The 144179-nt window shown below is 33.2% G+C and overlaps 2 protein-coding genes across 2 annotated transcripts; both read right to left on the minus strand.

Moving 5' to 3' along the window:
- Positions 1-17379: 17379 nt before the first annotated feature.
- LOC123702007 (neuropilin and tolloid-like protein 1) lies at positions 17380-69665 on the minus strand. Its single transcript, XM_045649643.1, has 14 exons — positions 69127-69665; positions 62459-62845; positions 39290-39375; positions 38785-38959; positions 38172-38317; positions 37694-37791; positions 36883-37061; positions 35480-35601; positions 34436-34573; positions 30438-30611; positions 29816-29930; positions 28484-28651; positions 20481-20627; positions 17380-18531 (listed from the first exon to the last, which is right to left on the minus strand). Exons 1-14 carry the CDS (start codon positions 69164-69166, stop codon positions 18443-18445), a joined length of 2064 nt encoding a protein of 687 aa, XP_045505599.1. The 5' UTR covers positions 69167-69665; the 3' UTR covers positions 17380-18442.
- Positions 69666-98734: 29069 nt separating this feature from the next.
- On the minus strand, positions 98735-99850 carry LOC123701992. The gene has a single exon (XM_045649624.1). The coding sequence runs from the start codon at positions 99848-99850 to the stop codon at positions 98735-98737; it is 1116 nt and encodes a 371-aa protein (XP_045505580.1).
- Between the last annotated feature and the right edge of the window lie 44329 nt (positions 99851-144179).

Raw genomic sequence — 144179 nt, forward strand, 5'->3', positions numbered from 1 at the left:
TATAACTCACTTATACATATTACTACTTTACCTGTGATAAAACTGAGAGCGGTTACGAAATTGTTGCACATTGCATATTTAAATTTTATATTTACAGTGTTCAATACACGAAATACACTCTTCAATACGAAATCTTATTACTGAACGCTTGTAAAAGTTTACGTAAATGATAAAAAATAAGTGCTAAGTATGTCTGTTTGTCACAAAACTCTATCACTGTAATAGTCATACATAGTAGTTCCGTATCTTTATCAAAGAATACATGATATGAACGTGAAACGTAGTCTCGAACAACGAGCTAAGTATATAAATAAAAAAAAACGACGAGTGGCACTCGGGGGCTGCCGCGGTAAAGCTATTGCATGCTATGCCTCCAAGCCACACCTCCGCCCGTCGGAGTGGGGAGCGTGAGGTTTTTCGTTACGCAATTTCTGGATTCGGTCCCCGCGCTCAAGGCCCGCGATAGAAGCTATGCAATAGCTTAAAACTGATTCTATTTTTTTAATACAGCTGTATATTTAAGTATCCTATTAGGAAAGTGTAAACTCCTATTTAACCCTTGGAGGAACTTTGCCACTGAAAAAAGAGAAAATATTTAGCGTGAACATTCAAATTTACAGTTTAAAACTTCACCCGCAAAATCTAAGATGAAATATAACGAAAATTTCATAAAACCGGGTCAAATTAATAAAACTTGAAACTTACAAAGTATACGCTGACGATCTGATTCTTTCACCAGCTAAGGAAAATACGGGGTATCAAAACTTGAATTCAATTTTAAACTATCCAACATTCGATTATACGCTCTCAGTCGATCACTTAAGGTGCATTTTCGTTTGATACGTAATCAGTAGTTATCCAAAATGACGTCATATATCGGGCTGAAAGATTCTAAAAGTTTTATCCGAAAATGAAACAGCCTAGCTAATATGGTATAGTGTTAGGGTTGGCACTCGGATGTTTATTTTACATCTTAGTACAGAGTTTTTCAATCTGTGCCTCACGATTATCATTTATTTTTATTTTTATAGGAATAGTTTTGTGTGTAACTGCTAAAGAGTTTTCTATGCTAAATACAACAATATTCTATTATATTATTATATCTATAATAACTAATCTATCGTGTGATATTCTATTAATTGTAATGAACAACAAAATTTAATGTTGAACTATTGCATTTTCATAGTTTTAAAAAAAAAAAAAAAACATTAAGTAACTATTATCTCTACTTTTTAATATATTATCCTAAACTTGTATATGATTAATTAAAACATATTATTACGTAGGTAGGTAATGGCCTAAAAATAAAACTCATCAAAGCAGCAAACTTTGTAAGGCATTTTCTTAATTAAGTAATACATCATCGGTACTCAGGACCTATTACTTTTTGCCGGGTTATACTAATATTCTTGCTAACCTAATTGCCAATGTTGGAAAGCGCTGCCTTAAACCATAGTATAAAGAGAAGAAGTAGGCCGGGCCGACTCCTCACTCCCGGCGTTTAGCAGCGCACGGTACCTAGGTGAAGGGTTGTCACTTGTCACGTTGATATTATATATTAAATAATTGTATAAGCAAACACCAACTGCTCACAGCAATGGCGCGGCCCTCACGAGAACGATCCATGAGAAGGAACCGAGCGGCGTTGTGTGCGTGCGTCAAGCTTGCGTACATACATGAACGGGGGGCGTGGCCAAATGCTCCACGTACAAACGGCGTGATGTACTTTTGTTCGAAGATAACTTACTTGTTATCTTTATACTATGCTTAAACTCTACGATGTTTATAGTTCGACCTAATTCAAAAGTTGTGGCGCACCTGTTGTACCTATAAACTTATATTAGTATGGGCACACTGCAACCTATTTTGTTGAATATACATTGTTGTGACACACTATTTAGATTAAATTGTTGTTAGATTTATAGTTTTCTATAAATACAACGTGTATCATTTATTTATAAGTGAAAATTAAACTTTTTGTCATGAATTTGTCCAAAAAGCGGTTATTGGACACATTAAAATATAGATATGAATAATTGAATAACTACTGAAAGAGTAGTTATACTTACTTGTACAATGTATATAATATAAACACATATGCTACTGAAATAGTGCGTATTATGTGATTCGTATACTTCAGTTCTAGTGAAAAAGAACTATTAAACAATAAAACCCTTTTTATGTCGCTTAGTGACCAAATTAAGAAAGATACATAATAATTATATGATATAAGTAATTTATTATTTATTCGTAATCCAAATACATAAGAATCGTATTTTATAATTTCCCTTTTAGTATTAACGAAGTTACACAGGAAATTGGTTTTAAATTGAAGGTACCACAGTAAATACGGAGCACCTCATAAAATCGAGTTATGAAATAAACTCGATGGAAAAAATGTATCGGGAAATAACTTGTTGGTGACCACTGTGTGTGTGAACTTTTTATTTTTATTAACATACTTAATTAATAAAAATTGTTGAGTGTAGGAAGTACATACATGTAGTTAAATGTTTAAGTGCTACGCTACACTTTTAATTATTATCAAATGCGACTTTTATACATTGTTGCATTGTAAAATTTCATTGGAGAGAAATATAAATGGAAATAAGTATGTAGATAGTTTTCGAATTTTAAAAAAGTACTTCGTTTGAGTCTTATAAGAGATGCTATTGAATTAAACAACATTTTTCATATTTTTACATATTTTGAAGCAGACTTTTAACAGGTAAAGTTGACACCTTTTTTTTTGCTCTACCAGGAATCGAACCCTCTCTTTATGCTTGCTATGTTTTTATGTAAATTATTGAATCGTTAATCAAATAATATCTAGTTAAAAAGGCAAAAAATTATAATAATGAAACACATTTTATATTATAAGTTTCTATGGCTTTTTATGAATTTCTTAAATGTCTGAAGTTCAAACTTTATGTAGTAAGTATTGGTTCGCGGTTTGCTTGTTACTCAGTTATTATAGAATAATTTTCCAATAGCTGATAAATTACGCTACTTAATAAAACATCGACGTAGCTTATTTAAGTTGACTTCTGTTTCTCTTTGATGCATTTCTTTATTTTTGATCGTATTTTTTAAGTCAGAACTCAGATGTTTATCTTTGTTATTCTTAAATATTAATTTTAAGCTACGAGAAATTGTACCTATGTAATACATAATACGATTTCCTAATATACCTATTTGTGGGCAATCGGAATAATTTATTTGCGTAAATGCGATTAAACTGTTATTAACAAATAACACATTAAAAGTTAGGTACACCTTAGAGTCATTTATTTTTGGTAGTATGTATTTACAAATATTCATAACTACTCTTTTATCAAAAACGAGTTTCACAATTAATCTAAAATAGCAATATTACAAGTTGAATATTCACAATATTGTACATAAGAAAAATATTTAAATCGTGCATAGTATTATTTATTCAGTATGTAAAATGTAGCGTAAGAATAAACTGACTTGTTTGCAACCGTCGGTTTATTCGTTTTATTACGAGCTCTTGTTTGAGTCATTGCAGTGTGAATAGTCAAATACTACTTCAATATATATGTAAACATAGCAAACACAGTGTTTGCTATGAAAATTCTGGTTATATTCAACTAATGTTAAGCTATATTGCGGCCCTTGAGCGCGGGGACCGAATCGAGAAATTGCGTAACGAAAAAACCTCACGCTCCCCACTCCGACGGGCGGAGGTGTGGCTTGAAGGCATAGTCATGCAATAGCTTTACCGCGGCAGTCCCCGAGTGTCACACGTCTTTTTTTATTAAAGTATAAGTTATCATTTGGAAATTTTCCCCTAAAACAATCCTTAAATTGTTTATTTCAGTTTTTTTAGATTATATTGAAGACTGAATACGATTAGAATGAAATGTGTGTGTGTGTGTATAAATTTTATACACACACACATTTCATACACACTATAACGAAATAAGTAAACACCAACAAATATAATTGTAAATCCAGTAAGCTTATGCAACTTGACTAACTAAAAAGACATAGTATCTCGTAGTACTTGCTAGTTACCTTTTTTCATCAAACAATTTTGATGAATTAACAGAAAAATTATATAGATACCTTATAAGAAATATTTTTTAATCCCACACAACAGCTAAATGCAAAAACATTAAGCACGCAGGGAAATCTGCGACAAAAAGCTTATAATTTTAAGTTATATAAATAAACTTCATATAAAATATACCTACATATTATCATCTACTTTCAATTGGTATTTTCCTTAACATCCCAAATTTAATCCGCATAGACTAATCAAAATTAAAAAGCTTATATGAGATTAAGAAAATTAATTATCTTTGGGTTCTCGAAAAGATAATGGATAATTAAAACATAATGAGGATTAGTGTCATGTTTAGTATGTATAGTAGATAGATATATGTATAGGTAGCATGATTGGTAGTATACATCTTACGGTGCATTTACATCAAACGATCGAATGCTCATTCTAACCCCACTGTGTCAAATTATTTTAGTGTAAACAGGCGTGGAGCATTCTTTCGTTGTTCTTAGCACGTTTGAAAAGATTCTATGCAATGTTCTGATACTGAAGAACACTGAATACGAGTTTTCGTTTACACTTACCTAAATATCACGAATTAATGCTCTTGCTATGTTCGTTTAATCTTAATGCAGCGTTTAGAATATCTGATTCTTTCTATAGATAACATACGTCAGAATCTATAATTATGTATCCACTATCTATATACCTATCTACAAGGAACAGATACCTCATCTGTAGGCTCATGGGTACCTGTAGATTGACGTTTATACAATACCTACAAATATCTATTGACATTATTTTAAGTGCTAACGAAATAATATCATGTTCCCAGGTCTGCTAAGCTGCTCTTCATTATTTACTTTTTCTTATAAAGAATCAAAACTTTAAATGGGTTTAAATCCAATTTCTATAAAGGATATGATGTCATCAAATCCAACAGCGCGTCCTATAAGATAGAAAAGTGCAGATAAAAAATACCTAAGAACCTAAAGACAAATCATGCTACAGTATTTTTTTAATACGATAAAAATAGGATTCATGACGGCATTGTATAACATTGATACAGGGATAAATGACCAGACTTAATACAGAAATATAATACGTGTGAAAATTCTAAAAAGACTATTTTTATAAACATGAGCTTTCGCTGCACTGTATGTTTACAAACATGCAATTTTTCTAAAACCTTAAATTCGAGTGTATTTTTAGAAACGAAGAAAGAATAATTAGCATTCAATGGTTGTATCTTTTCCAATATTAAAAGGAATCTAGATTGAATGAAATGTTTAATGTAGGAATTGTTACTGAAAAATAAACTTATTTAAGGAGATAAATAATATGTAAATATTATATTAGGTATGTTAAATCGCTCGAATCGTCTTGTGATTTTTATTATTATCTTATAAATTTATCCGATAAATCTACAATAATTATTCTTTACTAGCTGTGCCTCGCGGTTTCACCCGCATTGCTCCGCTCCTATTGGTCTTAGAGTGATGATAATATTATATAGCCTATAACCTTTCTCGATAAATGGGCTATCTAACACCGAAATAATTTTTCAAATCGGACCAGTAGTTCCTAAGATTAGTGCGTTCAAACAAACAAACAAACAAACTATTCATCTTTATAATACTAGTATAGATAGAGCAAATTACTCCTTTTTTAGTGCTGTTTGTGTTGTTGTTGTGTTAACAAGGGATTTAATTTTATAAAACTTTAACCATATTATTGTAATTATGTTCAGTTAATCAAAATATATTTTTCGTACGCTCTTCAACAGAAATACCACCGCTCGCGTATAATAAACATTTTAAATCAAGGAAAACAACAACATACAAATATAGAAAACGTATGCACACATTCAGATATTAAAAATCATTCTCATAAAATAATATCATAACATCGATAAATATTACGAGATATTACTGCAAGATCGCATGAATTTCAATATGAACGGTCTGATATTGCTAAGCTTAAAAATCAGCTACAGTTTGTAGACAGTGCTAGTAATGGATGTAGCTTTTAAGGCTGTGATACACTGGGCTTTTTTTTAATTGACTGAACAAAAGGAAGATAAATTTAATACACATTTTATCAAATGAAAGATAGAAAGATCAATAAGGTACATAACGCCAAAAACAAAGATAGAGTACATGAAATATTTTTTACTGTATCTGATAAGCTTTAAAAAAGTTCAATTATCCATTAAAACTAGCTAGTTGAATTAAATAGGTTGACTTAATAATATGAACTCCACTTCTCCGTGTGACTATAGCCAAGAAGACAGAATGGTAGTAGTTTTCATGCCTGGACACCCATCTACAAACTAACCGCTTCCAACGTTGCATCATCTACACATCTGTGTCTAGAAATCTCAATAAATTCATTTTTGCTTCTACTATAATTGACATTCTACATTAATTGTTATGTTTAAACTCAGTGTATCATAAACTTTAAAAACCAAACATAATTTCGTTCAAACTGAAAGCGATATTTTGTATCTGTAAATAACATCTTTAATCAGGTATTGCATCTCTCTCTTGCACCACACCAACGAGCGAGATAGAACACCCTATGGTAATGAGGAACATAACCGTTTAAATTTAAATACTGGTAATAAAAGCGTATGTCCAAAATATCCTTTTGTCTAACTCGAATGGGCTTTTCAAAATGGCCGCGTTATAATTTACAATACAACAATGCAGTATAAACAATACGCTTGTAGAGTCAACATCGATAGATAAAAAATCTTTCAATATTAAACTTATATGTTATTCAATATTAGGACTATTCAAATAAAAACTTCGGTGCATGTATTTTTTTCCGGTTCATTTATTGCCTAGTTTATTATACAATTCGTTTAAATCGATGCATATAAAATATGGTTATAGAAAGTTATATTTTTAAATGGACAACAATTCTGAACTTTTTGCAAAATTTATGTAAATGATATGATGATGATATTTTCTATTAAAACCTTCGTTAGTAATGCTATAATAAATTCCAAGTTCAAATAAACTAATACAATGAAATTATACTTTTAAACCTAGTAATTTAAACCAAATTATGATGATGTTGACCGTACCGACGCAGTGCTATGATTTAAGGCATATTGTTTTCTGAAAATATGCTCCTTTAACGTTAATATGATTTTCTATTGAGACTATTATAGTAAGGAGATATTGAGAAAATAAACGTTCAATATAAAAAAAAAATCTACTGTACATGTACAACCTTCATAAAGAGACATTGGTTCATTTTCTCGTATACATATCTCAAAATGGTTCTTTCAACGACATAAAAAAAATCTAGCTAATAGTGTAGCATCCTACAATATCTACTATAATAATTATATAGGTACTACTTAGTAGAAAATTAGTAATAACTAGTGACAGTTAGAAAATATATACTTATTTATTTTTATAGTTGGATGAGCTTTCAAAATATTTCATATACTTACAAAAAAGTTCAAGAAACAAGTCAACCAAAACATAGCTTAACATTTCACACATTGATTATTTTGTACCAATTGGATCACGTCAAGCGAATGTAACCACGTAACTACGTTAAAGTCGATTGGGTTCGATTCCCAGTGGAAAAGTGTCAGTCTGGTTGGGCTTAGTAATGTATAGGTACTCTTTTTTTTTGCTGTTGACTTACTGTTACTTAGATATACTCACAGATTATATCAATAATATCTGTGAGTAATGATGATGAATGATGCTCTAAGTAAATTTAAGTGGGGAAAAATAAACATCTTTATATTAATAATATCTAAATAATGGAGCCGGTCTTTTTTATTATATAAATTACTAATTTAATTTTTCTTATATGTATTGCAATACTATTATACTCTATACTATTGTTATACTATGATTATTTTTCTATGCTACATTTTATCCAGATCCGATTCGTTTTTTTGACTTCTCATAGCGATATTAAGTAGAATAAGATTTAAAAAGACTACTACTATGCTTAATGCCTAACTTAGTTTCTAAGACAGTAACTATGTAAGGTCTTTAAGCATACCTACGTTACTATTAAGACCGCCTCCTTGGTACAGTGGTTGACACGTGAGCGTAGCACCGAGGGGTCCTGGGTTCGATTCCCGGTGGAGACGAAGAAAAAAAAATGTCTCGGTCTGGTAGGACGCAGAAGGTTGATCACCTACTTGTCCCTAAAGAAAATCGATCAGTGAAACAGATGTATAATGCATCTGCCCAGGGGACATGGGACTTCACTTTTTCCTATTAATAAGAAAAGATGCACCTCTTAAATAGTTTATTATGGAAGTAAAATTAAGAAATATTATAAGACCATCATATCTTCTCATTAAGATCTCAGCACTTACAAATTAAGTAGCCGTGTTAACGAGTTGTTTTAACGAAGTAGAATGAGATTTTAATAACTTAATGATTGTAAAATACTGTTTTTCTTAGTTTACTATGGACAATTATACTAGGAATAATATAGATGTTCTAGGAAATGTAAGGTTATGATTAGAGCCTGTATGTATGAAGAATAGAAGGTATGCTTCTAAAGTACGTAGGTAATTGTCGTAAAAATGGTTTTACCGCAATCGTAATTCTTATTAATCCATCTACTCTTATTAAAATTAAATGTTCTTACCTGGTATTTTAAACCTTGATTCATTTATCTAGTTAAATTGGTAGTCATTGCATATTGTCAAAAATGAAGTACCTAAGTAGCACATATTACTTTTTATAGTTCATAGTTTATAAATTACGTACTACTTCTTATAAAATATGTTTTATGAGTCAACGATAAGGGGAAAAGTTTGAACTAAAGGGCTTTTTTCTCATCAATAAAATTGTTAGGTAGATACTTATTTATATTATATCAACTATTTGTAATGTGATTTAAAAAGCTATTGCACGTTATTTTACACATAGTAGGTTAAGGTGAAGCATCAGGCAATGAGAACATAATCACCTTACTCCTATGATAAAATGAAAAAAAAAACAAGGAATAACCTCAATAGAATTCTAAACACAACGGTATTAGTTAAACGCAGTTTAATTAAAACTAGACTATCGTTTACTTCGTTAGTGTAACGTTTGCACAGTGGGTATGAAATAATTAGCATTTGCTTAGAGCAGTGCGTTCATTTTGTTATTAAGCCAAGCTTGCAAGTTCAATTAAAACGCTCATATTTTTATTAGCGTTCTCTTTATTTGTATTTATTTAATGTGTGCTTAACACATTAAATAAATACAAATTTAAATATATCATGGAAGTTGGTAAGATGTTCTAATGTTACCGGTTGGCTCATAGTTGGCTTACTTAAGCATGTTTTGTTTGGATTTTTCTTTTGAAGCACTATTTCTTCTTCAGTCGGTATCTATAGTATAACGGTATTGGCTATATTAATACTTACTTGTTATCTTTTGCCTTTGCTAAGAAAATTTGTAGTACCTATCAAAATGTATATTTTCTAATGTTATACGACTACTTACGGTCGATTGAGGCGAAGACGACGTGAACATTGTTCTTAAATTTATTTCTCAAAAAAAAATAGTATTGCCGAGCTGATTTACAATACTTTATTTTTGGAAATTATATACCGTTTTATAAAAGGCACCGTACCGTTAAACCACCAAACCGTACCATACCGTTTTATATACATCATGAAAAAATAAATTACATCAAGACCAATTTTTCCAATTTAGAAAGAGTTTCTAATAAAATTGATCTTAGATTAAAATCTGAAGTAACAAATTCAAAGAAATATGCTAATTGAGATATTTAAATAGATTTATTCGTCGAACCTTTGAAGTTTGGAACTAACTACGCACCCTTTGAGACCCTTTGAGGAAATCTGGTTGTAATAAAGGTTATTAGGTACCTCAGCACCGTTGAGTGCAATTTTATAGCCCACTTCGTTATCAGGGAAGCGATATCTCGCCTTCTGTTTGGGAGGTTTTTGCAAGTAAAAAGGTTTCTTGCAGTGTTAGAATAGATCTCTAGTTTGTTATATTATTCATTTATGATGAAATCTAATAGATTTGACTTAATAGCAAGTTTTTATTTCTATAAGCGTAGATTTAGTATACTTATTAAAAATAAGTGGATTTGTGAAATATATGTAAGATTGTTTGTATAGAAAGTAAGTGATGTTAAATAAATTCATTAGGTACCTAAATAAATAACATATTCGTGAGTTAGAGCGTGTGTGCCAAGCACACGTGTCAGAAGTGAAACTTCTTTGGCAATATTAAAAGATACCAAAAAGCCTTAGGTACTCCATGAAGTTTCGGTATTGCTAAGGCGCAACCTTGAAATTTTACTCACGCGCCTAAAGAAGTTTCACTTCAAAACAATATGACTATTTTAATAATAATTAGTAATAGTTTCCTTAATAGAGAATGGTTCAGACACTCACATTATAACTTGAATAATATTAGGTACTATACTAACCCGCTTCCAATAATCTCTTATCCTTACTCCTATAGATGACAGCATCAGGAACCCTCCTTACGTATACCTACTTGAAGCATTTTTTGCATGTAAATTAAAGAAGAAGAGGTGCGTTGTCATTGATATGATATTATTATTATGTAAACAAGATTCTAATATTGTTACCATTCTTTTTAAGTTAAAAGTTGAGTCTATGGGTTCGATTCCTGTTTATTTAGTAACTTATTTAACATAATTAAATTTACAATTAAAAATATACTTTTATTGTTATATTTAACTAGCGGTCCGCCCCGGCTTCGCCCGTGGTACATGTTTACGTTTTCTCTACATAAGATCCATCCTCGTACTTCAAGGAATATAATAAAAAAATAATTATCGAAATCGGTTCAGCCGTTCTCGAGTTATGCGCTTACCAACACATTTTGCGATTCATTTTTATATATAAGACTAGCGGTCCGCCCCGGCTTCGCCCGTGGTACATGTTTACGTTTTCTCTACATAAGATCCATCCTCGTACTTCAAGAAATATAATAAAAAAAGAATTATCGAAATCAGTTCAGCTGTTCTCGAGTTATGCGCTTACCAACACATTTTGCGATTAATTTTTATATATAAGATTACTTAGAATCCCTAGTAAAAATTTAAATTTAAAATAAGAATTTTCAGAAAAGAGTCGCTGCCCGTGGCATTGTGTAGGTATATTATATGGGAGACGCTGATCACTTAGGTACATAATAATAAATGATACAATGATACCCATCAGTAGATTTCTTAACTTTAAAAATAATCTACATTGACAACATATTTTTAAAATCTTTATTCTTTTCCTTTTATAAGCATACTAGGTTTCCGCCCGCGGATTCGCCCGCGCAGTCAAAGAAAAACCCGCATAGATTTCCGGGATTACGTCATTTTCCCGGGATAAAAAGTAGCCTATTAGATAGTTTAGGCGTGATTGAGTAACAGACAGACAGACAGACTTACTTTCGCATTTATAATATTAGTATGGATTTTATGAATCAATTTCATAAGAATAAGAATCCATAATTTGAACTTAGATAGTTCCTAAAGGTTTATTTAAGGGCCAGTTAATTCATACTTACGCAACGATCGAGGTAAAAAATAAAAATGCAATTAAAAATTCATAGTTTTATTAAAACACAAAAGAAAACAAATCTATAGCTTCGTATAATTAATTAAAAATTTAAAAGCTTTCTACACTTAACAATAAATTTACCACGAGTTCAATATATTTTGACATTTCATGCTTTTACAATAATTAATATAAATACAATAATTTAATTATCTAACAGATTTTACAAATTTAATTACAAAAAACAATATAATAATAATAATAATAATAAAAAGATTTATTGCAACCAAACAGAACATACATAATAATACAAAATATAAAAAAAAGGAAAACAAACATAAAATAACACAAAATAATAAAGAATTTACAAATTAAAACACTAACAGTTATAAGTACACAAATGTATTAGGTATGTGTGTTGCGCACTGGCTGCAATTAGGCCCTGGCTCAGCATAATGTTGTGGGAGAAAGCTCCACAACGCTGATAATTCTGCCAGATACCCAGATGAATAGTTTGCGCCTCCAATCAAGTATGTATATATAGGTATAATAAAAATAGAATAATTAATTATGAATTAAACAAATAATAAATGTGTAATAATAATAATATTATATAAGCAGTAGAATAGATATATTTGTATAAATTTATATAGATATATTTGGTCAATTAAAATCAGTATTTATATGTAGGTATATATGTATAATGTGTTAATTTATAAATTTGGATACGTATAGTCAAAGGAAATAAAATTAAGATGCTTGTAAATTGAGCAGTAGTGATTTGTAAGTGCGACGAAAGTTGGATTTGCACTTGAGTTTTTTTATTGGAGGTGGTATGTTATTCCAACATTTCGTCGCATTATATTTAAATGACCCACGAAAGGCGGTAGTTTTATGTTGGGGAATGGATAACTCTTGTGTCCCACTTCTTATTTCACCCCTTTTAGTATCCTTACGCCACAATAGTTTTGTGTACAGATATTCAGGCTGCTTTGTATGGATCGTATCAAATAAAAGGCAAGCCAATAGTAAATCTTGCCGACCTTTCATTTTTAAAAACTTTATGCTATTAAGAAAAGGGGTGACATGAGACCTGGGTGGGATAGTCACGCAAAATCTGGCACAGGAGTTTTGGACTCTCTGAATAAGACGCTGTACTTTTGCCGTTAGACAAGGTCCATAAACAGGGAGAGCGTAATTTAATTTAGAAAGTACGATGCTTTCGCACAATCTTATTCGTAGATCGACACTCAGAAAAGGCCGAATATTGTAAAGAACTTTGAGTCTATAAAAGCAATTACTAACTAAATTAGTGACATAATCTTCGAACCTTAACTGGCCGTCGAAATCGATGCCCAGGTTACGAGCAATTGTAACCCTCTCTATAGGAATGGAGTTTACAAAAACAGTGGGATCTGCTTTAACCAAGTCAGAGACTTGCTTCTTAGAGCCAACAACAAGATATTTAGACTTGGATGGATTAAGAACCAATGAGTTTTTATGAGACCAGTCAGATATGCGTTCCAAATCCTCATTCATTTTCCCGGTGCATTCTTCTATTCGATCTCTATCAACAGGCATGTAAAGTTGCAAATCATCGGCATATAAATGATATTGGGAGTTATGTATACAAGAGGTGATATCTGCCGTGTATATTATAAATAGAAGAGGACCGAGAATGGAGCCCTGGGGAACTCCTCTGTTGACAGGCACAAGCGAAGAAAGGTCTCTGTTTCCGTCACCTTTAACCAGCATTACTCTTTGGTGACGTTGGCGAAGATAGCTATCAAACCAAGATGAAGAAATAGGATTGAAACCATAGAAATTAAGCTTTGAGAGAAGAAAAGAAATGTTTATACAGTCAAAGGCCCTAGAAAAATCAAGCAGAGTTAGAAGTGATGGCTGGCCATTGTCACGTGCAGAGAGCAAGTTATCCACAACATCAATCAAAGCAGTGCAGGTGCTACGAAGTTTTCTAAAACCTGACTGGTACTCCGGCAAGATATTATTTAATTCACAGTACTTAGTGACTTGGTTGTAGACAACTCGCTCTAAGATCTTGGAGAGGTAGGGGAGAATACTGATCGGCCTAAGGTCTTTGAGGGCAGTAGGATTGCTGTTTTTTGGTATGGGCCGCACCAGGGCTGTCTTCCACTGCGATGGGAAAAGTGAAGAAGAGAGAGATTTATTAATAATTGCAGTAAAAGCGTGAAGAGAATGTGGAAGTGTTAAAAGAAACATGTCCCTGGTGATTCCATCGACTCCTTCTGCATTGCTTTTGATGTCAAGAATAAGTTTTCCGACATAGCTTTCACTAACGGGCTCGAATGTAAAAGTACTGTCACAATAACGATTTTTGTCAAAATAGGCGAGGTCGACAGGGTCAGCAGTACTTTGACCGGGAACATCAAGGAAATGTTTATTAATTGCGTCGGCGTCACACAAATGTTGCGGGATCTCACCAGTGCGTTTAAAATCAGGGATAATATTTCTTTTCAAATTTTTCCACAGAAGTTTTGCGTTATTTTTATGTTGGTTTATGTTGTGATCAAAGAAGGCTTTCTTTTCATAGAACAAGCTAGTGTTCACTAAACTTTTCAAATGTTTATAGTCCTGAAGATGAGCGTCAAGGTTAGTTTTTCGAAATTGATAATGTTGCTCATCTCTCAGCTTCATCATGTACCTTACGTTACTGGTTATCCATGGATACGACACTTTCTTTATTAAAGACTTCTTAATAGGGGCAAATGAGTCAAATAAGTTTATAATCAAGTGATTGAATGCATCTACCATCTGATTCACATCGGAAAAACACGCAATTGTGTCCCAGGGTAGAACAGAAACAGCTTTATTCAATTTATTAAGATCTATGTCTTTTAATGGTCTAAATATTATGTGTTTGGGGGACAAGGTGTTTTTTCTTAATTTAAATTCTGTTGTGATAATTGCGTGAGCACCAAGGTCTGGGATATGTTCAACTTTTATTTTAGCTACAGGAGCATTCGTACAAATAACATCAATGAGTGACTGACTATGATCAGTAAAGTGTGTAGGCTCATTGACATGATTTACTAATTGCAGAGATTGTAAGAATGCATTCAAGCGGGCGGTATTTGGGTCTCGTTTGTTAATGAGATTTATATTAAAATCACCGGTGAGCACCAGATAGTCGTAGTCACTGAATGCAGAAATAGTGTCTGTTAAAGTGTCTAAAAAGACATCGACGTTAAGCCACGGCGGTCGGTATGCTGTGCCGACAAGGACGCGACGAGAGTTTATCTTCATCCTCAGCCACATCTGTTCGACAGATGCAGGAGAAGAAGAAATGGTACAGACTCGCGCTGTCATACCACGCCTTACGTAGAACCCCACACCTCCACCCCTACTGCGTACTTCGGGTGGGCGGGGTCGGTGACGGAAATTAAAGCCGGGCAATGAAGGGGCATGTGCTTCCTGCCCATCCCGAAGCCAGGTCTCATTGATCGCAAAGATGTCAGGTTGTGAGCGATCGAATGCAACACGGAACTCATCCTGTCGTGTACCCAGAGAACCCGCATTAAAAAATCCAATAATTAAACTAGTACGCTTGGCCATAATATTAAAAATAATAAATAGTAAATACTTAATGCAATAATTTTAAAATTATACGTATCCCGGGTGCGATTATTTAATTGATAAGAATAAATGTATGGTGCACTATAATAAAAATTTAGGCTAATAAATAATGTTTTATTAAAATACTTACTTCTAGATTCAACTGCAATAACAAAAATAATATTAAAGATAATGCCAGCATATATTATAATCTCATATGGTAGGTATGTTGTAATATATAAATAATAAAGTGATATTATATGATTGTGTAAGATATACAATATGGGATAAAATTTATTCAATAGCATGGCTATTCCCAAAATACTTAAAAGTTCATAATTTGATATGATTTTATATATTTTTATATGTTCATTGTCTAAAATGGTACCTGGAGAATTATCAGCTGTATTGTGGAGTAGGAAGTAAATTAACCGAATAATAGATTTAACATATATTGCCATAAATGACCATGATACTAAGCTTCGCACAACCACAACGCAATCACAGTTATCTACCTTTTGTTTAATTAAAATAATGACAAAAAGTAATATTAAATTAAGAATTAAAACTATTTTCACAATACTATAATATAAGTTCATAAAGTTTAAACGTAACACATTAGTTTGAAAAAAGTTGAGTACAAAGAAAGGGTTTGACCAAAATATAAAGTACAGAGTTTTTAGTATTGAAATTGAATTTATGATAAAAAATGAATAGTTCAATAACATAGTAATATAATATACAAATACACGGCGCAATCCACGACAAATACATACAAAATATACAAATATATAGAACTCAAGTTTATAAAATAATACAATATAATATCTAATTTTTGTTATCAACATTGTACGGCACATTTTTGTTTCTGAATACACGGGTAATGTCGTGTTCATTACGAAATAAACAAATTTTTGTGGTTTCACTTTGCCTTGCATATATACGTCCCTCCTTCGTCCAGGCAAATCTCCAATTTTGTGCCTTACACGTTTCACGTAGTTTACCGAAAAGTAGGCGATTAGATTTAGTTAATCTTTCATTAATATAAATTGATTTTTGATGGTGAGGTGGGAGTCCAAGATCAGCTGTTGTTAAGTTGCGTTTAATGCGAGCATGCTTTATAAAATCATTCTTTATTGATCGGCGCGTGAGTTTTACAGCGATAAGCCGGGGACGAGGGGAGCGGGAATCAGGGTGCAAGTCATTCGTAGAAATCGTTGAATCATTAGTACGATGTTTAGCCCCTATGCGATAAGCACATACGATGTCGCGTTCCTCGATTTCGATGCCGAGTTTTAGTGCAGTGGTGATAACAAGGTGCGTCAGGGACTCGTTGTTAGTTTCGGGAATGCCAGATATTTCTATATCATTGAGTAAATCAAGCTGATAACGTTCGTTTAACTCGGATTGTAATGCATTAACGGTATCACTAAGATTAGTTGTGTCACGGGAAGAAAGTTGATCGCGTATGGTGCTTAATTCGGCCCTCAGTGAAACGTTATCGTTTTCCAGTGCCAGGATTTTCTCCTTGTGAGTATGCAGCTCGTTTTGATAATCAGCCAGTTGATCACGCAAGACATTAATAGTGTTCGAGAATTCTTTTTTTATCTCAGTGAGGGCGGCACTTATATTACTTTCAAGTAGGGATTTCAACTGATCGTAGGTAACTGGAGAAGGTGGGATAATAGGGGAACTATTTGATGATGAGCTGGTTTCATGAGAAGTGTTATCAAATTGGGTTTTAGCGGGTGTTTCGTCACCTTTACGTCGAGATGTTACGTTCTTACAGAGAGGACAAAGCCACGATCGTTTTAATTCTTTAAGATTTTTCTTGAAGTATTCGACGGAAATATTGATACACTTGTAGTGATAAGACCCCGCACAGGTAGTACAGTCCAGTTTTTCATCATGCCGTAGGAGTTTCTTACACGCAGCGCAATTCATGGTAGAAAAATACGTAGATAGTAATGTTAAGAAACAATTTTTACTTGCAAACCTGCTTCACATAAATATGTCCCACTAAATTCACCAATTACACAGTGATATGTAACTTATATACTTTAAATACAATTAATTATTCACAGAACTTTTAAAAACAGCTGTTAACTTTCGAGGCGCAAACTACCCTCCTCTCAACATAATAACAATAATAAATATGAAAACATACATTTGAATTGTTACAATAATTGAAAATACAATTAATATCACAATGGTTTTGAACAATTCATTTTTAACAAATATTTTCAGAAGTGACAAAGAATACAATAATTAAAATCTTCTTAGCCCTTAATTACAAACTTTTTTAATAAATCTTACAAATTTTCTTAGATATTGACTTTAAAATGAAAGAGGCAGACGAATTTTAATTTATAATCTTCGTGAAATTATTTTAATAAGTTGGTATACTAAAATGTACATACAATGATAATCCTGAATAATTTTGATAACAGCAGTAAATTGCAAAGAATATATTAAAAATCACAAATAGAAAACACGACAAATTAAAGCCTCCTGACCACCTGACTATTGGATTATTTATCGATTATAAAATATCAATTCTAACAACATAAATAACAATAATTATAACATTGATATTAATAATACAATACAATATTTTTATTATATAAGTTAAAATATACGTCCAAAAAAGTCAACATAAATACATAAATAAGAACATTAATTTCTATAATATATTATATATATGTACATTCCATATAAGTAGAAACTGAGATAAAAGTTTAAACTTATACAATATTACAATATTTAACTTTTCTGTCCATTCAAAATAATTAGTAAATATGAAAATTATTACAATAAAAAAATTTGATTCATTAACAATTCAGTTAGGTATAAAAAAAAGTAAACAATAAATATTAAATCTTAAAAAATACGTATATAATCCGCAAAACAAACTCGTGGCAACCCTAAACCTATTGTTATCTATGCGGCTCGACGTCAGCCCTGACCACGAAAGTCTTTTTCCTAGGCGTATCATCAACACCATAGAAACACACACTCCTACTCCTCTTAAACTCTACGCTCGAATAATTACGCGGCAGTGTTTTCGATTTCTCACAGTCACTTTTGAGGCAATAGTCGTATATGACTTTTGGTTCGCGGAAGTATTGGCTGTAGTAGCCGTTGGAGGTATCGATGGGGGGGTCTAGGCAAGTATGGCCCTCGGGGCAGGTCCGGGGCTCTGGGGGCCATTGAGGCCATGGGGGCAAGGGGGACAAATGGGGGTAAGTCGGGGCCCCAGCGGGAGGCCCCGACGGTCATCCTCAGCGAAGCGGTTTGGACACTATGATAACGTCGGGCGCGGATCGTGTTGTCTCAGTACTCATGGGACGACGGTCCGGGATTTTCTTGGCTGTGTGGCAAAATTTTAATGTTAAATTACCAATAAAAATAGGTACAATATTAAGGGGCGATTTTTCAAAAATTTATTTATATCCAATAAAGTATTACTTACACAATAATATAAAAATGTAACATGTACAACTTCAATAGACGAGCAATAGAAGATTTTATAATATTATGTTATTTGACGAAAAGATTTTAACCAATGATTGAAAAATCGCCCCTTTATGTAGTACATAGTTACTGTTACATATAATATAAGTACACATATTTTGCAGTTGCAAAAAAAAAATATTGCATTGTTTTTCTAGCCAGCCCGCAGCTACGCTCGCGTAGCAGAGCAAAGTATGTTAATATCACATAATACATAATATATAGATGTTATTATAGACCATAATCTCAACGTAACGTTTTAAAATCCGTTCAGCTGTCAGCAGTGTTTGCGTTACAAAGATGCAAACAAAATCCTCCCATATAAGTTTTCAGAGATGAAAAAACACGAATAATATATAAATTAGTGCCGATTTTTCAATCTAGAACCATTAAAACGGTAATTAAAATGAATATTGTAGAAATAAATAGACAATAACTAAATTAAATTAAAGTTTTTGAAAAACTGGCACTATTAAAATTAAACTAACGTAGATATTTTTATTCCTGTAAAATTAGGTACACAAAATCTAAGATTACTTTTTTTAATAAATAACTATGAATGTGTAATCTGTGTGTTTATCATTCAAAAATATCGATTCCCAGCCCCTTACCAATTTCTAACAGTGAGATCTTTTACAAACTTTCGATATAGTCATCATTTTTATACAAAATGTTCTCACATGAAAGAAATCCATGTCGTTAAAAGCCTATACGATAACAGGGTTGCCAACTTTTTTGGGTGAATATTTTAATAATTTATAATTGTTCCGAATTACGTTTGAACGAAAATATAAGACTATAAATTTGTCTGTTTAAGAAGTTGAAATATTGCATCTATGATGATGATGTTTTGTTAAACATAAACTTAATATTTTTCAGTACTACCACAGAATACATAATAGTAGCTAAACGCTACAGAACGGACCCATTCCTCTTTTGTTTATAGAAACATTTTGTTTATAAGATCAATTATTTTTTTATATTTTAAATCAAAAGTAATTTTTAATTTGAAGAATAAGAAGTCAAATCTAAAAATGTATATAAGACAGCAATTATTATCTCACGACTGTCTCATGCCCAGCAATACCTACCGCAAAAAGTGATAAATATTCGGAATTTACTGAGTTTATTTCACAAAAAAAAAAATCACTTATTCGATTTTATTTCTATATGTCACTAAATCTAGCAAACTGTATCATTCAAATTTATATTATTTAGTATATTTTTTTGCACACAAATTTTACTCAATATAAATAAATAATCGTTGACAACCCTACCGTTCATGCAAGCTATTACGACCGGATTAAAACTATCTCAATAGGATTACGAGGTAATGGGCTTATGGAAGCGTTCAGAATGAATGGCGTATGCTTCGTTTCGGCTAATCTGATGAGATGTTAACTTATTCGCTTGCCACATTTTCTTATTTATTTCTTTTTAAGCTATTGTATAGCTTCTATCGCGGGCCTTGAGCGCGGGGAAAGAATCGAGAAATTCCGTAACGAAAAAACCTCACGCTTCCCCCTCCGACGGGCGGAGGTGTGGCTTGAAGGCATAGCATGCAATAGCTTTATTTATAGACTAACTGCGCTCCGCGGTTTCACCCGCGGGCTCTGCTTCTGTTGGTCGTAGCGTGATGATATATAGCCTTCCTCGATAAATGGGTTATCTAACACCGAAAGAATTTTTCAAATCGGAGCAGTAAGTAGTTCCTGAGATTAGCGCGTTCAAACAAACAAACTCTTCAGCTTTGTAATATTAGTATAGATATGTGTGTGTGTTTGTTGTGTATAAATCCATACTAACTTGGTTTCGTATCTTGCGGCGTTACTTGCCGAAGCAGTTCTATGGTTATTTGAGAGGTGCTAGTTGGAGCGGGGGGCGAAGGCCTAGCAATGGTAGCCCCGGAGTAGCCGAATGTAGAAAATCCTCTGCTGTTTGTTGTACCAGAGCCTGTAAGAAAATGTTCGATATTTTTAAAGGTAAAGTGAAAAGAAAATAGTTCAATTTTGTCGACGAGAATGCATTAAATATATATTTAATATATGTGTTAATCTTGAAATGCCTTTTAAAATATCTATTTTATTAGATTAATTCTAACTACGTTGTAATATGGTTTAAATGTGTGTAACATGTACTATCAATGAGTGTGTATCATGTGTTCGTTCATACACCTAAATCACTGAACCCAATTTTGATTTTAATTTAGAGCTGGCTGAGGCTTTACAGAAATAGGCATGAAATTTCTTACGTTGTTATACAGGGTGTCCCACTATTGGTATACTAAGCGCGAAGGGACTTGTTTTGCATTATAATCACGTAAAAAATACTTAAACAACAAAATTACGTCAACAATTTTTTGCTAAATTTCTCCTGAAAATCTATTTTTTCTTCTCTAGCTTCGCGCAGCCGGCATATACCGCTTCTCTAATGTGAGCATTTGGCTATGAAAACATAATCTTAAACGATAGCTCACGTGTTAGTGGCAAAGTTGGGCGGGTTGCTTGTTATGGGTGTACAACATATAGAGTTTTAAGAATTCATCTATTTGAAAAAAATGCGTCTGGAATTTTATAAGTACTTTTTACGTACTCAGCGTATGCAAAACTATAACCTCTTTTGAGCTTAGTATACCAAAAGTGGGACACCCTGTAAATAACTTCAAAAAAATAAGGGACGAATACGTTCTCCGCGAGCAAATCCGCGGTGGCAAGCTAGTACATCGTAAAATAAGAAAATTAACAAAATTTTCAGATCGTTTGTTCTTGTTTAATGAATTATGTAATTCGATTTGCACGACTTTGTAGAGTGTAATGGATTGGAATAATATTATTGATTCTCGTTATTTTACATAATTTGATCACGTGTTTCGATACTGTGAGATTTCTGGGAAAAAAAAGCTTTTGAGTATAATAATTATTGAAACAGTGTAAGGCGTTTTTTTACAGATAATTTTATTTAATTATTGATGAAATGTTTTTTGAGTATTAAATTATATTATGTGAAGTACCGTGTCCCTTAGTGGGGTAAGGGGCAGATGCATTATACATCTGTTTCACTGATCGATAATATAAAGATATCTTTATGGACAAGTAGGTGATCAGTCTTCTGTATTGTATCTTGCCAGACCGGTATAATTTTTTCTTAGTCACAACTGGGAATCAAACCCAGGACCCCTCGCCTTTACGCTCACGCGTCACTGTACCAAGGAGGCGTATAAATTATATGCACCGCTTTTTATTTTTTCGATGTTCCTGAGATAAGCGCATTCAACCAAACAAACAAACTCGTCTGCTTCATAATATTAATTAGGTATAGATGTTATAGGTATTTCGTAGCATTAGAAACTTAACTCCTATCTACACGACATATTGTTTTCGTATCAAAATGCAGATTTGTCGAATGTATTTTTCATCGCGACACGAGCAGTGGAACACAGGTGAGAGCCGTCAAAAATAGATCTCTAGCATTTCATCCATCGGTGATCGGATTTTCCTAAAACTAACATTCTTAGTAAATCACCATAAACCTAACATACGTATCAGTATATAATAAAAAAATATTAGGTATATTGAAACTATTTTGTAATCTAAGATTGAGACATTTTTTCAAATTTTCATTAGTTTTTCATGATAAATAGATGGTAACTAACAACGACGTCATAACGTAGCCAATTAATAGAATCCTAACTAATATTATAAATGCAAAAGTAGCTCTGTCTGTCTGTCGGTCCATTTTTCACGCTTCAACTATTGAACCGATTTTGACGCAATTTGGTACAAAGATAGTTTAAGACCGGAAAAGGGTGAAGCCGCGGGGGGAAAGCTAGTAGGTAACTCATAAATCGAACAAGTATCTTTCTAATATACCATTAAATTTCAAATAAAATAAATTATTAAACTATTCGGCACTGAAACAGCTGGGCTATGTTATTCTTAGGTGTCCTAATTCTATGTCTAAATCTAGGTAACTATGTCAGTGTCGTGATATTGTACTCATTAATGCAAGGGAACATTTGTGTGACCGTCCGTTTGTCTTTAGGTATATAATATATATGTAGAATTGGCTGATGCATTGAGATGTAAAAGGTTTAAATGTATAAACTTTTAAATTGGACATTTGGCATTAATCAATTAATAATTTATATATGAGTTAATGCATAAATTATGTAGGCAATTAATTTAAAATTTAAATGCGATATTTCGTTCAGAATAAAAATATGTATACCTATCTGAAATTCATGTAAGTATAGTGCACAGGAACGTAGATATAGACATCACTACATAGTATAAAACAAATTCACTTTCTCTGTCCCTATGTCCCTTTGTATTCTTAAATCTTTCAAACTACGCAACGGATTTTAATGCGGTTTTTTTAATAGATAGAGTGATTCAAGAGGAAGGTTTTAGTATATAATTTATTAGGTTTAAGTCAAAGCGGGCGAAGCCGCGGGCGGTAAGCTAGTTTATAATAAGAAGAAAATATTTATTTGAATTGTATTCACAAATCGAATTAAGACTTTTTCAATTAATAGGCGTACCTATTTACTTAAACATTACTTGATATTACTTGATTAAGTGTTTCAAGTAAATAAGCATTAAAAATATTTTCGAATTATTTGAACTTGCCAGAAAAATATAATTTTATTACATTTTCCATTGAAAAATAGCTCGAAGGAATTCTCCAGCCAACATATTATATAAAATAAAATACGTCCGATTTCATTTCTAATTTCTATCTATTCGACTGCGAATCCTGTTCTGCTAAAAGCATTTTAACGTGATTTTAAACCAGAGATCCGCGGTTCACCTATGATTACGTCACTCGCGATTTTAAACCAACATACCTAGTACATTGTTGCTTATGTTTGTAAAGTTGAGTGCGCACTTAACAAGCCTTTAATGTGGCGAGTAATGGATTTAAAACATGCACGGGTAGCAATGGAACGGTGTGTATTTCGAAATGTAGGGGATTTATTTTTGCCATTTGCTACGTTCTTGTTGCGAAATACTTGTACATTCTTGAAATGGAACATTTAACTATACTTATATATTATTCGTTAACTTGATAGCCTCGGCCAAAAGTACTAAGTAAGAATAGTGAACTTTGGAAGATTATTTTGCAAGGGAAAGAACTTATGTTGAAACTACTTTTCGAACCGGTGGTAAATTAATCTTCTGTGTCTATTTTGACGAATTTTGAAGTCTAGTTGAACATAAAATAAGAGTTCGAGTTTGTTTTGAGGATTCGTGATGAAGAGAGGATATTTAATTTTACAAATTTACTGTACACATTAGTTAACCGCATACGTATGTACGTATGCGGTTATTAAACGCATGTCGTTTCGACGTTATACTAAAATTTTTAAGAAAATTCAACATATTCTACAGACACCATAGACTAATTCAAAGCTCAAATACAGTCAAATTAATCAACGTCACAAATCCAAATCAAACCAAAAACCGAACCCATAGAAACCCAAAACCTCGACAACGTCATTCGAATCGTAAAACCGACAAGCTGCAACGTCATTTGAATCGTAAAACCGATATCATCTATTTGTTCCCAGCCAGTGAACCTACGATGTTATGAGAAACAATAAAAGAGGTTTATCTAGTATTATATTATCTGTGGCATTATCTTGCCGATTGCCCTGAGCCCTGAGGGCTGAGGGTTTGGCTTATCACTCTTTATGTTGTCATCGATGATACGTTTTGGAGAGGGACTGATAAATGTTTCTTGGCTTGGTTTGTTTTGAAAATATATGGAATGTTAGGAATTATAACGTTACAAACGGAAAATTATTTGTAATTAAACAATAAGATTATGATTTTGGACGCGATAATAATGACTAATTTAGGTCTAAAACATTACAAATGTAAAAACTGTATTATCCCATTATGGATGTAAAAACAATGATTATCATTATACTATATAACTAACTACCGATGTAGGTCGTACATTAGAAATGACGACCTACATCGGGACCTGAAAGTAGATCTCGTCACAGACATAATTAAAAAGAACGCTGAGGCTCACGAACGCAGACTTCATCACCATGTGAACGTCGAGGCTATCCAGCTCCTTGACAACACGGACATAGTGAGAAGACTGAAAAGGACAAAACCTTTTGAGTTAGTTTAGTGAAGTGTTAGTGTAATATAGTGAGTGCTATTCATAAAGAACACATGAACGAAGTGTCTTCGCCTTAATAGAGACATTAAGAAAAGTGTTAATGGACACGTTCTTAGACATACTTTACCTAGCAAATTAAGTTAGATTTATATTACTCATTAGCCTATAGTATAAGGCTAGATCGTAATTTTCAATAATGATACCCTAAGTAGTTAGGTTCATTATATTAGGTGAAAAAAAAAAAAAATATACTATAAAATAAAGGCTAAAAATGCAAACATTATAGTGAAAGAATGTTACATAAAAATATTATATAAAAACAGATAAAACAACAGTGAGAAAAATGAAAAATTGCACTCAATTCAAATAAAAGAAAAATAGGTGTTTATTTGACAAAGCTTCTCTTTCGAACTTTTATTATAGTAAACACTTTTACAAAGAATAATATTATCAGATCATAATGATATTGCTATTTTATCGCCCAATAGTGACTTCAACTGCAAAAATAGGAAAAACTTGCATCATCATCATCATCATCATCATCATCATCATCATCAACCCATATACGTTCCCACTGCTGGGAGACGGGCCTCCTATGAGGGTACAGGCCATAATCCACCACGCTGGCCAAGAATAAAACTTGCATAGTAAAACAAAATGTAGGTAAGTATTCATTACCAACAATGTACGTTCAAAGTTAGCAAAAGTTAATAACCCCTAACTCCTATAATATCGGGCTAACATAAAAAACTTTGTTTCCCCGAAGAAGGAATTTAAAAACACTTCAAACTTGGATATGATTTCAAAGTTTATCGGTTTTAGACAATTTATTCATGAAAAATGGAAGTATTATCAGGATTTTTCCTTTCAAAAAGCTAACAAATTATCATTCGTAATTTGTTGTTAAGTCGATTCGCAATTCTGATCTTTTAACTTTTAAAAATTGCTGTGATATTTTGACAGTCTTTACTTTTCTGTTTATTTTGTACCAGCTGTTCTCCGTTCCTATTTATTTTAGCGTGATGATATATAGCCAATAACCTTCCTCGATAAATGGGCTATCTAACACCGAAATAATTTTTCAAATCGGACCAGTAGTTCTGAGATTGTTTGTTGGTTTATAATATTAGTATAAATGGGTCTAAAGTTGATTTTTATTACACTATGGACAAAATATAATAGTAGACATAAAAACTAACACACTACTAATATAGCTCACTGACTTTTATTTGTATATACTGCGGAATGGACAATTAACATTTCTATAAAATAATAGAATGTGAACGATTAAAAACCAAAACTAATTTCAAATGTTTATCACAAAGGAGTTTACACGTCAAATCATACAGTAAAACAACCCTGGTCCCATTCTACGAACAAAAAGCAGAACGTTCAAACACTATCAAGAGCTCTCTATTCCACTGTCACAACTTGTGTGTGGCAAAAGTTTCATACTTCTGCAGTGGGCAACTAAATGAGCAGTTACGTGTTTATTTTCAAGTACGTTGGTTCTAGAAGTATTCGGAACTGGATAGAACTGGTTTGGGGCGGAATTTATCGAGTTTTATTTGGTTATCCAGTTTTTAGTAATCTTATTGAAAATAACGTTTCTGTAGACGCTAAAGTGGAAGAAAAACAGGTTCAAGATTCTTGCAATGCGTTATGCATCATGTAAGATAGACTAGCTGAGCCCGGCAGTTTTATCTGCATCCCCATTGATCCGTTGTTATGATAATATATAGCTTATAGCCTTTCTGGATAAATAGGCTTTCTAACAATGAAATAATTTTTCGAATCGACCCGTAGTTCCCGAGATTAGCGCGTTCAAACAAACAAATAAACTTTTCAGCTTATTATTTTTCATCTGAGTTTTTGTGAATTAGTAATAAATACTATAGTTTATTAAGATTGATTTTATTGTTAATTTTATTTTTTTTTTTTTATATTTTGCACATAGAATGATATTTTGATGAATTTTCAACTTTATATAAAGGAAATCTTCGAGAAGCAAATAGCTTTCGTCACGTAAACTTAACTTGAAGGGGGTTAAAAAGAAAACTTTCTCCATTCTCGTTCCCTTGAGGGTATTATTGTAATACGATTATGTGAACTACACGAGAGAAGCTGGCGGTAAACTATATTATTTCTTAATACTTTGAATGTTCTATACATTTGTATAGTTTTAAACACGCGCATACTAGTGCATGTATGTTTGTATGTAACAGACATAATATTAAGACTCGATTTTGACCCACTTTAAACGGACAGATTTTATATATTTTTTTTCTTTAATATCAAATTCAAGATGAACTTAAATATCAAATGGGGACGGATAATTAAACTTTTTACACCTATCAAGGATCTCTCTCTCTCTCTCTTCACAAATGGGGACAGATAACTAAACTTTTTACACCTATCAAGGATCTCTCTCTCTCTCTTCACAAATGGGGACAGATAACTAAACTTTTTACACCTATCAAGGATCTCTCTCTCTCTCTCTTCAGCCTTTTTCCATCCACTGTTGGACATAGGCCTCTCCTAAGGCACTCCACCTTGCTACAGGGCGCCCTACACTACATTTGTCGAGTATCGACAGGATCGATAATAATTTCATGAGTTTGTCTCCATTAAAGGGTGTTTTTTAAACATTTTTATGTATATTTGAAAATTTACTTATATTATATGAGTTATAAAATTACCATTAATGGTATTTAAGAATAACAGAATTAGCAATAGATTTAGAAGGAAGAAAGTTTTGTAGCCAATAAATCGGATTACTAATTCTCTAACTCCAAATTAAAACTTGGGCAATCGAATTAACTTTTCGATGACTACGTTTGAGCAAATAAATTTTCATTGGCTTGTATTTAGCGGTGCGCAATTTTTAGTTTAGACTAGCTTCCGCCCGTGACTCCGTCCGCGCGGATGTCGGTCTTCGCGTGGATGGTTTATTTCCCCATTTTAAGTAACTCTGACAATGACATCTTATAAAAAAAAAATTAATCATATAAGTATTTGGGTTTGGTATCGATCCCGCTCAAATAAAAAAAATATAGCGAATGAATAAAAATCACTAGATAGTATTGTAGAGGGGTTGTGAACTCAAAGACGATACTGATCGTAATAATTTTATTTTGCACACAATATCCGTATTTATACAAAAATCGACCAAAAACAAAACCAATCAGAATTCTAATGTTGAAATTGAAATTTAGAATGCGCTCTGATTATGAAAAAGAATGCGCCGGCCTGTACACAATATGATATATATAAACTCTATGCATGTCTCCCATAGTATAAAACAAAGTCTTCTTTCTCAGTCCCTGTATGCTTAAAAACTCCGCAACGGATTTTGATGCGATTTTTTTAATAGATAGAGTGATGATTGAAGAGAAAGCTTTATACGTATAATTTACTAGCTGTTCCGCGCGGTTTCACCCGCGTGCCTCCGCTACTGTTGGTCTTAGCGTGATGATATATAGCCTATAGAATCCTCGATAAATGTGCTATCTAACACTGAAAGAGTTTTTCAAATCGGACCAGTAGCTCCCGAGATTAGCGCGTTCAAACAAACAAACAAACTCATCAGCTTTATAATATTAGTAGAGATTAGATTTATTACACAGCGGGCGAAGCCGCGGGTTAAAAACTAGTAATATATGTAAGAAACTTACCATCAGAACTAATAGTAGGGTCAGTTTGGAACAAACTCTCTCTAGTCTGACACCCGGATTCCTTCGTATCCGGAGCTCCGACAGACACGTCTCTTATTTCTTTCTTCTCTTCTGTTTCCTTTCTTCTCATTGACTCTTCTTTCTTGCTGATGTCACTCTTTCTCTTAGCTTTATGAAAAATTAAAAATTGTTTATTTGGACATTGTAATAATGGTTTTTTGACATTGTAAAAATTGTTATAGGTAATTGTTAAAATGTTAAAATATGTAACTAACCAATATGTCTAACTTACAATAATTGAAAGTCATTAAATTTAATGTATTTTAAAACTTATATCTATCTTGTAAAACGTTATTTTATTTTATGGATTGTGTGTAATGATTATTATAAGTAAAGAACTAAAGAGGTGTAGAAAGGTTGCTAGCGCTCCGGGAGTGGCATGTAGAAATGTGGCTAATTAGTTCAATAATTTACTTCAGATGCATTGAGATAATATTACTACGTATGGAGAAGACACCACGAACAAAATCTGAGCGCGGCGCATTTTTTTTGCTCTAAGTTTTAAAAATTATTATCTAGGTAGGTACTTACCGATGAAAGTTATTCCTTTGCACTTTTCCGTATTATTGGTGCAATATCGTAATACACACGAAGGCATATTTGATGCGTTTCACTTTAAAACAAATAAAAAATGAGCGTGCAGTTAAGCCATATGGCTTATGGTGAGCGGAACATAAGTGATGTAGGCGGTGTCGTCTCCATATGTATATCTCAATGTTCAGATGTATATTTTTTCAACTATCAAGTTAAATCATGCCATCTCACTTGAACATTTAATTGCGTGTGCTGTGCCGTTTTTGATAATCGAATGTTGTGTTGGTAAATATATCTACAATCTACACTTTTTTACTTCATCATCATCATCATCATCATCAGCCCATATACGTTCCCACTGCTGGGACACGGGCCTCCTATGAGGGTACAGACCATAATCCACCACGCTGGCCAAGTGCGTGTTGGCGGATGACACATGTCGTCGAACTTTTTAATTCTTCGACATGTCGGTTTCCTCACGATGTTTTCCTTCACCGTTCGAGCAGTGGTGATGTTACAACATGCGCAGATAAATTGAAAAATCAATTTAATTCCTGCGCGCTCGCCTGGTCTCGAACCTCGGACTTATCGATTCGAAGTCTAAGGTCTCACCACTGAGCCACCACTGCTCATGCTGCTTTTTTACTTATAATATCATTAAATATGTAAATGTTTTATATCAGTATGTTAAAATTTATGAACAATAAATTGATTTAACAAAACAACTCTTTTTTTTACCATTTCTTTCTATTTTAACGTCATCTTCATGTACAGTTTCAACTTCACGCCTCCAGGGTTCGTCTTCTAAGTCCAGACGTGTTTCTTGTATGAAGTCTGAGTCTATACTTGTGGGCTGCAAATGTATGGTTTATATTATTGATGAGATATATTTAATTAAGTAGTTTTTTTCTGTGTTTGGTTGTTTATTTTTTCATTTCATTATAATAATTCCTGCGACATATACATACGTATTGATACTTAATATTAAATTGATATAGTTCTTGAATTTTATTGATACATAGTGTTATAAATTTATTACATATTTTTCTAGGAAATTAACTTAAGTAGACTAGGTAATTAAATTATAAAAAGTACATATTATATTATTTGACTAACTTCTTCCCTTGCCTTGACTTTCATGTTTCTAGGATAAAATTGACCTATATGAAAATTTAGACTTAGTTAGAGCGCTAACTAAATTAATTTAAATCCGAACAGCTATTTTACAGTAATAAAACATCTCAAGTCTTATAGCAAGCTCTAGTTTCTCTCTTAGTTCTCAATTTCTCATCTAGTTAAATCGCTAGCTAAATTTCTATAAAATTGTTTACTAATATGTTCTTTACGATTTATCACTTACCCTAATCTTTTGTTGCGAATATTTCCTCTGCTGTTTGAACATTTCATTCGTATGATTGTCTCTCTCGAGACTGGCTCTAGGTTCGCTATCTCTTTGCAACCGCTTAGCATCTAATGTAAGACGACTGCTGACCAGACTGTCTAGACGATCCTCACATGATTGTCGTATGTGCTCCTAAAAGGTTAAGAAATAAATTAAATAAATAAATAATAACAATAATATCTACTGAATATAACATATTATCTACTGAAATGTTTAAAATTGTTTAGTTTTTTTAGTAAATTTCTTCAATTTCGTGATCAGTGAACGCAGTTGTATATTTTGTAAAACAACAAAAAAATGAGAAAAATTATCTTTTGTTTGAATATGAGGTTAGTATATAATTTTAAATTATTGATAATCCGAAAGAATATTTGTAAAAGTTGCCGCGTTTTAAATATCTTGTAAAATAAAATAAATATGTGTTCGTGTACCTACTCGTGTACACACGTAAGAAGTGAAACTTCTTTATGACCTTATTTTTCAAAATATAATTTACTATATGCAACTTTACAGAAATACGTCAAATCACGCGTGGTAGGGATTAGAAAAAGATGGCGCGTAACGGAAAAATGTCACGCGTAACGAAAAAATGTTAAGTACATTTTTTTTTCAAATCCCGATAAAGAAGTTTCACTTCAATAACATTGAATTTATATTTTTTGGTTTTTAAGGCATTCAAATGCTTTATAAATATAAATTTATAAAGAATAGAAAAAATTCGATCACGAGGCGGGACTTGAACCCGCATCCTTCGCGCCATTCCGGGGCGGATGCCTAACCAACTCAGCCACTCGTGACCCGCCTGAGCAATCGAATTTATTCTATCCTTTCAGTTTTATGTGTCTTAAGGGACACACCGCGCGCCATCTATTGAGATGATTTAACAACCATCTCAACCAATATGAAGCACTTTTCAGTGAATACAATATTGTAACGATGGAACACGACCTTTTCTTGAATTTATATTTTTTGGTTTTTAAGGCATTCAAATGCTTTATAAATTTATATTTATAAAGAATAGAAAAAATTCGATCACGAGGCGGGACTTGAACCCGCATCCTTCGCGCCATTCCGGGGCGGATGCCTAACCAACTCAGCCACTCGTGACCCGCCTGAGCAATCGAATTTATTCTATCCTTTCAGTTTTATGTGTCTTAAGGGACACACCGCGCGCCATCTATTGAGATGATTTAACAACCATCTCAACCAATATGAAGCACTTTTCAGTGAATACAATATTGTAACGATGGAACACGACCTTTTCTTGAATTTATATTTTTTGGTTTTTAAGGCATTCAAATGCTTTATAAATATAAATTTATAAAGAATAGAAAAAATTCGATCACGAGGCGGGACTTGAACCCGCATCCTTCGCGCCATTCCGGGGCGGATGCCTAACCAACTCAGCCACTCGTGACCCGCCTGAGCAATCGAATTTATTCTATCCTTTCAGTTTTATGTGTCTTAAGGGACACACCGCGCGCCATCTATTGAGATGATTTAACAACCATCTCAACCAATATGAAGCACTTTTCAGTGAATACAATATTGTAACGATGGAACACGACCTTTTCTTGAATTTATATTTTTTGGTTTTTAAGGCATTCAAATGCTTTATAAATATAAATTTATAAAGAATAGAAAAAATTCGATCACGAGGCGGGACTTGAACCCGCATCCTTCGCGCCATTCCGGGGCGGATGCCTAACCAACTCAGCCACTCGTGACCCGCCTGAGCAATCGAATTTATTCTATCCTTTCAGTTTTATGTGTCTTAAGGGACACACCGCGCGCCATCTATTGAGATGATTTAACAACCATCTCAACCAATATGAAGCACTTTTCAGTGAATACAATATTGTAACGATGGAACACGACCTTTTCTTGAATTTATATTTTTTGGTTTTTAAGGCATTCAAATGCTTTATAAATATAAATTTATAAAGAATAGAAAAAATTCGATCACGAGGCGGGACTTGAACCCGCATCCTTCGCGCCATTCCGGGGCGGATGCCTAACCAACTCAGCCACTCGTGACCCGCCTGAGCAATCGAATTTATTCTATCCTTTCAGTTTTATGTGTCTTAAGGGACACACCGCGCGCCATCTATTGAGATGATTTAACAACCATCTCAACCAATATGAAGCACTTTTCAGTGAATACAATATTGTAACGATGGAACACGACCTTTTCTTGAATTTATATTTTTTGGTTTTTAAGGCATTCAAATGCTTTATAAATATAAATTTATAAAGAATAGAAAAAATTCGATCACGAGGCGGGACTTGAACCCGCATCCTTCGCGCCATTCCGGGGCGGATGCCTAACCAACTCAGCCACTCGTGACCCGCCTGAGCAATCGAATTTATTCTATCCTTTCAGTTTTATGTGTCTTAAGGGACACACCGCGCGCCATCTATTGAGATGATTTAACAACCATCTCAACCAATATGAAGCACTTTTCAGTGAATACAATATTGTAACGATGGAACACGACCTTTTCTTGAATTTATATTTTTTGGTTTTTAAGGCATTCAAATGCTTTATAAATATAAATTTATAAAGAATAGAAAAAATTCGATCACGAGGCGGGACTTGAACCCGCATCCTTCGCGCCATTCCTTAAGACACATAAAACTGAAAGGATAGAATAAATTCGATTGCTCAGGCGGGTCACGAGTGGCTGAGTTGGTTAGGCATCCGCCCCGGAATGGCGCGAAGGATGCGGGTTCAAGTCCCGCCTCGTGATCGAATTTTTTCTATTCTTTATAAATTTATATTTATAAAGCATTTGAATGCCTTAAAAACCAAAAAATATAAATTCAAGAAAAGGTCGTGTTCCATCGTTACAATATTGTATTCACTGAAAAGTGCTTCATATTGGTTGAGATGGTTGTTAAATCATCTCAATAGATGGCGCGCGGTGTGTCCCTTAAGACACATAAAACTGAAAGGATAGAATAAATTCGATTGCTCAGGCGGGTCACGAGTGGCTGAGTTGGTTAGGCATCCGCCCCGGAATGGCGCGAAGGATGCGGGTTCAAGTCCCGCCTCGTGATCGAATTTTTTCTATTCTTTATAAATTTATATTCAATAACATTTTCAGTCAAATCAAATGTTTTACTTTGACCAATGACAAGTCAAATAAAAGCTTGTAACAATGAATGAACTTAAACAATAAAATAACATCGCCTTTACTTAAACGTTTCCTGAACGAACTTTTTTTTAACTTTGATCCCAAAGGTTTTCCCGTATTTCCTTATTGTAGAAAGTGTAGAAAAAGGGATGAAATTGTTTTACAGTTTACTAAACAATTTCCCAGTTAAAAGCTTAAAACGAAGCTAAATCACGGAATCACAAATAAAAAGGTTTCCATCAGTGGGCACGCACACAAGCAACTTATAAAAAGAAACATTTTACACGACAAGACAAAGTCCCTCCCAATATGATGTAATAGGCATCCTTTTGCTGATAAATCTGCCACTACTATAATATTATACTTACTCATAACTCATAATACGGGATAAGTCCACACTTCAGTTTGGGCACATATGTACATTTCATTTTTTGTAAGCTTTTTGTGCCTTGTCATATCGACTTTATAGCACGACTAGCTGTCCCCCTGTGGTTTTACCCGTATTGCTACGCTACGGTTGATCTTAGCTTGATGACATATAGTCTATAGGTTTTCTTAATAGATGGGCTATCTAACACCGTAAGAATTTTTCAAATCGGTCCAGAAGTTCCTGAGACAAGTGCGTTCAAACAAACAAACTCTTCAGCTTTATAATATTATTAGTATAGATAACTAACATATTAAACAGAATCTAAAGTGTAGACATCTTTTGTAGAGTGCTACATTGAGTGTTATTTCGTTAAACAAAATAAAGGCTCTTACTACCCTAATCATTAACATTTTAATTCATGTTTATTTTATAATGTATTAAATACTTACTTTAATAATCTTATGGTCTTGATACAGCTTTCTTATACACTTGAAAAGGAACACGAAGCTCATACCAGATAGAATGAGTGAAAATATTATAAGAATAACCAAGATGTGTGGCTGTTTGAGCATTGACTCTTTGGCAACCTGAAAAAAAATATTAATATTACTTCTAGCGTCCTAATTAATTAATTTAGTAATCCATAAACGTTACGTTAGATCGATGACCGTCTGAAGCCATTAGCAAAATGAGAATCTTAACACATCATTTTCGCGCGCCTTTTGAATTCAGAACGTTCTTTCAACCCAAAAGTTTGGCAGCATAATTTCTTCTTAATTCAAATTTATCGATGGCCAGTGAGCAGTTAACTCAGAAAAGAGGTCGTTAGTAGTAAAATACAGATAAAAATACGCCAACAAAACTGAAGATTGAGCAATGTCAGCGTTGAACGATCACTTAAGATAAGCGTGTCTAGTTATGAGTAATAAAGACAAATGTCCCTTGAAGCCAGATCGTAAGAACGATAGCACTCTGGCTGAGTTACTTTCATTTTTATTTCATTGCAATTTATTTTCTGTAACTACTCTCTATGTGGTGGGATAGTCTATTTTCTTTTATCGTAAAATAAATTGTTAATTAATTTAATAGCCAAGAGATTTCATTTTAATGTGATCGGGTCTTAAATATAAATTATATTGTGGGCAGCTATAAAATATTATCTATAGAAATTACATTTTAGTATAGTTTGAAAAACATTTTCGTGTAAATACTTAGAGCCTAATTAATTATATATATCTGTTTGATTATATTAATCTACATCAATTTTGTTATTTTCATAACAAGATTGATGACTTCAGCGAAGTTTTATGAGTAGATACACCTTAGTAAGTATTTTAAAAGTTCGTTCATTTATTTTCCATACATATATGAACAGTTCTTTTTTGTTCACACAAGGACACGTACCCAGCTGCCATCTTTTACCACACATATATTTTTTTTCTAGCAACTAAATAAATAAATATATATACATTAATGAATGTAATGGTTATTACCTTACAAATATCCTGCTCCTCATCAGCCTTTAGTCGACAATGTGCGTAGTTGTCACATTTTAATTTTATATCTATACATGTATTGTCTGCACAGTCGAATTCGGTGTCAGGGTCACATTTCTCTTAAAAAACACAATTATTAAAGCATACCAAAATAATATATAGGTAAAGTGTATCAAAATTAAAAGTTATACACAAAAATAACCTATTGTTATTTTTGTAGTTTGTCACAATTAAGCTTATTATTGGTCTATACTGCATGTATACAATTCCTACCATATTAAAAAAAAATCACGAAAATTACTATATTAGCGTCAGCTACTATTAAGTATTCTGTATAATATGCTTAGAAATCAAAAAGTATAATAGTCAAATAGAAATAAGAGCTTTTTCATACGTGAAATAAGAAACCATCGTCACATACAGGCTTTGATTTATTATTTTATCTTAGCACAAACTATATTCTCCTATTTTATTATCCTTCTATTTTCTTCTTATAATCCCAAAGCACTATAATACTAAGTATATCATTTTCTTTAGCTAGCAAGTCATAGTAATACATAATACAAAAAGCTTTTGGGCGTGAGCCATATAAAATACTAGTTGTTAACCGCGGTTTTACCCGCATTGATCCGCTCCTGTTGGTCTTAGCGTGATGATATAATATAGCCTTCCTCGATAAATGGGCTATCCAACACCGAAATAATTTTTCAAATCAAACCAGTAGTTCCTGAGATTAGCGCGTTCAAACAAACTAACTCTTCAGCTTTATAATATTAATATTGTTATATGAAAATTAGTATTTAAAAAACTAATTGGTTCTATCAGAAAAAGCGAGACACAAAATGAAAGCATTTCCAGAAATTAATTAAAAAACAATCATAATCATATTTTCGAAGTATTTTAAACAAGCGAACGCGAAAGTTCCAGTAAAATAATTGAGATTGAATCACGTTCGTATTCCATCTTATACGCTCAAATAATTTATTACAACTCTTTTACAAAGTAACATCGTTAATATTGTTACAAATATATTTTTGTTTGAATTTATGATATACTGCTATTTTTAATTTATATTAATGAAAGATGTCTCTAGTAATAATAATCTCTTGTCACAGTATCTATTTATTTTATCCAGTAAACCTTTGAAACGGCTTCAACGATTTTTGTGAAATTATTGTTTTTTGATAGGTCTTTGATACCAGTAGGACTATTAGTATTTATGTCATCTGTGGTTACTTCGAAATTTAAATTTGGTAAATCTATATTTTAATACAAAAACAACAATACAACACCACTATACAGTATATTATGTATAATATAGGGAACATTCTAGAACATTACGATAAGACCATACATAACTTGAAGATTGTACAAATTGCCAAACGAATTTGAACCCTCACCATCTCTATTAGGGTCCAAACTCCTGAACGCGGTGAAGGTCGCGTTGAAGGAGGATCCTCTGCCCGCCTTTGAAGTGAACAAACGTACATACATGATATTCCCTTTATCTTCTTTGCCCTTATTTGTGTCATCCTTGGTTGTTATTGCGTTGGCCACTGAACCGCAATAATGGGCTAACCTGAAGAATATCTCATTATAATAAAAAAGAGCGTGTGTACACACGTGTCAGAAGTGAAACTTCTTTGGCAAGATTGCAAGATAAAAAAACGTCGCCTTACTCCATGACGTGACGGTATTTCCGTGACACGACCGTAAATTTTACTGTCAACGCGCCTAGAAGTTTCACTTCAAAAAGAAACTATGTACCTCCATATTGTAATTTGTAAGGGCAGCAGGTGGCATTTTGCTACTATCCCAGTCGTAGTTTTTATAATAAAAATCGAAGTAAAAGTAAAACATTGTGTATTTATTTAAAAAATAAAAATCTATTAAGTACTACTCTTTTGGAGTTTTCTTAAAATGGGGCATTGTAATTGTAACGATTGCAATAACCCTTTTAGTAAATTATTTATTAAATTTAATTCAGTCTTTTCTTTTCTGTGTGCTAAATATCATCCATTTATTAGTCTTTCATAAAAAATATATATACACATAAAACATATTATGTAATTATGTATGTATCTACTAGAATATAATGAGGTATCTAACACCGAAATAATTTTTTAAATCGGACCAGTAGTTCCCGAGATAAGCGCGTTCAAACAAACAAACAAACTCTTCAGCTTTATAATATTAGTATTGATTAAATACCTCGCTTCATATTCCAGTGTGTATCCAAAAACCTCGACGACATTGTCTTCACATTCATTTGGCTTCACGAGAGCATAGTGTGTGAAATTTAAATAGATCTGTAAAGGTTAAATATATTAATTTATCATCGAATATAATTTATGTTTCCAAAAATTTCATCTTTTTTATATCATATTATAAAAACTACCATAGCAATATAAACTCAAATAGAAATAAAATTATTTTTCACATCTCGATTAGCTCTATTTTGCAGCTAAACACAATGCTTCAGTTTTATATTATTTCGTTACTAATTTAACAAGTTTCTAAAAGTAATAATAGATTTATTTAATCTCTTTTCAAAATTGTGTTTATTAAACCACATTATAGGGATTTTTAAACCATTAATAATCAAATAATCGACAGCAATCAATAAAAAAGTCTTATAGGAAAAAAATAATTATTCTTAAAATCAACGAAACAAAAAAACCTAAGGTACCTTAGTATTAGCTGGCGTGTTTATTGTCCACAACACATCCAAATTCTGGTTAGCACTCCGCGTCAAACAGTCTTGATCTATTTTAGACGTGTCTATGATCCCGTGCATCCCTGATAGATCTTTGTAGCAGGAGTTTGGTATGCTTACTGCAAAATAAATAAATAAACAAATATAAATGAATTAAATAAAAAAAACTGGAGAAGGTAATCTATTAAAATAATGAAATATCCCTAATGAAAATTCACCAAGAAACAAATAGGACTAATATAAAATGAGCTTTTAAATAAGCTTTTTGGCTTGAAATCTATTAAGAATTTCTACCAAACGTAGGGCGATATAGAGCACTATTTGCAGAAGAAGGTAATCAGAAATAGACACAGAGAGAGAATTAAGGAGGATCTTACACAAATTTTTACCATCTTCCAAAGTTAACTATAATCAAAGTGATACAACAATAACCTCAACATAGTATTAAAGAACTTTTTACGACTATCTTACCTCCTACGACTCTACTATTCTCAGTATATACTCAATATTAATTGAACAACTTTTTAAAAGCTACTACGAAAAATTCCTTTTTTACCTGTCAATAATACCCAAAATATCTACTTACCACTAGTACTTAACTCAATGAAGTTGATGCTTATCCTGAAGCCTTCATACTCTATGGTATCATCAGAGTGGAACTTCAGCCAGGCGTTTGGCCCAGTGGTCCGTATTTGCCGTGGGAACGCCTCGCCACATACCTTGTCTATCAGTTTGGCGTAGCCTTTAAGGCCGTCACGAATCTGCAATTATATGGAGATGATATAAAAGGATGTATTTTGATTATTGTTAATAATTAAATTATGTTATCGAGAGTGCATAGTTATAGAAGGTGTTTGTTTTACAGGATTCTTAAAACAGAATCAATCAATACAAATGGATCAAGTGGATGGATTTCGTTGGTTAATATTAACGATACAAAATAGCGCTTATTAAATGTTTATTAAAGATTGTTTATACATTTAATTTTGTCCAGTTGTCATAAGTATAAAACTCTATCTAAAAATACGGTCTTTTAAACTTACAAAATCTATACATACTTAAAACATTAGTAAGTATGTATTTATACTCACTTCTAAAAAATCATAGCTACACTCAGGGTGGTATTCGATGTGAAACATATCCACAAATGTTAATTCCACCACTTTACCCTCGTCGGCTGTAACAAACAACGGGTTTTAAAATAAACGAATCGGTTTAAAACAAAATATATCATAAAAAAAATGATTATACATACTATAACAGAAATCTCGTTATTTGTAGTTTACCTAACATTTAGCTGTGTAACAATAATTTTAATTTTTTAGGATGAACATCGTGTGAAAATTTTAGGCACCGAAGTCTTGACTAATTTTTTCGAACAAAATAATAAGTTCGTATCATTACATTATTATTTAACAACAGATGCACAACATACATATTTACATAATACATGTTACACTAATAGCGCTTATGTAAATTGCTTCACGGTTTACATTGTAAACAATTATATAATTACGTCGTTAAATGTATACGAAATAGTGTTCGCATACCCGTGTTAATATTGACTCTATTCAGTAATAATAGGGTTGCCAATTTTGGAAAATTAATATTATTTTATATTGATTTAACAGCTTTAATGACCAATAGTTGTTTTTCTATGTATATTTAATTTCGTACACTATCTGCCTGCATACTATACCCTATACAACATAATTACAAATTCGGATTTCAATTTATCTTTTTCGCGAAATATCATACACTAGCTTCCGCCCACGACTTTGTACGTGCATCCCCGTTTTTCCCCGTTCCCGCATGAATTTCGAGAAATCCTTTCCTAGGGGACGCCTACGTTATGACATCTACCTGCATGCCAAATTTCAGCCCGATACGTCCAGTGGTTTTGGCTGTGCGTTGATAGATCACTATATCAGTCACCTTTGAGTTTTATATATATATATATATATATATATATATATATATATATAGATATCTCCATGGGCACTATGTTGATCAAACGTGCCATATAGTTAGTAATTATTTGATCTTTTTTTTTTTTTTTTTTTTTTTTTTATTGTACAATAGGGGAGCGCTTGGCCACAATCTCGCCTGATGGTAAGCTGAGATGTGGCCTAAGATGGAGCGCGCTTTCCTAAAATGTACCTGTTCACTCTCCTCTTGAAGACCTCCAAATTGTACTCGTCGGGGAACACAGATTCAGGAAGCATGTTCCAGTCCCTAGCGGTTCGAATAAAGAATGACGATCCGAACCGCTTTGTCCGGGTACATGGAACGTCAACCATGTGGCGATGCCTGGAGTCTGTGCGCCTCGACGAACGATGGAAAAATGGGGATGGCGGAATTAGGTCGTGCAATTCCGCAGCGCACTCTCCAAAGTGTATCCGGTAAAAAACCGATAAACTTGCCACTCTGCGGCGGTGGGCGAGGCTCTGGAGTTTTTTGCCTACTAGCTCATCGTCGTTTATTAGCCTCTTGGCACGCCTCTCTATCGCCTCAAGTGTCTCCAGCTGGTATTTGGCAGATCCATCCCAGAGGTGAGAGCAGTATTCCATGCACGAACGGACCTGTGCTTGATAGAGGTTGAGCAACTGTCCCGGGCTGAAATACTGCCTCACCTTTGCCAGTATACCAAGCTTTTTTGAGGCTACTTGGGCTTTTGATTCGATGTATGAACCAAAGTTGAGAGTAGGCGTTAAGGTGATACCAAGAAGCTCAAGGTGGTCAGTTATCGGTACGGATACACTTTGGAAGGACGGAGTTAGGTTGAATGGACTCCGTTTAGCGGTGAATAGACACGCCTGGGTCTTGGTCGCATTGAACTTGACCAGATTGGCCTCGCCCCATTCGGAGACTGCCTGTAAGGACAAGTTCATGCGTTCGACCATCGCCTCCCGTAGAGACTGGATTTGTGCCGTACTGGCTCGCGCGCTGGATGCGTATCTCTCCACAACGGTGCTATCGTCTGCGTACCCATAGATACCGGGTTTCAGCAGATCGTTAATGTGTAGCAGGAATAGTGTTGCGGAGAGAACTGATCCTTGAGGGACCCCGGCATTAATAGCCAATTGGTCGGACGAGCAACCGTCGACGACTACTTGAATCGACCGGTCTCTCAAGAAATCTGAGATCCATGCGCAAAAACCAGTAGGCAGACCGTATGATGGAAGCTTGCCAATAAGACTATCATGCCAGACCCTATCGAAGGCCTTCGAGATATCGAGGGAGACTGCGAGTGCCTCACCATGATTCTCGATGGCCTCACTCCAGATATAGGTGGCACACGCTAGAAGATCCCCAGTGGACCGATTTCGGCGAAATCCGTATTGGCGGTCACTGAGTAGATCGTTCGCTTCTAGGTGCGCCATTAGCCTGCTGTTCAGTACACGCTCCATAGTCTTGCAGAGTATGGACGTGACTGAAATTGGCCTATAATTGGAGGGGTCGGCACGACTGCCTTTTTTGGGCACAGGCTGCACGTTGGCAAGTTTCCATGATTTCGGTACTTTTCCAGTCATCATCGAAAGGCGAAAGAGGCGTGTCAAGACAGGAGCGAGCTCAGGCGCACAGGTTTTAAGCACTATGGCTGGTATCCCATCAGGGCCACTAGCTTTGTTCACGTCAAGATTTCGCAGCGTTTTCAGAACCTCAGTCTGACGGATGCGAATGCGTTTTCACTTGTTGATCCGGTTGGTATTTGTGGATCCATTGCCACACCACCGTCCGTATGTGGATCCGAACGGAGCCACAAGTGTCACCATCAGTAATAATAATAATTACGTGCTTTTTATACAAATCCACCTTTTTTGCGTTTTAGCTCTTGTTGATCCGATTCAAATGAGCCAATCACAGCCCACCGAGCTCAGCCATTGGTCGCTTGCGGCCTTAGCCATTTGAAGGTTTAAAGACATTTATTCTCGTTATAGAAACGTATGTTAAGTTAATAAAGTATAATTGTTTTAAATTTAATTATTTTAGTGTCGTCGTAGATTTTATTTGTAGAAGTTAGAAAAGGATAGTTAAAGATAGTTTTAATGATTTTATTTTGTAAAATTTGGAGTGGCGCTAATTTATTTTTGTTAGCACTTCGTACTTCTATTAAATACATTAGGTGCGGCTTTACTAACGTGTTGTAGATGGTGTGGCGTAATTTATGAGGAATGCAAGAAGTAATATTACGCAGAGATCTAAGAAGTGCTGATAATTTATTTTTTAGGTGGTCGATGTGATAATTCCATTTCAGAGAGCTGCCGATTCGCAAATCTAACCTCTTGCATTCCTCATAAATTACGCCACACTATTTCTCGTGGGTTTTATGTTCTAATACAACACCGTTAATTTTAAGTGGAGCGTGTGGTGGAATAATTTTGTTATGAGCTTTGAATTTAGATATATTTATTTTTAGTAGATTGCATTGAAACCATTTATTTAATTCATTTTGTGCTTGCGCTATCATGTCATGTATAGAGGGTCCAAAATAAAACAGACAGGTGTCATCCGCATAAAGTGTTAGGTGACCATCTAGCTTTAAATCTTGTAAATTATTAATATAAATTAAAAAAAGCAATGGGCCTAGAATCGAACCTTGTGGTGTGCCACATGGAATTGGAAAGGGAATGCTATCGTGGTTATCTATTTTAACTATTTGTGATCGATTTTTTAAATATGATTTCAGCATATCTAGTGCTTTACCATTAATGTTAATGGATGTTAATTTCTTTATTAAAAGTTCGTGAGAAACGGTATCGAAAGCCTTTTGTAGGTCAATAAACACTCCCAAAACTATATTGTTTGCGTCAATGTTCTGTTTTATTTTAATAGTTAGGTCCATAGTCGCTGACAGAGTGTTACTTTTTGGCTTAAATCCGTATTGACGCACTGAAATAAAATTAAATGAGTCTAAATATTTTTGTAATCTCGTGTGTAAAATCTTTTCCAATATTTTCACAATACTGGCAAAACCGAATACTCACTGTTATGGATAGGAGTTACCTTCGCTATTTTTAACGAGTCCGGAAAACGTCTTTGACTTATGGCTTGGTTAAAACAGTCGCTTAAGGTATGATTTAATTTTTCTTTGATGCATTTAATTGCTTTTGTAGTAATACCATCAAGACCTGTACTACAGTTTGAATTAAGGTTATTTATAATTATATATTTTTACTGGCTTCGGTAGGTCTGAACTTATTACTGAGGTAATTTTTAAAATTTCGTAGTTATCTTTAGATTTCCTCTCCTCTGAGTTATAAGAGTTCGATTCTGGGAAACCAGTAAAAATTACATTTTTTTCGCGGCTCTTTCTGTCGCGTAGTTCCTTGATTAAGTTTTAATTTATATGAAGTTGATTTTTAGACGTAAAACCCGATGGATTGGCTGACTGATTTATTGATTGAAGATTTAATTCCAGTGATTTTATTTTACTCTCGCCCTGGTTTATCTGGGATTCTAATTGAGAAATAGTACTCTTCAATATGTTTTGTTCAGTAATTATCATACATGCTTATGCCTTAATTTAATTGATTTGATTCGTATTTTGGCGAATTAAATTCAAAGATTGTTCGTTCGACGATTTAATTTCGGTAATTTGTATTTTTACCTCAGAAATGTTTTCATGAATTTTGTTTACTATTTGTTTATTTGAGCATACATATTTTTCAAGTAATAAATACGGCTCAACTCCGACCGAATATCCTTCATATCATCACTAAATCTGCAATCTTGTTCTAGCGGTTGTTTCCGTTTTTTGTAAGTAATTTGAGTATCAGTTGGCGTAGAACTCGTAGAAAACGAACTTAGCTTCGATAGATCGGGATGCAATCCACCGGCAGTACCCACTGCATGTTGGCGATCTGCGTACACTCATATTTACTCCGCAATGAATAATTTGTGCAGGAATATGAGTCGTCATTTTTTTGACCTAAATCTAACATTTTATAGTCGAGCCAATTTAATAGGCAACATTTGACGTCTATCAATTTTATCTTCGAAGAGAGGTAACCTGCTTAAAAACATCGATTAAAATGTATTAATCGATACGGATTTGAAACATTTGTCAATCGAATTTATTAATTTATGATGATTTTTATTCACAAGTAATCAATGCATTCGATTCTAGATGTCAGATTTCGATTTTTAGAGTAACGCCTCTAGCATTTAAAAAGAAAAAAGGTTTATTGACACACAATTGTAGCGACGTCAGTTTTTCAATTCAGAAATTGTTTATTATGTTTAGGATGGTTTATCAGTAAAATGAAATCTTAAAATTACTTGTATCGGTCATTATTATTATAAATATGTAATCGTTATTGAAAAAAGTTAAGCAAATGTGCAGTTCTAACCAAACGAAATATCATGTTATTCTATGTCGTCGTTACTAGGTTACGTTGTTGAATTTTGTTGAACTGTCAAATGTTGCCTATTGAAATGGCTCTACTATAATTATTTTATCAGATTGATGTCAGAATCAGGGCAAAGGCGAACGCTACACGTCAACAAATATTATGATAATTATCTTGATATTTACTGATGTATCTTGGGAGAGATCACAGCACACCCTACACCATCAATACTGACGGCAAGATAAATATAGCGATCTAGGTCCTGGGATCAGATCACAAGGATTTCCAGAAATCCAGCGATTTATTTTGATCCGTCAATACACTACCCTACACGTCAATAAATATCGTGATCCGATAGTAAATATTGACGGATCACGTGTAGCATTCGCGAAAGAATTGCCCTGATTCAAGTGGTAGGTTGTTATTTGTAGGTTGCATACTACTTGAGAATTATCACCGTCACTGTTTGACGAAAGGTTCGTCCAAATATCTATCTTTTTAGGGTTCCGTATTTTTAGTTTTACAACGTTTTCTATGAGTTTCAATTGAATGACGGTCGACTTCTTCAACTTCCATAAAACTCTGGAGATTTTTTGTTAGCCCTAATTTCATATCCCCATGTCAATGTCATGCAAGTGCATATAAATGGAACAGATCAGCATACGACTTATGATTTGGTATATAAAACGGAGTCAAGAAGTGTTTGAGAATTTCAAAATTTGAACCGTTACTGAGACGAGTTCGTCTAGTCTAGGCGGATTTAGCAATGTATGGAACATTACCTAACTATAATATTATGTTTGTGTACGGAGCCAACAAATACTGTAGTGTTTACGAAACATTAATCTACGTTACTTAATATACAGTTTCGTTTTGTCGGATCAAATAAAGCTGTAATTTTGATAATATAAATGATAATGATCAACATACGACTTTGGATTTGGTATATAAAACGGAGCCAACAAGTGTTTATGGGTTTCTGAATTTCGGCCGTTACGGAGTCGATTCAGTTCAAGATCTTAGCAATAAAATTGTTGAGTATATCAATTTCTCCATGAATATGTTTGGCAACGTCGCCCAAAAATTTGCGCCGTTGCCACTCCGGGCAAGATCTGCCCGGAGTGGCGTACCAAATCCAAAGTCGTATGTTGATCAGATCCATATATATTATCAAAATTAAAGCTTTATTTGATCCGACAAAACGAAACTGTATATTAAGTAACGTAGATTAATTTTTCGTAATCACTACAGTATTTGTTGGCTCCGTACACAAACATATTATAGTTAGGTATAATGTTCCATACATTGCTAAATCCGCCTAGACTAGACGAACTCGACTCAGTAACGGTTCAAATTTTGAAATGCTCAAACACTTCTTGACTCCGTTTTATATACCAAATCATAAGTCGTATGTTGATCTGTTCCATTTATATGCACTTGCATGATATTGACATGGGGATATGAAATTAGGGCTAGCAAAAAATCTCCTGAGTTTTATGCAAGTTGAAGAAGTTGACCGTAATTCAATTGAAACTTATAGAAAATGTTGTGAAACTAAAAATACGGAACCCTAAAAAGATAGATATTTACGAACCTTTCGTCATATAGTGACGGTGATAATTCTCAAGTAGTATGCATCCTACAAATAACAACCTACCTCTTGAATCATCAGTAAATATCAAGATAATTATCATAATATTTATTGACATGTAGCGTTCGCCTTTGCCCTGATTCTGATATCAATCTGATAAAATAATTAAAATGTTAGATTTAGGTCAAACAAATGACGACTCATATTCCTGCACAAATTATCCATTGCGGAGTAAATATATGAGTGTACGCAGATCGCCAACACATTTAACCAGCAGTGGTGCAGTGGGTACTACCGGTGGATCGCATCCCGATCTATCGAAGCTAAGTTCGTTTTCTACGAGTTCTACGCCAACTGATACTCAAATTACTTACAGAAAACGGAAACAACCGCTAGAACAAGATTGCAGATTTAGTGATGATATGAAGGATATTCGGTCGGAGTTGAGCCGTATTAGTACATTACTTGAAAAATATGTATGCTCAAATGAACAAATAGTAAACAAAATTCATGAAAACATTTCTGAGGTAAAAACACAAATTACCGAAATTAACCCTTAATTACTCGCGTCCATATAGTTACACTTACGCTCGCGTGGGGTATATTTAACCCCAATTTTAAAGGTACAATAAAACATATTTTTAATGACATACTTTTATTTTTATTATAAAAATTAGAAAGAGACAACATTGTTCTAAATTATTAACTATCTTTAATCAATATAAATGTAATAAACTTTTAAAGATGAAACTTTAAATTTAGGAAGTTTTTAATCAATACATTTATCACATATCATAGTGGAATGGTCGTGACAAACTTGCTGGTGACATTTGGCACACATAAATCTTATTTTTTTTATCCTTTGACCGTGGATAGATATGGCACCTTTTATAAGTTGTCGATGGACCACCTCTGGAAGTGGGGCTAGGATCCTGAACTTGAGCATTTTTTTGCCGTTTTTGTATGGCCCTAGGCAGTGTGGTAAATATAACCATAGGCCATATTTTGTACGTATTTTGCCGACGTTATAGCTAACACACATTTGGTTGAGTTGTGGTCACTCTGGATCACGTCCTCGTCTATCTCATCTTCATCGGGACTATCTATGATGCTTTCTACGTCGTCTTCCAAACGCTTAACAATCTGGTAGTCAGAAAGACGCTTAATTGCCATTTTAGGCATTCTAACCTAAAACAAATAAACAAAAAACAAAGATAAGTAAAAAACGAACTATTTAGTATATGTACTGCACATTATAAAATAAAAATACACATACTCACTCGTCCAAAAAAAGTTGCACGAATACTCGCGTGGGGCAATATATACCCCAGACGCGATCTCCTGACACAATCACACGACATGGAGCGGCGCTCGCGACTGATTCGCGGCGGGGAAGGTATTTAGGCAGCTACTAAGAACGGCACGCAGGTAGCTTTAAAAATGGCGGAGATACGACGCTTCAAATAGGCCGTGGGGTCAGATATACCCCACGCGAGTAATTAAGGGTTAAATCGTCCAACGAACAATCTTTGAATTTAATTCGCCAAAATACGAATCAAATCAATGAAATTAAGTCATGAGCATGTATGATAATTACTGAACAAAACATATTATTGAAGAGTACTATTTCTCAATTAGAATCCCAGATAAACCAGGGTGAGAGTAAAATAAAATTACTGAAATTAAATCTTCAATCAATAAATCAGTCAGTCATGAGCCAACTCATCGGGTTTTGCGTCTAAAAATCAACTTCATATAAATAAAAACTTAATCAAGGAACTACGGGACAGAAAGAGCCGCGAAAAAAATGTAATTTTTGCTGGTTTCCCAGAATTTACATTTTATAACTCAGAGGAGAGGAAATCTAAAGACAACTACGAAATTTTAAAAATTACCTCACTAATAAGTTCAGACCTACCGAAGCCAGTAAAAATATATAATTATAAATAAGCTTAAAAACTTACTTCAAACTGTAGTACAGGTCTTGATGGTATTACTACAAAAGCAATTAAATGCATCAAAGAAAAATTAAATCATACCTTAAGCGACTGTTTTAACCAAGCCATAATTCAAAGACGTTTTCCGGACTCGTTAAAAATAGCGAAGGTAACTCCTATCTATAAGAGTGGCTCAAAATTTGAACCTGGTGACTATAGGCCAATTTCGGTTTTGCCAGTATTGTCAAAAATATTGGAGAAGATTTTACACACGAGATTAGAAAAATATTTAGACTCATTTAATTTTATTTCAGTGCGTCAATACTGATTTCAGCCAAAAAGTAACACTCTGTCAGCGACTATGGACCTAACTATTTAAATGAAACAGAACATTGACACAAAAAATATAGTTTTGGGAGTGTTTATTGACCTACAAAAGGCCTTCGATACCGTTTCTCACGAACTTTTAATAAAGAAATTAACATCCATTAACATTAATGGTAAAGCACTAGATATGCTGAAATCATATTTAAAAAATCGATAAATATTTCACAAATAGTTAAAATAGATAACCACGATAGCATTCCCTTACCAATTACATGTGGCATACATGGTTCGATTCTAGGCCCATTGCTTTTTTTAATTTATATTAATAATTTACAAGATTTAAAGCTAAATGGTCACCTAACACTTTATGTGGATGACACTTGTCTGTTTTATTTTGTTCCCTCTATACATGACATGATAGCGCAAGCACAAAATGAATTAAATAAATGGTTTCAATGCAATCTCCTAAAAATAAATATATCTAAATTCAAAGCTCATAACAAAATTTTTCCGCCATACGCTCCATTTAAAATTAACGGTGTTGTATTAAAACATAAAACCCACGAGAAATAACCTAGATTTGCGAATCGACAGCTCTCTGAAATGGAATTATCACATCGACCATCTAAAAAATAAATTACTTATCAGCACTTCTTAGATCTCTGCGTAATATTACTTCTTGCATACCCCATAAATTACGCCACACCATCTACAACACGTTAGCAAAGCCGCACCTAATGTATTTAATAGAAGTCTGGGGGAGTGCTTACAAAAATAAATTAGCGCCACTCCAAATTTTACAAAATAAAATCATTAAATCATCTTAAACTATCCTTTTTTAACTTCTACAAATAAAATCTACGACGACACTAAAATAATGAATTTAAAACAATTATACTTTTATAATACGTGTATGTTCATCCGCAAAGCGCTACATAAAAACATAAATACAAATACTATAATCTCAACATCAAATCGCCACTATCCTAATAAACGAGCTAGCTATCTTGCCCTCCCGAAGAGCCGAACAAATTATGTAAGGCGAACGGCAACATAGGTTTCTAATTTCTATAACGGGAATAAATGTCTTTAAACCTTCAAATGGCTAAGGCCGCAAGCGACCAATGGCTGAGCTCGGTGGGCTCTGATTGGCTCATTTGAATCGGAACAACAAGAGCTTAAACGCAAAAAAGGTGGATTTGTATAAAAAGCACGTAATTATTATTATTACTGATGGTTACACTTGTGGCTCCGTTCGGATCCACATACGGACGGTGGTGTGGCAATGGATCCACAAATACCAACCGGATCAACAAGTGAAAACGGATCAAATAATTACTAACTATATGGCACGTTTGATCAACATAGTGCCCATGGAGATATCTATATATATATATATATCTATACATATAATAAAATCGTAGGAAAGTCAAAACTGTACATTGAATATTTTTTTTAAAGAATACCTGGGCCGTGATCTATAATCGATATAGAAGCCAAAAACATAGTTTTTAGAATTTTTGTCTGTTTGTCTGTTTGTCTGTTTGTCTGTTTGTCTGTATGTTTGTCTGAGCTAATCTCGAAAAGTACTGCATAGATTGACTTCAAATTTTGCATGAATATTACTAACAGGTCGGGTGAGGCTATAGGCTACATATTATCAAGCTATCACCTACGGGGGAGGAGCTGTGAACCTTTATTTTTCTTACGTATTCCGTGTATTACGACAGCGTACAATCTAAAGACTCATGTTTAAATGTTGGTTTCGAGTAAGCCATGCTATTATCTAGCTTTACAAAATAAAAACTATGTCATTTACGTAATTTGGGCAGAGAAACAGTTTAATGAATTTAGTAGTATAAAGACAAATTAGAAACAGCGCCATCTATTAAATGTTATAAAAATCAAATCAATTTACACGTTAACTATTGGAAATTAATAATCAAATGACGCATATATAAATGTTGTTTGACAATATCTATATTGACACTATAAAAATTATGCCATTTAAGTAACTTGGGAAGAGAAACATAGCTTAAAGAATGTAAGTTGTATAATGTTAATTTTGTAACAGCGCCATCTATGAGATTTCGTAAAAATCAAATCAATTTACATGTTAACACTACTGAACACAATGTTAAAAATTAATAATTTAAATATAATTATGTTATTTATTTATTTAACTCTTTAACCCATATCTTCCGTTCCCTATAAGATATATTTCGTGTAAATAATAAACTACATTTTTTTAAAGTGAGGGTAGATGTTTATTATTTTAAGTAAAAATAGACACCATTATCTACAGTTAATCTAATGATTGTGTTCCAAAGAGTATACTAATATATTGTTGTGTTCATTAGTTACAATTTTAAAAATCTTCGTGTTTTATAAATTTACTAGCTTACCGCCCGCGGCTTCGTCCGCTTTGTCTAAAACCTAATAAATTATGTACTAAAACCTTCCTCTTGAATCAGTCTATCTATTAAAAAAACCGCATCAAAATCTGTTGCGAAGTTTTAAAGATTTAAGCATACAAAGGGACACAGAAAGCGACTTTTTTCATACTATGTAGTGATAGGTATTTATAAAGCAATTGAATGCCATAAAACCAAAAATATCAAATGCAATCTTCGTGTTTTGTGAATTTTCACCATCATGCGTTCCCACAAAAGGTAAGTTGTTACTTACAGGTATTTATTGAAATGAAATGAAATGAAATGAATGATTCTTTTATTATTTTGAGGTGCATTGGGAACAGAAGTTTTTGATAAAATTTTATTTGTAAGTAGCTTTTTTTATAGATTTACAGTTAACTTTTGATTTTTTTATTTACAGATTCAATGCTAATAAAATTATATCGCCTTTGGAAGACGATTTCTGCTGATATTTTTACTACACCACTTGAAAATTGATGATTTGATGATAAAGACAGTAGCAGCGAGGATTAAGTGGAAATTAGTAATCATCCGCTTCGTCAATTTTTGACTGAAGTTAATGTCCAACGTCCAATGGTTCAATCATTGGAAGTATCTCGGGAAATTTTAGAGGATATTTTTCAGGAAGGAGAGGAGGGGCAGCCAACCACATATCAAACTACTACGTTTTAGTACCGAAAAAATTTTTATTGCCAAATGAAACGTAAATTTTGCACTCACAACTTTACAAGTAATGTTTTTATTTTGACTTTGCGGTTATCTGATTATAATATTTATCGTTATGGCTATCGACGTACCGACCGTACTGGGATCAGAGTAGGTACATGATATACAGTTCATCATCCAGGATTGCTTAGAGCATTTTCACACTGAAAAAGATGTTTTCTTTGAATCGTAGTTGCTTCATTTATTTATTTTTAATCATTTTACATAATATGTTTTATATTTTATAAATATATCATTTTCATTATTTAATTAGATAAAATAAATTATGTAACGGTTTTATAAGAAAACACATTATATTTGTTAGGCGACGGTGATTTCTTCCAGGCAAAAGATATTCATCAGCTCAATAAAATTGAACAGTATGTTGTTAGTTATTCTTTAGATTCACAATTGTAATGAGCATTTCCGCATGCAAGTTGTATCGTAGTTTAGATATATCATAGTTTTTACATATGAAAGTTCCAACAAAACCCTCAAATTTTTTAGTAGAGTTGAGCAAGATAATTTGAAAAATGTGCCGTGTTAAGTTTTATAGAAAAGGTTAGTTCGTTGGTAATTATTATTTCTTCTTCATTTACATGTTGTTAGTAAAAATAAACTTTAACTAACAGTCAAAGTAGTCAAAGTATATTTTAAATAATACTACTTAATATCTATTATACTTATGTTCAGTATTTATCTGTATTATTATTGCTTGACAATTAATATATTTTCATGTCGTATACCAAATTATAAACATAAGTTTAATATGTAATTAGCTGGATTTATTTTTACACACTCACAGACTTATGTTTTATGTTAAATGTTAAAAGAGTGTTAATATGTAGTGTAAATCATAATACATTTTTTCACAATTAAAAATAATCCTTTTTTCTGATGGTGTTGCCATTGAATTAAACCGCGCTGTCGTTTCGTTCACAAAAAGTGATGTTATGAGGAGCATATTCGGTCCTCATATCATAAAAAATCTGTACGAAAACAATAAACACGTGTGAGGCCCTCACGGCAGATCGGGGCGGTCTGACGCGAAGTGGGGACAGCGTTGTCACTGTATCGCTCTAGCCACGCTGGTCAACAGACTTATTCGTTAGTTCAGTTTTGTATTAAGACCGCTGTGACATCCAACCCGTGAGACAACCAAACTCGGTCTCCCCTACTATCCCGTGAGACCGAACCTTCACTGAGAGGGTATGACGTCACACAGCTGATCGCAAACGGCATATTGTGCTATCCCGTGAGACCGAAACCCTCACTGAGAGGGAATTTTGTCTCACTACTGATCACGACATTTTATCTCGAGAATCTGAAACTTTACTCAATATGAAGACCGTTTGACAAATGATAGGGTGCATCATAATAAGATGAACATAAGCATAAGCAATGACTAGAGTAGGGACGCGAATATTACAATTATATAAGACAAGAACGATTAATAAGTTTGTTTAATGAAAGATTAAGAATTGAAACTATTCGGTCTCTGGAAACGTACGAATAGCGAGAGGCCCGTCTTACTGCAGACAGATTTCGTCATAGTCTTAATGTCTTGAGGTAAACAATCTACGAATTCGGTGGTGTGGTCTGACAAATATAAAAGTGGGTTTGCTTATAACCTCACAATTGATTACAGATCATTTTCTGTATAGGCGATATTAACGTAGTATGTTCATTTTGTAATGCTTTAAAGTGTAGTAAGGCGAGTCGGCTTTCGTTTGAAGATACACCGGAACCTTTCACAAAATCACTACTTTTAGAGGAACATACTGTGCAATTAGCGTTTAGCTACTATTATGTATTCTGTGGTGCAATGTAAACTGTTATTAGACAATATTCGCTCTTATAGTAGTGCGTTTCAAATGATCCTTTGGTGCTCAATAATTATCAGAAGATCCGTTCATGCTTACTTTTAAGATACAAGGTCAAGTTTACCATTTGATAGGATCCCTTTTGCCTGAAGGCCAAGCTAAGTTTGTTTAAATATATTTTGTATTCGACTACAACGAATAGTGGAATACAAGAAATCAATATTTCTCAAATTTAAAACTGAACTCATTTCACAATTTTAGAACAGGTTAATTCGTATGTATGCAGTTTTAAATCGACATTAGAAGCTTTTCCTCAAGATGGTGATATCGGCACTCAGGAACACCCTGGACGTGTTATAACGCCCAGGCCACAGTATTACAATTTTTCCTACAGTAGGGCGACGAATGTATTTTCGCATAGCAACGGAGGGGAACTCGCGGGGGGTCAAGTGACGCGGGCCACGTACCACAAACATGCTTAGTTTGTGGTATCGAGCGCGAAAGATAGTCATCGTGTTTTTAGTAAAGTTACTATGTAAACTAACGTAATTTAATACTTAGGTACATATTCTATAATGGTGTGCTCAAACTGTTAATCTACATTTAATTTAGATTATTATTTGATACTAAGTAATGTAGAATTTAAACCACATTCATGTTTTCTTCAGATTTTAAGATTTTCTTATCAGAGTGTTCAATTTTAATGTAGTTAAATTTTATAAGAGACAATAATTAAGAAAATTTTAAAATAAAGTGTCACGTATTTTTTTTAAACGACGAATGACGAAAAACGACCTAATCGCGGACGAAGTCGCGGGCAACAGCTAGTATATAATATATATATAGATTTCCAATCTGCAGCCGTTTTGAAACGGCTCCTCTGCTTAGTGACAGGATAACAAAAATCCATACAAAAATTCTCACAAAATTTTGTGTTTTATTAAGTATAGTATGTTAGAAGTATTGTTATTAATATAGTAATATCCACAAGTAATATCATAATATTATTATGTGCACTACGTAATAACTATCATCCAAGTGTAGATATGAACCGCCATATTCCTATCAAACTTCGTCGATTCCCATTAATGAATTCATCTAGAATATGCGAGAATTTCCGCGAATAATAGTTTAATCATTTATTTGAATAGTTTCAGTTTTTATCTTCTTAATATATATAAATCTCGTGTCACAATGTTTGTCCTCAATGGACTCCTAAACCACTTAACCGATTATAATAAAATTCGCACACTATGTGCAGTTCGATCTAACTTGAGAGATAGGATAGTTTAAACATGTAGGTACCACGGGCGAAGCCGGGGCGGATCACTAGTTGCTTTATAGTTTATACTTCAACTTTACTATATACTTCACTACATAGTATAAAACAAAGTCGCTTTCTCTGTCACTTATGTCCCTTTGTATGCTTAAATCTTTAAAACTACGCATCGGTTTTTATGAGGTTTTTTTAATAGATAGAGTGATTCAAGAGGAAGGTTTTGGTATATAATTTATAAGGTTTAAGACAAACCGGGCGAAGTCGCGGATGGTAAGCTGGTTAGAGATAAAAGAACATTCACTATTTTTCACTATTAATTGCAGTGTATAATACTAGAAGAGCGGAAAAATACTTTTAAGATATGTAGAGCAACGAATACCGTTAATTTTAACGTTACTAAATTAATCAACACTGTGAAAAATAGATTACAATATTCGCAAATTCAACCCTTTGCATGTTTAATAAAGTTTAATCCTGATCAATCTGTTCTTTGTTTCCCCAACACATTAAACCCAAATAATTAATAAATACTTATCGGATTTCTATTACGCAAAAAGAAATTATAAATAAGAACTTCCATTGTAACATTAAAAACAAAAGTAACAGCCCTAATTGTTACACAGAGTAACTTTAAACAGAGCCAATCGATTTCCACAAGTTTAATTCCGCCGAGACGCAGTCGAAAATGATGTATCGGTTTTGGATGTTTCATAAATAATACAATAATGATAGATGCACGAAACTTCCTGAGACGTTTCCTTAGTCCTTTTCAAGTTGTGCTGTGATTTATTGCGAAGAATATCAATAATGTCGCGATTTTGTTCGCTTTATTATTTTATGATGGTAAATTTATTGGCGCCAAACATTAGGTAATTTGTAAGATGAATTTGAATGTCTTTCATCAATGTTTAACTTTATTTTTTGTGACTTTTTGAAGGATAGAAGAAAAAATCAGGACTTTTCACAGATTATAAAATCTGACAGCTTTACACATTGATCGCATGTAAGTACATAAGTACTATTCTTAGAAATTGGAAAATATAGGTCTGTCCGTTTATTATATGTTTTACTTTTAAACTACAAGACGACTCTGAATATTTTTATAGACCTTATAACGATGTCTATAATTTTTTATACACATCGGTCTGCACTTTACAGAAGGCTATACTTCTTTTTATATCAAAAACAAAACTTGAAGTGTTCTTGGAAAGCTCGTTCAAAATAATAGCGTTATTATCTATACTAATATGATAAAGCTGAAGAGTTTGTTTGATTGATTGTTTGTTTGTTTGAACGCGCTAATCTCGGGAACTGCTGGTCCGATTTGAAAAATTCTTTCAGTGTTAGATAGCCCATTTATCGAGGAAGGCTATAGGCTAATTATATCATCAGTCATCACGCATTAGATTGACTCGCTCCTGTTGGTATTAACCAACAGGAGCGGAGCAATGTGGGAGAAACCGCGGGGAACAGCTAGTTAATAATGTATCGATTATTAGAGTGGGGATTAACGAAATTATTCGTTTAATCTGTGGTATTATCTGTACCATTAAAATTTGTTTGTTTGCAATATTGTACCATACGTCAAAATTATCCTAATTGCCTCTATGATTATAATATTATATTCCTAATAGTGTAGTAGTAAACATATTCTTAATAGTGGTAGGTTAGTAACCAAATTATTCTTGACTAGAATTTATTTATATTTAAGTTTATTTCATCTTCTTCTTTGATTGAATCTTGAAAAAACGATTCGATATTTTATTTGCTACGTTTATTTGTTTTAAAACGAAAAAGTGATTTACAAATTAATATTTAGACTCTCTCCCGTGCAAAGCCATAGCAAGTGGCTAGTATAAACAAAAGTTCCACAGACTTACAAATGTATAGACAGACAACATAAGATATAACTCCGAGATCGGTCTAATTAATTGCAAGGAATAGTTTGAAAACAAGATAGAGTTTATCTTTTTTAGCTAATACTTTTAATTAAAAACACTTTTGTCGCCTTCTTTTTAAGGACAGTCTCATTAAATGTTGGAACTGTTCCTTTTAGTTGAGAAACAATAATTAATTAGTTTTATTTATTAGAGATGAACCGATAGGTACAGTAGTGTTTTGAATATAGCGTCACGGGTTCGACTGGAAATTTAGTCAGCAATCATTTTGCAGATTTTATTTCGTTGCTAGCTGTGCTCGGCGGTTTTACCCGCAGTGCTCTGCTCCTGTTGGTCTTAGCGAGATGATATATAGCCTATAGCCTATCTAACACCGAAATAATTCCGTCCGACTAGGGCCCTTCTGGCCTCCTCCACTCAAGCGACAGCCCAAGCCGAGGTTCGAGATCCCCATCAAGGGGGGACGCCCTTGCGCATGTCGCTACCAGGGTGAACCTTCAGTTCACCCCCGCGTCCGCGTTAAAATGTAGAAGCCCTTTTGGCAAACATTGAGAGACATCTTAAAAAAAAAAAAACACCGAAATAATTTTTCAAATCGGACCAGCAGTTCTCGAGATTAGCGCGTTTAAACAAACAATTTAAATGCAAAGATTACGAAGATAATTATTTTAATATTTTTATATTTTGTATGTTATCTTAATATATATAAATCTCGTGTCACAATGTTTGTCCTCAATGGACTCCTAAATCACTTAACCGATTATAATAAAATTCGCACACCATGTGCAGTTCGATCCAACTTGAGAGATAGGATAGTTTAAACACGTAGGTACCACGGGCGAAGCCGGGGCGGACCACTAGTATTTTTATATGAACTGGCTGTTCGCTCTGGCTCAGCACAGGTAGGCTTTTTATGTCAGTTTTTCAAATTTTTATCAGCTGTCATACAAAGTTAAACGTACCATTGTTTTGCTTCGTTTCACGTTTTTTTTTTTTTTTTTTTTTTTTTTTTAATGTCAGAGCAAGCAAAGGAGCAGGTGGGCCACCTGATGTTAAGTGGTCACCACCGCCCATAAACACTTGTAACACAAGGAGTGTTACAGGTGCTTTGCCGGCCTTTAATGGACAAATACGCTCTTTTCTTGAAGGCCCCAATGTCGTAGTTGTTCGGGAACACCGCAGGTGGCAGATCGTTCCACAGTTTCACCGTACGCGGAAGGAAGTTGCGGGTGAAACGGACAGTGGTGGAGCGCCAACCATCCAGATGGTGCGGATGGAACTGGTTTTTACGGCGTGAGGTCCGGTGGTGGAACTGTGCGGCTGGTAAAAGGTGGAACAATTCCTCAGAGCACTCCCCATAGTAGATTCTGTACAGTATACAGAGAGACGCAACGTCTCTCCGCACTGACAGTGGATCGAGCCTATCGGAAAGCCTACGGTCATCGACAATTCGAGCTGCTCGACGTTGGATGCGGTCAAGAGGAAGGAGTTGATACTGTGGGGCTCCGGCCCAGAGATGAGAACAGTACTCCATATGCGGTCGCACCTGAGCCTTGTACAGCTGAAGTCGGTGGGCCGGCTTGAAGTACTGTCTCGATCTACTGAGCACACCAAGTTTTTTCGAGGCTAATTTAGCCTTCGCTTCCAAATGACTGCGGAATTGAACGTCACTCGAGATTTCAACTCCGAGGATTCCGATTTTCGGCGATATACTAAGGGGAGTACTCTTAAACCGAGGTTCTACGACAAATGGGGTCTTTTTAGCGGTGAACGCGCAAACCTGTGTCTTTAGGGGATTGAACTCGACAAGATTAAGTTCGCCCCAATCCGAGACTTCTTGGAGAGAAGACTCGACTTCAGACACAAATTTGTTTCGACTCTCATTGAGGCTTTCCTTTGAGGTGTTTGCACGGCCGGGATAAAGAGCATCCCCCGTACTGTCGTCTGCATAGCAATGAATGTTACTGATTTGTAACAAATCATTGATATGCAGAAGAAACAGTGTAGGAGATAGCACGCAGCCTTGTGGGACACCAGCGTTCACATGAAGAGGCTTAGAGCAAGAACCGTCGATTACGACCTTAATGCTCCTCTCTTCCAGGAAGCTGGCAACCCAATCGCATAACCTCGCAGGAAGTCCGAAAGATGGTAATTTCGCTAGAAGTGCCTTGTGCCAGACCCGATCGAAGGCTTTCGCTACATCCAAACTTACAGCCAATGCCTCCCCTTTACTCTCAACCGCCTCCGCCCATCTGTGAGTGAGGTACACCAAAAGATCACCAGTCGAGCGACCACTACGGAAACCGTATTGCCGGTCGCTTAACAACTGGTTCTCCTCCAGATACCTCATGAGCTGGCTGTTAATAATGGATTCCATTATTTTGGAGAGTAAAGAAGTGATGGCGATCGGTCTGTAGTTAGATGGATTTGAGCGATCGCCTTTTTTAGGGATTGGGTGGACAAGAGCAGTCTTCCACGAATTCGGAACAACGCCTTTGGCGTAAGAGAGCCGAAAAAGACGCGTTACAACCGGTGCCAACTCAGGAGCACATGTCCTAAGCACAATAGGGGAGACTCCATCCGGCCCTGTCGACTTATGGATGTCAAGGGAAAAGAGAGCGTTTCGAACGGCACGTTGTGTGAAACGTATATCCGCCATTGAATGGTTGCACCGCGGGATGGTCGGCGGTGTCTTTCCCCTGTCATCAAGCGTCGAGTTCCTAGCAAAGAGAGCGCCCAAGAGTTCGGCTTTCTCTTTAGCGGAATGGGCCAGAGAGTCTTCGTCCTTGTGCAAAGGTGGAAAGGATGAACGACAGAAGTTACCTTGGATGGCCTTGGCGAGGGACCAAAACGCCCTTGTTCCCGAAGGAAGTCGCGTTAGTCTATCGCCAAGTGCACCAATATAACTAGATTTAGCCCTAGCGATTTCTCTTTTGTAGGATCTGGAGGCAAAGTTGTACTCCTTCCTGATGAGACCAACGCTTGGATCGCGACACGCCGTTGCTGCAACCCAGGCTTGAAAAAGTTCCTGTTTCTGGCGAGACGCCATGTTACAGGAACGTCCAAACCAAGGCTTGGATTTGCCACCGACGGGCACAACAGAGTATGGCACAAATAGTTCCATACCCTGCAGTACCACGTCAGTGATAGACTCAGCACAAGCGTTGGGATCCTCCGAGGAGAAGCAAACAGGCCCCCATGGGTAGGAAGCGAAAAAACCACGCATTCCGTCCCAGTCTGCCGACTTGTAGTGCCACACACGGCGTCGAGCTGCAGGTGTCTGCTGTTTCGAACCCGTAAGTGGCACCATACTCCGTATCAGGCAATGGTCTGATGACCCCAGTGGGGCCACGACGGAGACCTGATAGTTCTTGGGATGTGTGGTCAGCAGAAGATCCAGAAGAGAGGGAGTATGGCCCTCCACATCCGGTATTCGCGTAGGCGATGAGACCAGCTGTGTTAGGCCATAGGCTAGAGCGAAATCGTGCACAGTTCGTCCCGCGTGGTCAGTTGTACGCGACCCAAGCCATTCAACGTGGTGGGCATTGAAATCGCCTAAAACCACAAGCTCCGCAGAAGGGAACTGTACAAGCAAAGTGTCGATCATCTCTTGGATGTGCTCAAATAAACGGTCGGTACCAGTATTCCCGCTGTGGGATCTGTACAGGCAAGCATAGACGCGAGGGTGGTCGCCGCAGTCAATATGCAGCCAGATAATGGACAGATCCTCACCTTCAAGGGTGCCAAGACGTCGACAACAGATATCTTCCCTAACGTATGCGCATAGCCCGGCACGCGGTGCAAAAGTATGCTCCAGCTTAAAACCAGGGTATGTGAGATAAGATACGTCGGCCGGAGTTGATATCTGAGTCTCAGTCAGGAAGAGCAAGGCCGGCTTAGCCGTCTCAAGATGGTAGTGGACGGCGTTTAAATTAGTGTGCAGCCCCCGGATGTTACAAAAGTCCACCGTGAGAGTGGAGGGGGGTGATTTTCTTCGCTTGCTCTGCGAACCCCTTGGCACATGACCGAGCGGAATTATGCCCGCCCCAGAATACGACGGGCTGCCACAGCGCAGGCGCTGCGGGAGGGATTCTCCTGCACCGTAGGTGCCGGTACCCTCCTGGGGTATTCTGCCTGATAATACCGCGTTCATATTTGGGGGTTGTTTTTGGGTCTCCGGACCCCTCACTCACCGTACGAAACACGGTAGCATACTGTTAATATGCCACCATTTCACGCCGGTTTTCTGTGAGGGTGTGGTAACTTCCCCGGTGCGAGCTTGACCCATTTTGTGCCGAAGCAGTGCTCGACTCCCACTTTTAAAAACGTCAAATGTTTGACAGGTTAGAATGAAGAGGTTTTCATAGGAATAGAAAAGTGTGCTTTTCAAATTCTCTCGTAACGCTTTTTCGCTGTTTAAAAACTTCCCATTTGCTATAACAGAAATATGAAAAAAAAGCCGCTCTGTATTCTCGAATATCTATTTGCATAGAGTTTTACACTCATTCTATGAATAACCAGTTTTGTATTGCAATATTAACTTTAATCATAATTTGATAATTCTTTTAATCCTATAAAAAGTACATACAACTATTTCTTATATTGTTTTCTACACGCCCAAGCAATAATCACCTCAATATACGAATATAATATCCAAACTAAGTTACTTATAATTATATATCGTATTATAGAGAAAACATTTCCATTATACCAAACTATTAACAATCCCATAGCGAATCTTAGTTCTACACTGCGGCCTGAAATGAAATTTACGTATATATGAATCTTGAATTCATTAGGGTTGGCACCAACCTGAAGTAGTATTAATGAAAATAAAAGTTACTTATTTTGAAGTTCTACATTCATTCGATTTTCAAAGAAGACCTACATAATATATAAATATAATGCTTATAATTCTCGTATATATAGATAGTTATTAATTAATAGTACTTTTAGGTAAACTATTTTAAAGTTAAGCGTCTTATTTCTATTCTTAACTTCGATTGATAGTACACAATGCTTTAGTTTAAAATCTTGAAATTAAATAAAAAAAAGAAATTTATTGCGCTCTACATTTATGTAAATTAAGGTACAAGTCCGAGGCGGGCCGCAGACCGCAAACTGCAACAGCAAACTGCAAGCGATACCACTTGTTTCTATGAACATCTATGAAATTGATTCTAAGCGCGGCGACACTGCTGCCTGCAGACGCAACGCGCAGCGATTCATAGATGTTCATTGTTCATAGAAACAAGTGTTGTCGCATGCAGTTTGCTGTTGCAGTTTGCGGTCTGCGGCCCGTTTCGGAATTGTACCTTTATGTTAAGTATTTCATTTTTGGCAACCCTTATACTACACATTCAAAATGAACCGCCTATTGCTTTAAGCTACCGACTTTAATCACATGCTTCAAGTCGCAGCGGCAACCTTGTTAATTATTTTAAGAAATAAGACTCAAATAAACATGCTCATAAATGCATCATGCTCATAAAGGCATAATAATATTTTTATGTAATAGGTAACGACATGTTTTTACCTAAGCTAGCTTAGTATACGATGATAATATGATGTAAAAAGGGAGTCATAATATTAGCATGTAAGGAAATAATTCGATTTTTGTTATTTTTTTTTTCAATTTTTTGGGTGAAAAGTTCTTGTAATATATAACAGATACACAGACATAATTTGTCACAGATCAGAATAGACAAACCTTACAAACAACTTACAAAGTATGATATTAAAATTTCGCTTGTTTAATCTATACAGAGTTATTGTGTCTGTTAATCGTACACGGTAATTACTCATTACTCATTAGATAGCAAAAATTTCCAAGGAAATAAATAATAGAACAAATCAGCATCCCTATAATAATATGAAAATAATTATCCTACTAATAAATATGAAACACTTACCACTTATAACAGTGACGCAGTTCAAATTACTATAATAATAGTTGTTCTTGCTGTCCCCACCGTACGGGTGCGATATATACTTCTGGTCCTTATTACTGAACATAAACGATTCACACCTAGGGTCTGGTTCATCTTCCCTTTTAACCCTCTTCCTTGGCACATAGATATCGAAACCACTATTCTTCTCTCTCTCAAACCCCTCTATATTACGCTTATGTATATTTAAATTGTGCTCTAAAACATTCTCAGTATAAATTTCATCATAATTAGAATTAATTAAAATATTATTTACATTGGTCCTATGTTGCGTCTTCATTGTAATGTTTAATCTCTTGTCAGTACTGTCATAATCAGCTGTGTTGGAAGTGCCTTGAATGCAGCAACATGCTGGAACAAAAGAAGATATGTTTACTTCAATTACCTTGTATTTTAGGGTTCCGTACTCAAAGGGTAAAACGGGATCCTGTTACTGAAACTTCGCTGTCTATCCGTCCGTCTATTGTTACCGTGATAGATAGACAAGTTTGAGGAAAATATTATTGTGATGTATGCTTCAAAATCGAATAATAAAATAAGCAACGGTAGGCACGATCATAGCTTGAATGGGAGTCCAATTTTTTAATAAATTGTTTTTAAGCTATTGCATAGCTTCTATCGCGGGCCTTGAGCGCGGGGACCGAATCGAGAAATTCCGTAACGAAAAAACCTCACGCTCCCCACTCCGACGGGCGGAGGTGTGGCTTGAAGGCATAGCATGCAATAGCTTTACCGCGGCAGTCCCCGAGTGCCACACGTCGTTTTTTAGCTTATGTGTATGGAACCCGTGTCGCGAGACCAACTCGCACTTGACCGATTTTTCTTTCACATTATTTCCTATCTCGAATTTCTGAAGAAATGCCGAGATTGATTTCATCGGGATTTAAATGTAATTGCCTTTCGAATTCCTGTAATATTGTTTCATTTAATTAGCTCATTCAGTGACTTTGATATTGCCAAATTAATAAATTCCGTTACCATGGCAACGGTCCTGTTGTTACCATGACAACTAACGTCATTGATTACTTTAATACAGGGATACGCAATGTACTTAGAAGTAGGGAAAAAATCACATGATTTAATCTTTATATAGTTTTTTGAAATTGTTAAAGACCAGTTTGAATACTTGCCAGAATGTTGACCAGTTAACTTATATTTTAATTATTAAGTGATAATTTTCCTGTACCTTTCATCATTTTATTTATTAAGCTTCATACTAAACAATGTCGTACTGGCAATTAATGGCCATTAATAGCGATTAATAATTTTATTATAGTCAAAATGTGCAAATTATTTCCCTACAAATCATTGCAAATAATCATAATAAATTGACAACCACAAGCATAATATAACCCTTTCCATGATCTCTAATGGCCAGATCCAGTCACTGCATCATTTGTTACCAAAAAAACTGACATTACTTGACATTTTCGTACAATAAAACCCTCGTGAGCAAATGAGATGATATATTATATGGCCACGGATGCGAGTGATACATGAAAGAAATTTGTTTGAAATTTGTTTTCTCGATTGTGCTGATTTAGATTGTTAGTGTTACCCGCGGATTTGCTTGGATTAACTGGATATATATTCTGGTGTATTGAAGAGTACGCGGATTTGCTTGGATTTTATCGGGATATAGTGTTCTGGGGGTTAAAATGTGTGCCTAATAACAAATCTATGTTGTTGTAATTAAATGTTACCTAATAACTTGATGAAATAAGATTTATGTCTCCAAGTAAAGGTGGTAAGCGAATGAATCTGTCTATTTGTAATTTCCAAATAAGAGCTTACACATACAGAATTAGCGGAAACCTCACATAGGTAGAGAGTTCTAGAAGTTAGACTGCTGCCAAATTTCATAGAAATGTATTTGGTACTTCGTTTTAGTGTGAAACAATTACCAACTTATTGAATTAAGTAAATAAATCGACGAAAAACGAATAAAGGAACAACAAGAGTTAATTGGCACTGATTTTTGGTGGCCCCGAGAGTTTAAAAAGTGCTACACAAGGTTATTAATCTAATGCAAGTGTTACTAAGTATATTTTATTTATACATTTTTTTATTATTTGGAAAAATACTGGGATATTTAATATTTTCAATCTCCAAAACGCCCTAATTTCAGCGTATATTTAATAGGTACATTTCAATAACAAATACCTCCTGAAAAATCATAACCCACGAACGATTAAAAAAGGGCATGACAAAACTAAAACATTTTCTCACAAATTACAAACGCGAGCACGAGTTGAGACACTGTTGAATAAATTAGTGAGGCCCCGGGCTTCGCCCCAGGGGGCGCGTTACACTTGCCTTTTCAATAGTGATGTGCTTTGATGTCACGTTTGAATTAGGCCTTTAAAACCTAAATTTGAACTTTAAAAACAGACTTTTAAACAGATTATGTTCGTTTGCCGCCATAATGTTTAGGACTAGCTTTAAACTTTTGATGTAGAGTAGTATATGTATAGTCTATATCGCTCATATGTGATTTAGCTTTTTCCTTTTTTAAACTTGACTTTGCCTTAAAAAATACCCCAATAAATTGCGCTGTAAAAGATGTCCCTATTCTCTGAATTAGGTTTTCTATGGCTGTAAATCCAAATATTTTATACTAGCTAAGATTAACATTTTCATTTTTTTTATTACGAGGCGGTATTGACAAGGATTCCACTTCCGTCTTAGTTTAAAACTACATCCAAGAAGACAATGCAAGCATAGTCCCACAATAGTTTTTAAATCCGTTATTGCGAGCAAACATCAGCTAGCTCACTATAAAAATAATATCGATAAAAATCACACATCACTAGCAGTAGTCGGCTTTTCACCTCGTCGCGAAGAAAGGTTTTGCTCGCATCAGAAATCTTGCACCACGAATACCTATTACACGTGAATTCATACAGTTTTTCCTATTTCTTGGCCAAAAGGAGTTATTTCTTGAGTTTTTTTATAGATAGGTATTAAATATAGTAGTAGTTTAGTAAATGAACATATGGTATATTTCAATGAAACGAAATTAATATTAGAATTAAATTAATATAATAACATGTAGGAATGCATGGAATAAGTAGATATCAAAAAGACGATGCAACAGAAGGAAGCAGTAGTTTTAACGAATAAAATTGCTAAGCGTTATCTTATAGCTTTTCATAAGTTTCTAATAACATCTATTTCATTAATTTACTGTGCAACTCTACTTCACACCTTTGTTAAAATGTTTATTATAATAAAAATAAACCAAAGTCTAGTAAGAGTAAATCCTTATCTTTACGTTTTTAAGATTATTCATTAATTAATACTGTAATTGGAACGAAGTTCCTTATCGCGCTTTGTGAAAGGTGGCTAGACGGAAAAAATTCTTACGAAAAGTTGTCACGACACTTTTTGCTAGAGTTGTAAGTCGTGCGGCGTGCGCGTGGTTCTCTGTCTGTCTCTCTCTAACTTAACACTTCGTTCCATACGGATATCCCTTGACATCGCTCAAGTAAGATATAATAAATAAATAATTTGAATTTGAATAATTTCAAGTTGTTTGTTGATGTATCTCATCATACAATGATATTCATCATTGCTTTCGTCACGATACAGATATACCAAACGTATCTAGATACGTGTATTCTATCGTAGTTGAGATTCGATAGAATCGAGTCGAATTTCAACCCCGGATTATCCTAATTTCTATTATTCTACAATTTTTCTATTTATATTGCGAAAACAAACGTTTTGGCCCTTATTTGTTGATTCTGATGATACGAATCTATTGTTTTCTGTTCCTTCCGATTAATATTATATATAAGGTAAACATAAGCTTACATATAAAATCGGTTGTCTTTTTTCATTATGTCATGCTATTAATTTCATAGAGTCGAAAATATACTTAATATTAGACGATGAAAAAAAGACCTCTGTGACTAAGTAATACCTAGGTACATTTAAAATGAACCTAGTACTTTTAAAAGTGTATTTTAGTTAAAATATATTTTTTGTCATTATAAATTACGATACGCGTTTGCTAGATTTATGGATATATGCAAAAGGTAGACAAAAAATTATGATATTGTTAAAATCCATACTAATATTATAAATGCGAAAGTAACTCTGTCTGTCTGTCTGTTACTCAATCACGCCTAAACTACTGAACCAATTTGCATGAAATTTGGTATGGAGATATTTTGATACCCGAGAAAGGACATAGGCTACTTTTTATTGCGAAATATGTACCACGGGCGAAGCCGGGGCGGACCGCTAGTAATCCATAGAAATAAGTATGACATAGAGACTAACAATTCAGTGGAGTCTATTGTCATTTCTTATTATTATGGATTCGTATTATAGCTAGCTCAAATCCGATATACTTTCTCAATAACCAATTTCAATCTAGTTTCACTTATACCTAAAGCAGATTTAATACTGAGTAATATCTATTTGATAATGCAAGTTATATATGAGGTACAAACTTTAATCTAAACTAGATTTAGCTTCTAATCAGATAAAAAACAAATCACTACATAGTACCTATAACACAAAGTCGCTTTCTCTGTCCCTATGTATGCTTACATCTTTAAGTCTCCGCAACGGATTTTGATGCGGTTTTTTAGTAGATAGAGTCTTGAGGAACGTTTTAGTACCTAATATATATTATTTTGTTAAGGTTTGTACAAAGCGGACGAAGCCGCGCGCAGAAAGCTAGTATTCAATATAATAATTCACTCGAATTTTCCAACTGCATTTATTGAAATATGGAAGATTCTATTAGGTACGCATTCATAACCATACTTCACACTAATAAGGTTTAAATATATAAAGTTTTGTCACTATATTATTTATTTTAAATAACCAACCTCGTGTTTTCGTAATAAGCTGTAATTATCGGCCGAATGCTTAATAAGTTTCAATAAATATTTATATTTTGCGACATTTAATTTATTAATCGTTGTCCGTTGACAAATTATGCAGCTTAACACTTGAACGATTTTGTGAAATTACTGCTGTAACGCCTTTAGTACACCGACGCATTCGCGTGCGGCTAACGGCGTAATCCGTCATATTTCCTGTTATCAATTATTGTTTGTAATTGTATGTTTAAAAGTACCTACGTTTGTTTATAAACAGTTCTTTAGTTATTATTTCACTCTACATGGAATAATATGAATAATTACACTACGTTTGTTCCAGATGCAGATTTTCTACGCAATCTGTAACATTCTTCAATTTAAATGGTATAATGGCAATAAACCCCATTGGTCATAATATCTAGCTATGAACCATTATAATATTATTTTTAAGTCAAAACAAATCTTTAAAGTGAACCTTATTGACGCGCGTTGAGAGTTAAATTTAAGGTGACGATTTTTTGTACCACTTCTTCGAAGTTTCACTTCTGACACGTTTCACTTCATTTTTCGCGATTTACGACCTACGATTATTTCGTGATTCGACTTGCTGATAGCCTATTCGACACATTCTCATACACGTCATTTTAACTTACAGAATATAACCTAAACAGAACTATTCTGTGACCAAAAGCATGTGTATAGATGCTAAACTACGGATACTTTTATATCCGTAGTTTCAGCCTAAAAGAAAATCAAAAAGTAATTACCTCTACCCAAAGATTAGAGCCATCTGTATGACAAACAACGGCACTAAGCTAGTCTTTATTATGGCTGAATTTTTATTAATATACTGCAGCTGTCTTCTTGGATGGAAGCCAAAGCGTTTTATTAAAATCCACCTCCTGCAGAATTAATAGGGTCCCGGCATACCCACGAGCGTGTTTTGTTTTATCCTTTGAGTATATTTGGGAAACTTTGTAATGTAGTTTTAGTACCTTGGGTACGTAGTTCACTCAAGCTTGTTTTATTTTTCGTGTAAACTTTTATAAGTATAAGTATTTGTGAAAGTGTTTACTCTTAACCACTTGTCATAGTTATTTTTGTTTATTTTTTACTTTCATATAAAAATTTATAACAGAGAGGAACACACCTACCAGTATAACAAGTTACTTTCTGTGGTCATTAATATAAAAGTTGATTGAGTGACCGATATTTATGTATCAATGATGAAACAAGATATTTATTATTTTATGTCTGTAATTTGAAATAGAAAATATTTCAGAAATCAGAGAAGCTTGCTAGTGTGCGTATTACTTAGTAATTTGCTCTAAAATAATCATAAATCTACTCAACTCTAAATGTTAACTCGAAAACACTAAAACATCGATTAACGTTCAAACTCAGCTAAAATTTTATTGTCATCAAGTATCAAACAGGGTCAGAAAATACCACAAAGTACCAATATCTTACGGCAAGACATTCAAAAATAAAAGCGAATTCAAAGGCTAGTCTGGAAATTGCTTCGCTGCAAACAGCATGCCCGATTGGGTTCCTAACTAGATGGCCTAGTCTGGATCAGATCGTATTGGAGAGGAAATTAAAGTGTTTCAACTTTGAGTTGGAATGTATTAAGTTATGATAAGTGGTGTGGAACATGCGTTTCGTATCGTGGAATTGGTGGTAAATGTACCTTTAGTAAATGCGTTTTTAAAGTGACTACTGAGACTATTTACAGAAATTTTTTTTTTGCATAATCTTGATTCAGAATATTAATAAAAATATTAATAAACTTACCAAGTGCTAAAAACAGCACATAATACGCCGGCGATGTCATTGACCTGCCGGCCGGGGGGGCCGTGTGCCCGCATTCGTTCCTCCGACCACACCATCAATACATCCACTTGTGTCACCAATACTGCTTATTTTGTCCTTTTCACTTTGAATAATTCCACTTTACACGCACTGTTTCACTTTAAGCGCACTGTTTCACTTTTAGCGCACTTCGCAACTTCGCTGTTTATCACTTTAGATAATTCCACTTTATACGTACTCTATTACACTTTACGCGCTCTTGGCTATTTTCAATTATTTGACTTTGAACGCACTGTGTTTGACTTTATGCGTACTTTAACCAAACGCCTTGGTACTTAGGAAATGTAGAGATTTAGCGCCCTTTTTTGAATTACACTTTACACGCACAATTTTTCACTTTAACTTTATGAACAATTTGTTATGAATTTTGAATTATTTATCGATTCACAAATTGTATTAATAGTTTATTGTAGCAGCACTTGTAGATAAGTTTTATTTTTAAACTGTATTCTTGATGTATAAAAATGTTGTTACGGCCTTCCATTCATCTGTAACAAAACAAAATAAGGTTAGTCAGTAAAAAATAGTTTCTACAACTAGATACCTATTGCTTTATTTTATTTTATGAAAGTTACGCAAAATACATACCTATTTTTATTTAATCTTGAACTTTTTTAATCGTTATTATTTTAATGGATACTTATTTATTTATTACAATAATAAATTTCTTCAAAAATTATTATTAATATATCATAACTTCGAATCAATATCTTCGTTTTGTTACAACGCAATACTAAATAACGTAACCTATCCTAAAACAAAACATGAAAACTATAACTAACTTCCATTGCATCTATACTAGTACCTGACTACGACCCCCAAAGAAAACGCGCAATGAACATACAATTATACCCCTCTGTGAAAGGGCGACGACCCTAGGAAAACTGCAGTTATATCATGCTTTTTTAAAGTACACAACTACTGCCTTTATAGTTTTCCCCTTTGTGAAATATAATTCAAACATTTTAAGATAATTATACTTTCGCAAAATTAAATACGCAGTTTTATTCTGGCTTTCAAAGCTAGAGAAATATTTGCTCAAAAGAGATTATTACACTTACCCCTTTTTCTCCCCTTTACCCTCTTTTAGCTTTGACTTGAAAATGATATTCTACTGTGTCTAACTCATCAAATTAGTTCTCGAGATTCTAAATGACTTCATATTTAAAGTAAAACAAACAACAAAAGACCGACGCTTAGAATCTATTTATAATTTACTAGCTTTCCTCCCGCGGCTTCACCCGCGTTTTTAAAGGAAACCCGCATAGTTCCGTTTTCGTGGGATTTCCGGGATAAAACCTATCCTATGTGTTAATCCAAGTTACCATCTATATGTATGCTAAGTTTCATTGTAATCGGTTCAGTAGTTTATGCGTGAAATCCATACATACAAACCTTTCCTCTTTATAATATTATATATAAGTATAGAAGTATGTACCTATGTAATGAAATAATGACGTTTTCAAAAAACTTGTTAGTAAAAATGATTTCTTAGTTTTTAAGTAACATACAAAAAAAATTCGAATAACAAAATAACGCATAATTAAACTTCATATCAACATAATTTTTGTTTGAAAAGTAATGTTTTTTAATCTGTTTGTACATATTTAAATCTATCTTAACATATAAAGGAATATTATTCCAAAGATATTATATTTATCACTATCTTATATCAGTAGTTTTATTTAATGTATCTTCAAAGTGATGTTCATGAATAAGAAGAGTAAATATCAACTACAGAACATTTTCAGTATTTACACAGGATATAAACCAAATACTAACATGATGGGCAAAGCTTACATTTAACCGAAATATGTATGGGTTAACTTGTGTACTCAACTAGCCGCTCCACCCGGGTTTACACAGCATAAAATAGAAGTTAAATGTGTACTATTTTGTTAAAGAATAATGTAGCTTTCTGCTAGAGAATTTTTTTAAAAAGAGACATTTATTATTAGATTATTTTTTGAAAAACCTTCAATTAAGTACATAAATCTTTCATCTTCATAATATTATGTACAATTATCCACCATTTTCTACATACGAATGAACAAAATCCTTTAACATTGCATTTTAAGAATATCAAAGTCAGCTAAAACGCAACCAAATAATTGAAGCTGTTTCATACGAGTTACGACATACATATATAAATACTAGCCTAAAAGGTCTCATATATCTTCCAAGTATAGAAAGCTATCAGTTATATTTTTATTATATACAATAGAATAAGGAATAAAAATTTGAATTTTTCAGAAAATAGTAAAAGCCCCTATATTTCCAATAGCTATAACCGCCATCATTCGCAGACATGTAATTACTATAAAGTAGGTCTTTTTCAGGTTTCTAAAATAAAAATAAAACATTTTCTAATATTTTTTCCTTTCGATTGAAGTCTTATGCAAGTAAATTCTGAATCTATAGATACTAAAAATAGTACCGACTGGAGAACAACTAATTACTCTTAGATTCTAAAAAGGAATAGAAAGAAATCTATGATGCGGGTCTTTCTGGGTCTTCCTATCTATTGCTAGCTGTGTTCCGCGGTTTTACCCGCAGTGCTATTTAATAATTTATCACTACCTACATAGGTTAACAAAGTCGCTTTCCGCCGTCTGTGTGTTTGTATGCTTAGCAATAGCTTTAAAATTACCCATCAGATTTTGATGTTTTTAATGTATTCAAGAGGATGGTTTTAGTAAATAATTCATTACTTTTTAGACAAAGCGTGCGAAACCGGGAGCAAAAAGCTAGTATAGATATGTAATGATTTGTTTTGAAAATTACGATCGATTTCCATGGATTTCTCACACTTTTTCTCACAGATAATCTTGTCTAACTCATTTATATACAGTGACAGTGATGGAGATACTACCTAATGGCTACTTCACGCTAATAGCACACTTTGTTAGTGTGCCTTATTATGTTTGCAGATGTGGGTTTATTTATTAATAATTATCTGTATTAATAAAGATGAGACTCGTTTATCTTGCTCACGATGTGTTTGACCTCAAATGCTTTAACTTCTCAGCAAGGTTTTATCTCTTCATCATTTTTTTTTTAAGTTATCGAATACTTTCAGAGTTAATAGAAATGCCATGATACCAAATATTACTTACAATTTCATATAATTGTATTATAATTAATTTCTGACAATATTAAACGCATTTTGAACGTTGTTTATTACAATTTTCAGTTGGCAATATCGTTCATATATCAAATGTAGAATTACATCCGCATTTAAATTTTATACAAAAAAAAATAAAAAAATCTTTATTGTTACTTAAACATTTTGTAGATAATACAATGCACTAGGATTCCCTGTGTTGTGGAGAATAGTCTCTTCCAGCTTACGTCTATTTACACAGTTTATACAGAGGTAAATTCTTAACTACGAAAATACATAATATAATGGTCAGGGGTAGGAGGTTAGTTGCTAAATTTAGTTTTTCGTAAATAAAAGGACCCATTGACCAGGACCCATTGATTGATGGACCAATTGCCAAAATTTAGTTTAGTTTTAGGTCTATTCCATTTTCTACATCATAGGTACATAACTCACACATTAATTAATTATTCAATTAGACTTCTTCTAGAAGCACTTTTACCACCATTGTTTATGCCTGATGGCCCAGATCCTTAGCTATACTTAAAACTAATAATATGAACTGATAATGATGACCACTATCTCTTAGTTAGTTTATTATAGTATCTCTAGATAGTTCTACTATTAAAAACAATGAATTCCTACTTCATATACGCACATTATAAATTTTCTTTCCTCTATTTTCTGTTGAGCTATTATCTTCTGCTTTTCGGGGCCGGGCGGGACCAAAAGCAACTAATCAAAGATCGTACAGCCGTTCTTGGGTTATAAATGGTCAAACTATTATATATTTTTCTCGTTTTCCTGTATGATTTAACGGGAGTGTGAAAATGCACGTGTAAAATCTATACGATTTGAATAAAAAGAGAAATTGAAAAAATGCCTTATAGTGCGAATTGTACCTATATACCTATAGTACATACTAGCTTTCCGCCCGCGGCTTCGCCCGCTTTGTGCTTTAAACTATCCTATCTCTCAAGTTGGATCGAACTGCACATGGTGTGCAAATTTTATTATAATCGGTTAAGTGGTTTAGGAGTCCATTGAGGACAAACATTGTGACACGATATTTATATATATTAAGATTTTGACAATTAAACATAGTTTTTGGTGTACACCTTGGTGTACACGTTGATAAATAATACTTAAATTATAAAATCTAACCTTTTTATTAAACATATAGGCACAGATTAGATACTAGATATAGGTACTTAAATACACAAAATCACACAAAAATACATTAAATAAACAGCCAAAATTAAAATATTCAACCTCCATTAATAAACCTCTATTAATAAAAATATTCAACAAAAATACTTAAACAAAAAAATTCTAAACGTAGCCGACTGAAACACGTCCAGACATAATGGCCCCTTCACACGAGTGCTGTCTATCTAATGGTACACTTTATTAGTTAATCACAAGACATTTTTATTGAATACTAGCGGTTCGCCCCAGCTTCGCCCGTGGTACATGTTTATGTTTTCTTTCTTTAAGAACCATCCTCGTACTTCAAGTAATATTATGAAAAAATAATTATCGAAATCGGTGCAGCTGTACTCGAGATTTGCGCTGAGTAACACATTTAGCGATTCAGTTTTATTATACATATAAATAATAAATACAAATTCCCACAGACAAATACATTAATAATCAAAAATATTCCACCACTAACAAAATTATACAGTTCTTCGTATTTTACTACTACTATATTTTACTACATTTTTCTAAACGTAACCAACTGAAAAACGTTCAGACATAATGGCCTCTTCACACGAGTGCTGTCTGTCTAATGGTACACTTTATTAGTTAATCACAAGACGTTTTTACTGAATATAATATTTTGTGAGCATCATCTTAATGAAACCTGTTTTTAGTGTCTATAGAATTGAGATCAAAGAGGTGTAGTTGTTTTGAAGAAGACTTATAAATTTATGTTCGTATTTTGTTTTCATATTATAAATAACATTTGTTTAACTATGAAATTAAATAGGCACATTTAGTTAAGTAATTGAAGTTAAAATATTTGTTTATACCAGAATTATTTAACAAGTTAGCTATGTGTATCTAGAGGTTATCTATGAGATATTTTATGTATGTATAAAATAATAAAATATAACTATAATATTGAATCCAGGTACACAAAATTCTCACAATCGATCTTCAAAGGCAGTCATTCATAACCTTTAAAATCTATAAGCATTTTCAAGATCTAGAAATAAAACACATTTCTACAATCAATCCTATGATTTTCTTATGCTTTTTGTTAAACATAGTTTATACTACTTATACATGTACGTTTTTACTACGTAACTTGATACTACATTAAAACTTAATACTACAACTAATCCTACTATATAAATGCGAAAGTTTGTGAGGATGTGTGTGTGTGTTTGTTACTCTTTCACGCAAATACTACTGAACAGATAACAATGAAATTTAGCACACATATAGAGGGTAAATTGGATTAACACATAGGATAGGTTTTATCCAGGAAATCCCCTGGAAACGGGAACTATGCGGGTTTTACTTTGAAAACGCGGGCGAAGCCGCGGGCGGAAATCTAGTCTACAAATTAATCCCAAGCCAACGTGGTTAGCTAAAATTGCTATATTCCACCAGTCCATTCACCAACTAAATCAAGAGACGGTACTTTGAGCTAAAATCCTATTCAATTCATTGAAAATTCAATTAAGTTAGAGTGTTAACTCGAGTGGCATGTTTTCTTTGATCGTTTAATTACACTCCATTATTTTGAATTAATTTTAATATAGTTGAAATGGTTTTAATCTATGTTTATCTTTACTAATATAATAAAGCTAAAGACTTTGTAGTTTACTTGCTTGAACGCCCTAATCTATGGAATTGCTAGTCCGATACGAATTCTTTCAGTGGCCATTTATTGAGGAAGGCTTATAGGCTACTAGCGGTCCGCCCCGGCCTCGCCCGTGGTACATATTTCGCAATAAAAAGTAGCCTATGTCCTTTCTCGGGTATAAAAATATCTCCATACCAAATTTCATGCAAATTGGTTCAGTAGTTTAGGCGTGATTGAGTAACAGACAGACAGACAGAGTTACTTTCGCATTTATAATATTAGTATTAGGCTATAATATTATGTCATCACGCTAAAAACAACAGGAGATGAGACTGCGGGTTCAATTTCTATAAGTTTAAAATTTTTATACGTTTGATATTTTTATGACTCTATATTTTCGATTTTACCAAAGATTTACATCATGTGCAGATAGTATAGGAATATAATTTATGGCGCATTTTCCTCTTAAAATATAATAAAAACGCATAAAGTATTTAATCCATGGGCTTGTACATTCATTTGAATATGTATTTCATTTAATCCTCAAGAAAAGAAAAACATTATTATGAGAGTTTTCCTTGAATTGTGTTTTATAATAGTCTGTGTCAAGCAATGAATGAGTAATCTGCTTTTTTTATTTCTGGCTAAATGAAAAGATATCTTCACCCCATACAAATGAAGTACATTTTTAATTGACACGCTTTTAAATAGATAAAATGTTTTCACCATTTTAAAAACTACAGCTCACTTATTTTACAATATTTATAAATAAATCTGGGTTAAAAAGAATTTGTGAATTTTTTTGAATAATTTCAAAAGATGAAAAATGAATTCACATTTAGTTATGTCTTCAAAGTTAGGCGAGGTGATTTTAATGATCATTTTAAAAGAAAATTCATTATAAAATGTAGTTTTGTTTAAATCAAAAGCATGAGTATCATTTTCTTTCGTTCTATCTTTTGTGAAAGACGGTAATTGCTGCTAAATATTTTGAGTTTTCTTTATTCTAAAATTCTCACTTTAATTAAGAAACCCTGAAAATGTTTTGTTTAATATAATTTATTACTCAAAATACTGTGTACGAACCGGAAATTATGAGACCTTTAAAATTATACTGTGGCATTTAAGAACTTATAAAACTTAAATTTATTTTCAACAAAAGCTATATTTCTTATATACATGATTAAGTTCAAAAATTCGAAGGAAAAACACGACATTTATGCGATAAAATGAACAATTTTATATGAATACACATTTTCCTAAGGCTGCGAGTGCATTGGCTTATATATTTTAGGTATTTTTATATCATTTTTAAAAATTAAAAATTAATTCACGATTGCGCGAAAATATGTACATGTAAATAGTATGTACGCCATTTCAATTTAGCATTCCTGTAAAGGGCATTTTACTAACTATAGACCATTTTTTGCGCTTGAACACAGTCAGATGGTACGCGCTTCCCTAGAAGGTACCTGCCCCCCTAGCCAAGTGGATTTCTGTTAGCGTAGCGTTCAATAGAATAGACTACGAATGTATGAGATTGACGTAAGCTGTAGATACGTCTACAGCTTACGTCAATCTCATACATTCGTAGTCTATTCTATTGAACGTTACGCTTCTACAGCTTACGTCAATCTCATACATTCGTAGTCTATTCTACTGAACGCTACGCTAACAGAAAGCCACTTGGCTAGGGGGGCTGTTCACTGTACGCTTGAAGACCATAATTAATGTAAATACATATTATGTTCTAAAACCCATCTGACATATATTTCTATATTTGTTTTTCATTCCTTCTTGTACAAACTGACAGAGTTATATAAAATAACAACTAAACCAACTTAGGAACTCGTATATTTATTGGTGAAAAAAGTAGCATACAACCGCGTCCTAACACAAAATCGGCTTTTTGTATTCATAGACGAGACCGCCTTAGATAAAACTATTTTAGTCTACTTGAAAGGGTGAAAGTTTTGTTATGAATAAAATTTTCGGCCGGTCTTCAGCAATTTTAATATCGAATGAGGCTATTGGAAAAGTTTTTGCACCAATTTGTTTTTGATTAAGAGGAATTTCGCATTGAAACGACGATAAAATTCGCGTCCGAACAAGGTAAGCCAATATTTTTATGCCTTTTTTTATTGTAATGCTGCCGAATTGTATTTATTTTCGCTATTAAAATTGTATGTTGCACTAAAAGTATATTGTAAGCTTTGTTTATAATTTCAGGAAATCCAGGAATGATGATTTTAAATTATTTTCAACTATATTTTTTATTGAAGATTAACATCAATGAATGATACAACAAAAGTAAATGCAATGAGGCACACATAGCGAGTAGCCTCGAGAAGCAATTATAACAGCGAAGAGATAAATAATACTGTCTGAATTTCTTCAAAAGGTGGATCTACACAGAGCGTGCAGCCTCTCGAAGCAATTGCTGCGCGATGTAGCTCGATCTAAATGAAAAGCGTGTGTCTGCCCTTTTCCTCGGCCAAGCTATATCCAATATCCATATTGGCATCCATATCCAGGCTGCTCGCATTAATTGCTTCGCGAGGCTGCTCACTCTATATGTATTTAATGACAAAATACAGATGGCATTATCTCTTCTCTATAAATATAAAATTCTCTTGTCACAATGTTAGTTACCATACTCTTCCAAACGGCTGGACTGATTTTCATGAAATTGTATGTTCATAGTAGATCTGAGAATCGGCCTACATCTATCTAAGGCATAAGAGTGAAGCAGAACGTTTACCGGGACAGCTAGTCAATCGTACGTTATCCATGAAGAGTGCGTCACGAAATTGTCGATTCGGGCGTTCTGCCAACACCGATGTACCGTTAAAAATATTTTGACTGGAATATCAATTATTATGCCAAACGTAGACTTAGAGAGTGAGAGATATAAAATTTTTCGTTTATTTTGCTAATACAAAGGTATGTATTAAAATGTGTGCATGGTACAGCAATATTGCTCATAGTACATAGGTATTTATTTTCAAGTAATTTGATGTCAATGATGTCGATACTAATAAAATGCTAATCTCAGTGTCTTGAAACATATCAAATATATAAAAAAAATTAGAACTAAAAATACAAAAAAGTGATCACATAATATAGGATAATTTTTGGTTGAAAGATCATACCTGAATATTTTTATTTATAATAATTTAGAGGTAATCTAAGGTTTAGAGCTTCACGCTGCAAACGTCAAACGGAACCTAAAAGGAGATCTGTATGTCAAAGCAGAAGAGGATATTGCTTTTCAATATACACTACAATATTATAAGATAGCATGTAACTCATTTTTAAGTGAACTATTGTTCTTATGAGTAATAAAGTCTTTAAACCTATATTAACGAATATTTCAATTGTTGTATGATGTATCTATCGTAAACATTACTATTGTGATATTTTAAACAATGACCTGTTTTATAGTCATTGCCCCGGTTGTTATCGTTTTCCCATTAATAAAAAATAATCCAATGTTTTGTTTTAAACTTGATAAATTAGAAAAACTTCGTTTACAAATTGGCATTCCATTCTCCAAAACATTGGAATAGTATAGAGTTGATAATACCGCTTAAAAATAAAAGCTCAAAAACGCTGACCTAATAATCCCACTAGCGCCGGTCCATTGGTTTCCAATCAATTATTTGAATACTTAAAACCGTCGATGCGTTTCATTCGGCACATGAACCTTTACACTGGCGGTTCGCCAAGCCGGCATTCCATCGTCTAGACGGTAATAACAGCTCATAATATTTCGTCATGGTTATAATTGTTACTTTTCATTGAAAATTGCCTACTTATAATATTTTTATGTACTACATGTAAGTAGTAGGAACTCGTAAATTATTTTTATACCAAGTAAAAATAGTAAGAATCCTGGGAATAAAGTATACTAAATAGTAATAAAATGATAAGAACTGACGTTAATATTTTTGTCTTTTGTATACTTATATGAGAAAATCAATAAAGTAAAGAAATAAAATAATAATGGGGAATAACTCAGAAACTAAATATTAATATGTATGTAATAAAGTTTTTTATGAATAAGTCATTTTTATCATATGTACACGTTCTCTATTGAATAATTATACCAAAAAGTATATTACAATAATAAAAATATGATCACTACTTCTGAATTAAAATGACTAAATATCTTAAATATCGGTTTTATATTTTACTGTTTCATATTTAAATAATTGATGACCGCATTAAAATAAAGACATCTGGACGGTTTATTTCCAAATCGCCAGCGCCTGATGTCACCATCCATTTCTATATTCCATCAACATTAGAAATTCATCACTTTTCCTCGATTCAACAGAGTTGAAAAGAGCAAGAATAGTGTATTTTCTCGATAGAAACTGCTTTTACAAAGGACGCACTTTGTTGTTTTTTGAAATGCTAAATTGCTTCTAAATAAAATGAGTTTGAGTTTAGTTTTTAAATTACTCGTCGAATTTGTTAAATATTGGGGGCAAAAAAGTGTAGAAGGAACACATATAATTGATGATAATGATTCTAAATATTATTTCTTTTTAAATACTACCAGAGAATTTGTAAATTAGTTTAAAATATAGTTAAAAGTCACTCTGACACAAACACAGCTGATTCTACACAGAACCTAAAAGCTAACAAAAACATTTTCAGCAAAGTCCTACACTTTGTTAAACCGTGGTAAATTCAGTGTTTAGGCAACACTTGCCAAACTAAACAACTCATCTGAGTACTACATAACATCATTAATTTCCGTCTAGACGAGAAATTTGTAAATATAGGCCAAGTACAAGATACTCATTTATTGTTCGAGAATTTTCAGTTTTTATTTGTAAAAAACTAATTTTATAAAGAGAATTTTAGAATATTCTCTTGAAAATTGATTCACTTTTCTTTAAATATCTTTTTAGTACGACTTTTATTAAAAATTACTTGACCGATTTGAAAATTTTTCCATGCAAACGCTGATTCTTCACCGAGTGACACAGGCTAAGTAGATACTGTCTAACTCAGGCAAAGCCAGGAGAAGCAACTAGTTATGTAGGTTTTGGTTATTTGAAACGGTAGTTTTGTACTTTAAAAATTGGTAATGGTGAAATTAAAAAATTATTTGGAAAATCCAAAAGTGCACGACTCATAATGCTCATTTAATTATGAAATATAAAAAATATATATATATATATAGATATATACATTATACAGTCTTGTAGTTTTCGTTTTTTATTAATTGCAATTAAACGACACTGAATTAATTAATCATTCGCATTCAGTGACCTACAATCGTCGATTAGAATATTTAAAAAAAAATTAACTCAAATGATGGATTTTTTCACAAGTTATAGTGTTTTCAGGTTTCACACATGACGGACAGGAAAATTTTTTGACCTATTTCGGTGTTTTTTTCCAATTCTATTGAAGTAAATCAATTTTTAAAAAGTATGGGATTGATCTCCATTAAATTATCTCGACAATAGTATGCAAAATATCTTGATTCCGTGAACTAACAAGGCTATAATAATAAGAATAGCTGCAAAAATGAGGCGAAAAAAATTTTTCGATCGTAAAGCACTCTCTGATTCTTCGCATCGTCGTGCAATAACTCAATACATTATAACAATTATTCACCAGCAGGAAGGTAGGTTTATTCTGAGAGCCAACTAGAGCCGAGTCGAGATGACTGTCTGATATTATGAATGTGAAAATAACTGTTTGTTTGTTTATCACGCTGTCACACCAGAAGTGCTGCTCTAATTTCTATTAAATAAAATAAAGATTGACATAACCTTGGACATACTGATTTTTGCCGCGAAAACTAAATTTGTGAGGAGACATTTAGGCTGTGGAAATATCCTTGTTATTACGCGAAAAATAATGTGAAATGTAATATGTAGTAATATATAAATTGTTTATAATAATAGAAATAAAGGTGATACATTGTTCGTTGTTGGATATTTATAGGAACAGCTGAGGCGTGTCAGTTTATATATTTTTAAATGTGCTTTATAGGGTAAGATAACAGAAAAACGCATACGCGAAAAATCACATTGGCATGTTTAGGAAAGTGATTCCTGTATAGATAGAGAAGACCTTGTACTACATAATATTATTTCACGTAAATCAAACTAAGGCTAAGGTCGTGAAATAGACACTAAGGCTGGTTGCAGAGCTTGACCGACCATCAGTGCGTACGTCAGTCGCGCTTGTCATATGTATAGAAATTCATAAAACCGTTCATAGCTAGACCGAGACCATACGCACGCGTATTGTCATGCGCATTAGTGTCATAGTCATACAATTGTTGATGCGTTTCGTCAGGACCGACGGTACGCACTGACGGTCGGTCAAGCTCTGCAACCAGCCTAACAATTTAGATTTTGAAGTAAGTAGATGAATTAGTAACTACGTAAACAAAAAAAATTTTTTTTAGTTTTTTAATAAATATGACAAAAACAAAACATCATATCAATTGAATTAATTGAAATGTTCACCAATTATGTAGTTAATCTGACGATTCTAATACAAATAAAGAAATAATATTATAGCTGTTATACAAATAAATAAATAATATTATAATGGGAGTTTCTGTAACTTTCTAAGCTTTTGAAGTAGCTACTTCTTATAAGCCATTTAACCATAATCTATACAGATCACATGTATCACTCATCTTATTTAATATTACATTTTCATACATTCAAATTGAATATAAACAAAAACATAAGCATAGTGCAGACGTGCGTAACAAAATTGTAACGCGGGCACGGAACGTGTGTGCGCAGCTTAATGCTGCCATTTTCTCTGCTTTATGGCGGCGACTTTTTCTCTATGACAGTTGTTACGAAATCCTACAGGATCGTGGGGTGAATACACGCTGGGATCATATTTTTATTGCGTATTTGTAGTTTGTAGTACCGTAGTATAGCATGGTAAAATATTCACGGATAAAATTAGTGTTTTAGATGAGTGATAAAATATCCTAAATAATCGCAACTACTAATGTTTACAACAACATTGGTCTACCTTCCGAAATAGAATATTTTCAGTATGAAAAAAATAATATTATATTCTTATTTCAAAAATTATAGAGATGGCTCTAATAGCCATAAGGTTGTCTATATTGTGCAACTTGTGTTTATTTTGTTGCGTGTATAATTCATTCATTATTATTTACAGAAAGAAATATATCATTTCGGGATGTTGAGGGTGCGTGTGTGTGTGTGTGTGTGTAAATATTACGATGCTTGTGAAGATCTTTTACTCATTTGCACAACAACAAAACGAAAATAAATATACAAAAGGGAATCAGAAAGAATATCACATTTTCGAGTTAACTCCGACACTCCAAGATATCTGAAGGAATGAAATATTAAATTAATATAAAACACTCTTAAACAGTCGTTACGAACTCTGCTAACTTTGACCCAATCCTTTATGATACACACTGCTAGAGAGAATGATGAACAAGTTTATTTATAATTTGTTTAAATATTTGGCGTTGTTAAACCTTCTTGACGAATCACAATATTAGTGAAAACATTTGTTTTTGCTTAGTAATTTTTGAGTAACTCGCGTTCAATAACACAAACAGACAGACGTGTTGGAAAACGTTTATAAAAATACTAGCGGTAAGCCCAAGCTTCACCCCTGGTACATATTTACGTACGGAATATATTTTATTTCCCCATAAGAACCATCCTCGTACCTACTTCATGGAATATTATAAAAAATCAGTTTAGCTAATTAAAACAAAACGAATAAAAATCGGTTGCGTTACTTTAAAGATGCATACATAAGGGTATAGGGACAGAGAAAGTAACTTTGGTTTTATACTATGTAGTGATAATGCGTGTTATCGCTATTAAGAGATAGACAACTTTATTAAATCTTAAGTAAATTTTTGAGTAGGTACCTATAGAAATTAGAAAGCCCAAGAAAAAATTTAAAGCGAAATATTCACTAATTATATTATTCAAACAGTTTACACGTGTATCACATTCAAATAAGGATACTCCTTCACAAAACGGAGATTACTTCGAGTATATTTTTTTATTTAAAACTTTCAAAGCAAGGATAATGAAATGTTTTACAAAGGTTTCGCTGTCGACGATCAAATGACACAAACTTGAGTTAGAGCTGCTTTAATGAATTAAACGATGTTTTAATTAAACGGCTGTTAACTGGGAGAAGGAAGTTTAAATATGAAGCCTCAATAACGTGACGTAATATATTTGTAAGGTATTTTAATATTATAGTTCCTAATACTGCAGTACAAAATCGAATGAAAGAATTTATAATACTAGTAATGAAAATGTTCAGAGATCGACCTCGATGTTAAAATGCTTTTTCTGCTATGTTAACTAAAATAATATGTGACAGTGTCTTAACATTGTAAAATTGAATATTACTATCGATTAGTATATTATGTTACGCAGTGATTCTTTCAATTATTATTAGTCGAAAATAGATCAGTATTTAAATTAAATGTTGTTAAATATTATGTTAAAACTGTTGTTTCCATTTAAAACGCCGGTTAACAGTTTGGTTAAATCGAAGCTTAGTTAATTTGGTGTTATCAATTGTTTGACACGATGTTATATTTCTAAACCGGAAGAGTTGTGAAGTCATTATTTTGTTTGTGAACATCGTTTGTATACATTGAAGATATTCCTTTGTCACGTATATTGGCCAAAAAGATACCAAACCGATATTTACAGATCTGTAATATTATAATATATATGAAATAAACCCGCGGCATAAAACTCGTCCTAAACAACACAATCAATTTAATGAAATTTAATATTCATTATTAATACTGCGCTTCAAACTCAACATTGTAATAAACAAAGTTAAATTTAAATCTAATATTTGAATAAATAACTACAGCGTGAAATTCCCCGCCATTTCGAAGTAATTACTATGATTATGAAACTGTGAAATAGTCATGCGACTTGTATGAATATCGAAATAGATTATCCATGTTACGGGCAAGTTGATTAACTGGGCATTATTAATAAGACCCTAAAACGAAGGGCAAAGTGATTAATTTATCACTTTGACCGGACATTATATATACGACAGCCTGTGGTCCATGTAATAAGTAAAGTAGTTAAAAAACCAGGAACTTAACCGAATACACCCCAACAAACTTATCGAAACCAACGACTATGCTATAAAAACACTTCAATTCATCTATTGGCTATTACCTACCAATTATTACTTTGCTCAAAATAGAGTGGGAAATATACACAATGACCGGGAAAGGTGATTAATCATGCTATTTAATCACATAACCCAATTGAATAGGGCATTATGAATATAGACCGGCTATTATTAATAGTGCCTGGACTTATCAAATCGCCCGTAACATCCATATGCTATATCCTTATAATTCTATACATTGTATACTAAGCTGCGGAATTATTCCATTATTATTGATTTTATTATCTATACTAATATTATGAAGCTTTAGAGTTTGTTTGTTTGCTTGAACGCGATAATCTAAGGATCCACGGGTCCAATTTGAAAATTTTCACTGTTAGATAGTCCATTTGTCGAGGATGACTATAGGCTTTATCACGCTAAGACCAATAGGAGCTAAGCAATGCGAATCAGAGCTAGTTTTGTGTCTATGTGTGTGTCTGTGAGTGTGTATGTTATGAATATTATGTGCTATGTGTATAAAGATAATAACATACTTATATTTTGTAATAATCAAGGAAAGAAAGAAAGTTTATTTAACACCACACACATTGTTATGTACATTGTAATGAAATTATAATAATAGTTTATGGCAGGATATTTTATCGGTCTAACGCAAGCAAACCCGCGTCGTTCTATTAGTAATCCTCGCCTATCGAGTTTTGACCGTTATTGAATTCCATCGAACATTGTAGCAATAAAAATTTAATACTTTTCATGATTTTAGCGTGTTTATTCATGGATGGATTTTTTATTAAAACGTTCATTTGACTTTTTTGTCATTTGTTGTTCTTTTTTGGATGCAAAATGCGAACTGTGCGTGCCATATAGCAGCTCTGCTATGAAATAAAATAATTTAACTTATGGTTTATTTTTTAATCCTTGGTTAAAACTTATTCGTCGAATAAGGTATTAAATTAAACAATTAGGTATTTCAAAAATATAATGTTCTATTCGTGTTTCATTGCCTGAATTTTGACATTTTATAGAGGACATTTTTATGTATTATTGTGTAATACTTTATTAGACGGATAAATTTTAACCAAGGACTGAAAAATCGGCCCTTAATCAATTTTTTCAACATTCATTTAACCTCCAACTCCTAGGGTAGCTTTAGCTATTTTTTGTGAGTGTATAAAATGACTTATCTATGAGATATCTGCAGCATAAAGGGAAAATTAAAATTGCTTAGAATAACGACACTCGATACAGATATACGTATTACTAGCTGTGCAGCACGGTTTCACCCGCGTAGCTCCGCTCCTGTTGGTCTAAGAGTGATGATATATAGCCTATAGCCTTCTTCAGGAAATAGGCTATCCAACACAGAAATAATTTTTTAAATCGGACCAGTACTTCCCGAGATTAGCGCGTTCAAACAAACAAACTCTTCAGTTTTAAAATAATACAACACTGCGTACATTTGCTCTAAAAATGTTCCAACGCTCATACGATAAAACGACTCCACAATATGGTCGGGTAAGAACATTAAAACAGGGATTGTCCTTGCTCTTTATGCCATTAGGAGCCTATAAACAAGGCTAATAATGCCTCTTTCGATACAGGCTTTTTTATTTGGGATTACGGGTCGGTCGTTTTTCAAGATTATACAGATTCAACTGAATTTTATTCAGTGATTTTTGCATTAACGTAATGTGTGTGTGTTTCATTCCATGCGCTTTCGTTCGCGGCATGGCGGATAAAAGAGCGCGTTTTCAATTACGCGAGATTTTTTAAATTTGGAACGTTGTAGGGAAAAATTTTATCACATGTTATGGCCAGTTTTTTATTTTTAAATTGGGAACGTTGTGGAATATGAATGGATAATTTTATGGCCAGTTTTTTTGTTGATGTTAAAATATATAGCTTTTTTAAATTTGGAACTGTTCTTTAATCTGTGATAATTTTTTACTTTGTATAACCAATTGTAAAAATTAGAAATGTATAAAATATTGTAACATCAAAATTGTTTATGCTATATTTTAATTTTCGATCTTATTATAATTCTAAACTTTACTACAGAATATAAAAATTCGTAGTTTATAGTTACAATATTACGTTACGAGATGGCATGTGACTAGTCGCCAGGTTGCAGTGGGATTTCATATCGAATTTACATACAAATTACTTCTTATCATTTCCCAAGATAAATATAACTTTATTTTATAAAACACTAGCTTTCTGCTCGCGGCTTCGCTTGTTCTATCTAAAACCTAGTAAATTATATACTTACTTAAAACTTATTAGGAATCACTCTATTAATTAAACTGCATCAAATTCCGTTGCGTAGTTTTAAAGATTTAAGCATACAAATGGACATAGGGGACAGAGAAAGCGTCATTGTTTTATACTATGTAGCGATCATGAAATGATTTTGATGCGGTTTTATTTAAATAGATAGAGTGATTCAAGAGGAAGGTTTGAGTAGTAAAGAATTTATTAGGTTTTAGACAAAGCGGACGAAGCCGCGGGCGGATAGCTAGTATTTTTTATACATATAAAACAAACTGGAGTCAATTACTCAACGACTACAAAGATTACAAGCACAATAACTCAAATTCCAGCAACAAATGTAAAGAAATACCTTGAATGGAGAGTCAAGAAGGGCAATCATAATAATAAATAAGAAGAACAATTGAAATATAACTTGAATTTTCTAAAAGGATATTTTCTCCTACTTCTATATGAGCTTTTTAGAAATCGATTATAGAAGCTTTTATGTCATTGGAAAATGAAGACCATAAAAATTAATGAGATTATAAAAAAAAATGTTGTGTGGTTTTATGAAACCACGATAGAAGTGAAACTTTTTTTCACACTATAGACATTTAAGTAAAAATTATCGTATTTGTACGTACCTATCGTGCGTCACGCGACATGCGCTACACAGACCAAAAAGTTTGAGACGATGGATGTAATAAAAGTTTCACTTTAAAACTGAAAAGCACGCTATAATAATATTATGATGAAATCATTGTCACCTCTCCTTGATAGCCAATATCCTTGCATTTCAAAAATTTTTGAAAAACTATAAGATCACAAAATTGCGCAGATTCAATCTTAGTTGTTTTCAACGTTAATTGGACTTTGACCCCCTAATACAGAACTATGGTCAAAGTGGAATAGAATACTGTTAAAATAATGATTAAAACTGAACATTAATGTGATATAGAGCATGCAGTAACCCAGTTACATCTGGCTTCCCGCCAAAATTCCGTGTCCTTTTTATGTCATGTCTCTGAAGAATTCGCTAATGCAAATTTTGTAATTAAATTATTTTGTTGTAACTGTAGAACAAATAAATTGTAATGTTTTTTATTATATTTCTAGTATTTAAGCATCACAAGAACGTTACTATCACTGTTCTAACTTTACCGACAGAAAAAAAAATCAATAATTGCCAGGAAAACCTTTTAAACCACACTTTTTATTTTAACAGCATGAGCTATACAAAATAAAAAAATATATATGGCAATACAGAAAATAATAATTTAAAAAATACACAAATCTAATCAAAGCGTTTCATTATCTACAATCATAGATAATTATATCTCTTTACTTTCGCAGAATTGTGATAACTGAACAATATTATTTATTATAAATAAACGGAGCATAGTCAACAACTATAGAACTAAACTTCTATAAGCCGCTTACTCCCAACGCGACAAGAACATTTTCAACATAAGCTTCTTAATTCTTTGCACTTCTATTTTTATTTTAAAATATGTACACTAAATTTCATTAAGTACCTATCCTACTTGCCCCGGCTTTGATAGGGTTGAATAAATTATATTACTGGACCTTTTTGAACAATAAACTATATTATATATAGCTCATAGCTTTACAGAAAAATATTTCTGCAAAACAAACTACAATTATTATTTAACCAAATCAAGTCATATAATATTTGCGGCAAATAGTTCAAAAGGAAATTAAAATACCTTGTATTTATTTCACAAAAACACAAAGTATAACATTTATAAATGTCCTCCTACATTTTGTGGTTTTGCGTATTCGTGCAAATGTTTGTGAATGGCATGCGTTACGTCAAAATGTTATGTCACAGTTTTTTTTTATAATACGAATTATCGACTGCAGTACAGAAGTTACTAATAAAATATAGCCTCATCTATACTTAGAATACCTACTCGCATCTAAATAAAGATTTAAGACCTAAAATATTTTCTTTCAATAACGAAGCTTTATAAGTATCAGATTTCTAAAACTTTCGTAACAAAAACAACTCGTGAAATTAGAGTTATTTTAAACTAGCGGCCCGCCCCGGCTTCGCCCGTGGTACATATTTCGCAATAAAAAGTAGCCTATGTCCTTTCTCGGGTATCAAAATATCTCCATACCAAATTTCATGCATATTGATTCAGTAGTTTAGGCGTGATTGAGTAACATACAGACAGACAGAGTTACTTTCGCATTTATAATATTAGTATGGATGTTAAGTGACGTATTAGTCAAGTTTCGGCTGAAATCGGGTTATTAATAACGTAACAATAGAAGCTGACAAAGGCAGGACTTATTTGACGAATAGGTAGTATATTAATTGAACGCAGTTGTGGCTCAGTGGTAAGGACTTCGGACTTAAAATAGACTCTAGCTTTCCACCCGTGGCTTCGCACGCTTTGTCTAAGACCTAATCAAATCAGGGTGTCCCACTTTTTTATACTAAGCTCAAAGGAAGTTGTAGTTTTACATACGTAAAAAATACATATAAAATTCCAGAGGCAGTTTTTTTTAAATAGATGAATTATTAAACCTATATAATATGTACACACATAATAAGCAATCAGCACGTGACCTATCGTTTAAGATTATGTTTTCCTAAACAAATTGCTCACATGAGAGAAGAGACAGACAGAGTTAGTTTCGCTATCTAGTACTAGCATAATTTATAGGAATTTTTTTCTGTAGCTATCTTTTATAAGGTATATCTCAATGTTATAATGACACATGCATATTGTATGCGCCTTGACCGGAGTGCGTCTTGCCAACTGGCCGAGGCCATACGGACATACACCGAATGTTTGTGCATTACTTTGAATGTAAATAGAAAATAATTTTCTTGGAACCAAGGGTGGGAATTGGGAAATACAAGCTGCAATATGTATGAGGAAAATTAATTTACACCTACAGCAGAGTTATATTAGCCACCAACAAGCAAAAGAGTTTTTCAACTACATAGTTCGGTAGTCAGTGGATAATTTAAATATTTTACTATATCTATACCAAAATATATATTTCTTTATTTAAATGATTGTATGTCAAATAATATTTTAATATTTATTTTTTATCTGTGGTTATAATATTATATCAAAGATGATTTGTTGACGAGGAAAATAATAAAATTTATTATCTACTAATACAGTTAACATTTATCTATGGAATTATGTTACAAACGTAAGGTAGAGGTAGGTCAAAAATGCATAAAACGGGTTCTGAACATGCCTATGTGTGACTAGGTACTTGAAATTGAAAACATCTCTTTCATTGGTTTACTACTTTTGTAATAAATCTGTCAAAATATGTATTTTTATATCACGGCATAATAATTTCATGTTTGCAGTTTGAACGTATCTTATCTTAATATCTTAATATTAATATATATCTTAATATAATATAATATTATAAAGACGAAAGTTTGTAAGTATGGATGTATGGATGTTTGTTACTCTTTCACGTAAAAACTACTGAACCGATTACAATGAAATTTAGCACACATATAGAGGGTAACTTGGATTAACACATAGGATAGTTTTTATCCCGGGAATCCCACGGGAACGGGAACTATGCGGGTTTTCCTTTGCAAATGCGGGCGAAGCCGCGGGCGGAAATCTAGTTTAAAATAAAACTGCAAGGGTTCACAATTCTTATGAGAAAACAGGGTATACGCTACGCTGAATAAAATAATGTAGTAATAAGTAAAGTATACGAAAATGAATAAACATTCATATAACATTAAATATCTACCAAATCAATGAAATAGGAAACTATTCAGCTACTAGTTAAGATATTTAGGGCTGATTTTTCAATCCTTGGTTAAATTTATTCATCGAATAACGTATTAAACTACCATTTCAAAAATGTATTCTAATTATCCGTATATGACAGTTTACAGGTGACATTTTAAAATGTTCGTGTAATACTTTATTGGACGGATAAATTTTAACCAAGGATTGAAAAATCGCCCCTTAGTAATGTACTATTACGCTTATCCCTGAATATGTAATGTATTATCAAAGTATAAAATACAATATGAATTTTACAATTATTAATTCATGATGATCGACTATTCCTAAGAACGTTGTGGATATGCACATTATATCGAGCCTCATTCACTATGTATGTTTGTGTTAATCTTTTTCGTTTAAAGATTATTACCTAATGTTTTTATAATTTACTAATACAAGAACTACGTCAAAATATATTGGATGGATATAAAATGACAGCTTGATCATCATCATCATCATCATCAGCCCATATACGTTCCCACTGCTGGGACACGGGCCTCCTATGAGGGTACAGGCCATAATCCACCACGCTGGCCAAGTGCGGGTTGGCGGATGACACATGTCGTCGAACTTTTTAATTCTTCGACATGTCGGTTTCCTCACGATGTTTTCCTTCACCGTTCGAGCAGTGGTGATGTTACAACATGCGCAGATAAATTGAAAAATCAATTTATTTCCTGCGCGCTCGCCTGGTCTCGAACCACGGGCTTATCGATTCGAAGTCCGAGGTCTCACCACTGAGCCACCACTGCTCTCTATACACATGCTATACACCACTGCTCTCTCTATGACAGCTTGATAGAGTGGTAATATTTGGGTAATATAGAAATTGGTATCATGAAGATATAATAAACGTAATAAGGCTTTTTCGGATAGGAATTAAATTTAGCCTGAATTTTTATTTAACAAACTGCCTTATATATTTTTGCATTTTTTAAGATAATTTCTTCGCTATTTCACTGATCGATTTTTAGCTACAGGTAAGCTTTCTCGTCTAATTGGAGCTTTTTTAATGTCCTACAAACCTACTTAAGGAATGAGAACGTTGATCAATCATATTTCTCTAACGAAAAATCTGTAAAAAAATATATATTTTAGACTACTAATACTAAAATCGAACTCACGGACAATCTTACACATCAAGAAAAAATTTTCAAGCAGTTGAGAAAATCATTAGAAATCGAACCCAAAACCCTTCAGAACTATGCATACCTACGTTACATACTGGGCTTTGACAATTAAATATAATAAATAATAATACGAGTGTGATGCCATTCAGCTCGGCCGTGGCACGTTGGCGCACTGCTCTAATGTCATTGACTGCATTTAACCTGGCATAGCAACTAAAGCATTTTGTTTGGTTTTCGTTTATTATTTTCTAGATTCGTATGTGTTTTATTTCAAACTAGCTTCCGCCCGCGACTCCGTCCGCGCGGAAAAATTAAGATTTATTTTTTTCTACGTATTTTTCCGGGATAAAAAGTATCCTATTTTATGCCCAGGATAATAAGATATAATTATACCAAGTTTCATCGAAATCGAACCGTTAGTTTTCACGTGATGCCTGAACATACAGACAGACAGACAGACAGACAGACAAAAATTTTTTTAATCACGTATTTCGGTTTGGTATCGATCCAGTATCACCCCCTGCCATTTATTTTTTCAATATTTTCAATGTACAGAATTGACCCTTCTACAGATTTATTATATGTATAGATAAGACTCTTATTATCTTGATTGAAGCAGTAAATAATCCACGCTAACAAAATTTATAAAAGTCAATTGAGCCATTCTAAAGTTATAAATGATAAGAGCCAACACGATTTATGAAGTGAAACTTCTTTATCGGGGTTGGAAAAAAATTTACTGTAACATTTTTTCGTTACGCGTGACATTTTTCCGTTACGTGCCATCTTTGATTCGACGTATTTCTGTAAAGTTGCATTTAGTAAATTATTTTTTGAAAAATAAGAAAAAGTCATAAAGAAGTTTCACTTCTTACGTGTGTACACTATTACGTATACTCATTCTTTTTAAATTCAAATATAACTAGATTATTTTATTATTTATTTTTATAAAAACATGTTACTTATACGGTCCACAATTCTTAAAAAGACTGAAAGCAAAGTAAAACTAAAATACAGACTATACCAAAGCCACGGTACCATTTTTAAACTGTAACTTGATACGACGTTGCGTTATTGAACGAAAAATTGCATCTAGTTGACTACATACTATACGGTATGTTCTAACAAAATAACTTATCAGGACTTTGTGAAAACTAAAGCTTTTTAAGCGTAACGTTAAACTGTTTTAAATAAGATAGTATCAGGGAGCTGATAAACCGCGTATAAACGATGGCGTTTAAAAATGCACTCGTCGAAAATCAAGAGCACACATACATGCATATGTATGTAAATACACTTTTTTGTAACATAAGTGTAGATACCCAAGTTTTTTTATTGTATAAATAATAAACTCAAACTCAAACATTTATTTATTTAATTAGACTTCCTTTAGAGCACTTTTGAATCGTCATTACATATTTTTAACATTTACCACCGATTCGGAAAGCAGTATCTATGGAGAAGAACCGGCAAGAAACTCCATAGTTGCTCTTTTAGAATCATGTCAATATTACAATTATTCAATTTTACATAATATGTTACTTATATCTAACTACATAATATACCAAAGAACTGTCCTTAGGTATCTGTAACTATATAATAAACATTTCGAATGTATTAATTAATTATTAGCCTGATGAGAATGCATTTTCAACAAATCTTCTCTCTCTCTGAACTTTTAACTGAACTGCAAATTATATTTATTTTATTTAATATTACCCATTATACAAACACTAACTGTGCCTCGCGGTTTTGCCCGGAGCGCTCAGCTCCTATTGGTCTTAGCGAGATGATATATATATAGCCTATAGCCTTCCTCGATAAATGGGCTATCTAACACCGAAAGAATTTTTCAAATCAGTCCAGTAGTTCTTGAGATTAGCTCGTTCAAACAAACTCTTCAGCTTTATAATATTAAGTATAGATAAAAAATACAAGCAAACCATTTTGTAGTCACGTCAAAAACATTTTAATCTGTATCGAAAGTTCTAGAAACAAAACATCTGCAGCTGCAGTAAGGCCGTTTTATTATCAATAAAGCTGAAAACCTTTTGTAAGCAGGATTCTATCGTAAAACTTTTGGGCTCTCACGAGGCAAGGACAATATAGGAATATAAAAGTTTTATTTGTTATTTAGATCTAAATATTTTTGAGGTTAGGATTCGAATTTCATTCAATAGTTCTGTTTGGTTATAACATTTATGCAATGTTTTGTTGTCTTAAAAGTCATTAGATACCTTTTATATTGTTTTTTTATCTTTGTAAAATAACAAAGGTTTATTCCTCATAAGCACCTATATTAAACTAAGAGAACAAAATTTCCAAAACTTCTATGATAAAGACAGGGTATTAAATTAACCTGGAAAGCAAACTAACGTTGAGCATTGCATATTAAAACACAGGCAAAGTTTTTAGCGAAAGATAATATTATCACATAACACCGCTATAAATTTACAAAGTATGTGAGTAATAGATATTTAAGTAAACAATGCTGAATAATGTATACGAAACAGGGCGGGATCATTGTTGCTTTCATTCGATGCCTTAGATATTTTAGTGTTATAAATAAATTTGATTTGCCAATAAATAAAAACTTTGACAAAGTTCTAATTTCCATCACATATAAAGAACTTATAAAAAACAATTTGTACAACAAAATCACGTTAACAGTAAATAAACCACGATAATGTTATCCCAAAGTTATCAAGACGAAAAGTCAATACAAGGGGAAAAACAGGATGGAACTGGGAACCGAGATGCCAAGTGAGAGATTGATGATGTCTCGATTACGTGTGGTGATAGCAATAGACTCTACACTCTATTGAAAACTATGCTCTTGTAGTGATGTTTCGTGCTTTATTCATTCGCAATTGATCCTTATTTGTGGGTACTGACAAACAAAGAGAATTGGGAACGGTTTTTTGGATATGAGTTGGGGATTGATATCGTTTTGAATATAAAATCCCGATAGTTATTTACGAGCTTTTAACGTTGTTTTACAACACTTTTAAATGAACAAAAGAAAAAACATAAAACAGAGCAACACGTTTGATGTATGAAGCCGTGAGCAGTAATAGTTATCTGATACTTTCCTTCAGTGTGGAGAAATATTCTATATTATTATCAGAAGTATCATCAAGTTTTACATATTTTTAGTTAGTAACAAATTTCCTTCCATACACGTAATATATACCCCAATTTTATTGGTAACGTTTGACAAACGAACGAATCGTATCTCCCGCAACCAGTAATGGTCCTTTTGAATCTTAACCCATGATATACTGCTAACTGACTTTACCTAGCCGTTTGTTATTAGACTGTACCATTTCTGGTACGTTTTGGACATATTTGTATGAAGAGAGTGTCAAATGGTCGTGTGGAATAAATAAATCTACGAAATGTTTTTATTTATAGTTCTGACTAGAACCTAGGTACTGAAATTGATTTTTATTTTCATACGAAATATCGATTTCCATTTTTTAATTATTTTCTGATCGTTTTATATTGTGAGCGTGTACCTGTGTCAAAATCATATTTATAATATTATTTAATGTGAGCAAAATGTACATACAAAAAAATATAGAAACTTATTAACATCTAGCTAAATAAAATTATACCTAATGGTGTAGAAAAGCACTCTTCATCAAAGCAAAAAATAATTTTAAAATAAAATGTTACTGAACCGATTTAAAGTAGAGTGCTTGTGTATTTAATTATCTGGAATATAATCTGGAAATAGTAGGGAAATAGAGTAAATAATAGAATGATCTTGAACTTGAGAAGATTATCCTTCTACAAAAATAATATCGGAAAGGACTGTCTATTCGCAAACCTTTTCTTGACCTATCAAGGTCAGTGTTAAGAGATGAAACATTTTGTACGAGATTCTCAAACGTAATCCGCAGAACGTTATAAAAAGGTACTCATAAAATAATAAACTATTCAAACTTATTCTGGAAGTTCTATCAAACAGGAAAAATAAACAGTACAAATATTATATTTATTTTCGTATACCAACACTTGTATGTCCTACTAACTGTGCCCGAGGTTTTACTCTCGCACGAACCCAAGTTCAACCAACAAAAAATTAAGTTTTTCTATAATAACATGTGTTATTATGGTATATAAGCTACATCACTGCCAAGTATAATCAAATTTCATTCAGTAGTTTTCCCGTGTTCTGCCATCAAGCTTTTCTCTTATTTTTGACGTGACAACGTCTTATAATTCAACTAGCTTCCGCCCGCGACTCCGTCCGCGCGGATGTCGGTCTTTGCGTGGATGGTTTATTTCTCCATTTTGAGTAACCGGTAGTTTTCACGTGATGTCTTCACATACAGACAGACAGACAGACAGACAAAAATTTTTTTAATCACATATTTGGGTTTGGTATCGATCCAGTAACACCCCCTGCTAGTTATTTTTTCAATATTTTCAATGTACAGAATTGACCCTTCTACAGATTTATTATATGTATAGATAGAGCCGGATGCACGCACGAAAAAACATGACCATGTGAAGTGCAAGCGAGAGCGCGTTGTCACGTTCTACTATCGTCAGTAAACCGACCTTATACACAACCAATTTTTTTTTTACTCATTAATTCCATATAATTTTTTCCACTTTGGATAAGTGAACATTTTACGTTGATGTTAATTCTAGAATACTATTCCTTTTTCACAATCCATCTACCAAATACTTCTAATTCACTGTACCTTAGAGCACACGACACATCACGAGTGTAACCTGCATATAAATAAAACGATTTCATGCCCTGTCTACTAAGAAAATCTCCTTAGCCTTGCCAAACAAAGGTTAGTTTTAAATTGTACCCGCTCCATGAATAATTTAGAGGGACCGAACCCTTTCAAGCAGTTTATTGATTTATCTTTCAAATTCCGTATAGTTTTTAACCGAGTTACAAGAAGGGTCCTTTGATCAGTTTGTACGCGTTTTTGCTACCTTTGAATAAACGAGGAGCGTTTGATTAAATAAACTTATAAAATAATGACAGTGATTGTAAGATGATAAAATCTATACTAATATTATAAATCTGAAGAGTTTGTTTGTTTGTTTGAACGCGCTAATCTCGGGAACTACTGGTCTGACTTGAAAAATTATTTCGGTGTTGGATAGCCCATTTATCGAGGAAGGCTATTATATCATCACGCTAAGACCAACAGGAGCGGAGCAATGCGAGGGTGGCTATAAGATTTGAACAGCTCAATAGTTTCTTTACTTGAAATAATGTGCGCAATTATAAAGAATTGTTGGTAAATATTTCGGTTTATTTTATTTCAACGAGAAAATAGTTCGTAAATAATTCAAGTAACTATCATCTACTTACCTACCTAAAAAAATATAACCCAGCTCTAAGCCCAGCTCACAGTCAAGCCTTACAAAAACATAAAATGGAAAATAGTTCCTCCATTTATAATATTTAAATCTTCCCCCGAGATTAGATTCTCCAGAATATCTTAGCTTCAGATAGAGTATCAAGATGGTATCAAGTATTATAATATCTATGCCTCAGATACTGATTAATCCTTTTAAAGATCTGGATTTCAATATCTTAGCTGGCTTATGGGTATAGATAACTTGGTTACTAAGATCTATGTAAACATCTAAAATCTTATTACAGTAATGTTTAAATATTACGATTTACAAAATAATAATATGTAATGAAATCATAAAATAATTATTTAGATCCTTAAAATTACGATGGGGTTTTTTTTAATAGATAGATTCTCGAGGAAGTTTTTAGTATTTTTTTTTAATTTACCAGCTGTGCCGCATGGTTTCGCGCGTGGCTCCGTTCCTGTTGGTCTTAGCGTGATGATAAATAGCTTATAGCCTTCCTCGATAAAAGGCCTATCTAACACCGAAAGAATTTTTCAAATCGGACCAGTAGTTCCCGAGATTAGCGCGTTCAAACAAACAAACTCTTAAGCTTTATAATATTAAGTATAGATTAGGTTTTAGATAAAATGGGCGAAAAGCTAGTTGTAGGATAAAGAGGAGAGTTGTAAGATGAGTAAATAAATAGAAAAATAAATAAATAGTGACTAGCAGACGTTTTTCTGCCATATAGCACTGACATTGAACTAACGTTTATAGCTTCTATTTTCTTTTCATTTTATGAGAATAATAAGGAACCAATTTACTGTCAAGCTTAGTGACACATAATAAAGCTTGTGGCATTTAATTACGAAAACAATTATTTCGTGTTGTGGCTACAGCAATATAAATGTTCGGATTGATTTTTATGTGACATAGGAAGATTTCTATGTCAGCCATTCTTAGTTAGGGCGTAATAAAATAAACTTTATTGTTTCTCTGTCCAAAGCTAAATAAAGAATTGCTTTTCCCTTTTATCCTGTAGGTACTAGCTTTCTGCCCGTGGATTCGCCCGCTTTGTCTTATATTTAATAAATTATGTAGTAAAATCTTCCTCTTAAATCACTCTATCAGTCCACTAATAAAAAAAAATGTCATCAAAACCCTGTTGTGTAGCTATATAGATGTAAGCATACATACATATACTGTTTTTATTCTTTATTTTCCAAGACAAGACATTAAGACAGACGCGGGAAGCGATTTTGCTGTACAATAACCTTGAAATTTAATTCTCAACAATTTTAACTTTAGTTATGAACCGTACACAAAATTTTCACAAACAAAAATATGAACTAAATCAATTCTAAAATAAATTAACGACATTTCAACGAAGGCTAGACGAAACGTCGGCCAAAATAAACTGACATTAATTGACAGCGAGTGGCATTAACAAAACTTTATTTTGAGCTTTTTGTGCCTGCTTGGAAGAGGAAAAAATAACAGTGATTTATTAAGTACTGTTATTTAACTATTATTTTCAAATCACATCACGCACTGGTCCACTTATTAATGTCATAAAGCTTTTTTTTAACCTTTTTTTAATTAGGGATTTTTGTCCTAAAGAACGATGACATTCCCACCGTACCTTGTACACATATTTGTACAAGGTACGTACGTACATAAAGCTGTTTATGAAAATAGCTCTTGTATAATAAAATAATCGAAAACGTGATAGAATAGCACAGAACATAATATATAATACCTATAACACCATTTATTTATTTTATTTATTTTTATTTATTTATGTCTTTATTTCAGGCAACAAATGTAGTTACAGTTAAAGGTCTTAATATAACTTAAAAACTACGGCCCATATGAACTTAAAACTACTTAAATACTAAATTAATACACGCTATGCCTTCGGCGTGTGACGCGATTCCGGGGGGCCGGGTATCCGTCCGCGGAAGCGGCGAAACACAACTCCCTGCGGCCAAAACCCTTCGTCCATGTAGACGCTCAGCTTGGCGGTCGGTACTCTCACCACGAAGGAGTTGAAGCTCACTTTATGGCGAGACTCCAGACGTTCCACTCGCAGACTCAAACCTGTCTTCGCATGCAAGTACTCGACAACATCTTCAGTCTTGGTACAGTAGTGCACACGAGACACATAGAGCGGCGTCGTCGGCACCTCTGCGCGCATCCGCAAGTTTGGATCTTTCGTTGCGGTGCCGCACTTGTTCTGACGATTCAACTTCTTCTTCTTCTGGACTTTTGTGAAGCCATCCTCGTCAACGTCCTTCGTTTTTGAAGGTAAACTTTTCCGCACGGGTGCGTTTACTCCTTTTGATGATTTTGGGGTCGCAGTCATTTTTGAGGCTGCGGCGGCGTAGTCACATTGAGGAGCAGCTGGCAACGTGACATGCGATGTCTTCTCCGGGGGAGAGGTAACGGGAGCGGGGCGCGGGGCATCACTCGGGTCATCGGCGGTCGGCGACACATCAACATCAGCAGTTAAAAAGCCGACGCATGCATTTTGAGCTCCGCGACGTGCATTCACATATGACGGCACGGGTGACCTACATATTGCATGCGCATCGCGATATGACGCTAACTCGACTCGTAAATCGGAGATGGTCTTCTCTGAAGCCTCCAACTTGGTGTGTACCTCGGCCAGACTCGCCTTAAGGAATGTGATGTCCTTAAGGAGCCTCGTAACATCGACGTGGTCAAATCCCACCGGAGGAAGTTTATGCAACTCCTTTGCGACGAAATCGGGCACGTCATCGGGATCAGTCACCTTCAATAGGCTGATGATATCCTGTATGCATTTTTCACCCCCGTTCCTGCGGCGGGACGGCATCGTGGCAATCTTGTCCAGCGTTTGGTAGAGTAGCACCTTGCCACTGCTAATTTCCTCCTCCTTAAAGTTAGTTTTGCAGATTTGCATGATGCTAACCTCGTCCATTGTATCGATGGCATTTTGAATGAACGCCAACAGCTCATTTACAATGAGTGTTTTACAACTCATTATAAAAAGTTCATGCAGCGGCAAAGCCGCGCGTGACGCGAATTGTTATTCCTTACTGTGCTAGCACTAATCACGTCCGATTCCGAACGCGTCTAGCGCACCATAACTTCATCTTTATAGACAAAGATAAGAGATTCTAGATTTGAAGACCGAAAAAGCGAATTAAATTTAAATAGTGAATTATGGATTTTCATATAATTTTCCATTAAACTATCAACAGATAACATTCAAAGAAAGCAAAATTCCCAACGAAATACATAGGATATAAATATACATATTCATACCATCACTATTACCTGTATTTAACAATAAATTATTTTGAACTAGAGGTCCGCCCCGGCTTCGCCCGTACTACATATTTCGCAATTAAAGGTAGCCTATGGGCTATGTCCTCTCTCGGGTATCAAAATATCTCTATACCAAATTTCATGCAAATTGGTTCAGTAGTTTAGGCGTGATTAAGTAACAGACAAACAGACAGAGTTACTTTCGCATTTATAATATTAGTATGGATTTGAATTTTAACTCTATATTCACGGGAGTGACGTATTAATAAATCAATTAGCATTGCTTATTATCGACTTGTTTTAGCCAACTGAATAAAATAAAATAAAACTGCTAATATTTAAAAACATATCCTATTCTCATTGATATAGAGTTATATTTTCAGTGCCTTTAATCAAATTGTTTCATATGAGCGGTTTTCAAATGGCTTTCATTGCTTTATTGGATTAGTAACGTTAGCGTGGAATTCAGAAGTCAAAAATTAAATGTATTAAGGGCCGATTTTTCAATGCTTGGATAAAACTTATTCGTCGAATAATGTATAAAACTACCATTTTAAAAACGTATTCTAATTGCCCGTATTTGACAGTTTACGTGACATTTTAATACTATCGTATAATACTTTATTGGACGGATAAGTTTTATCCAAGCATTGAAAAATCGGCCCTTATTGTTTTAAAGGTTATTGCATTATATTTGCATGATGTATGGAATGTTTTATTCGGTTATATTCAGGTTTGTACAAGTTTAGAGACGATTTACTTTTGTGGAAGGTATTTTATATAATTATAATAATATGTTCAATGGTAAGCTATTGAACACATTTATATTTACTTTTTGACCGCCTCCTTGGTACAGTGGTTGACGCGTGAGCGAAGAACCGAGGGGTCCTGGGTTCGATTCCCGCGACGAAGAAATAAAAATGTCCCGGTCTGGCAGGACACAGAAGGCTGATCACCAACTTGTCCCTAAAAAAATTCGATCATAGAAACAGATGTATAATGTATCTGCCTCTACCCCACTAGGGGACATGGGACTTCACTTTTTTATATACATTCTTATACAGGGTTACTTGTAAAACACCAGCAACCTCGCAGGACAAGATAGCTAACATCATAAGTAACAACATTTGTTCTACGACTTTTGGCATAACGCAATAAATTATTTTTTAATGATTTTTTAAACTTTTATTGTACTCTCCTAACATTCGTAAGTCTATGTTCTATTCATTATCGGATGGACGACGCGACGCCCCCTTCCCCCTCTCGTTCGCTTCTTATTTACGTAATTTTTGGGAGGCGTAGAGTTTATAATATTCAAACGGAAAATTAAATGAATATTTATTTTTGTATGAAAATAAAATCTAACAAATTATCAAAAGTCGTAGAACAAATGTTGTTGCTTATGATGTAAGCTATCTTGTCCTGCGAGGTTGCCGGTGTTTTACAAGTAACCCTGTATAGAGTTCCGTGCTGCGCTTGCCACAGGACACTTCAGCTCCGCGTAATAAATAAATTAAAAATATAAAGTACAAAAAAGACAACAGTTTTTATGGTGAATCGTGATCTACATTGTGTGACTTACGTGTATAAGTGTTCGCAAAACAATCAGTGCTCTAAAAATAATAGTAATATCGTTGAAATATGTGATGTGAACAAGTGACAAAACCTAATATCTATAATAAAAATTACACTACAAATTTAATTAAAACTATATAGTAACAAGAACCTATACCCCAGAAGCTAAGTAATAAGTGTAAATAAGTGTAATCAAAGCTTTAAATCACGCGTATGTACAATTCCTTTGTTCAAATATCCGTTGACAATCATAAAATATCAAGTACAGTGAATCAACAGTTAACGCGTTGTGATTGGCTAATTACAGCAACGGTTCATTAACCCGTTTCTAACATCAGCTGTTTCTATAGTAAACAAAACGTTACACTATTTCGAAGCTTCAATTAACAGCGCTGATAGCACCGAGCATACCACCCCGGTCTCAAGACCGACGGAACCGAGTTCGATCCCGCACCATCCTGCATATTATTTTTAAATTTATTTCTTGAAGGAGATTTTAAAAAATAGTCAACATTTAAATTATAAATTTGCATCAACGAAATATGGCTTCAAATAATATTTATTGTAAAACATGCAATAAGTTGACCGACATGCGAGAATCTATTAAATGCTTGAGCTGTAACAAACTTTTCGACTTGGATTGTGCTTCAATTTCTGTAAAGAGATTCTATTTAATGACTTCAGAGGACAAGCAAAACTGGAAATGTAAAATATGCATAGAAACAAACTCATCGAATATAGATAATACAACGCCAAAAATAAATCCCTGCATGAATGTAACCATCAGAAGGAAGATGCCAGCAATCGAAAATGAATTATTACCTGATTTAGACAATTCTTTTGTATCTTTAGAATCGGAGCCTAGAGCTAGTTTGATGGATTGTTCAACTGTACAAATAAGCGAATTTAACGAACTTAAACAACAATTTATTGATATGAAAACTAAACTCGATTTGGCACTCACAGAAATAAAAGAACTTAAAGCAAAATTACAAACAAATAATCATATACAAGCAGTTACTACATCATCTATATCCTCAAATAATAATAAAAGTAGTACAAAAACTACACAAAATTATAAATCACCTTCAAACACGTTAAACATAAATTCTCAATCCAGTACTAGTATTATTCACCCACAAGAAAGAGTATGCAACACAGTAACGGAGAAAAAGAAAATCCATATATTTGGAACGCAGCGATGTATCGGCATAGGCTCTAAGCTAACACACAGATTGTCTACGTCTCTCAACTACTCCGTATCAGCTACCATCAAGCCTCATGCCCCGAACGATGAAGTATTGAAACATTGCTACAATCTAAATACAAACCGTTCTGATATCGTTATAATTTGTGTTGGAGAAAATGACCATAGCCAGACACAAACTTTGTCAGAATTAAATATTGCTTTAAATAGAATACGTGCGCGCAGTGCCTGTAATGTAATAGTAGTGGGCACATCGCATAAAAAGTATCTATATACAAAATATTTATATACATTAAATAGGGAAATTAACCACTTGTGTTCTCGCTTTAAAAATTGTACTTTTATAAAATGTATTAACGGTAATCATACTCTTTGTGATAAATTACTTCACTGTATTAATTATATTAATTATGAACGCACATTCTTAGATTGTAAAGAATTAAAAAACCTTGTGAATAGGTGCGGTAAAGTTAACAACATACAAAATTCAATCAATCATTTACCCGCGAATAATAATAATTTGAGTAACACTAACAACGCCCATAATGTAGACCGGCTTCTGCCGCAAACGCAAACCAGACTGACCTTAAATTGTTTTCGTCCCTAACAAGAAAACAAAACTTAATTCATTTTCCGTATTTCATCAAAACATAGCGAGCATATTAAGTAAAATAGAAATTTTCGAAATAACGTTGGAAGAATTATTCGAATCGCAAATAATACCCAATGTAATATGTTTGTCAGAAACTTTTTTAATTAGAGATCAGGAACATTATCTTAATTTAAGAAACTACTATTTGACATCGAGTTTCAGTAGATTAAAACCAAGGGGCGGAGTCTGTATACTTCTTAGAAATGATTTGTTGTTTAAAAACATAGATCTCACCACCTACGCATTTGAAAAAAAGTTCGAATGCTGCGGAGTAGAAGTTATGGGATACGACATTATAGTTGTTTGCATTTACCGGACACCTGACTCAGAAGTGAACTTTTTCCTTGACCAATTAAATTTACTATTACATAAATTATGTGAAAAATATTTTAAGAAAAAAATTATTATTACAGGTGACTTCAATATTGATCTACTCAAACAAAATAAATATTCGGATGATTTTAGAGACTTAGCCAAAACGTATAATCTTAAATTTCACATCGACGGTCCAACTCGCGTTCAATCTTGTTTGGATCAAATATTAAGCAATATAGATGGAGTCAGAGCCGAATTACTACGTTTACACCTCTCAGACCATGACACAGCACAACTTATAACATTCAAAATATCTGATATAAAACCTAAACCTAATAAAAAGGCTGTAATAATTTACAAAAGAGATTACAGTGAAGAGTACATTATTAAATTTAAAAATTATCTCCAAGATTTAACATTTTTCGATATATTTAAGGAACGAAATATTGAAGTAGCATTCAAAAACTTCTATGACACATTTTGCCTCTTCTATAAATTATGTTTTCCGTTGATCAAAATTAAATTAAGAAATAGCAGCAATAAGTGGATAACAAAGGGATTAAAAGTTAGTTGCAACACTAAACGAAATTTAAGGTACCGTTATTACCAAATAAAATCGGATCTAAATAAATCTATTTATTTAAAATACTCGAAAATATTGCGTAGCTGTATATATAAGGCACAAAAAAACTGCAATATTAATTATTTGAATAAAAGTAAAAATAAGTGTAAATCAACTTGGCAAATAATCAAACACGAGCTAAATTCTCAGAACAGATATACCGAAATTGATTCACTTACACTAAATACTCAAACAATCACAGACCCATCTCAAATAGCTAATTCTTTCAATGAATACTTCAATAATATTGGTAGCGTTAATCAAAATCAAAACTACCATAATCAAATCAATATTACTAATAACCCCTTCTCTATGTACCTGAGACCAATGTCTGAAACGGAAGTTTATACACAAATTATGTCATTAAATAATACCACCGCAGAGGGATATGACGAGGTGTGTACCAAAGTTATTAAACAATGTCAAGCAGAATTGGTACCCGTACTGACACATTTAATTAATTTGTCCTTTTCTTGTGGTTCTTTTCCTGAAGAACTAAAAATATCTATTATTACCCCCTTGTTTAAGAAAGGAGATAAAAATAACATAGAAAACTATAGACCCATTACTCTTATACCTATCATATCCAAAATTTTTGAGAAATGTATGTCTTTGCGCTTGAGAGAGTTTAGCGATAAGTTCCATATAATTAAAGATGAACAATTCGCCTTTCAAAAAAACAAATCTACCAATGATGCAATTTATTCCTTAACACATTCAATTCTTCAAAACATCGACGCAAAAATATTGACTACTGTATTATACTTTGACATGTCAAAAGCGTTCGATAGAGTGTCTCATGAATTATTATTAAAAAAATTAGAGGCATATGGAATTCGGGGGATTGTGTTAGATTGGTTCCGATCATATCTAAAAGATAGAAAACAAAGTGTTATTATTACTCGGACTAATAAGACTAATGAGAAAGAAAAATACCAATCAGAATATATATTTAACCAGTGTGGTGTACCTCAAGGAAGTGTCCTGGGGCCTATTTTATTTTTGTTTTATATTAATGACATTATAGACATAACAAATCGTAAAATAATTCTATACGCAGATGACATATCGATAATTTTTGAATCTGACATTAAAATCTTTGACATTATGAATTTTAACAACGACATTATAAATAATCTGGACAAAATGATAAAATGGCTTAGCACAAATAATCTTAAAATCAATCTTACTAAATCTAACTACATGACATTTTCAACTCCTCTGCGCAATAATTTAAAAATAGAATATGATGATGTTATAATGGAAGAAAAAAGTGAAACTTCATTTTTAGGTATAGTTTTAGACAATGAACTTAAATGGTCATCACACATTAATAAGGTATGTAGTAAAGTTAATAAATTTGTATATGCCCTGAGACGCCTACGAAAAATTACGGATTTAAGAACCACTCTATCGACTTATCACGCTCATGTAATATCTATCTTGAGATACGGTCTTATAATCTGGGGTAATGGCGTAAACATCAGAAAAGCGTTCATCTCACAAAAAAAATGTATACGCGCGATTTGTGGCGTAGGTCCGTACGAATCGTGTAAACCGCTATTTATTAAACTCAAGTTGTTAACTTTGCCGTGCTTATATATTTACGAAGTTTGTATTTTTGTAAAAAGACATAAATATCTCTTTAACACGGCCCAAGAAATATACAGCCACGACCACCGTCATCCAGATAGACTTGTTTACAATAAAACACCCAGGACCACTTTGTATACCAAAAATTGTCATGCTATGTGTATTCGTATATTTAATAAACTTCCCGAAACTATAAAAATGTTAAATATCGGTCCTTTTAAGACAAAACTATATGAGTGGCTAAATAACAAAAATTTCTATAATGTATCTGAATATTTAAATTTGTAACATATTAGGTTTAATTTTATTTATGAATATAATATAAAATGTGTAAATTTTATCATGTGACAATGAAATAATGTACTTTTTATATAAAATAATGTTGCGGAATTTGCACGCCATTTATGGCTAATGTGTTGATTCTACCTAAGTATAAGTAATATCTTTGTACACACATTATGCAAATAAAGGAATTTATTTATTTATTTATTTATTTATAATTTTTACCGCATATCATTCCCATGAAGATTTATTACAAGTTTTCCTTGATTACTAGTACTTAATATTACAGAGGCAAAAAAGTATTTGCTTGTCTTTTTTTCACGTCACAAAGAAGCGTTTTAATGATGTGATTTTTCTGTCTAGAAACTTAGGAGCCTAGAGAGTGATATAGGCTATTTATTTCTACGGTGAAAGATCTCATTCCCTCAGAAATTTCCTTTATCTAATTTGGCGAAGCCTCGAATGAAAAACTAGTATTATCACAGATAATAATATTTTATCTTTATTTAGTATTATTATCATAACATTTCAAGTAACAATCAGCTATAACAATAATAACTAGCTGAAACTGATTTTCATTACCATTATCAATCGAATTGTGTTTACATTAGCAACTTTAATCAGTTTGCCGCGTAAATGCGAAAGTTTATGTAGCGACACCTCGCTCTGAATCGCGCAAGCGAAATGTTTCGCTACAGAGCTATATATACAACTTTCCGACATCATCCATTGGGGCCTTCACGGCCGGCCAGTCGAGTTGACTGGTCGAGGATCCTCCCTTTTTCGATGGAGGAATTCCACCTTCCTTCCTCCACAGTGGTGACCCCTGACAGTTCACAACTCCTTCTGTCCATCCATGATGTCCATGCTCACCTATCCCTTCCCCGCCTACGATCACCGCCCGCTAGCCAGCGCACTCGGCTTCAAATGGAGTACTGTCCACTACCATGTGCGATCGCGCATGCTTGGGCAGCTCCACAGCCATCCTCACTGCACACTCCGACTCACTGGAGCATTACACGCAGCATCACCGCACTCAGTTCCGACTCACCGTGAACTAGCGGCTTCCTGTTCCGACTCACTGGAACATACCTGGCACTGGCAAGGCAATTCGTACTACGACCTCCGGTCTCGGAGGGGAGTCCTGTAGCGACACCTCGCTCTGAATCGCGCAAGCGAAATGTTTCGCTACAGAGCTATATATACAACTTTCCGACATCATCCATTGGGGCCTTCACGGCCGGCCAGTCGAGTTGACTGGTCGAGGATCCTCCCTTTTTCGATGGAGGAATTCCACCTTCCTTCCTCCACAGTTTATGTTAAATGTATGTTTGTAACTCAATTACGCGTAAACTACTAAACGAATTGATGAAACTTGGCAGTTTTAAACTTATATGTACCTGACAATAGCAAATGGGAAGGTAAGTTAAGAATAGAAACACAATTACTTTTGTCAATTAAGTTTGGCACATGTGTTTCCTTATTTGAAAAATATGATTTATTTAATCTATACTATCTAAGCTTAATATTATAAAGCTAAAGAGTGTTTGTTTGTTTGAACGCGCTAATCTCAGGAACTACTAGTTCGATTTGAAAAATTTTTTCGGTGTTAATCAGCACAAAGGCTTCTAAGCCATAGTCATACAGCATCTCGCTAAAACCGAGAAATTTATAAAGAAGAAGAGTTTGTGTGTTTGAACGCGCTAATCTCAGGAACTACTGGTCCTAGTACTAGTAATTACTTAATAATGGAGAGTCATTTCAGTTTGCAATCAATACAGCTAAACATCAAGTGAACGAAACTTGATTGTACAAAGGTCGATTGGGTGACACTCGAAGGTAACAGAACAACCGAAAACGTGCGGACAATGTTCCGATCTCTATTTAGGAATTGACCTTTGGACCGTGCGATGAATATGCAGCTGGTAATATTTGACAAACGAACTGTGGCTAGACAATGTTGGTCTTCAAAATTGTACATTTTCTAAGAATTTAGCGCTGTTTATACTTCACTACTGCGGTTTCACCGGTGTTAAATTTAGTCAAGAAAAAATACTACTACATATCTGGTTTCATAGAGCATGCAACGGAAGCTCTCAAAAAGGGATTTTCCCCGCTTTTTGACATTTTAATTGCTGCTTTGCTCCTTTTGGTCGTAGCACAGATAATAATATAGCAATCGTCATGTTATAAGAAGGCAATCGTCATGTGATAAATCTTGTTCCTTAGATTATTCCGTTCAAAACAATATTCAGCTTTAACTTGTATAGATTTAACGAGTTAAAACTTTTCACCTAGAACACGGGCGTACCAAAACAAATGATTATTTCTCACATAGACATGGAAAATAGTTGAATATATTAGAGCAATGTGACGCTGGCATTGTGCCGAAATCAACTTAGCATATCTTCGCATTAGCATAGCGTTGGGAATTGAATCGCTTCAAGATATGGCTAATTTATTATTCGGAAAGGTTAAAATTTAATGAATATATATGGGAGTTCATTATCGCCCAGTTTTTGGACTCGTTATGCTTGTAAAACTAGATTTGTACGTCGTCAACAAAATTACCGTTAGGAAATTAATTGTTTTTGTATGTTAAAATGGTTTATGATATAAATGAAATCATAATGTTTTATACATAATATAATGCGGAATATTTTCCTCCCACATAGAGCGCGACAGGGACAACTGCAGCTCGGGTCGAAAATACCTAGGAAAATTACGCAAATTCGACGTTCCGTAGTCCCCTGGTTCCTCTTCCAATACTAGACTGATTTAATTACTTTTTTCATAATTTAGTAAATAAATGTATAGGCTATGTTCCTACGTTTTGCTTTTTATATACAACTAGCGGTCCGCCCCGGCTTCGCCCGTGGTACATATTTCGCAATAAAAGGTAGCCTATATGTCCTTTCTCGGGTAGCAAAATATCTCCATACCAAATTTCATGCAAATTGGTTCAGTAGCTTAGGCGTGATTGAATAACAGACAGACAGACAGAGTTACTTTCGCATTTAAAATATTAGTATGGATGTTCAAAAATTAGTTTAATGGAAGACGGAACATAACGGAAAATCTGTCCTATTTCTTACGTTTTCAAAGATTCATATCTTTTTAAATAATTAAGATATGACGAGAAGGAAAACGTAGGAACATGGCTAAAGTTATCATAAATTAATAGTAAAAAATTTATTGCTCTAGTGGCACAATCCAGGGAGGAAACAGGGGACAACGTTAGTGTGGAAAAACGGCTCTTTTGTTTGCTCTTATGCATATCTGAATTCTGAACCTATAAATTCTAATTGCTCTACCTTTCCTCATAGCAGAACAGCATTACACTTTTAATTTTTACTTTTAAGCAAATGCTTCGAATCCCGCGTTATTTAGTTTTTGCGTTAGTCCGCATTTGATTCTTTTCTCGAAAACGAATCATCATTTCGTTGCTAACTCTACCCTATCTTTATTTGCAAACCGTACCAGTATGTACATTACACATGCGCAAACTAACATAACTTCACGCAACAATGCGTCTTCTGTTCAAATATTTGAATCGAGTTCACGTGAATCCTACCGTCTATAATATATGTATATTGTATACCTATGTGGTATGAAAGTCAACAATTGTCTTTAAAATTATTATAATCGTGATTTGTTGATTGTATTACATTTCAGCGAGCGTTCATAAATCGCGCTTAAAATTCGTTAAAAAGTTAGTAGGTACCTAGTTCGTTTAAAAGTACATTAACAAACCGCGTAAAATCAAACACTTATATATTTGTTTATTAATATTTGTATAAAATAATATTGTCTAAGTAATATTATTATCGAATTTGTCAATTTACGAATTCCGTTACAATTTTTAGAGCCTTTTAAGCTCTAAAAATTGTGCCATCTAAACTTGTTTGATAAAAATTATACATATTCTTTTTTAATTTATGTTCAAACTAGTGTTTATATTGATACAAAAATGTTCAAAACTTGTATAATATTCAAATACAGGATAAACAATTCTGACCTATTTTAGAATAGCTTGCTAATAATTTTGCAGTTCTTTAGTTTGCAGCATGTTGGCAAGACTCTTGGCAGAAATATTTTGTAAGATGCAAATTTTTCAATATGAAAAATATAACTAAAAAATTTAAGCTAAATTTATATACAAAAATAATAATGTTGTTGGGTAATATAGAAAAATAAATTGTATGATAATATAGAAATAAATTCAAATTAAAAACATCATTATCAGCCATTTGCTTTCCATAATATTAGCGAAAAGCTTAGTATGGGATCAGATCGTGCCGTGTGTTAATAATGTCCTGAAATAATTATTTTATTTATTTATTATATTTAATAACATTATAATCATAATGATACTTGCAAATCATAATTTTATCTTTAATCCATAAATTATTTTAAAGTTTAAACCGACGTTTATAAAACAACGGTTTAATCTTTCTAAATTAAGCTAATTTTCTTAATTTTTCATTACATTTATAACAAACATCTCCCTCTCTGCAAACATAAGGGTTTTTGAACCAAGTCTTGCATAAAGAGTTGTTTACCTTCGAGATTAAAGATGTTATCTAAACTTTGTTTAAACCATCAACTGTTAATTAAATTAAACCGAGTTTAACCATTGCAGTTTTGACACGGTTCCCATTAAGTAACTGTAACATTTTAACAACAATCGTGCAAATTATTTTTTTATGCTTAGTACATTGTACTGTTAGAATATTCACTTTGGAGTAATGTTTTTCTATTACAAATAGCTGATTCAGCTTATTTCTGCAAAAGAGAGGTTTGTTGAATTATTTCTATAACTACCCAAATATAAAGCAAAACTAATATTAATTTTCTTTCTTTCTTTCTTTCTTCTTTCTAATATGATAATTCACTAACATAATTATTATCAACGTAGAGCCCAAATACCTGATTTCAAATTTTCCATCGTATAGTTTTATTAGAATAGGTGACCACTATGAAATATTTTTGAATAAATCTTCTCATTAGTGCCAATGAAATCGCAGAAAGAAAAACAGTATAAGTATAAAATCATGTGGAGGACTTCAATGTTTTTCTTCAAAATAGTAAATGTGTACAACAAGAATTACATTAATTATCATTTATTTAACCCTAAGTGCTAAGGGTTTACTAGTGAATGTTTTTCAGGTCAGCTATTTACATAAATAACATCATTTCGATAAAGGGTGGGCTTAATGCCCACATACACACTACGCACATTATATTAAAGTCTGCATAATTTACAGCTATTATGTTGGAATTATCAATTTATTTGCGGTTAGTAACAATATTCAGTGTTTATTGTTAGTATAATTATTACATGAATCTATACATATAATAAATCTGTAGAAGGGTCAATTCTGTACATTGAAAATATTGAAAAAATAAATAGCAGTTGGGGTATATATTACGTGTATGGAAGGAAATTTGTTACTACCTAACTAAAAATAGGCAATGTGTCGTAAACTTGATGATACTTCTGATAATCATAATCTATACATGTAATAAATCTGTAGAAGGGTCAATTCTGTACATTGAAAATATTGAAAAAATAACTAGCAGGGGGTGTTACTGGATCGATACCAAGCCCAAATATGTGATTAAAAAAATTTTTGTCTGTCTGTCTGTCTGTCTGTATATTCAGGCATCACGTGAAAACTAACGGTTCGAATTCGATGAAACTTGGTATAATTATACCTTATTATCCTGGGCATAAAATAGGATACTTTTTATCCCGGAAAAATACGTAGAAAAAAAAATCTAGTATAATAAATAGGAGTCGCGGGCGGAAGCTAGTCCATTATAAATGCGATAGTAACTGTCTGTCTGTCTGTTACTCAATCACGGCTAAACTACTAAACCAATTTGCATGAAATTTGGTATGGAGATATTTTGATACCCGAGAAAGGATATAGGCTATTTTTTTATCCCGGGAAAAAGACGCAATCCCGGAAATCCCACGGGAAAGGCAACTATGCGGGTTTTTCTATGACTGCGCGGGCAAAGCCGCGGGCGGAAACCTAGTAACGAAATATGTCAATAAACATGGTCAATGACCTTAGTTTTTGCGGTAGAATAAAAAGATTCGTTACTTTAAGTGGAAAATTCTGTGAATTTTAATTTGATTACAAATTCATTCTTGAAGTATATACTTACACCAATACCACCTTTTAAGCATTGTGCACGTTGAGAGTAAAATTTCAAGGTCTTATCATGACAATACCGTCACGTCATAGAGTAAGGCACCGATACCTATTTTGAATTGCCAAAGAAATTTCACTTCTGACACGTGTGCTCGGCACGCATGCTCTTTTTTTGTTATCTATGAAAAACTATTTCGCGATACATCTGACTATATAAGCTGATCGTTATTTGGTTGCCAGCAGTTGCCAGATATTCAATAAAATGAATAACGAACAGTTAAACTAATTTAGTCCAATTAAAAGTGTAGAACCGAAAGGCTTTTACGTTGATAAATTTAAAATATCACAATTCTAACGCGGTTTTGTGAAAAAATATTTTATTGTGAAGAAAATAATTGTTAAAATATATTCGTGGAAGTTGTGCCATAGATTCACACAATGAAAAAATATATCTAATATAATTATATCATAAAGGCGAAAGTTTGTATGGATGTATGGATGTTTGTTACTCTTTCACGTAAAAACAACTGAACCGATTACAATGAAATTTAGCACACATATAGAGGGTAACTTGAATTAACATATAGGATAGTTTTTATCCCGGAAATCCCACGGGAACGGGAACTATGCGGGTTTTCCTTTGCAAACGCGGGTGAAGCCGCGGGCGGAAATCTAGTAGGTCATATTGAAATCATGTTAATAAATACAACTATTTATATGACAGACATAAAACATTAATACATAGCGACCGCCTCCTTGGTACAGTGGTTAAAGCGTGAGCGTAGCACTGAGGGGTCCTGAGTTCGATTCCCGGTGGAGACGAAGAAAAAAAAAATTGTCTCGGTCTGGTAGGACACAAAAGGCTGATCACCTACTTGTCCCTAGAGAAAATCGATCAGTGAAACAGATGTATAACGCATCTGTCCCTTACCCCACTATGGGACATGGGACTTCACTTTTTACATAGCAAGCAAAACAAAGAATCATTACTTCATACTTAAGAAATGAGATAAAAATCAAATCAATCTAATATAAACCAACCTGCATATATAAAAATAGTTTCCAATATGATGCAAACGTCAAAAACCGATAGCTCCTGTCAATTTATTTAACGGAAAATTAGTTCAGAAACCGCATTAAAAGTTCGCAACAGGCTGGCTCCGTTTAATTTGCAACTTTCTGAGCGCTTATAAAGGTTAATAATGTCATACACACTTTTAGAGGCATGTAGTCGTAGATTAAAATTTTGATATAGGTATATAGGATCAGTGGTTAGAAACTGTGACGTAAATAAATAAGATATGAATAGAATTTTTGTTTGTGTGTTTGTTTTGTTTGTTACGATTTTACTAAAAACTACACGATCGATATAAAAATACTATTAATTAACGTTTTAATTTTTACCGACGCAGCAGCAAAGCGGCGATAGGTTTTATCCCTTAAATCCCACAGGAATATGGACTATGCGTGTTTTTCTTTGATAATGCAAACGAAGCCGCGAGCGGAAAGCTAGTATAGTATTTAACCTTTGCTATACAATTAACACTAGCGGTCCGCCCCGGCTTCACCCGTGGTACATGTTCACGTTTTCTCTACATAAGAACCATCCTCGTACTTCAAGGAATATAATAAAAAAAGAATTATCGAAATCGGTTCAGCCGTTCTCGAGTTATGCGCTTACCAACACATTTTGCGATTCATTTTTATATATAAGAAGATTAAACAAGAGAAAATAATCTATCAAGAATATGGAATACAAATAAGAAACTATTTGAACGAAGTTTATTCTCCTATTTCTATTAAAACAGCCATTCAAGTGTTTATAAGAAGCTTCGTCTAAAGTGTTTATAAGGGCCTTTTATTCTCTATAAGTCTACTTCACTGAACTTCAGAATGAATTTGTTTAAAAGATAGCAAAAGGAAATATATTATGAAACAATACTTTACACAAAAAGTTGATTTAAATTGTAACAAATGAAATTTCTGATTGTTTTGTTTTCTGCTTTTTATTAACGATCTAAAAAGTGGGAAAACTATCTCAAGTAAAGGTATTACGGTAAAAATAATTTAGGTAATTTAAATTCATAAGTCCAACTTATTAGATCACATCAGATTTAGTAGATTTTACATAATATAATAAAACGCCTATTACAGTGTACACATAGTAAAGTCAGAATACATAAACAATGTTAGCCAAGAAATAGGAAACACACTAAAGTAATGGAAAGAAAAAAAAGTACCTACTAACACAACTGTTATAGACAGCGACTAAAATATTTCAGAACGATAAAATGAAAAATTCGATTTTTCTTGACAATATTACCTATTTTATTACTTTCTAAAATATCTCCTAGTAACTGAATTTTATAGCGATAAATTGTAACATCGATGATTCTTGCCAATACTTATAATTTTGTTTCACATAAACTTCAGTACAAAATTGACAAATGTCTTCCGCTGAGAACATTTTTAAGCGCGAAGTTGTTACAACTTGTACAAGTGTTACTAAAAGAACACTGAGCCAACTCTCAAAATTGTTTGAACGGTATTTTTTGGAAAGTACTTTTTTAGATATAATAATTTCGTAGATTTTAAGATACCTACTATATAAATCTCACTCATGAAGGTAACCTACTGCTTACTTGAAAATATAGCATTTTTGTGTTTATTAACCTGATTTTAAAGCATAGAGATAATACTACTACATATTAACTCTATGTTTTAAAGTGTCAAAAATACTTACGAAAATAATAATAAATATTAGTCCAAATTTGAACCAAATTCTATTTGGGGTCTTAAATAGCTATTTAAGAAAACTATTTCAAGTCGTATTTATAAACATTTTCTTAAAATAATTTTACCAAAGCTATTTCGACACATTCATCTATCAACAACAAAACATCTTCCATCATTTCCTCAACGCAATACTTAAATTCGCAACAGAAAATGAAACCCAAAATCGTGTTTATACAAACAATAAGCGGATTTAAGTGGGTATGAATTGCAAATTTAATTTGAAAAATCACCAGCCATTTGCCGCATATTTGCGGAGCCATCTTGTGTTGCCATCATGTTGATTTATTTGTAACGTTCCGTCATAGTATAAAGAGAAAAGTAAGTTATCTTCAAACAAAGGTACGTGCCGTTTGTATGCGGAGCGCTTGGCCACGCCCTCCGTTCATGTACGTACGCAAGCTTGACGCACGCACACAACGCCGCTCGGTTCCTTCTCATGGACCGTTCTCGTGAGGGCCGCGCTCTTGCTGTAAGCGGTTGTTGTTGTTGTTTGCTTATACAATTATTTAAAATATCAATGTGACAAGTGACAACCCTGCGCCTCGCGAGTTTAGGTACCGTGCGTTCCTATACTGCCTACTTTTCTCTTTATACTATGGTTCCGTTGATCTAAGCGCGTAATAGAGATCTTTATGTAGGTAAATAAACATTTAAGAAATGTGTGTTTTGGGTGTGTTTGACTTTGAAATTATCTAATCGTTGTTTGGTTTGAGAATTAAAGTGAAGTATATTTGATGTCGGGTTTTGAATGTTTTCAGTAAACATATATTTACTTATGTTATGTGAGAGATAGATAAAAATTAAAAAGTCACACAGTAAATTATCTAAGAAAGAAAAAAAATTAAGGCTGTCATAGTGTATTTTTTTGATATTATCTGTATGTTATAACATTATAAAAATAATAATAATATCGAAGCGAGAACTATACAAAAAACTAATACAATGACTTTTGTAATGTTTGTTTTATGTAAGTCCCTTTAAAAAAAAGCAAATGTTAAGAAATAAAAATGCTAATTGGAAATTAATAATTACTTACCTGCTTTTCCGAAGCAAAGTGTATGAAAAGTATCAGTAGTAATTGAAAAGTTAATTATTTCTTTGAAGTGAACTAGATTAAGATTACCTTCAATAACATTTCATCGTTAATTTCGCGTAACTCATTAAAATAAAAGTGTTTTTAAAATAATAAATTTTTCATATAAAATAATGGAATTGTGGTTTTACCCATTTACCATTCAAATTGTTATGGTAACAGGATTTTGAAGTGACATCTTTCACAGTTCACACTAAACATATTTTGTTTACTTTTATAATTTGTATTTTATATTGTTGTATAAGCTGTTTGGAAACTAATAAAATAAAATAAAAATAAAATAAATAAAATAAAATACCTTTTTATATGCAACTACCTGTGCTCAGCGGTTTCACCCGCATTACTCTGCTCCTGTTGGTAATATATATCGTTCCTCGATAAATAGGCTATCTATCAACGAAATAATTTTTCAAATCGGACCAGTAGTTCCTGAGACTAGCGCGCTCAAACAAACAAACAAACTCTTCAGATTTATAATATTATACTTTAGAATATAGATGACTGAGTTTCTAAAAACTAAAAACGAATTAGAATTATTTTAAGATACATATTAAAACTTAAAAGTAGAGCAAATGCGATCTCATATGAGTGATAAGTTTTTTAACTGTTTTCATATTTTAGTAATTTAAAAAACAATTTTTAATCTGGCCAAGAATATCGTACAATTTTTGTTTTAAAACACTTATCACTAAGTTATTCGTACACTTAGTTCGTATAATGTATTATAGTATCTAAGTGCGTCTATGTATATTGTATTAATCATATGAAAAATTGATTATAATCTAATTTATATTTAAATAATCAATTAAAAGTACTACTTACGTATTCTGTGCAAAATCCCAGTTGTACCTGTAAATAAAAAAATCTAGAATGAGTCTAATTCTCTATAATAAAAAGTATTCCTTTTTTCATTTTAGGCGTTTTAAACGAGACAAACAGGAAAATGGAAAAGCCGACCTCCTCATTTAAGTGGAGCATCTTTAGAGGATACGATATTATTACGATACGACAAAAATAAATTAGTATATTGTAATATTGTATTTTGGGATTTAAATCTTTCAGACAGAGTAGAAATATTAAATAGTGTTAGTGGTCAGCACTAGGTAACAATAAAAATTGTTATTAACTTTTAAGTAGACATATACTTAGATACAATTTTATAAAAAATCAAGAAAATAGATGTCCAGCCTTCTCACGATAAAGTATGTTTCAAAGTCTATGGGTCTGTACAATTTATTGTCTGTTACCTGAATTAAATATAATAAAAAATAAATAAAAAAAAAGTTCAAATTAAAATACACATTACACAGGTTACTTATAAGATAAGACCACATGCCTAATGTAATTAAAATGTTTATCAATAATTGTAGATTGTATTACATAAAAGTTTCAGGATTTATTAGTACAGAATATAAAATATACACTAATTATTTCAAACCGAAGCGATCCGAACCGATCGTGCTGCTAAGTGTTGCTCTTTTGCTTACTTGGGATGCCCTTCAGGCCGCCGGCCAGTTGGCCGCCCTAAGTTTCACTGGGCAGACCAAGTAACCAGTTTAGTGGAACTGCGCAGAAGTGATTGGGAAAACATCGCTCCGTGCCGGGAAAAGTGGCGTCTCTTGTTGTCGGAGGCCAAGGCCCACTTTGGGGTCACCGCGTCAGATAGTAAGTAAGTAATTTCAAATCATCTGTCTTCTATAATATACTAAATATGAATCGCCAAATGTGTTGCTAAGCGCAAAACTCAGGAATAGCTTGACCAGCTGCAGCGGCACGGCACGGTAAGGTATAGACAGCACGAAAAAGGAGCAGCGTCTGCCGGGGCAGCTAGTATGTAATAAAGGAAATACTTCAAAGAAAATTTAACATTAGAAATAACATCGTAGCATATAAAAACATCCAACACAGAGGGTAATTATGTAAAAGGGGCTTATCTCGCGAAGAATTTTAAATGTCGTGGATGTGTACAAAACGTCTGTTTAATTGTATTTATCTTTAATAAGGCCGCGGGAAATAAATACCATAAAATAAACTTTTAGTCAATTCTAGGTAAATGGGATTTTAATTGCATTCTATATGGAACAAGTCTGCTAAATTATGTTGAATACATGATAATTATTATATATTTTCATGGTATAGAGTATAATTATGCTACTAATCCTACTAATATGATATATGTGAAAGTTTGTGAGAATGGATGAATGGATGTTTGTTACTCTTTCACGCAAATTCTACTAAACCGATTACTATGAAATTTAGTATGTAGGTAGCTGAAGACCCAGAATAAGACATAGGCTACTTTTTATCTTGGAAATTTCACAGGAACATGAAATGTGGGTATTTCTTTGAAAACGCGGGCGAAACCGTGGGCGGAAATCTAGTAGGTATTATTATATTGTTAAGAGTTAGGGTTTAAGACTATAATGAAAACTGTTTTATCGGAATCAGAACTATATATTTTGATCTACCGACTACTACTACACTACACGGTTTTACTTTAAGAGCAAAAAAACAATCACGAATTGAATTTTTAAAGCATCGTGAACAGTCTTAAGTTGAGCCTTTACGCACCTTAAGGTAGGTAAAATCGACGAGCTATGAACATTAATTATAAATAATACAGTAAAATAAGCAGTGAAAATTTGTGTAAGAAATTGAATTTCCTAAGATATATTTTTTTTAGCTGCTCCATTTCTTTAGCTCTCTGTTTTTTTGTCTCTACATTCTACATACTTACATAACGAATTATTCCTCAATTTGATTAATTTTTAAATAAAATTCTCACACAGTATTTTATATTCCTAGTTAAAACTGTAACTAGTTTAAACTTACTACATTCTTAACTATACTTACTATTAATGTTAGATACGCTTCTTGAAATAATGTGGTAAAAAAAGGCGTCTTAAATCGTAAGACTTTAATTTCGAAACTTACAATACTGGCAAAAAGCAAACCCTATAAAACAGTGTTCAAAGTTTAATTACCACTTATTAATTAAAGTCCTAACTTAGATTAATTTTTTACTCTCATTTTGACAACCTCACAAAGGTAACTTTGTGAGTGCTCATGGGCGGTGGTGATCACCTCACTAGGTGACTGCTCCGCTACCCGCTCTATTATAAAAAAAATAAGTGAATAGTAACTTTCTTATAATTGTTTTTATATAGTTCCAAGATAAACATAATAAATCCTAGATCAAGTAAATAAATCAAGATAAATTACAGTATTTCTTATAGATCTTTCACCCTCCGTGCCATTACACAAACTCAGTTGCCGGACTTCACTAATTTGTAATAATTTAAGGCGTTTTCATACAAATCCATTATATGTTACCTTTTCTTAATATATTCTGCCATTTAATAATGTTAACTTTGATTAGAAAGAATTTAATTTTATATGTAAAGTAGAAAGAAAAAAAACGTAGAAATAAAGAAGTACTGCAATGTATAACATTAAACAAATAAATATTAAAAAATGGAAGAAATAAAGAAGTATTTTAATGTAACATTAAACAAATAAAAATTATAAAACCAAATTACAGAGAAAAGTTAAACTACTAAAATTATGTGTAATGCTATAGGGCAAATATTACAATGAAACAAATAAAAATTGTGTATATTCATTCCCCTAACACATAAAAATCCCATACTCTAAATCCTATAAACCGTTTATCCAACAGTTATATTAAATCCTCCTCACAAACACAAATCATCAATCCTAATACTTTTATAATTTCGAAAGTCACGTCATCCATATCACAAAGCCAAACAATCGATACCAAAATCACACCATAACAGAGATGATACAGCAAAAACTATAACCAACTAGCGGTCCGCCCCGGCTTCGCCCGTGGTACATATTAACGTTTTCTCTACATAAGAACCATCCTCGTACTTCAAGGAATATAATAAAAAAAGAATTATCGAAATCGGTTCAGCCGTTCTCGAGTTATGGAATTACAACGAAAAGTGGCATTGATTTTTATATATTAGATAAGGAAGCGTGTGTGAAAGCGCCTTAACTGCGACCAGCCAAGCGAAAAGGTGATAACAATTCGTCCTTTATATCAACTCTTTATTTAGAGCATTCCTTTGAAGTAATTTATATAAATTGAAACAGGAATAGAATATTTTAGCTAATATTTCTGTATAATAAGTCTCAGGCCTTTTTTGTAGTGTAACTTCTGCGCGATGAGAGTAAAATTTCAAGGTCTTGAAGTAAATCTATTTAGGCGCATTGAGAGTAAAATTTCAAGGTCATGGAAATACCGTCACATCATGGAGTAAGCGACAATTTTGCTATCCTTGAATCTTGACAAAGTAGTTTAACTTCTGACACGTGTGCTCGGCACAAACGCTCTTTTTTAGTTATTCTTACGATACAAAGATGATACAGCAAAAACAAAAACCAATATAGGAAGTGTGTGAAAGCGCCCTAACACGTCTATCGAAGCGAAAACGTGATAACATTAATTGTTCAATTCAATTCTTTATTTTGAGCGTTTGTTCATGTAATTCATTTAAGGGCTGATTTTTCAATCCTTGGTTAAAACTTATTCGTCAAATAACGTATTAAACTACCATTTCAAAAATGTTTTCTAATTACCTGTGTTTGACAGTTCACAGGCGACATTTTAATATTATCGTGTAATACTTCTTTGCAGTGGTGGCTCAGTGGTGAGACCTCGGACTTCGAATCGATAAGTCCGGGGTTCGAGACCAGGCGAGCGCGCAGGAAATAAATTTATTTTTCAATTTATCTGCGCATGTTGTTACATCACCACTGCTCGAACAGTGAAGGAAAACATCGTGAGGAAACCGACATGTCGAAGAATTAAAAAACGTTCGACGACATGACGTGTCATCAACCAACCAACCCGCACTTGGCCAGCGTGGTGGATTATGGCCTGTACCCTCATAGGAGGCCCGTGTCCCAGCAGTTGGAACGTATATGGGCTGATGATGATGATGATGATGAATACTTCTTTGGGTAAGTTTTATTTGGTTTTAATCAAGGAATGAAAAATCGACCCTAAATTGATGGGATTATACGTTTATCGTGGAGCTAATATTTCAGATATTTTAGCGATTCGTTATTTGTTTTAGATTACAGAACCATTTGTTAAGAGTACGATAAAGAATTAAATATGCACAATTAATATAAAATTATAAGTACGAAATAAATGAAAAATATTGAGAAATATTAAAAAATGTTGAGCCATATTTATACGACCTTGTTATTCAAGAGTTTTAGTGCATTTTGAATACACTTGACCCGTAAAATATTATTTAGACGGTGCCAAAGTGTCATTAAATTTACTTTTGTCCACATTTACTATTTATTTCACAGCTTTATTATTCAAACTAGCTGTTGCCCGCAGCTTCGCTTGCGTGGAAAGATAATTTTTCATGGTATAAGTTTTCATCCCCTATTTTACCCCTTTAGGGTATGAATTTTCTAAAATCCTTTCGTAGGGGACGCCTACGTTATGACATCTACCTGCATGCCAAATACCAGCCCGATACGTCCAGTGGTTTGGGCTGTGCATTGATAGATCACTATATCAGTCATCTTTGAGTTTTATATATTATAAAAAATACTTTTTATATAATATCATCGTGCAAAATATTTTAAATGCTACGTCATACGTAGGCTACCTAAGCTGCTACACAAGTGCGTAGAAGCGTAGCATATTAATACTTGGAGTTTGCTACGCCAAGCATACTACGCAACATCTACGTCGTAGCTGGATTGTATTGTAACAATATTGTCGAATTTGGCGATTGATTTATTAAATTAGCTTTCAAGTCTTGAATTTTGTATGAAGATAATATACATTGAATACTGTGTTTGTACTTTTTGAAGTGAAAACTTCTTTAGCGGCGTTGGGTATAAAATCTTAAACTCGCGTCAGGACACGTGGCCTGATCGAAAAAGCGTAAGACGGACTTTTTTTTTAAGCCCTTATATTCCATGCGTAAGACGGATACTAATCCAAAATATCAAACATGCTGAACGTTAATAATCAAGTTTTCACTTCTGCCGGCACTCCCGGAGTGCAACCCGTCTTTTTTTAATATTTTATCAGTTTTGTACCTGCCATGTATTGTAAACACTGACATTAATAATCTGAATGTTTACAAATGCATGAGTAAATATGGATTTGATGCAGCAGTATTATTTTATTTATGATTATTTCGATGAAATATGAGCTCATGTTACCTATATGAGTTCAATTAGTGTATTAAATTCATTTGTATATTTGTGCTTTGATATATTTATCCACATTATCAAGAACTAGCGGTCCGCCCCGGCGTCGCCCGTAGTACATATTTCGCAATAAAAGGTAGCCTATGTTCTTTCTCAGGGTCTAAAGATTGTCAAATTTCATCAAAATCGGTACAGTAGTTTATGCGTGAAACCATACATACAATTTTACAAACTTTCCTCTTTTATTTTTTTTATTACTCTTTAACAAAACTATACATAGGAAACTTATTGCAAACGTATACAAAACAAAACAAGAAAAGTATAGTTTATTAGGCGGCCTTATCACTTAGAAGTGATCTCTTCCAGGCAACCTGGATGTCTGATGTGAATCTTTGTAATATTAGTATAGATACATGTTACTGACTCAATTTCACTGCATGTAGAATTACCTAAAATATCGTCTAGATATTTCAAGTAGCTATAATATTATCTTCATATTACAATAATCATTTGGCAACCTAAAAACTTAAACGTATACATATATAAAATTATAAATTTTTTGTATACATTCATTCAATGTAAAAGTACAATAAATTTGTAATAAAAGAGTCGAACGCGCGTCGAATTTGCGAATATTGATTGTACGATAAAGAGTGGAAACGGTAGGCGGTTGGATTCACACTAAAAATTATTATATTCTGCGTATTTTTTGTCATGTTCAGTGAAATAAAAATCTGCCAAGCGTGAGTTGGTTGCGAACATTTTTAAATATTTAGAAATATTGTAAAGAAAAGATTTTGGTTGCTATGTTCCAAATTAACAACGGTTGATGAATTTCCAAAATGTATTGGACATCTATTTAAATAATAGTTAAGTGAAGTCCCGTGTCCCCAAGTGGGGTAAGGGGCAGATTCATTATCCATACATCTGTTGCACTGATCAATTTTCTTCAGGGACAAGTAGGTGATCAGCCTTCTGTGTCATGCCAGACCGAGACAATTTTTTTCTTCGTCTCCACCGGGAATCGAACCCAGGACCCATGGGTTCTATGCTTACTGTACCAAGGAGGCGGTCAAATAATAGTTAGCAGTAAGTTAAATTAACTACATTGATTTTGACGTATCACGTAAAAAGCGACATTATTCCTGCCTGACATAGGCTATAATTAATTTTTAAGCTATTGCATAGCTTCTATCGCGGGCCTTGAGCGCGGGGACCGAATGGAGAAATTCCGTAACGAAAAAACCTCACGCTCCCCTCTCCGACGGCTCGAAGGTGTGGCTTGAAGGCATAGCATGCAATAGCTTTACCGCGGCAGTCCCCGAGTGCCACACGTCGTTTATTTTCATTCTGACAACCCGGGCCGAGCCTGTAATACCAGTTAATATATAAACACATAAAATAGTATTATAACGTTAAAATATGAAATTCAATCTATCTAATGTTGTTCTATGTCTGAGACAATTCTAATAACATTCCGTTCCCCAGACATTCAAATCTGCTTTCAAACTTATAGGTTCATAAAATATACACATACAATAATATGTAGATGTATTGCATAGGTACATTTGCAGGTACATATATAAACACTAGGGTGGAGTGAAAAACATTTTTTTTCATTTTCGTTTCGGCATACCTGTAAAAAGATGCCATTATTGCTCATAAATACACATGCAAAATTATACTTTGCAGATGATACATTTAGAGGTGCCCCCAACATCATGAACTTTCAGAAATTCAAAAAATTTAGTCGAAAATCATTAAAGTTTAATTTTGACAAATTAACGCTAAATAAGATTCTGTGTTATCTCGTTGGTTGCCAACGGGAAGACACAGAATACACAATATTTCAATATATAAAAAAGTGGCTATCGCTGGCTACCAGTGGCTCTGGTCGGTGGCCCGTTTGCGCCGACTCTTATTGTAGGAAACATTGATTTTAAACAGTGCCGTTAAGGAAATAACACTAATGTTAGTAATACTTCTAAATTAAATTTTACACGTAAATACAATTAAGTTCATAATTTAATATTTTTGATGCGAGTTCCATATATAATTTTGCTTTGTTACAGTAAAATGTTGCAAGTCAAAATACGACAAAGGACATGTTGTCCTGTATTTTGTTTGCCAGAGAAGTACCCAGTGAATCAATTACCAACTTATACTGATGCAAAGAAACTATTACTTATTTATTAAATATGAATTTAAACCTGATAAAATAACAAAATTCGTGATTTATCCGAAAGATTAGCTACGGAAATGTTTGATGTGTGGCGAAAAGCGTCGCTTTCCACTATTAGCTTTAACAGAGTACTACAACTTATTCGACACACCATATTTTATGAATATAGACGCTTATTAAAACCTTATCAAGACCGACAAACGAACAAAAAAGAACAAGAAAAGATAACTGAAGTATTTTGTCACTCAGTACCAAAGGTTATTAAATGTTTGAAGTTGCAAATGCATTTTTTTTAACTCTCTTGTACTTGCTCAAAAGATTATACCGACTTAACTATGTGGCAAGAATGTAAGAAAACTGAGCCTCTGACTTCTAATTTATCTGAAGAAACCTTAAAAGACATCGTGAAAAGGGGTTTGACTAGGTTTCAGAATATCAAAGATTTTCTATGCCTTACCCAGGCCGTAAAGCAAATTATCAAATTGGTGACAGAAGCTTCAAGTGCAGTTTGTTGAGAAAATAAACAAAATGATTTTATAATGGCCAGAGTATCAGTATTACAACTGCCAATGCCTAATTTTGAAAAAAAAAATACAGCTATCTATACTAATATTTTAATCTATACTAATATTATAAAGCTGAAGATATTGTTTGTTTGAACGCACTAATCTCGAGAACTACTGGTCCGATTTTAAAAGTTCTTTCGGTGTTAGATAGCCCATTTATCGAAAAAGGCTTTATGCTATATATCATTACGCTTAAATTAACAGGAGCGGAGCCACGCGGGTGAAACCGCGAAGCGCATCTAGTACTAAATTATTACTTATTTCTGATATTTTCATTCCTCTATAATATCATTTTCATTCATGTAAAACGTTAAAACAACTAATCAGGCTATTATTTAATGTATCACAAAGAAGTTTGTTGTATAATAGACTTGAAGGCCATAAAAATACTGTGATTAAAAAATAAATCAAAGTTTGCTAAAAAATCATATTTTTCTAATTTTCAATTGGGTTGGGGCACCTCAAAACATCTAGACACGTAAACAATATTTTGTATGCTGAATTCACTCACTAAAAGGCACCTTTCTGTCGCTATGCCATTTGAAAAAAACAAAAAAAAAATTCTTTCATACATTATCACTCCACCCTAATAAACACACATCTTCATAAAAATACTTCAATATTATTTATTTTATTAAATTTTACACAGCGTCAATATTTCATACAAGCAATTGCCTTCATATAATCCTATGTAAGAATATAGAAAATAAACGTAATTATGATATATCGTATCATTTACGGTACCACCCTGCTTTGTCCGTGCTACGTATTACATTTATTATAATATAGCCTAAAGCACCCATATACATATCCAACAGTGAAAGAATTTTTAAATACCAGTAGTTCCTGACATTAACAATTATTCAGCTCAATATAATAAGCATTATAGATTACTAGCTGTGCCGCGCGGTTTCACCCACATTACTCCGCTCCTGTTTGTCTTAGCTTGATGATATATAGCCTATATTACTCGTGGATAATGTAGCTTTCGAAAGTTGAAAGAATTTTTAAAATCAGTCCAGTAGTTTATGAGCCTATTCATTACAATCAAACAAACAAAGTTTTCCTCTTTATAATATTAGTGTAGACTAGATTTCCGCCTGCGGCTTCGCCCGCGTTTTCAAAGGAAACCCCGCATTCCCGTGTGATTTCCCGGGTTAAAACCTATCCTATGTTTTTATCCAAGTTACCCTCTATATGTGTGCTAAGTTTCATTGTAATCGGTTCCGTAGTTTATGCGTGAAAACCATACGTACATACAAACCTTTCCTCTTTAAAATATTAGTATAGATTATCGGAATTCATAAAATAAAGTTGAAAAAACAATAAATATATACGAGGTAATACGCAAAAAATAACAAATTAAAATCAGGAAACGAGAGGTACCACGTTTCCGCTGCGAAGGTACTTTATAGGCAACCGTCGGTATAAAAATAAAACGTGTAAAATTTTCCATGGAAATGGTAAATGTATTAATGGTAAGTGGCTCATTGGTTATAAGTTTGTTAAAAACTAAGGGTTTGATACAGGTATTAATTATTATTTGTTTAAGTAAATTGTAAATCTAATAGCTACGAAACTTAGGGGAAAAAAGCAATCTCATTACAACGAAATGTCAAAATAAAAATTATGTTAAATCATGTATATACATTATACAGCTTTTTACTATTTACCTTGTTTTGTAAATGATTAGTTTAACTAAATATTACCTCTTTATTATGAAATCCTTACTAATATTATAAATGTGAAAGTAACTCTGTCTGTCTGTTACTCAATCACGCCTAAACTACTGAACCAATTTGAATGAAATTTGGTATGGAGATATTTTGATACCCGAGCAAAGGATATAGGCTACCTTTTATTGCGAAATATGTACCACGGGCGAAGCCGGGGCGGACCACTAGTTCTACATATTCACTAAACAGCTATACCTATCAAATGATGGAAAGTACCTACAGTAGGTAAATACTACACATATTACGGTCGAAAAATAGTTACCATACAGATAAATATGTAGTACATATAACAACCATTCGATAATTAAATAATATGTGTGCGTGTAAGGACCTTATACATATATGCATGTGTGTGTCGCACTAACAAAAACCCAGACTCGAAATTGTAACACTCGCCATATCGTCTCATACCAAACATTGTCATGATTGGAGTATCAAGTGTTAGATCGAAGCCGGCCATTACTGAGGTCCCGGCCGGATATCCGGACCCCTATAAAGATACCAAGCCTGTCTAAAGCTGTTACGCTCTTTACGATTTTTCGGTGTGTCCAGGCTTTATTTGAAACTTGTAACGTGTGTTTTAAAGTGAATTAAGCGTTTTGTTTACTTGATTGTATATTTTATGAGCCAACTGTTGGCTGATAAGTCTTAACGCATACAGATGCGAAAGTAGGAAGACAACTTTGATACGCACACAAACGTGCATTGGTTGGCCTATTTTTCATGCATTCATTTTAGATTGATAATATGGCTAGGATATAAAATTAAAGCTTGTAAAAAATGTACTAAAAAGTAAACAGGACATATTACTTACCTCAAGTATACCTACTTTGTTATTATAATTGATAATTATTTCATGCTAAAGTATCTGAAGAATAACTAGAATTGAAATATGTTTTTGACTGACCGGTTGGCTTTGTTGGTAGTAGTTTCTGTGATCTGTGGTTGGTAGTGACCCTGCCTTCCAAGCCAGAGGTCGTGGGTTCGATTCCCACCCGGGGCAAATATTTGTGTGATGAACATAGATGTTTGCTCTGTGTCTGGGTGTTAATTATCGATATAAGTATTTATTTAAAATTATATATGTATGTTTATCAGCCACCTGGTTTCCATAACACAAGCGAAAGCTTAGTACGGGATCGGATCGTGCCGTGTGTGAAAATTGTCCTGTTTATTTATTTATTTATTATTATTTATTTTATCAATGCAGTAGTTCTTGATATTGTTAATGTATTCAATATTGCTGTCTGTAGATTTGTTTATTCAATATTATAGAATCTTTTTATCATTTCAACCCACGTATTTTGTTTATTTATGAGCGAACCGGAGGGGTTTTATTTGTATAATAAAACATAATGTTTTGATACTAAACGTTATAGAGAAATGTTAGGAGTATTTTAATATATTTATAGACGGAGTATTTTAATAACTCTGATCATAGCTATATGTCAGACCTATCTACGTATAAAAACTTTACCAAAATGTGTTCAGTAGTTTTTATGTAATAAAGCAGACGAAATCGAATCTAACATATCAGTCAACTTAATACACCCAAATCTAGAAACTATCCTTTAAAATTAATAATCGGAAGAAAGTACCTATGTCTGTCTTACGGCTTAACCAAATCACTAATTATAATGCAAAGCTTCTTTCAAAATAAACATAATATCTTGTTTTATTTATTTTACAATCTCATAAAAAAGTTTTTTTTCACTTTATAACCTACTAGCTTTTCGCCCGCGACTTCGCCCGCGTTTTCAAAGGAAAACCCGCATAGTTCCCGTTCCCGTGGGATTTACGTGATAAAACCTATCCTATGTGTTAATCCAAGTTACCCTCTATAATATGTGTGCTAAATTTCTTTATAATCGGTTCAGTAGTTTATGCATGAAAACCATATATACATACAAACCTTTCCTCTTGATAATATTAGTAGATATAGACTAAGAAATAAGATGTACAGGAAACAATAAAATCTTGTTCAGCAAATTAATACGTAAACATGAATAACATTATAATTGCATTTAACGTAGAAAACCGTTTTAAATAACCAATCAGTGATCTTAATTACAGGCGTATGTAGGAGGCTTAAAAATTAATTATTTTCTCGAACACTGTATGCTGTGGTAATAACATCTTCTATAATGTACTTTCACTGGGAATATGCTGAAATATCGTCTCGTTTTCAATAAGGTTGAATTTAAATATTATACACTGTATCATTTTATGAAGAATTTTGACGATTTACTGAATTGAAATTTATATTGTGTTATAGAAAATAGTAATGTAGCTGTAATACATTTAGATATCTATAGTAATATTATAAAGCTGAAGAGCTTGTTTGTTTGTTTGAACGCGCTAATCTCAGGAACTACTGGTCCAATTTGAAAAAATCTTTCGATGTTAGATAGCTCATTTGTCAAGGAAGGCTATACCCATATTATATAATCACGCAAAGACCAACAGGAGCGAAGAACTGCGAGTAAAACCGCGGGAACAGGTAATTTTTTATAACCAACATGTGTGTATGAAATTAAGCTAATATTGATCACACAAAAATACACTTAAACAAAATTAAAACAACCAAATATTAATACATTTAAAACAGTTACAATTTGGATCTGCCAATTTTCCGCTAACAAGTTTTTTTAAATTATTTTTATAATCCCTTTTCCTGGGCGATTTAATTCAACTCACGCCCCGCTTAAAAATTGGATTTTTATTCCATTATTCAATTATTATAATGTTCCTTAAATTACTTATTCAGTACAGTGGTTGGTGACTTGGAATATTTGGCTAACCGGTTCAGGTTTGTAGAGGTATGTACATATTTCTAGAAAGATTACGAAAATGTGTATTGAATGCTGCGTATTATAATCTAAATGTATGTATTGATATAAAATTATGTTTATGTCTTATCAACAGACTGCTTAGATAAATATTTCATAGATTTAATATATATGAATACTAGCTTTCCGCCCGCGGCTTCGCCCGCGTTTTCAAAGAAAAACCCGTTCCCGTAGGATTTCCGGGATAAAACCTATCCTATGTCCTTTCTCGGATATCAAAATATCTCTATACCAAATTTCATGCAAATTGGTTCAGTAGTTAAGGCGTGATTGAGTAACAGACAGACAGACAGAGTTACTTTCGCATTTATAATATTAAGTATGGATTATGGTGGGATTATGTCATCATATTATGACAAGAAGCTTTGTTTAAGTTTCATCTCAATGTAATATATAATGTATTTTCAATGAGCACATGGTACTGATATTGTAATATTTTGTAGAAAATATCTCTTTTTCTAATGACTTTATTATAATCATTTTCACCAAGCATAAAACTAACGACACGACGTAATTATCATTTACTAAGAAAACACTATAAAACAGAAATGAATAAATGCAATAGTTGTGCTTAAATAAACACAATAGTAGAAATAAACACAAACGAAACAGCTGTCGCAACTCATGACGTCACGCAAATATTGTTATATTAAGCACCCGTAATCCAATTCCGCCTTTTTGTGGAATTTAATTTCCCCCAAGAGTTCCCTTTGTTTTGGGGTAAATGTTGCGTCAATCAAACGGAACAGGACCTGTGTACTTTGGAGATATTTAAAAGTAATTCCCGTAGTTGTTCTACACGTGAACTCAAACATTTATTCATTCAATTAGACTTCTTCTAAAAGCACTTTTGAATCGTCATAGTTTTACCAATTACCACCGATTCGGAAAGCAGTTTCTATGGAAAATATAATTTATTATCATAACAACTTGAAATCTCCATCTTTATACATTAGTTTTATAATTTTGCAGGTTTTTCACGCCAAAAAAATCGTCACGTCTTGAAATTTGTTTAAAATCTGTCGATTGAATCTAAGAATTTTTTTCCAAGAACTATTTGTTTGGGAAATCTATGTTGCAAACATAAGCATAATACTATAATACCTATTAAATAACTAAAATTCTCTACAAGGGTTATTCGTGGAAGTCATTCTTCTGGCATGCTTGACGTAGAAGTAAGTAGCTCTGCGAAGGACATTCTCCTTAGAAATAGTCCTTATAAATTCTTCATATTTTTAATGTAAAATTTCATAGAAATACTTGTTGAAACTAACCTCGTGACCGTAATAAATTTAAAAATCGTTTCTATACGTAACATTTAAACGCTGAAAAGTTTGTTTGTTTGAACGCGCTAATCCTAGGAACTACTGGTCCGATTTGAAAAATTATTACAGTGTTAGATAGCCCATTTATGGACATATAACGAGGAAGGCATATCATCACGATAATACCAACAAGAGTAACGTAGTACTGCGGAGTACCGCGGGGCACAGCTAGTTCTATATATTTTTCTAGTTTCACTTTAATATCGTATCTTATGAAATCTATACCTAGATTATTTATCTATCAGTTTTAAGAGAAAACAATATACAATATTGTTTTCTGTTCGGTATGAGACGTTCTAGGAATTTCGATGGATTATTCCAACGAATCCTTTCATTAGCCTTTGTCGATAAAACTATTCTCATATTAAATTTCTGTACGATTGGCGTATTGTTAACCTCACAGTGTACGCAGTCTTCGAATTTATGCCTAATATTTAGAAATAAATTCATTCTAACATAAACAGAACACAATACACACAAAAATAAGTACATTTTCTTCTATATAATAAAAATAAATCGCCAAACGTGTTGCTAAGCGCAATACTCGAAAACGGCTGAACCCATTTCAAGGAGGGTTCTTAGGGAGAGAAAATGTAAATATGTACCACGGGCGAATCCGGCCGGTATCTTTAATAGGTATAAAAATTAATCCCAAAATGTGTTGGTAAGCGCATAACTTGAGAACGGCTGAACCGATTTCGTTAATTCTTTTTTTATTATATTCCTTGAAGTACGAGGATGGTTCTTATGTAGAGAAAACGTAAACATGTACCACGGGCGGAGCCGGAGCGGACCGCTAGTTTAATATAATAAGACTTTTGTAGCTCCTATACGATCGGCTAGGAGCAGAATTTTTTTCTTATTCTAAAGAGTTTCAGTTGCAATTCACAATGTCAATTGCAAGAATATTTAAAAAATCTGCATCATCATCATCATCATCATCATGGTACGTACATGGATACGTTTAAATTATCCTGTACGCTCGCCTGGTCTCGAACCCCCGACTTATCGATTTGACCTTATGATATCGGTAAATGTTAAAAATACTTATCTATGTAATGACGATTCGAAAGTGCTACTAAATAATAGTCTAATTGAATAAATGAATGTTTGAGTTTGAGTTTGAGTTTGAAGTTCGAAGTCCTCACCACTGAGCCACCACTGCTCAAAAAAATTTGTATACTACGATATCCATACAAATATTATAAATGCGAAAGTAACTCTGTCTGTCTGTCTGTTACTCAATCACGCCTAAACAACTGAACCAATTTTCATGAAATTTGGTATCGAGATATTTTGATACCCGAGAAAGGACATAGGTTACTTTTTATCCCGGGAAAATGACGCAATCCCTGAACTTTTATTCTTGCTTCAAAACACGTATTGCAAATTGCAAAACAGCCATTTCTGTGTAAAAATGAAATAATAAAGTATATATAAAACACAGTAGTTATCAGTAAACACAACGGGAGAGATGATATATTGCCGTCAACTATCTGTTGTTATTTATTTAAAGTGGACACAGATTGTAGCAAAAATTGATTTTTCATTCGTGTCGACATTTTAATATTTCTGTTGCAGCTTTTTATTGCACTTTTAACGCGTACTGCAGTTTTAAATTTTATTGTCACAATGTGTTCTAATATAACGTCTGGAAATATCAAATATCGAATTTATAAATACAATTTTGTAATTTTGATACTATTTTTATTAAATCATGGCACTTGGTAGGTAGGTCATTGCTCTCGCGATGTTATTAGCTTTTCGCAAAAATGCCTCGTGGGTTTATAATTTAATATTTGTTCCTACAAATACCTTATATAACAATCTTAATATATATAAATCTCGTGTCACAATGTTTGTCCTCAATGGACTCCTAAACCACTTAACCGATTATAATAAAATTCGCACACCATGTGCCAGTTCGATCCAACTTGAGAGATAGGATAGTTTAAATCTCAAATCGTTTTAGAGAAAGCGGGCGAAGCCGCGGGCGGTAAGCTAGTATAATATATGAATTGGCGTGTGTGTTTATTTGAACGTTAAGTTTTGTTCATTTCTTTTCAAATAAAAACAACTAATTGGATTTATACCTACATTTGTCTAATTTTACTGCAGTTAAATATCACCATTTGATTAAGCGAGCGAAACTGGGTGTGAAAGCTAGTTAAAATATATATGTGCAATAAATTATAATTAAAAAATAATCAATAAGAAATGAATTTATTTATTAGTTAATTAAAAATGGATAGGTATCCAATGTAGCTTTAACATAGTTATAAAGTAATTAATTTCTAATAATAACATCACTAAAATATTAGATTAACAAACTAACACATAATAAAAACTTAACCACACTGCGTCCCGTAGGACACTTCAGACGCGGGTTAAATGTCAACCGAGTAGTTAAATATTCAGATATTATCCTATAGTGTTGGGACAGTATCGATGTTTTTTGGTCAGCGATTCTGTTATTAGCTTTGCAACCTTTCTGCACAATCTCAATAATTTTAACTGTCTATATAACTGCTTCCTTGGTGTAGAACTGTAGAGGTTAAGCGGACAAAAATTATAGAAAATACTGATCACTACTACTGTGTAATAATAGTAAAGGAAAATTTTATTATTATAAATCATTAAACTAACTGTAGCTACTTTGTATAAAACATAGAACGCGATTCTGACTCACTCACGTTTTCTATATATTTAGTATTTGCTTATTTATTCAGTTATATATTTTAACTAAACTCACGCTTACATCAGTAATTCATCGACAACTTATCTTTCGTTCAATCAAACCCATTGTTTAGTTTGAACAGTCCGTGCTTTGATAAGTGTGAAACTAGAGAGCGTTGTGAGAAGTATTGGAAATTTTATTTTATTTACTATCAGATGTGATAACGCGATGTCGAGTTTTTTTAAAACATTTCTAGATTTTACACTGTTTTATAAAGATAAAAGATATTTTATCGATATGAATAAAAAAATAATAACGAAATGGTTGTAACTACATCAAATTAGATATATCTTTCTTTACGTGAGCGTATAACGTGTATAACACATTTATTTTAGAACTAGTAAAACTATAGCCCGGACAAGTCCATTTAGTTTTTGAAACATAGGTTATTAGATAAGATAATAAAACCTTTTAAATTGGGCTAAATAGCACGCAGTGTGCACAACTCTATTAAGACAAAACAAGTTATAATTTTGTCGTGTGTATAAAATCGGGAGCTTTAGTTAAAAATATCGATAACCAACACCCATCACTAGCCCTACATTAAAATTCTGAGAGCCAATCTTTAGACGTTAAGTTAACAAACCCATTAAACATGACGCAAACAAAATTAAACCCCATCCTCATAGAGATAAGGTTTCAATTACCTTAATTTAATGTTTCATAACATTTGTTTTACACGCTCTAAAGGCTATTTCTTTTATATTTTTTAATAAAATGTAATTGGAAAATTGCGATATACTGAAGTTCTCTTTTACCCTTTTATAGTATAAGAGCAAGGACAAATATTTCTATTGAGGATAGTTATATTAATATTAGGTACGTTGACATGTAGAGAGGAAATCGATGTGATAGATATTGAATACTTTGAGAAACATTCTAAGAAATACTTCCAAGCTACTCATACATATACATTATACATACCTACGTATATAAACACACGGATACTGAAAAATTACCTATAAATCGAACATTATTGGCATGATAATCCAGAACATACGCAACTTCACAACAGATTCTAATAAAAAAACACAATACTTACGACGGTGCACAAATAAAACAGCTAGATGCTTAAAATTCGGAATATCTATACATATAATAAATCTGTAGAAGGGTCAATTCTGTACATTGAAAATATTGAAAAAATAAATAGCAGGGGGGGAAATTGGGTATCCTGGGCATAAAATAGGATACTTTTTATCCCGGAAAAATACGTAGAAAAAAAAATCTTAACTTTTCTTAATTTTTCCGCGCGGACGGAGTCGCGGGCGAAAGCTAGTTCTTTAATATAAAGCTTAAATCGATATGCGAAATCTATTTTAAATATCTTTAGATAGCTTTAAAAGGATTTTAAATAGATTTTAGCAAGTTTTTTGGCTTATATAATAAGCAATCAAAGGGACAACTCTCTGTATACTTTGTTGTGTGGTAATTTATGTATGTATAAACATTGGTTTAAAGTATTTTACACTCATTAATTAATTCATAAAGTTACCTTTTGTTCTAACCGATGCGACTCCCTGAGAGGAAGTGGTTCCACTGTATACTTTTTAATTTCTTGTTATTGATTACACTTTTTTTGTTTATTTATAAATTTTAACGACGTACCTACCTACACGCCGGAATGGCGGAAACCGCGGGTTCGAACCCCGTCTCATTTTATCTATTCTTTAAAAATATTTAAAAATATATATTTATAAAGCATTTGAATACTATAAAAAACTTAATATTAAGTTCTATATATTTCAGTTCTTTTACTATAATTCACTCATTCATATAAACTGTGGGAGTAACTCAACTAACCGTAAATAAACCAAATAAATGTCACATCCTTATAATAAATCCTCCGAAGCCTCTAGCGGAGGGCAATAACTTAAAATTCATGCTCGATTCAAGACTTGTTCCAGATAATGCGGTTTTAACCGGCTCCTGATCCAGCTTGAACCGGATAAATCTAGTTACGCATTGCTTTTAGACGCGATAGATGTTTCATAGATTTTTCTTGTAGTTGAATGAATTATGATAATATATTGACTAGTGAAATGTAAGCGAAAAAATCGTAAAGAAGAAATATGGAGGCCTTATAACTAAAAGATAAAGTAAATAAAGAAATTGATAGGTAAAAACAGAACGAATTGTATTGTTTTATGTCTGCTAGGCTATGCAAAGATAATAATATTATATAGAAAACTAGGTTTCCGCCCGCGGCTTCGCCCGCGCAGTCCAGAAAAACACGCATAGTTCCCGTTCCCGTGGGATTTCCGGGATTGCGTAATTTTCCCGGGATAATAAATAGCCTATGTCCTTTCTCGGGTATCAAAATATCTCCATACCAAATTTCATGAAAATTGGTTCAGTAGTTTAGGCGTGATTGAGTAACAGACAGACAGACGGAGTTACTTTCGCATTTATAATATTAGTATGGATTAGAAATGGTAATTTGTGCATTGGATTTATTTTGATTCACACCTTCATGTTCATTTTCTGAAATGAAAAGATAACCAGAACTTGTAAAAGTTTAAATCGATAAAATAGCTATTTGATTGAATCTACAAGTCGTAAACAACAATGCTGAGAATTTTTCAGTCAGATATATTGAATTCTTTTAAGCGGGTTTTCTCTTATTTTAGTTATCAAAGTTCACTTTAAGTACGGAAATTAAAATGAAAGTAGGTAATTATAAAATTAACTGAAAAGAAATAAACTTTTAAGTTTCAGCATTTTATCAACTTTTACTTCATAAGTTTGAAAGTTTATGGAAGACGTTTCTTGGTCTTTGACAGAAAAACTGCGGAAATTAAATTTGTTTTTCGGAAAGAATATGGTCTAGATGTTAGACATAATATAGAGCCGAAGACTGTATAAAGATTGGTTTAAAATCAATACCATATTAACTATTAAATTTGCTTAACCTTTTGTCATCGACTTTAAATGATTATGGTCTATGATATACTTAATACTTTTATGTTCCCTAAATAAAAAAATGTATCCACCTAACTACTAAGATGTCTTTCCTATGCGTTTCCAGTTTTTTTAAGCTATTGCATAGCTTCTATCGCGGGCCTTGAGCGCGGGGACCGAATCCAGAAATTCCGTAACGAAAAACCTCACGCTCCCCACTCCAACGGGTGGAGGTGTGGCTTGAAGGCATGCTATGCAATAGCTTTACCACGGCAGTCCCCGAGTGCCACACGTCTTTTTTTTAGAAATTTGATACTTTAATTAAAAGCGAAAAGAGAATTTTCGGGATTTATTTTTATTCTCCTTCCTTACAAATATAAAACCATTTAATACACAATAAAACTTCAAATCGTTCGAACCTTTATCTATTTTACGACACTATCTATTCATTAAAAGTTAGATTTGTAACAAAATTTCAGGTTACATAAAATAGAAAAGGTATTCTTCGTTGTAGGTGTAAAAACATCGTATTACAGTACGCTTGGGTAACAAACTTTGCGTGGACAGTTTGTTCAATGATATTATTGTTTTAGCAAATTCAAAAAACTTTTGTTAAAAGAAGTATCGTTTATTTAACGGAAGAGCTCGAGACGCAAAACGAAATAGTAAATATACTTTATTTGTGTTTACATTGAAGTTTTAAAGATGGTAAATATGTTAGGAAAATATGTTTCATGGACTATTAAAAAGTATAAACTTTTATAGAGAGTTATTTAGATTTTTTATAGCACACATTTTTTTTGTGAAAAGATAATTATAGAGAGTTGAAGTTCTCCGAGCAAACAGGTAACTATGTAAAAACTAATAAATTGATAAAATTTGCATAATTTCATTATATCCAGTTCTTGAGATTGGCATTTTTAATTTAGGCGAGGCCGTGTGAATAGTTTAATTAAACAATACAAACCAGAAAATAACACCACATCTGAAACAAAAAATACACTTGTTAACATAAATACAATTTTAAATAGATAATGGTGAAAACAGACAAAACTCTTTTTATGCAACAATTTTTAAACCGACAAAAGGCAAAAACTACGAATGTTTCAATAAATATTATCATATTAACCAAATAAACAATATCAAAATGAACAACAAATACAACAATCACAACTTTAGCAAAGGTGAATATCCATAAGTACGGTTTGTACGATTTTTAAATATTGTAATGTTTTCACAGAAACAAAGAGGACTAATTTATATGATGTAATCTCTTCTTACAATCCATTAAAAACCTTTCAAATATTTAATTAAAACAGCCATTTACATAGTTTAAAAATATATATTGCTTATCTAGTCTTCATAATACTAAAATGTAGAGATTACCTAGAAAATGTATTTAAAATCCATAATTACGAATATTTTATAACAAAGATAGAGCTTTTTAATTTTCCCAGAAATCACAGATAAATTAAAACCTTAATATAGCGTAAATAAGCACGTCGTAAAAAATATTTTTATCCCCCATTTATATCCGGATAATCTCCCAATCAATTATCGCGATTCATTTAATTTAATCATTAACCGTACTCATACTGATAAAAAATTAAATACAAAATTATACGGATATTCGTAAAACGGTTTCAATTTTTACCCGGATAACATAGCTTCAACCGCCAATTAAAATTGGAATCATGTACCAGATGGTTTCCGGATAAGAAGTTCAAATTAAACTGAATTGTACCCTTGTCTTAGCGGATTCGTTTCTGAATTATTTAATAATTTATATCCGGATTTAATAATTTATATCCGGGATGGAAATATTAATTGTAAGGGATGAATAGACAAACTGACAACCGTTAAATATAATGACTCAACCATAATATTAACGCAATGGAAGAAACAGTTTGGTAAGCAATTTTTGAAATATATATTCTTGAGTGAATTTTCGTTACAAAAGTTATAGATTGGCATCGGAACATTCTTTTGACATGTTTTGTTACTGCTGAATAATACATTTGTGAGAATGACCAACAAGTTTGTGTTTAGTTTTGATTTATTTTTTATTGTGTTGTTTTTTGAAAGCGATAGCGACGAATACAGTTTTGTAAAAGCTCGTTGTTATATCAAAAGTTGCATTTTTTTAATCGACTTACAAGATCTACCTTTTTATAGCATTCACATGCTCTTTAAATTAAAAAGAAAAGAAAAGAAAGAAAAGAAACATTTATTTATCAAGGACAGCACAACACACACACATAAAACATAAAATTAATAACATAAAAAAGCAAAACAATTTTATTGAAGATTTTATTGAAGTGTGTCATACGATCCTGACAAAAAGGAGACAGCTCAGCATATGCTGCAACGTTCAGGAACGTTGCCAGCGCTGTTTTTCAGTGCCCCCCTTTATTATGAAGGCTTCGAGTTGGGACGAAAGGAGTAACTTAGGTTTACATATATAAATAAATACAACAAAAAAAATAAATAAATAAAAAATAGTAAACTAATAGATAGGTACGACAACGCGACTAACAACGAAAATAAATACATAATAATATAAATACATAATACATACATAAATAATAAATATTTAGGACAATTTTCATGTAACTTTAATTTAATTTACCACTAAAACTGGATTTGGTGAGCTAATAATATACTTTTAAATTTAGATTTAAAAGTATATAGTGTTTGTAGATTCCGTAACGGCGGAGGCAGGTTGTTCCAGCATTTAGTGGCGTTATATTTAAAGCTACCCTTAAAACAAGCGGAATGGTGTTTGGGTACGAGGAGTTTATGTGCAGTTTAATTAGATTTTTTTAAGATTGGATTCGATCGCCTGGCGGGATTCGAACCCGAGTCTTTCGCCTTGTCGGGGCAACGCGACGCGATGCCTCTCGGGCAAGCGTGATCCCGCCCTATCTATTCTTTAAAACTTCTTTATCGGGGTTGGAAAAAAAATTAGTGTAACATTTTTTCGTTACGCGTGACATTTTTCCGTTACGCGCCATCTTTTTCTTATCCCTACCACGCTTGATTCGACGTATTTCTGTAAAGTTGCATATAGTAAATTATTTTTTTAAATATAAGGTCATAAAGAAGTTTCGCGTGTGTACACTAATACATGCACACATTTTTTTATGTAATTTCTCAATTGTAATATAAACAAAAATTATTTCATAAATTACTGATAGCAAAATAAACTAAAACGTTTTTCAAGAATATTGGTTAGAAATGAAACAAATACAAGATTATAAAGACCATGTATGAAGACATAAATAAATTGTCCTTATGGATGACAATGCACTGAAACGATACTTTAATATCGCAATTCGCAACGACAAGTAATACATAAGTTTAACATTGTATGATTGCAACTCAATCCCCAAGTTCGTTGACCTCTGAGATCGAGTTTATATTCTGTAGAGAAATAGCATAGTTATAAAAACTGCAACGAACGTTGAATAACAAATATTTTAAAGGACTTCGCGATGACTTAGCATTAATTAAAATTTTTACTCCACGAAAAGAAATAAATGTAAAAATATTTATAAATCTCAATGCTATACTAGTATAATAATTGTTTTATAATACTATAATTTCATATATAGAAGCTATTTTGTGTTTGATCTACACATATCGAAACTGATAAAATTGTACCCAACTGTGTAAAAAGCAGGGAATAGTTTTTTTTTTATAAACGTAGTTTGGTGACTGAGTATACAATAAAATAAATCTAGATTCGATTATATATGAATAATTATAAAAATAACCTTACTTTTACAGGCTGAAAAAGTTTACCATCATCCGTAAAAAAAACAGAGAAAAAATGCATATCACAATTCACAAGACAAAAAAAAATATGTGCGTGTACTAATGTACACACGTAAGAAGTGAAACTTCTTTTTCAAAAAATAATTTACTATAATATGCAACATTACAGAAATACATCGAATCACGCGTGGTAGGGATAAGAAAAAGATGGCGTGTAACGGAAAAATGTCACGCGTAACGAAAAAATGTTACACTAAATTTTAACCAACCCCGATAAAGAAGTTTCACTTCAAAACCAAAATGAAGATGACTAATTAAACATTACTTCTAGAACATTGTCGAATGTAACCGGTTTCTTAGATGTAGACGGTAATTTCCTGCCGGATATCCGCCCAACGAGCCGGGTAATAGCGCCGAAACGCTCATTATCTGAACATGGTATGTGTGTGTTAAAAATGATACTTGGTGGTTTTTGATGATAAAATTGGAATATGTAGAAAAATTGTGAAGATTTTTAGTAATGTTGTAGGTATAGTATGGTAAACAAAATAACTATTGTAAAATGTATTAACTATTAAGTACCTATTGTTTGTCTCGTCTAATTCTCACAACGATTGCTTTTAGGAAGTAAAAGATCGTTTAGAAAATAAAAATACACAACACAATATAGTCATGTTATACCGGGTCCAGACTGGTGAAACGTAACATGCAATGTAACATTCTGCCTTTCATTGCATGTTCGCTGCTGGTGTGGACGCATAGCGCGCTCATAACGCGCATTCACTACGAACATCCCGCGTTCGTCTGTTTCCGCCATTCTGCCGCGAACATACACGTTTTTTTCGTGCGCGTCAAACCGGTAGATCACACGAAGCATGGAGTCCGAAGACCACGTTCTTGCTATGACGATTATCAGTACTTCATTATTAATAATACCAAACATAAATTAACCAACCAAAATATACCAAACAAAAATTCCACGCAGTCTCGTCCTCCATGTTCGTTGCGTTCTCAAACGACCGTCCACATTGGCTGCTCTGCGCACACTACGCGCCCCTTTGTGTTCGTCGAAAAACCGACAAATTTCGGATCGCTCCGCGCGCGGCTTGTAATGCTCGTAGCATGCGCGTGTAATGCTCAATTCGCGCGCGCAAGACGTCCAAACTATGAGAAATTGTTACAAAGTGTGTTACCTTTCATGATACATTGCAGCAATGTGGACGGTGAATTCTTTCATTGCATGTTACATTGCATGTTACGTTTCACCAGTCTGGACCCGGCATTTAACAATTCATTCTTATCTATACTAATGACGAGATTGTTTGTTTGTTTGAACGCGCTAATCTCGGGAACCACTGGTCCGATTTAAAAAAATCTTTCGGTGTTAGATAGCTCATTTATCGAGGAAGGCTATAGGCTATATATCATCACGCTACGACCAACAGGAGATGAGCCACGGGGGTGAAACCGCGTGGAGCAGCTAGTGGAAGATAAAGTAGCGATCCTCATGACATCTAGTCGAACATTGTAGTCTCTTAAATTTTATTTGTCACGATTTTATATATCTAAAATTATAATTTAAAAGCATAAGTCATTAATTATATTATTGAACAATAATTCCCGTTGCAGCCACACTCTACCAAATCCTATTTCAAATGCGTTTAACTGAATTATTTCCAAACAACATTATACATTTGCTATCCAATATGTGATACACATTATTTAATAGTGAATATGAATAAAACAACATAATACCTATAATCTCCAATCATAATCCAATCAAACATCCAACAAATTGCTTGATTTACAATCAACATACAATCAATTCAAAATGGTATTAGAATGAATAAAAGGAACGCATTAATAATAATTGAATCTCAAAATTTCCAATCGAATATCTTTTGTTAAAGAGGCACTGGGGGAAATAAGAATAAACGTATATTTTAATGTATGTTTGTTATTCTGTAGGTTCTTAAAGTAGTGAATTAATTGCCTTAGGTGAAAGACGCGGGTTCGAATGTCGCCCCAAGATCGAGTTTTTTTTTCTTCAATAATTAAATCTATGAAATGCTTTCTTTATTTGCTAAGAGCCAGCGCGCACGAGCAACTTTGTCTCCGCAACTATTTTGTCTCTCGTATGCGCGCTGGCTTAATTGTTTTATAATTTAGATACAACATTAGTGCTGCCACTCAACTTTCGCAGAATAGGGTTAACAACAAAAAAACGCAGACGAAGCCGCAGGCGTCAACTAGTACAGATTATAATTGCTCTCACGAACCGCTCATTCAATACTTTCCCGCGCAAACTTCTGACGTCATTATTTTTAATAACATTTATACTAGATTCAGTCTTAGACCTCATTAGAGCTGAAGTAAATGGTCCTTAGTAAGTGTAAGAAAATTTGCTAAAGTTTTATAGTGGTAAATGAGTCATTTATTATGCTAAGCGTATACAAGTCCTTAAATTTCTATTCACATAATATTATGATACTAGCTTTCCGCCCGCGGCTTCGCCCGCTTTGTCTAAAACTTAATAAATTATATACTAAAACCTTCCTCTTGAATCACTCTATCCATTAAAAAAAACCGCATCAAAATCCGTTGCGTAGTTTTAAAGATTTAAGCATACATAGGGACATAGGGATATAGAGACAGAGAAAGCGACTTTGTTTTATACTATGTAGTGATTACATTTATTTTTCTTTCCACATATTACGATATACATATAAATTATTGTATATCTGCATTCTACATTATCTGTTCTAAATTTATTTATTTATTTTATTTTATTTGTTTGATTTATATCAGATAATTGCAATATCCATATAATTGTTAGTTAACTTTTTAAAAACTGTTTAATTTAATCAGCGTCGATTCAATCGGTTTGTGTCTAAAAATCGCAGTCAAATTTAACATTTAACATTTATATTGATAACTAGTTAAAGCCTTTATAAACGAATAATCTTTGTTAAAAGTACTGTCACAGACATTGAGATATACATATGGAGACGACACCGCCTGCATCACTTATGTTCCGCTCAACATACGCCCTATGGCGTAACTGCACGCTCATTTTTTATTTGTTTTAAAGTGAAACGCATCAAATATGCCTTCGTGTGTGTTACGATATTGCACAAATAATACGGAAAAGTGCAAAGGAATAACTTTCATCGGTAAGTACCTAACAGGATAATAATTTTTAAAACTTAGAGCAAAAAAATGGCGCACAGATTTTGTTCGTGGTGTCTACTCCATACGTAGTAATATTATCTCAATGGTCACAGATTAGTAAATAATGTTTATCCAGACCACAGATACTATAATACTTCACTACAGACTACCTATAATCTATCTCTGTAAATAATTTATACAAATACAATCAGCTCTTTTTACTTAAAAATATTCTCACAAATCCCAAATACATGTAAACATATTCATATTAACACCTATATATAAACTT

Source organism: Colias croceus, chromosome 22 (assembly GCF_905220415.1).
Source record: "Colias croceus chromosome 22, ilColCroc2.1".
In the NCBI taxonomy this organism is placed as follows: domain Eukaryota; kingdom Metazoa; phylum Arthropoda; class Insecta; order Lepidoptera; family Pieridae; genus Colias; species Colias croceus.

What these genes read in the sequence shown, in the direction of transcription:
- LOC123702007 (XM_045649643.1), bottom strand. Translation starts at nt 69,166, where the DNA reads ATGACATCGCCGGCGTATTATGTGCTGTTTTTAGCACTTG. An exon ending in AAGACCATAAGATTATTAAA is followed by an intron (nt 30,612 to 34,435) that starts GTAAGTATTTAA and finishes TTAACCTTTTAG; the next exon opens with GAGCACATACGACAATCATG. An exon ending in CGTTAAAATAGAAAGAAATG is followed by an intron (nt 28,652 to 29,815) that starts GTAAAAAAAAGA and finishes TTTTTCATAAAG; the next exon opens with CTAAGAGAAAGAGTGACATC.
- LOC123701992 (XM_045649624.1), bottom strand. Translation starts at nt 99,850, where the DNA reads ATGAGTTGTAAAACACTCATTGTAAATGAGCTGTTGGCGTTCATTCAA.